The sequence below is a fragment of the Halictus rubicundus genome, chromosome 6, assembly GCF_050948215.1.
Source record: "Halictus rubicundus isolate RS-2024b chromosome 6, iyHalRubi1_principal, whole genome shotgun sequence".
In the NCBI taxonomy this organism is placed as follows: Eukaryota; Metazoa; Arthropoda; class Insecta; order Hymenoptera; family Halictidae; genus Halictus; species Halictus rubicundus.
In genome coordinates, this window is record NC_135154.1 from 17,091,203 (window position 1) to 17,221,918 (window position 130,716).

The 130,716-nt window shown below is 40.5% G+C and overlaps 5 protein-coding genes and 5 long non-coding RNA genes across 20 annotated transcripts; 7 read left to right on the forward strand and 3 right to left on the reverse strand.

Moving 5' to 3' along the window:
- Nucleotides 1-14,762: 14,762 nt before the first annotated feature.
- Nucleotides 14,763-64,999, forward strand: LOC143354749 (uncharacterized). 6 transcript variants are annotated; one of them, XM_076789031.1, is made up of 10 exons: nt 14,763-14,895; nt 21,359-21,452; nt 46,875-47,078; nt 49,271-49,609; nt 50,519-50,847; nt 53,053-58,600; nt 60,918-61,232; nt 61,817-61,956; nt 62,527-62,713; nt 63,892-64,999. In XM_076789031.1, exons 2-10 carry the CDS (start codon nt 21,411-21,413, stop codon nt 64,162-64,164), a joined length of 7,377 nt encoding a protein of 2,458 aa, XP_076645146.1. In that variant the 5' UTR covers nt 14,763-14,895; nt 21,359-21,410; the 3' UTR covers nt 64,165-64,999. The 6 variants fall into 6 exon arrangements, 5 of the variants coding, with proteins under 5 accessions (XP_076645146.1, XP_076645147.1, XP_076645148.1 ...); XM_076789032.1 differs by having other exon boundaries at nt 14,797-14,899; XM_076789029.1 differs by lacking the exons at nt 14,763-14,895; nt 21,359-21,452 and adding an exon at nt 36,736-37,464.
- LOC143354772 (uncharacterized) lies at nt 45,699-46,156 on the forward strand. Its single transcript, XR_013082376.1, has 2 exons — nt 45,699-45,869; nt 46,056-46,156. It is a non-coding gene; the product is annotated as an uncharacterized LOC143354772 (long non-coding RNA).
- A 1,142-nt stretch (nt 65,000-66,141) lies between the features above and the next one.
- Nucleotides 66,142-70,973, forward strand: Alg12 (Alg12 alpha-1,6-mannosyltransferase). Its single transcript, XM_076789021.1, has 8 exons — nt 66,142-66,397; nt 66,837-66,969; nt 67,153-67,326; nt 67,405-67,558; nt 67,926-68,070; nt 68,206-68,432; nt 68,517-68,765; nt 68,851-70,973. Exons 1-8 carry the CDS (start codon nt 66,272-66,274, stop codon nt 70,562-70,564), a joined length of 2,922 nt encoding a protein of 973 aa, XP_076645136.1. The 5' UTR covers nt 66,142-66,271; the 3' UTR covers nt 70,565-70,973.
- A 1,793-nt stretch (nt 70,974-72,766) lies between these two features.
- On the forward strand, nt 72,767-80,312 carry Ada2b (Transcriptional adapter 2B). 5 transcript variants are annotated; one of them, XM_076789022.1, is made up of 10 exons: nt 72,767-73,061; nt 73,153-73,250; nt 73,570-73,629; nt 73,711-73,852; nt 73,936-74,153; nt 74,820-75,049; nt 75,128-75,359; nt 75,854-75,903; nt 76,022-76,385; nt 76,767-80,312. In XM_076789022.1, exons 1-10 carry the CDS (start codon nt 72,767-72,769, stop codon nt 76,869-76,871), a joined length of 1,794 nt encoding a protein of 597 aa, XP_076645137.1. In that variant the 3' UTR covers nt 76,872-80,312. The 5 variants fall into 5 exon arrangements, with proteins under 5 accessions (XP_076645137.1, XP_076645138.1, XP_076645139.1 ...); XM_076789023.1 differs by having other exon boundaries at nt 75,137-75,359; XM_076789024.1 differs by lacking the exon at nt 76,767-80,312 and having other exon boundaries at nt 75,814-75,903; nt 76,022-76,300.
- Nucleotides 76,988-82,008, reverse strand: LOC143354747 (uncharacterized). Its single transcript, XR_013082369.1, has 2 exons — nt 81,085-82,008; nt 76,988-80,977 (listed from the first exon to the last, which is right to left on the reverse strand). It is a non-coding gene; the product is annotated as an uncharacterized LOC143354747 (long non-coding RNA).
- A 3,351-nt stretch (nt 82,009-85,359) lies between these two features.
- On the forward strand, nt 85,360-95,568 carry LOC143354871 (uncharacterized). The gene is made up of 13 exons (XM_076789247.1): nt 85,360-85,506; nt 85,984-86,184; nt 87,254-87,444; nt 87,562-87,572; nt 87,790-87,891; nt 88,031-88,038; nt 88,317-88,370; nt 91,686-91,814; nt 91,891-92,143; nt 92,320-92,538; nt 92,669-92,678; nt 93,222-93,534; nt 95,256-95,568. Exons 2-13 carry the CDS (start codon nt 85,986-85,988, stop codon nt 95,450-95,452), a joined length of 1,686 nt encoding a protein of 561 aa, XP_076645362.1. The 5' UTR covers nt 85,360-85,506; nt 85,984-85,985; the 3' UTR covers nt 95,453-95,568.
- Nucleotides 87,579-91,684, forward strand: LOC143354773 (protein sneaky). The gene is made up of 6 exons (XM_076789076.1): nt 87,579-88,756; nt 89,000-89,215; nt 89,563-89,864; nt 89,969-90,156; nt 90,429-90,955; nt 91,028-91,684. The coding sequence occupies exons 1-6, from the start codon at nt 88,475-88,477 to the stop codon at nt 91,673-91,675; spliced, it is 2,163 nt and encodes a 720-aa protein (XP_076645191.1). The 5' UTR covers nt 87,579-88,474; the 3' UTR covers nt 91,676-91,684.
- A 20,391-nt stretch (nt 95,569-115,959) lies between the features above and the next one.
- LOC143354945 (uncharacterized) lies at nt 115,960-117,548 on the reverse strand. 2 transcript variants are annotated; one of them, XR_013082426.1, is made up of 3 exons: nt 116,777-117,548; nt 116,583-116,705; nt 115,960-116,496 (listed from the first exon to the last, which is right to left on the reverse strand). It is a non-coding gene; the product is annotated as an uncharacterized LOC143354945 (long non-coding RNA). The 2 variants fall into 2 exon arrangements; XR_013082425.1 differs by having other exon boundaries at nt 116,583-117,548.
- Nucleotides 117,549-121,882: 4,334 nt separating this feature from the next.
- Nucleotides 121,883-122,910, reverse strand: LOC143354946 (uncharacterized). The gene is made up of 2 exons (XR_013082427.1): nt 122,412-122,910; nt 121,883-122,336 (listed from the first exon to the last, which is right to left on the reverse strand). It is a non-coding gene; the product is annotated as an uncharacterized LOC143354946 (long non-coding RNA).
- A 1,429-nt stretch (nt 122,911-124,339) lies between these two features.
- Nucleotides 124,340-125,044, forward strand: LOC143354792 (uncharacterized). Its single transcript, XR_013082386.1, has 2 exons — nt 124,340-124,398; nt 124,608-125,044. It is a non-coding gene; the product is annotated as an uncharacterized LOC143354792 (long non-coding RNA).
- The last annotated feature ends 5,672 nt before the right edge of the window (nt 125,045-130,716 follow it).

The window sequence follows — 130,716 nt, forward strand, 5'->3', positions numbered from 1 at the left end:
TTGTTCGTGTCTGCTATTGTTATTCACGACGAAGATCGATGGCACGGCACGCGCGTTTCGTAATCGTGCCGGGTTGATCCGTTTTCTTCTTGAATCATGGAAGTTCATGAATTCTGAACATTGTTCGAGTATACTTCGCCGGAGCACGGGATATATATTACAAACACGCTTAATTATTACGACGATGCGCCGTCAAATATATCACTATTCCTGAATATTCCTCGATTTATTGCGACCGTCGAAGTCCATCAACAATTTTCAATAAACGTTCGACATTATATAGAAAACTGTGCACCAAGTTACTCCGAAGCAAGACTAAACAGAAAAATCATACTTTTAATCAAAAACACTCTCTGATAGTAATCTGCGTATTTTATGCATTTTTGGCAAAAGTGAGTGGGTGTAATTTAAAACTGTAGAAACGAAAATACTGTTACGTTATTTTCTACGTATTAAAAATATTTCAAAAGAAAACGCTATTTCACACATTTTTATTCTGCACAAAAATCTAGACTACAAATTCTATATGATATTAGCATCTATAATAAAAATAGGTACGTATTTAAGCACATCACTGTATTAGTTTCAGCCTAATAAAATAATTGTAAGGGGAAAGAAATTTTTATTTTGTGCCTTGCAGTCGGTGCAAACATTTTGCAGAGAGATCCGCAACGACTGAATCACTGCACTTTTCTGTGAATCGAAGCACGGAGAAACACGCCGAAATGTATCGAATCTCTCGAACAAATAAGATTTCGCGAAAATACACTTCCCGTCGAAACTTGATATTTCCACAGCGCGCCATTAAAAGGGATTTAAAAACCCTCAGAAGCTTCGATGTTATTTTTTGCGGATGCTCGTCAATTCCTCCGCACCGTTCCGCAACAGACGGGGAAAAAGCTCGGAGCGTTACAAAACGTTCGCACGTAATAAGCATAGGTACGTTGTTGCCGCGGGTGGGCGAATTTGTTTCTTTGTCCGATCGTTTGCAAAGTTACAGAGAATTTGCACAGTGGAGCCTCTGTTGTGCGAACACGCGTTATCAATTCGCAATGATTCCACACGAAATTGTACTATCTTGATTTATGGCATTCACAGATTTGGAAATGCCGTGTTTATGCGAGGCACAAAATGTATCAAATGTGTCAGTATCAAAGAAAAGTGGGAAACGGTTATATTGCTGCGGATTTTATTCATTCGTGACAAAAATAAATAAAATAAAATACGGAAAGCATTGGAGGAACTTAACACTAGGTTTACGGAGCATTAAAAGTGAGTATTTTACATTACTTTATAAAAATAAGAAGAATGTGTCTATCCAAGTTTTCAGCCATTTTTTAAATAATATATACCTAAGGAAATAAGTTTGTTGAGTAATTCCACGTAGATGGATCTTCACAATCTCAATAATCGTAAATTAATAATATTAGAATCCGTCATTTTGACGGGTCCCGTAAACTTAGCGTTAAGAACACTGTTATGTTAAACTGAATAATTACTAAGAGAAGAAATCAATTTCTATGTCACTCCTGTTCCTTGAAATTGCAGTTTAGAGTTGCTCTAATGAATATTATACATTAGCCACGATTTAATATTCACCAAAAGAACGGTGGAAAGTTATTCGGGCACCTAATATAAAAACGTGTGCTCGGAATCGATTAAATATCGTGGATTCGAGAATGGCTCGAGAGTCTCCGCGGAATGGCTCGAAGGAATCGGAAAAAATCGATACAGTCGCCAATCGTAATTCCCTCGTTGACAAATGATTTCTCGGGCGCACGGAACCTAACTCCCTAACACCGGCGAAATCTAGAGACGATAAGCATCTCGGAAAAGAAGTAAAGGGACGGTAAAGTCTGGCCCGAAACGTCGCCGGATAATTAGAAAGTTTATCTGAGGAGAAATCCCGTCTGGTAATCTTATTCGCATTAATTATTTTCCCTTCGCGACTGACTGAGATCTGATTAAGACGCCCGCGGGCTCTGCCACTTCCCCGAATTCGTTTTATTTTTCTTTTTTCTTTTTCGACGGGGGAAAAATGCCTACAGAAGGGAAAAGGAAACTCGGCGAGGAAAAGGGAACCTTGCAAAGGGACGGCCATAGGGGTGGATAAAAACCGGAAGCGGTACACAAAGGTGGCAAAACGAAGTACGCGATAAAAACGGTCAGAGAAGGAAATTTTTGCGGGAGAAAAGGGAGCCGGTGAAATTATCCGTGATAATGGCAGGCGAGAACAAGATATTAAAGAACGCGGGCTAAACCAAGAAAGCCGGGAGAGGATTCTTTAAATTTTCTTCTCGTGTGTTGCGTTACGTTGAGCAGCATTTTTTCCTTTTTTTTTTCTCGAGTCTCTTTAACTGTGGACTTTTTGTTCGACGGCGACTTTGAACTGGTCTCTTTGCGGCTGTCTGAAGGGTTGATTAAGTGGAAAGTAGAACTCCGTTCGCTTCACTTAACGGTTTAGGGATGTTCCAGACTTTTTCTTAATTCATTAGTGTGGCAGGACAACGGGCAATCTGCTCTGTTGACATAGAAGAGTTTCAATCATTGTTCCACATGTTGGATTTGTTGAACGAATAGAGAGAGTTTGTCGAGGAGAATCGATCGAAAATTAACGATCAATATTTGTCGCGTAGTATTTCGTGTTTGTGTTTGTAAACAATTGTTTGTTACAGAGTACGGTTACATTGGCCAGTATGTTATTTATGTTAGTAGACAACATCGGTAATTCAACAATTCTTTAGCCAATGTTGCTTTACACCTTAAATCACCACATTTTGTTGTATTGGTAAGTACCATGAGTCACAGTTTGAAGAAATACTTCGCATTTCCAGTATGAGAAACATTCGAGGTCTGATAAAATGGTGGCGAAATAATATTCAGACAATTTCATCAAACAGAACATAATTTCGCTTGCCCGTTCATGCACGTACATACAAAATACGTCGCGTAGAATTATAACACAATTCTCAGTAAAAAGTGTAAATTGCAAGTCTGAAAGAACAAATTATTCTCGAAGCCGTTTAACCGCGTTACTTGAAGAATGCTTGCAATATTACAGAAAATATGAACGTTTCTGCGAATAATAGTGAGCCGGATAGGTCCGGAAAGATTACCAATAACCGGGAACTCTAAGTTGTTAGAGGGATGAATTCGAGCAATTTGGGGAAATAGCGTGACGAGGGAAGGAAATTGATAAAAGCAACCAGAGTAACAATGAGAAAAGGATTTGAGGGAGGGTACGAACGGCGGCAAGAGGAGGCAGGAAGGGGGAGGGGGGAAGAGGAGGTGGAGAGGATGAGGAGGAGAGGGAGGGGGTGGAAACTTGTTCGCAACTTTTCACTTTCAGTTCTCAGCCCCGCCGACAGGAACTGGCGTCGTTTCGTTTATTAATCGCCCCGATTCTACAACAGCCGATCGTAAAACTTGCAGTTACGCAATTTGTCACGGGACCGGGGGTTCTATTAAAATTGACGAAGCTTGGAAGGGGCTCACTTTTCAATTAAATCGTGAGAATTTTGCCAGGAAGTTCGGGAACAAGAGCGAAGAGTGTAATACCGGCGACGATTATTCGAAACAATGCCGACTGTGTCTCGTCGCGTGGAACGATGAAAATGTTCACGTGGAAATTAAATAGTGCAGGCGAAATTAATATCGAGTCCTGATGAACTGAATCCAGTGACTTTTATTTGTATTCCGACAATCTTTCTATGGTAGCAACTTTTTCAAACGTGGACCAAATTAGTTGCATTTCTTCGACGAGTCGGAAGCCGTTCTTCGGAATTTTAGAAATCGATTGAACGAAGCTTGTGTAAAGTAGTAATACTTTGAAGAGTAATTGATTCTGTATGTACAATTTTGTTTTGTGTTCGTCGAGAGCGGCGATGTAGGTTAATCTTTTTTCTATGACCGACTATTGAATGATTCATCATTTTTCATTTAAAAAATGTCTGTGTAGATGCTCTTCATACGACATAAATTGTTCCATTTCCTTCGACCCGTTCTTCGAATCGGCCTTGGACCGTTAGCAGAACTTGGAGACACGTCTATCAGAAGGAATGATCGATGGTCCTTCGAACGCGATTCCTTGGAATGTCTTCCATGGTACAATATCTTATAATCAATCAGAATTATCCGTGCATTTTTCTGACACGTTGAAGTGCGTTCTACCGCAGATTTTGTCCGGTGCATGTAAACGATTCTGCTTGAACATCTCCCTCCATGAGAAACGTATTTCCTTGTTATCAATAAAAGTCGTCTGCCTATACGGTAGCCAAAAAATGAAAAAATGAAAGAAAATTACTCGATGCCACCTGTACTTAATTGTTACTTTATTGAAGCTACTCACGAACGAAATAAAATTGGCTCTCGACTTTCCCTAAATTACCGATGAAAATATGAATCTGCTTAAACCAACATTTCCACATAAAATGTGAAATATTAAAAATAAAAAATGAATGGTAAAGAAAGTATGAATTAAAAAGATGTACGAAGGTTAAACTTCGCCTTGGCAACCCAGAAATTGTTAATTTTTAACTAATTTGTAACTTGTCGAGAAAATGCCAAAGTTTTAAGGCGAGGAATTCACTGGTTCAAAAGTCATGTGTGTTTAAAGTTGAGAAGCTGTCATCGAGAACAGAAATAGGAGAACTTAAGCAATATTTTGTAACAATTGTTTTTTCTAGAAAGATTAGTTTACTGATCGATACGACCAACGAATAAAGTACAAGAAGAAGCATTTCCATAAAGGATCGCCTGCGGTGAATAAACAAGATGCGCGTTCGAAACCGAACTTCGTCCTAAAAATGCGTTATTAACGTTTGCAGCGCGTGAAAAATGAGGAAGGCCATAAAGGAAGGGTAGCATTGGATAATTTCTTAATGTCACTCGACGTCTCGAGCTGCCACGATGGCCCACAAACCGTAAATGCAGGATCGTAAAAAACATGGCCATCGATAAACGTGTTCCCTTTAGCCCCGGACGAAGAAGCTTTCAAAAAAAGGAAAAAAGGGGGGGAATGGGAACGATACGAGTGGGGGAAGGACGGATAAATTAAAAAGCTTCGCGTGTCCCGTTTTGTATTCAGTAGGCCATGAGATCCCCGGAGACCCGGCGCGGCGGAGAGGAAATTGCGGGAATTTTCGTCGGAACGATGCAAAAGCTGCGAGTGTGTGTCCTTGGTCGCAAATCCACGGCTGCGTATCCGGAGCTAAGGACCTTGAAACGCGAAACGACCGCATTCCGACTACCGTACATAGTGATGGAATTCAAGCCTGCTCGAGGGATCTTGAACTGGCTCGCCAAACTAGAAAACTTTCGGGCAATATTGCTCGGAATGGCTGTGCTGCGGTCGGACACCGATTTCCGGCCTTGTGTGCCATAAACAAGCTTTCAATAACAATTCAAGATCCCCTACGGTAGAATGCAGTCATACGAAATTATTAAATTCACGTTGCAACTCGCTATTATTATGGATAGATATGGAACCAAGAAATGGGACCTAAATGCACGTTTATCTCTTATTCTCAGAATTGGGCTTAACTTCACCTTGGCAACCCAGAAATTTTTTACTTTTTACTCTATAATCCTAAACATCTTGACGAGAAAATGCCAACATTTTAAACCGAACATTTTTGGAAATGTTTCGTACTAGTGTAAAATTATGTTCATGCAGCATTTTCACACAGAAATGTCTAGATAAAGTCTTGTGTATGTTACAATCTATTACAAATTCATACTACTTTATTTAAGTAGTAGTAATTTAATGATATTATTATTTTTGTTGCTATTCTTAGTGTTTCATTCGTTAAATAAAATAATGGTACGACCTACTTCAGCTCAAAAGGGTTGAAATGCAATTAGAAAACTTTGTTGCAGTTCTGTTATTTTTTAGAACACACTCCTCACTGTAGATGCTTCGTAAAAACATACACATTTAATGAAAGAGAAAATGCACAAAAATAAGGAAAATTTAAATTAAGATACTTGCAGTATGCCATGCAGCATACTAAATAAATTTTAACTTCAACTACCACAAGTTAATAATAGAAACAACACGGACCAGAAAATTGGTAAATGAGTAGAACATAAGTTGTATAAATTATATCTCTTAATATGCTACATTGAAATTAGTGAGCATCGCTAATCTGAGTGCATTATAATTGTTTGTAAAAGTTCTGGTTAGTTGACCGACGATTTTGTAACAGAGCGTTGAAGATAATAAACGATGGTCGAATAAAATAAGAAAATTAGCAGTTTTTCCCACATAAATTTCGCTGCGTTCGTATCAACTGCAACGTTGATCGCTGCGGACGAGAGTTTGATTTATAGACGTTAATGTATGCAAGAAGCGTCAAGTTCGTAAACCGTTTATGCACGTTCGCGAGATTAAATATTTCAGATAGTATTTTCAAATGATTTTCCAATACTGCTCACAGATTTCTCTGGAAGAAAAAGTGCGGCTGATAAGAAAAATGCGAGTGCTACGGAATTTTTACGCGATAAGGAGTAAGGGTAAACGTGTAGGCCGACAGAAGTAGAACAAGGCCGAGCAGCACGAGGCATCGTCACTTGCCGCCATCTGAGGACTGAAAGAAGAACTATAAAGGCCGCTTATGAGATCACGGAGCGCTTCTTCTGTACTATCGACTTGGCGAACAAACAAAAATTATTCGCAAGAATATTTCGTTAATTTTTATCTTCACGAAAATGTGAAATAGAGAACTAAATATGTGATAGTGCACAATTGTTAAAGATAAATGTTGACACTTACATATTATACGTGTTGTACCCTGAATCATTCAAAAAATGGAGATTTTACATTTTGCCCCTTATCTGAAACATAAGTAAAATTACGGATTTAATGCTAGCATAAATAAATCTGTATAAAAACAGTTGTACTCTTTTTCATTCTTTCACAAGCTTGCCACTTGCAACGTCTTCAATTATCAAGTGTTTCTTCCCAATCTTCGAAATGACCCAAATAATTAATTTTTTATTGTAATATGCTCAAAGAAATTAATCTATTGAACAATTCTTCACAAGTACGTCCTTGCACTCTTAATAATTGTAAACTTAAAAATTTCGAGTCCGTCATTTCGACGGGTATCGTAAATCTAGTGTTAAAACACGATTCAGCAAGAAGTCTACCAGCAGTGACAAACTCTTTGAACTCGCTATGAAACCGCTATCATCCCTCCATAGTGATCTAGTCGGTGGCAACGCGAGCCGCATATTTCAAAAAATGTGATCGCGAGATATCGAACCGTGTCGCGGCAGGTTCTCCGGCATCGCTCGGTGATATCGGGTAACATTTTCGTAAGTTCGGAAAAAATTTCGGAACAATGTATCCGGGGCTATTCACGGAAGATCAGAGATGGCCCAGTTTCCACGATTTCGATCGTCGGCACTCGGTAAAGCTGATTCGAGGCAGCACACGCTCTGCTATCCACAAAGGCTCGGTTCGGCGTCGCTGCGCTCTGCTCCGCTCCGCTCTGCTCGGCTCGGCTCTGCTCTGCTCGGCGCGCGTCTTCGTGCCTCGACTTCGTTTTCGGTCCCGGGGATCGAATAACGCGCGACGTGACTCCGAAGATTGCATTTTCGCGAGATGAAAACTGCAGAAATAGGGATAAGCGGGCGTCATTCGTGCGAATAAACCGTCGGGGCGTGCGTGAATTCAAATAAACCTCGCCCGGGAAGCGATATGACGTGCTCGAATGGGATCCCCGATGATATTACCCTCACCCGTAGTTTTCCTCGCGGTGCCACGGGAACGATTGAAAATAAAGTCGGACCCGTTTCGCCGGCGACAGAAACGTTCGCGCGATTGGTGCTTGAACCCTAGCCTCCGCGATTGTAATATAAGACAGGTTCGAAATAAGGACACGCACCGCGCTCAGACGCCGCGGAAATATCAATGAGAATCGGGGAACGATACGTGGATGGTCGAGGCCACGGAGATTATTTATTTATGGCTGCGCTGGATTTAGTTTGTTCACCCACTGGCTGCCTATCGATACTCCCCTTACAATCGAATCCGAGGGCTTCGGATTCAGGGGTGACGCCACTGCAGAGCACGAAAATCTAATTTTGAGAATTTTTTAAGGGAATGTAATGAAAGAACTTGAAGTGTGGAAACCAGTCTTTTTATAATCTCTTCTTTTTCTAATAATTTTGTTATTCTTCTTTGTTATTAATCTTTTTCTAATAATTTTATAATAATTTTGTTATTCCCATTCCGCTAATTATTTATCTAGAACCGAAAACCAAAAATTTTTTCAATTTACTACATTCCAAAAGCCGGAGAAGTATCTACGGATTTATTTACGTTGATGACTTTTATTGTTGTAAACAATTTTTCACCTACTTTTTCCCCAGAAAATTTAACGTTTTTTCGAAATGTGTACCATTTTTGCTGAAACGGTATATTGAAACCGTTCGTACTTCTCTAGGAATGTAGATTTCAAAAATTTTTCGTTTTCTGCCGTAAGTAAAAAATTGCGTGAGTTATCGTGATTTTATAACAAAATTTTCGTCCACTCTTGAAGTCTGTATAATAAAGGCTTGTAAATATATTTTTCAGTAGTTAAATTCTTTCAATCTGTCCACTGCTATAAATTTCACTTACTCGTTTCTGTCGTAAATGCATAAGATCTGCAGTCTAATGAGGTATGATGTACGATGTATGACACGATACACTTCAAAACCAATGCGCCGTAAATATTGTATCTCGCTACGCAGACTGATTCTTTAACGGTCAGTTTGTCGGTAATTAGTGAGGTCCGGCAAACAAGCCTGAAAATGGCGGCAAGAGCGTCCAATTAGCCAGCGTGTTTGCATAAAATTTCGAGTACGAGACGTGACATCGTCGACATACATAAACGCAGCCGTGCGAGAATGAAATAAAATCGAACTTTTTATCGGCTTGCTGTCGAGGCTATAGTCACAGGGAATCGTTTCAGAATATAATGAGCTGAAAAACACCGCGGGGCTTTCGAATAAAATCGAATCTGCGCAGAGCCGATTACATAAAACGATAACAATTATGTAAGACGCAGAATCGAGTCGTTAGTCATGTTTCCTGCCACCCACGAATTCGACAAATTAGAATTTTATGAGGAGCAGGCTGGATGACAGAAAATCGAGAATAAGGAGGAGGAGTCATTTGCTATTACCAGTCTGTTGGTAATTTTCAAGGTCCGTAGTATAATCTCGAAAACACGTCCGGATAACAGAATCGTCTCGATCGTGTGCTGTACCATTGCCAATAAATACTGCACTATTATTAATATTTTTACAGTAGTACTACAAGTGACGCGTGCTAATTAAATAACAACTTAATAAAACCACTAAAGAGAGAAAGAAATTCCTATCTGCCTCCCACGGTTTCTCGATACACTATGGAAATTGTCACCGTCGTTGACAACAAATTGATTAACCCTTTGCACTCGGCGCTATTTTCATTCTAAAACTAAATTCTTCTTTCGTCTTAGAATATTTTCATTTTATTCATACGAAACTGATCCGATTTTCACGTATAATATGTAAATCTTTAGTAATCTGTTAAATACAAATTTTGTAATGTGGCAAATACATTGTAATATTTTTTGTCATTTCTTTGAAATAACGCCACAACAATTTCTAGTTGGTGCTTCAGTGTCACCACTCGAGTGCAAAGGGTTAAGACTTCAAAAATTCGCACACGCGCCACGAGTGCGTAAAAATTGTCTGCAGGAAAACACTTTTATCTCCAGGAAAAAAAGTCCTGGAATTCCGTACGACCTAGGACCTCTTGCCGCACCCGAGACAATTTTCAATTAAACAAGACGTCCGCCGAACATCTCAGACGTCGCGCGGCAACAGACATCGTCTGAAGGAAGCTTCCTCTTCTTTGATCAAACTTCACCTTTCTCTCGGGCGAACGAAAGAACAGTTCGACTGAAACCAAACTGTCTACTGTCGGATATAGTGTTTCGAGCGGAGGAACATCCCGTGGCGGAGAAGAAAAGGCTTTAAGCTCGGGCTGCGGAGGGTCGTTAATTAAAGGGGATCGAATTAACGCTGCCGCGGTAAGAGCTTACGCTGCTGGAAGCCTCTACTTAGGCGAATCGAGATTCTACTCTCGCCGCGGCGCGTTGCGACGGTTACTTCGACGTGTGCGCGCATTCGCGGTGAAATAATGCGCGACATTAATCAGTCGAATCGTCTTCCCGACGACAGTCCCGAGCACAGCGTTCAAACTCGCGCAGAGAGACAATGTGGCGTTCGCTGAATTCTTAGGATCATTTGCCGGCCTCAAAGCGCGAAGCCACAGTGGAGGTGTAAGAATAGACCTAACACCTTATGGGTTTTCGCCGCGGACGACTGGTTTGCCGACCCGCGGACAATATACTGCGAAACTTATGGAAAACTACTAACTTCCACCGACTGCTAGATCCGGCCCGAAGAATTGCGATCGAGATCCGTATTTGTACTTTATTTTTATCCAAATATACTGTATCTTTATTTTTATGTGAAATAAAGATTGTTCGCGTCAATTTCAAGGTACTGGCACCGAATCGATTTGTTCCTTCAATAATTTTAATAAGACACCCACAAATTCCTTTTACTTGCCATAAATGCAGGAAATCCGCAGTCTATTAATGAAGTACCGACAGGTAAAGCGTTAATTTGCTGAGTAACATCGTCGATTGATATCGTTACTTAGGAGTTTATTGTAACATTGCGGGCGTCCCATTAACACTAGAACTACCGAACCAGTCGAAATGGTGGATGATTTCTTCTTTCACGATTACTGAAACTATGAAAACGTTTTCGCGAGAAATTTTTTAATATATCTCTTCTTTGGAGTACGTGCTACCATAAAAATCGTATGAAACCTGAGCAAATTCAATCTTGCTGTTCTTAGATTAGTAATTTCGGTTTTCACTAATATGTAGATGGCTTTATGTTTTGTTTGATCGACTTCTGTTAACGTTGCATTTGTTTTCTTTCTGACATGTCATAACTGCATCTTTTAGGTTACTTTTGAAGCAAATTACACGTAATTTTGATTCAAATTGTTAGTTCTGTGTCAATTTGAACATGGAGTGCAAAAACGAATATTATAGGCACATATTGCTTTTTTATTTCCGTAGAGGTAAAAAAGCTGCCGAGGCTCACAAAGATGTATGTGAAGTTTATGGTGTGGATTGCTTAACAGAACGCACGTGCCAGAATTGGTTTAAAAAATTCCGTTCTAGAAATTTCTCACTTGAAGACGACCAACGTTCTGGTCGACCATCTGAAGTTGATGATGACCAAATGAAAGCCATTATTGAATCGGATCGTCATATAACTGTCCGAGAGATTGCAGACAGGTTAAATGTCTCGCATACGACTATAGAATATCGTTTAAAAAGTCTCGGAATCGTTGAGAAGCTCTATATTTCGGTTCCACACGAATTGAAAGAAATTCACTTAACGCAACGCATCAACATATGCGATATGCATCTCAAACGAAACGAAATCGACCCTTTTCTGAAGCGAATCATCACTGGTGATGAGAAATGGGTTGTTTGCAATAACACAACTCGAAAACGATCATGGTCGAAGCGTGATGAATCAGCCCAAACCACGCCGAAAGCTGAATTGCACCAAAAGAAGATCATGTTGTCAGTTTGGTGGGATTACAAAGGTATTGTGTATTTTGAGCTTCTCCCAAGGAACCGAACCATTAATTCAGACGTTTATTGTCGACAACTAACAAAACTGGACATAGCAATCAAAGAAAAACGGCCAGAATTGGCAAATCGCAAAGGAATCGTGTTCCACCGTGATAACGCTAGGCCACACACATCTTTGGTAACACGTGAAAAGTTATTGGAGCTTGGTTGGGAAGTGATGTCGCATCCACCATACAGCCCTGACATTGCACCATCGGATTATCATTTATTCCAAAGTTTACAAAACTCTTTGAATGGTAAAACTTTCACTAATGATGATGGTCTGAAATCGCACTTGGATCAGTTTTTCACCGAAAAGGATCAGAAGTTTTATGAGCGCGGAATTATGAAGCTACCAGAAAGATGGCAAAAGATCATAGAACAAGATGGAAAATATTTTATTGATTAAAGTTCAATGCTTTGATAAAAAAATTGGATTTTATTTCACCTAAAAATACCGAAATTACTTTCTTGCCAACCTAATATTATAAAGGGATAAGTCTAGTGTTAATAGCGAATGTTCACGATGGCGCGTGACGGTTTACAGTGCCGATCGCAGGAACCAATTACGATTTCGTTCGGTAGGCTTCGGAGTCATCGCGATAGCCATAGGCGCGACGAGTTTCAGTCGAGCGTAATTTTAATTAGCGGGGCGGTAAGATGCTCTCGAGGTATAGTGCTCGGGAGGAGTCTGTAACACGAGGCAGCCTATGAATCAGGAAACCGGAGGTTTCTGCCCAGGACGTGCTCAAGATTATCTTCCCCTCTCCTTTCGGTAAAATAAGCCACTTTCCTCGCGCCTGTCCACCCACGCCGTTGAATGGATTACGGTTACTTTAATCCGCCAAAGGTATCTGTTACTGTCGTGTAATAATTTCATAACGCTTCACGGGACGCTGCTGGGAAATTTCCAGCTGTACGGAAATATTCCCCCGGCGGAATAACGGTGAAAATTTCGGCTCCGCGCCGTCAATTGATGCGACACCGTTTGTTACCGTCGACTTCGCAAAATTCTCAGATACAGGATCTTTAAGGAAATACACGGAACTTCGCAAATTTTGTTCGTCGTTCGTCAAAGTTGTTGGACGCGACGAAACGTGGCGGTGTGTGTAGTTAATCTCGTGTGTGCGCACATGACAGTGTTGAGTGCACGTTAGCGATTTATTAATTAAGCATTCAAACCTATGTATCTTCATATGGTCAAGCAACGTGTTCAACAGATATATTTTTGTGTTCAACCAGAGAGTTTACTGTTTATGTCACAGGATTTTGTAATATTCAGAAATTGAATTTAAGATTTCAATTTCTTTGAATATGAAAGAAGTTCGTTTTACAAGAACGAGGCTTTCATGATAGTTATGGCGAAACTGTCCGCACGAGAGAAGAACTGACAGTGCGCGTATAATTAACAACTAAAAGCACACAGTGTCTGCGGCATTGACTCTCAGACATTGCGGAGGTGGGTGTTTGTATAGCGAATCAGTATTGGAAACTGCTCGATGACTCGCCGCGCTTAATCACCCGATGAATACGGGTTAAAATTGAATATTAAAACGGAGAATTATCGCAGCCATTGTTTATCGCACGCCTTCTTTTCCTCGAATCACTTCCTACCAATTATTATCGTGACGACGAAAAATTAATAGCAGTGCACTTATATATTTTTCTTATTCTCTATTTCGGTGTCTGTTCTGTTTCATTTGTCTACTTCTTGAAAATAATATTAAAAAATAATGTGTTTTTATCCATTGCGGAAATGTGCTGCTTAATAAATGTTTGCGCAGCTGTTTCTTTCGTTTGGACACATTTAAAGACCTGTCAGAAGATGATAGGTCAGTTCGAGCAGTCGTTTAATCATTCCTCGTCCAAGGCGGAATTCAGGGAAAAAATAAAACGATACACAAGCGCAACCACTTATAAATTGGAAGAAGACAGCTTGTATATGAGCTCATTACACCAGCGATCCTTCGCAGCTTCGCAATCGATCATTTCGACGAGCAACCTGTCCGTCTGTTCCACCTGAGTTCGTAGACGAAGCCTTGTAGGGATGGAAGTGTGACTTATGGCGTAAATCCTTGTGCAGCCTAAAGCCGCAATCGGGACTCCGCCATCTAACATCCTCTGATAACTATGGATACTTCATCGAAGTAACTGCAATTAATTCGCTATCACTACGCCACAATTGAAACGATTAAAACAACTTATAACCACTTACGAACTCTCCACGCGAACTCTGTGGCTTCTATGTACAATACTAATCTATACAACTTGGAATAGAAGTAGTATCGTGCACGTTTGTACACTAATTGATTGCTCAAAATATTCGTTCTTTTCAAATTATGCAAAATATTAGAAAATACATTTTCCTATGGTAGATTTAAACTTCTCAATACGTTTGATTTTCCACAGTCATAATTTTCCAAACAAAAAATCGGAAAAAATTGTCACACTATCCACTTTGAGAGCTTGACGATGCCACATTTTCTCAAATTTTTACCCACGAATTTAGTGCGTAATTTAGCTTTTCCAGGTAACTACCCTCGAAGTAGAGGGCTGAAACTTGAACCAAGAATCCTCTTCTTGTTGAGTTAATGAATGGGCTTCGATGCAATTCGGTTTAGGGGTAGTTTTTGCCCCGTGGCTTTTCGCGTTTCACTGTCGACCTATTTTGACTGCTGACAGACAGCCGTAGCTGTCGATCCTTGCCTGGCGACCCACTGCAAATTGTTGGGTTCGAGCCTGTGTCCACAACCAAAAAATCAGAAAAAATTCTCATACTGCCTACTTGAGGAGCTCTATAACGCCACACTTTTTCCAAATTTTTTTCCGAAGTGGGTGGTTGGATCATGGCAGTAGAATTTTCTTTTGCGTGAGTTAACGAATGTTCTTCGACGCAATTCGGTTTAGGGGTAGTTTTTGCCCCGGGGCGTTTCACGTTTCATTGTCGATCTGTTTTGACCGTTGATAGACAGCCTTAGCAGTGCTGTCGATCCTTGTCTGGCGAGGCACGGCAAATTGGTGGGAGTAGGACGAAGAGAGGGAGCCGTAGGGTTAAGCAGAGTGGGATTTCGCGCGATTGAGGAGAGAGGGATGGTGGAACTGTCAGTGCTACATCGGTTCTCTTCACGTAAGGACGAGCCACGAGGGATCAGCTGCGTATCACTTATCGTCGGGGACACCTTTTCTGACCGAGGTGAGCGAGCACCGTTCAAGCCTTATCAAACGATTAATAGTCCGCTGCCCGGTTCCGAACGATAACCCTTCGACGTGGCAACGTGTGCTGTCCGCTCGTCAACAGATCGTCTGTTTACCGTGTTGACAGCTTGACAGGAAACCCAGACGATTTTCTCGTTAAAACATACTTTGATAACGCGGAAACCTGAGAAAATCTCGCGGTAAAATGCACGTCGATATTCGAATCTCGCGCGCTCGTTCGCTGCGCGTCTTTAACAGAATAGAGAATTTGTTCCAGCAATTCTCAGTGGAGAATTAATTCTAGTCATTTTTCATTCAGAATTATTTGTAGTCATTTTTAACAGGGAATTATTTTCAGTAATTTTTAACAGAGAATTATTTTTAACAATTTTTAACAGAGAATTATTTTTAGTAATTTTTAACAGAGAATTATTTTCAGTAATTTTTAACAGAGAATTATTCTCAATAATTTTTAACAGAGAATTATTTTTAGTAATTTCCAATGGAGAATTACTTTATTCATTCACAACGGAGAATCAGTTTTAGTAATTTTCGAAGACAATTCATTTGTAATCGTTGTAAATAAAGAATGATCTCTAACCGTTTTCAGTGGAGAGTTACTTCAATGAATTTTCAATGGTGAATTATTTTTGGTAATTTTCAATTGAGAATTATCTGTAGTCGGTTTCAATGGAGTACTACCTGAATTAATTTTCAATGACAATTTTTGGTAATTTTCAATAGAGTATTATCTTTAGTCAGTTTCAATGGAGTACTACCTGACACTAATTTTCAATGAGGATTTCTGATAATTTTCGATGGTGGATCATCCCTAGTCTTTTTCGACGAAGAATCACTTTTGTTAATTTCACTTTAGTTTTTAATTTGTTTTATCATTCATTTTCGAGACTAAGATCGAATGGTGAATTGTTTTGTATACTTATTGTACTTGGATAGTATGAATTAATTTTTAATGAAACGTCCACAGACGTGGGCCTCGCAATTTAAAAAGAAACTAGTACACCCATGCTTTCGAATCCTGTGATAAATTTCCACAAACTGTACTTGCTTTGGTGAAAATGGATCACGCCGAATAAAAAATTCCCGAAGTTCTACCGAATGCGAGAATTCGAACTATTTAGTAAAATTCTTGGCGCAAAACTTTGTAAAGAATGCTTCGAGGTGGAGATTGAACTTGAGGCGTGTTTCGTTAATCAAGGGAGAATTGTCTGCATCCTTCGACGAGATAAAAATAGACTACAGCTTCAATATGTTTAATCAGAACGAAATTGTATTTCGTAATCATAGGATATTAATAATTTTACAAAAATGGTAGAGGGCGAACGGGTGAAACTCGTCTCTATTTTTCAATAATTTGAGTATAATGTTCTTTCGCAAAAATGTTACCAAGAGAATTTTACTCTTGAAGTGCCGAGTCTGCCAAAGCACAGGTTCAATTTGGTATTGTAAAAGTGTAACCAGCAAAACAGATTGGCAAAATCGACATTTGTCGCGGATTGGTGTCGCGGGCGCAAAGTTTCATTATAATAAGGGGATTAACACCTCCTCGATTCCTGTTGCCAGAGTCAAATGAATTCAACTTGCAGCGCGAGGCGCAAATCGCATCGAATTCTACGGTCGAGTTGGTCCGATCCTCTCGAACGCACATCGTAAATGCGATCGCGCAGATATGCGCCCACGAGGACGTACTCGAGTGCATCGTTTGCACGCGTATGCCTCTTGAGAATACCTGTAAACACGCGATATATCATATCATGGACGTCCGCGAGTTCGATTAATTACCGAAGTCGATAGCCTGGACATCGACCTATGCCAAAATCCTCTACCAATCATCTCGAAATCCGACGAACACCTACGATCCTGTTCCAAGTAAAAAAGAAAATTATCTTCTGTAAATAATTAAATATCTCCCTGTAATTTATCAAAGCATTTGTATTGCAATTTTTATCAGCGTCACGTTACGCGAGTTAGTCTGAAAATGGCTCCGTCGCAAAACACGTTCGATTTCCAACATCCTATAATCATGTGTCCCCGGTACAATGAACTTCGCAACCTGCATTCCACGACCATTCATTCAGTGCAATGCACTTACCTTCTCGCTTGCGATTAGTCGATGGAAAATCTGAGAAGTGTGATCGATAACGCGGATGTGTATGAACAATATTTTTAATTACAAATAGACCTGTACACTGATCGAAACTAACAGCATTTTTGCTTTAGTTTTTCAATCAGAAATCTTCCTGTTCGAGGCAGAAATTTTTCTTTCAATTCATTGTTTGCAAAATGATCTATGAAATTAGAAATTGGGGAAGTCTAATTGTATATTGACACAGAATTAATTTGTACACCTCTAATTTGACAGAGGATTTTTGTGCAAAATTGTTGGGATTTCTTTTCTGTATATCTTTTAAAAAATAAAACAGCAGTATTTAAAAATTCTTAGTGTTCAGTGTTCTATTCATTTGATCAATTCATTTTCGTCACAAATGCGTAAGACCCGCAGGCTAGTAATAAATGTTTGGGCAACGAAGACGGTCGATTGTCAAGCTGGAAAGACAGACAAATGGGTGGAGGGGGAGGGGGGACACAGCATAAAACTGCTCGTTCGAAACGAGACGCGGGAACCGGGACTACGGTTCGCGAATTCTTCACAATGAGAAACGCGAAGGACCGAGGAGAATCGCGTCTGCCACATGTCTGGCTTATGCGAGCCGAGATGAAAGATAGGCCAGCCTGGCTCCCGAATGACCGGCCGATCTCGAGATGCAGCTACCTAATTGCACCGTTACGCGAATAAGAACGGGCCGTTAAATCATTGGACCAGTGGCTGCTGAACGTGGCAATCTGAGGGGAATTTTTTCCGCTTGACGATTCTGCAAAAACGCGACCACACGAGTAATAACTGTCCACCGGACTTTTCGAGCGATTAAGGTTATCCAATTTTTATGTGTGTCATGGCATTTTGCTGGAAAGTCTGAATATATTTTTTCGAATATTTTGCAAGTGAATTTTGCCGCGTTAAATTACACTTGCGGACTGTGTATCCCGTTTATGGAGGTGCGTGTTTATTTTTGACGTGTTCGCGGTTGGTTATGGGGCTTAATGGAATTAAGTCGGAGTAATTAGAGAAGATTAGAACCTGAAGGGACTGACGTATTAATCGACAATGAGAAAATTGGATTAACTTTGGGCAGCGCGTCGGCGGTGTCGTTTTCTGCTCGTTTTGGGCAAACACACGTGGGCACCACATGCGAACGCGTGGTTAATTGCACACGTGATGCACAAGCGTTTACGTTGTTTACATGTGCATGCTTTCGGTAGTCGGCGCTCGAATCTGCATGCAATTCGTAGACGTTCGACGCTCGGACTATCTGTTAGCTGGTGCTTGGAAATTTGAGCAGAGTTTAGCAAAATATTCCGTAGCTGCTATTCGATCCGTAATTAAGCTTGAAAATCGCAAATGGTGAAAATATTTATTCGATAGAGAGCAGAAATAAATTTTGAATAGACTTAGAATTTCTATTGAAATGTTCGTCGAGAGACGATAGTTGTTTTGTGAATGAATTAACATTCTGAGCACACCTGAGAATGGTGCTCGTCGTACAGGCGCCGAATTCCATCGGAAATGACCGCGTATTCCACGTTTAATTATAGAGACGAAGCCGTGTACCTGAGGTGGCCAAACTCATGGGAGTAGCGTATGGTAATCCTAGAGAAGTTTTAGTAAAACTATAAATAATCTCGGCAACAAAAAGACACGAACACTGTCGAATACCTGGGTCAGCAGACGGTCTCGTTTAGTCGGCTAAATATCTTCGTGCTTAATTGTCTACCGCGTTCAACATCCATTAAAACTTTATACGTTACCTTCGACCAAAATTATCCTAAATCAATAATTCCCGTCACAATGTTACCAAACTCTACCATTTTTGTCTCACTAATTCCCGGGCAATTAACAATAAACAGTACCCTTAAATTAGAGCAGAAATTAGAGCAGATGAATGGGAGCACGATTTCAAAGATTTAAATAAACCCGAATTAATTCACGAGCTCCGGCACAATCGTTAAAGTTTCTTGCCCAGAGTATAATAGTTACAATCGATGTTTCCTTTATTTTGTGCTCAGACATTCAGTTTTCATGCTGAACAAGTAGCTCTATTATCACCGTAATTAACTCGAAGAGCTCTAATTTCACCTTCGGCGACAATTTCCGAGAGCCGATCGAGGAATATTGAACACCGTCGGCAAAGAAGTCGTGTCGCTCGGTTCTTAACCATAAACGACTGCCAGGATTACGTCATGGAACGTGACTCACGGATAGCTGATGGCCTAAAAACTCTATTGCGACGGCTAACGACGCCGAGTTAATAATTTCCTGCAAGGAGCATCGCCAAGGACGATTGCGGCGACCATCCGAATTTATATGACATTATTTCTCGATCAAAGACGCATCAATCAAGACCGCACCGTCTAATCTGCATCGGTGATTCCGTGTCGGATTAATCATGATCCGATAACCGATACTTCATGTTTACACGCCGAGATCTATTTTCGTATAAATTGAGTAAGACGTTTACAAGATTGATTATGGAACGACAGAAATTCTGTAAAAAAAACCTATTGTATTCTCTTTAGCTGAAAACTATTCTTCAGAAAAAAAATATATAATTTAAAGATTTATTATGGAACGACAGATCTTCTGAAAAAAAACCTATTGTATTCTCTTTAGCTGAAAACTATTCTTCAGAAAAAAAATATATAATTTAAAGATTTATTATGGAACGACAGATCTTCTGTAAAAAAATAACCTATTGTATTCTCTTTAGCTGAAAACTATTCTTCAGAAAAAAATATATAATTTAAAGATTTATTATGGAACGACAGATCTTCTATATAAAAAAACCTATTGTATTCTCTTTAGCTGAAAACTATTCTTCAGAAAAAAAATATATAATTTAAAGATTTATTATGGAACGACAGATCTTCTGTAAAAAAAAAACCTATTGTATTCTCTTTAGCTGAAAACTATTCTTCAGAAAAAAAATATATAATTTAAAGATTTATTATGGAACGACAGATCTTCTATAAAAAAAACCTATTGTATTCTCTTTAGCTGAAAACTATTCTTCAGAAAAAAAATATATAATTTAAAGATTTATTATGGAACGACAGATCTTCTGTAAAAAAAACCTATTGTATTCTCTTTAGCTGAAAACTATTCTTCAGAAAAAAAATATATAATTTAAAAACAATATTTTTAGAATACTATTTTTATTCAAAACAGTGGTTCCTGTCCGAAATATTGTTGCGCCTTTTGTGCCGTCGTCACTGTCCAACGAAATGTCGAATGGACATCGTAAAAGAAGTGGTTCGAGTAGGCGATTCTCCGATTGTGTTTGGCGACATAGTACAGTTCCGGCGCGTCTAGCAGCTGCCAAATATTATAATTGACGGATGCAGCGGCCGTAGAAAGGATAGCGCGTGGGCGGAAGGATCGCAGGAATCGAACCGTTGTTTCTCATTCGATCGTTTATTCCGGATAAAGATCGAATGTTTTCAATGGTGGGTGGATAGAAGTCGCGTGGGCGCGTTCAACTTTGACGCAATTACGTTTCCCTGTGACGATCGTTCTCCTATTCTTTTATTCGTTCGGGCATCTGGCCCAAAAGATGGACGCTTAAGAACTGCGAACATACCGAAACTTTTATTACTTCAGCTTCGTAAAATCGGAAAATTGATCCGAGTATGCGGGACGTTCGAAAACAGGATCCAGACGTTCGAAGATTCAAGTTGAATTCGTTTTAAAAAATTCCAGTCTGTACTGTTTATTCTGGTAGATCTTTGTGCAAAATAAAAATTGTCGAACTATAAGAGACGGAAGTTAAGTGAAAGTGTGTGTCCTCGGGTAATAATTTTGATATTGAATTTAGCGTTGATTCAATTCTACTTTCGGAAAGGACATATCACGAGTGTGTCGTACTGCAAAATTAAGAATTGAGAAAAGCAAAAAATATGCGGGGCCTGGTCAAGATTAAATTCCATATTTTACACTCTCTTAAAGTCCTTTACGGGGGCCATGAATGCATAAAAATTGGCATTCCGGATACGAGAAGGAGGCGGATAAAACGGCGAATATTCTTCTAAAATATTTTCACGAAGAGGATCGTCGAAACGTTCGCGCGTTTAGGTGCAGAGTGTTCTGCATCCGGATTTGCGTGCGCCGGGGACGCACCAGACTGTATCCAAAGTAATAACGCTCAGCTACCGGTACTTTGGCGAACATGTCGGGAATTCTGTTTAAAATAAGTCACCGGTCTCTGGTAAGACTGCATCGGAACAAGAACACGCGAAAACTGAAACGTGAACGTTAAAAAATTGTAAAAAAATCCTCCAGAGAAATTGTGCATTTTTAACGGGTCCTGTCCACGAATTTGTTTCAGAAATACGGCGCATCGCCCGTCGAGTGGTCGCAGAACGATCGTTCAATCAATTATGGCAGCACCACAGGCCTCCTCTCGTCTCGAGTTGTTGCAGGTATGTCTCCCGATGCAAAAATGATTTACTTTTCGGTTTCTATCTTTCGAGTGAAGCGAGATTTTTGCGAGATTCTTTAAGATAGGGGTGTGCGAAAGAAAAAGGGGGAAAGTCTCGGAAAATCTGGTGAACGGAGTTTCGATTACCTAACCGCGTTTACGGTCGCGAGAGTCCTCGCCACAGTCCCGTAATCTTGAAATGCCCGAGCTGGTTAAGGCTCGGTTGTATCGCGTTCTTCTTTGGCCCACGTATCTCTGCGGGCACGCCGACTGGTCGCATATATGGCATCTTGTTCTTGGCTCGTGTACACGTAGCTAACGACCCACGTACAGATGTACCCGAAATCGACGAGCACGGCCCATATGTTCTGCGAGTGGGCATGCTTGTCTTCGACCTCTCGCACAGGTGATCTGTCAGACGGTGCACGCGGTTTAGGAGACCCCCGAACTTGACGTGACGCTCGATAATCGCCTAACTGCGCCATTGTTTCGGCAATGTTTCGAAGACAACGTCTCGACTGCGCTCCAGAACACAGCCAAGTCGATATCGTATTGTTCACTGTCTTCGGAACATTTTTGTCAATTTATTGTGTCCTCGGAATGCAAGCTTAAGTGCCAGAAATCAATCCCAGAGATTCTCACAAAATCAGTGTAATCTAATTAACCGTTTGCACTCGAAGCTATTTTTACTCGAAAACGAAACATTTCTTCCGACCTAGAATATTTCCCTTCTATATATATATTTTTTTATGTTATACATACGAAAATGGTGCAATTCACTAAAGTGTTTAGTAATTTATTAAATAAAAATAAATGTAATAATGTAAGAAATATATTGAATAATGATACAGCAATTTTTAGGGGCGCCATTCGAGTGCTAAGGGTTAATGAAACCGAAACTAGAAATTTAAAATGTATTATAGGGGATGCTGTCTTAACCCTTCTGAATTCTAAAGATCCTAATAAAATTCGGTTTATCTGGATGTGTCACAATAAAAATGAATTTCTGAACCTAGTCAAAAATCATTCATATGTGACTGACGTGGCAGTGAACGTGTTAAAATCTTTTCTTCGCTTGATAAGAACTGAATTTTGCATTATTCATGTGTAGTTTTAGTTTTGACTTTACTGCCTCTAATCCTCGATTTATTTACCTGATAGTAACTTTTCAATCATTTTTGTATCTATAAATTTAACTTGGAATATTTTTTACGTGCTTTAATGTTTTGTTTATAGATTGTCCTGCTCTTTAAAGCTGGTTTAAATTTTAATACAGTCGTGAAGAATTCAAGATTTCTGTGAAGTAAGCGTTTCGAGTGCGAATAATTTGTGGTTTAATTGAAGAATGAATTGAGGACAATTAATGAATTGAGCATAAATCGAACTATGATTTTTCGAAAAAATTGTTTCATTCGCGAGTACTTTGTCGCCTAAAGGACGGATCTTTCTGTACGATTTCGTTTAAAAACATGAATGTTTAACTCCCCGGTGAATGTTTGAGTAAACATCCATCAAAATTGTAGCGAAAATTCAGCACTGTGAACTGTCACTCGAAAAAAAAAAAACTGTCGTCGACGTGTTCCCTATATCGAAGTGAAATTTTTTATACCGAAATCTCGTTAAAAATTCTCTCTCTGTTTAAACTTTACATGGTACCGGATCCGTCGCGCCGTTCGCTTTTATGCGATTCGAAAATCGTGAAAAATTTATAAAAACGTAAACACAGCGGAATACGGCGGGTATATCTGAATGAAAAGTATACTATTCAGGTCGCTTTTTCAAACCATTCGCCAGATTTCAGTGGCGAGCTCGCAATTTAAAAACTCTCTCGACATGCTCGTGATATGTTCGAAAGCATATTCCGGCAATGAAAGATTATTTTTGGGCTACTGTATTAATTTTTGAAATCACTCGACAGCGGGAACTTCGCGTTTCGTGTCGCACGGGGTATTTAAAAATAATCCTTCGTTTAAAATCATTACAGATTTAATATCATTACAGAGATACAGCAGATATCTGAAAATAATTTTACAATTCTGCAGTATGAACAATTACTACTGGAAAAATATTCGAAACAGGTCACGGCAACAATTTACAAATCCTTTTTTTATATACAAATCTCCAAAGTTTCAATTGTAGTATTTTCATTCGGTTTAAAAACTATTTCACAAATTTTACCAAATCCTACTATTGTGTTGCATAGCTCGTGGAGTTTCAATTGTGTCGTATTTTTATTCGCACTGAAAATTTGTAAATCTCATCAAATCCTACCATTGTTTTGCCAGTGTTCAATCGTGTAGCATTTCTCTCAAAAATGTTATAAATTCGATTAAATTTCGAAAGAACAATTTACTGCATTGTCGCGACGCGCCTGCAGACCGGAAGTTCGGATTCGAATGACGAGAATAGCATAAGATCTCGGAGCTGAAGGGCGGGCCCTTGGTTCGCGGGAAGAATGGAGCCGGACATTGCGGTACAGCCGAGAAAAGAATACGAAAAGGGATCGGGAGAGCACGGTGGACGCTTGGCTTGTCAACCGCGACCGGTTGGTAAGCCCCGGTAACTATAATAATGTGACGTCACTTCCTCCGTCTTCGGGGCGTCATTCGTTGGACGGTCCCCTGCACCTTCTTCTGCACCGCAGATAGTCATCATCGCTTTGTTCTGAACCCTTTCGGTCGTCGCTCGAAAGGAAACGCGCGGTTAAGTCACAAGCATAAGTAGCAACGCACGGAACGGAAGTATCAGGTCACTAAGCAACGACACGTCTCTATCTAATTTGCTAATTAATCATGTCGAGCTGCTTTGAACGACTTGCTCGCCTAATAGACTTTCAATTGCCGACGTTTACTCGAGGATCTCTTTATAAACATTTTCATAAAAATTCTTCGAGTCAACTGTGAGAAGCTGAAGAAGAATTTTGACTAATGACGATGATCTCAAAGAAAATCAATCGAGTATGTATGTTTTGTTACTCTCAAAATAAAATTCCGTTCGTTTGTCCAGTATTAGGAGTCACTTAAATTTCAATTAACACTCAACGATATTTTAAACATTTTCTGAGAAGAGATAAAATTTGAAATATGTACGTACGTCGATTGCATGTAACATTCTTCGAGTTATCGATACAAGCAGGGCTGCACGGATTCATAGAAGTGTTATTGAATGACTTTCGTGGGTGTGTAACGAGGAAAGGATTTTCTCCGTTCCTTCGATACATAAATAACGAGCAAAACGTCTGCGTATCGAGAACAGGCCGGCGTGGGTCGTTCCTTACCGTTTTTCAGCTACCCACGTTGGCCTAAATTTCATGACGCATTCCTCGTATCCTTTGATCCTTGTCTACAACCTTCGGTCAGATTTTCCGACTCGAAATCAGCCGTATTATTGGCTACAGTCGTCGATAAAAATATAGAGATCGCATCTGGAATGGACATTCGTTCTGACGTCACACAATTAGCCAATATTAAAGATTAACGAGTCGAGGATATTCTTAACCTGGCTTCCGTTCGATGCCTCGACCATCCAGCAGCATTAAAAATTTCATAGAATCAAACCTATTAATTTCGAGCATTTTAAATTCTGGCACACTCGAAAGTATGTCGACGCAGACAATTTTGACCCTCATCTCTGATGAGAGTTTCTCTTCGAGATTGATACTGTTATTCCGGGTTTTGTTTGCCGAGTATCTTTTTCCCGCGGATGCTTTAATTTTCAACGGTTAAACGAACCTCATCGGTTCCGTCCTTCGGCACTCGGTTCCATTAAGAATCGCGTCCTCCTGTCGCAACGAGGTGCCATTTCTCAATCGTGTGCGATTTCTCCCTTCAAAAACTCGATTAATCTTGATTACTTCTCGATCGTGTATAACCGGGGAAGAAGCGACGTCGTTTGTTCGACAGTTTGATAACTGAGTGTGTTGTGCGTGGATAACATTTCCGTTCACCATGCAAGGAAATTCTTCGTTAAACGTTGGCAAAAATTGTGATGGCGGCTTCAACGGGCCCTGTTTTCGAGGTCTGTTGAGTCCAAAAATTTCAGCCAAGGACCTATGTAAATTCTTCCGAATTGTTCTCACGGGAGAGAGAATGCTCGATCCTCCGGGTGAATCGTTAAAGCGTGCAGAGAGATCGGCGCGGAAAGCTAATTTTCGAAGCGGACAGGCGCGATGGATCGTTGTCGCGGTTTCCATTCGATGTCACGGTCCCCATCGCGTGTCCCTCCTCCCCATAAAAAGAGGATCGCATTTTGCGTACGGACAGGCCCCGGGATCGGCCGTCGCCGGCCAAGAATCCGCTCGATAACGAGACCACGTCGTAATTACATTGCTTAACCGGGCAAGTATCCCGCGAAATTACAATTACAAATCGGAGCACCAGCCTCCGGCGTACGTGTGGCGTCTCATCAATTATTTATACGGGATCACCGTTACCGTAGGACCTCCTTGCTCCAAACCCACATTTCAGATTTATCCGCGTTTCACCCGAGGATGAAACATATTTTGCGCCTCGACGCTACTTCCCCCCTCCCCCTCTCCAACAACTGTGTCTGTGAAATATAAGCAAGAAACTGTGGGATCAGGTGAATCATCGACGGTGGGATGGATCCGGAGAACGTCTTCGAATTAGGCGTGACGCGTACGATTGACTATTGACGGCGAGAAACGTGTTCCACTGACATCTGAACTAGATCGACGCCATTAGTGGTCCGTATATGGGTCACTGCGACTCTAAATGAACGGTTAATAAGTCACGAATAATTGGGGACTGTGCGTGTAGCTAATCCGGCCGCCATTTTGAAGTCGGCAGCGCGACATTGAAGTGTCCTTGAAAGAGCATTGGTCGTTTTTTATATTTTTCTGTGGAAATTTGTCTTGCCGTCTGAATGTATATTTTTTAATAGGAAACTGTTTGTTTTTATTATTGTTTATAGGTTTATGGAATTTCATAGAACACGATGAAACACAACTTAGTTTCAGACCTTACAAAATTCGTTTACATGGCAAATGCATTCGCATTCACAGTGCAGTCGTCACACCGGTCATTGTTTTCTGTATTCAAAGTTTGGACAGTGAACAAGTTCACGCTTTAAGAAAATGATAGCCAGTAATTACGTCTTCGTTACTGATAGGTGGTGCTAAATCTTCGTTGAAGATTCTATCATGGTTTCGGTGAGCAGGATTGTATGTAAATATTTTGTTCTTTCGTTCACCTGTTGAAACCCGGAGAGTGTACAGGTACCGCGATTTTACAATTCAAATTGATTCTACGGAGTGTAAAGGATGTATACACGATGTTTCTGTAAACACCGTTCATAATTCTTCAGCATTTTATTAGTACTCGCTCACTCTGATGTGACTGACGATCTCCACCTGTTTCCACTTCAATTTTACACTTGATGCTGCTTGCGAGATTGACTCCAACTTCTACTTTACATTCGAGAATCAAACATCACGAAATACTGTACATCAAAAAATACAAAAATACTTGACGGCTCTCGAATTAAAAATTTTTTCTGAAATAACAGAGGACTTAATGTGTGTTGCACTATTTATCCTCTTAAAACAACGTGAGATCTGAAATATTTCGTTCTGTTTTATTCTCGTGCAACAACATGAGATCTGATATATTTCGTACTGTTTTATTTTGTTATAATAACATGACAGCTGATATCATTATTTACTGTTTTATTTTGTTATAATAACATGACAGCTGATATCGTTATTTACCGTTCTCTTCTTCTAAAATAACATAAGATCTGATATATTAATTTTTCTAAAATAACGTGAGACCTCTCCGATATATTTTTCACTTTTTTATTTTTCTACAAAGCAACATCAGATCAGATATATTTTGTGCTGACAAAAATTTTTTATTTTTCTCCGAAACAGTGCGAGATTTGATGTATTTGTGCTTCCTTTAGCATGAAAATTAATAGTAATTTTTGCGGGCACTTTCTAATTACGGAAATTAGGTATCCATCGCGTCAGGCAAACCATATTGCAAGAAACGCAGAATTGTGCAACGCTTCGCACCGACTGGTTGATAGCCGTTCGATGGAAATTAATCTGTCAACGCACTGCACGCGTTGCAGGTACCAACGCGAGCAGACTGCAGTCGGTTTTTCTTTTTGTTGTTTCACACCTTCCAGTATGGCAAGGTCAGGCGTGGGCATCGAGAAGTAAGCGTGCCGTGGTTATGGTCAAGCAATTTTGCGCGTTAACGTCGCCGTTCCACGCGAGAATGGGATTCTGACTTCCTAGAAACGAAACACCTGCTTCAGATCGTGACAGAAGCGAAAAACCAGGCACTTTGTAATGAACCACGTAACTGGCCTTTCAATCCCATCTGTGGGAAAGTACAATCACTTAATACGATTCAAGTGCACCTACCACTTCATCTCCCGAATGCTCTTCAAACTATTCCTGGAGAACGGTGCGATAAAACTACTTAAAATTGACACAAAGTTCAATTGAATTGATATTCAGCTTGGTGTACCTCTTGACAATCGTTGAAAGTGTTTAGACTGGAAATATCTCGTGAAATAAAAATTGAAAATTTGAAATATGAGCTTCGAAGTAGCTGTTCAACCTTGTGATATTTTTGAAGGTTTAACCCTTTGCACTCTCGGCGCTATTTTCCATCTAAAACTAAATTTTCCTTCCGTCTTAGAATATTCTCATTTTATTCGTACGAAACTGATCCGATTTCCACATATAGTATTTAAATGTTTAGTAATTTATTAAATACAAATTTTGGATTGTAACAAATATTTTAAATATTTTTTGCAATTTCTTTGAAATAATGCCAGAACAGTTTCTAGTGGCGCTTCGGAGTCACCACTCGAGTGCAAAGGGTTAATGTAATGAGTAGACTGCGGATCTTTATGCAAAATAAAATTTTTATACGTTAATTGTAATCTATAGGAGGTAAGAAAAAATTTATTTTGCTGATTCATAATTTTCATACGTTAAAAATGGTACATCGACATTGTTAAACTCTTTTAATCTTTTTCTTTTTTTGAATTACGCTTATTCATTTTTGTCATAGATGCATAAAATCCGCAGTCTAGTAATGAGTAAAGAGAAATAATTCTATCACCCATATGTGCCGGACACGGTAGTCAATAACACAATTAGGGATTATTTATTGATTGACAATATCAAAAAGTCGTAAAAAGCAGCTTTTAGTATGTTCTCTGCGATTCCGGCAATTTTCTCAAGATTTCTTTTTCGCGTCATATAGTAAGCTAATTATTGAATATTAAGAATATAGCAAACTAATCGTACCAATTAGCAGCCTGCAACACAAAAATGAAAGAAATCACCCATTATACCAGACTAAACGATCTTAAAAACCACCTAAATGAAATTTTTAGGAAACAGGTATTTGACAAAATTAAAAGGAATTATATACAAAAATATCATAATGAAGGAGCGGATTTTGAGTGGCACAAATTTCCAAGTCCAGTAGATCGTCAAATTCAAACTTCAATTTCTAGAATCAGATTTGGGCACTCAGAAATAACCCATTCATTTTTGTTAAATAAGAAAGAAAATACGATCTGCGATATATGTAAAGTACCAATTAACATAAACCACCTAATAATAGACTGCAAAAAATATGAGAATGAAAGGAAAAATGCTAAGTTGCCTAGATCCTTACCCATTCTGTTAAGTTCTAAGGAGTATATCGCCGGTCTTGCCAAGTATATCAAGGATACAGATATGTATAATATATTGTAAGAAAATGTACCGTGTTGCTAATGACCTTTGATGTTGAAGCAACATTAAACAATTAAATTATATATATATACAGGGTGGCCCACATAACTCTGAACAGCTCAATATCTCGAAAACTATGCCATCGATTTTAAAGTTCTTAGTCTTAAATTGCACAACACCCTGCAGCCACTCACAAAATCTTACGCGGTGATCGTAATCTGCTATCGAAAGCTCTTGTGATAAAACCATGTGATATGGATGATACTTTTGCCGTTTCAAAATTCGTTGAATTGATGAACGACTAATATGTGATGTTTGTGCAAGTGTACGTTGACTAATATGAGGATTTAATGTAATTGCAGCAAGAATACCGGCACTATTACTTTCATTAGTGACAGCTTTACTAAGCCGCTTTTCTAAATTATGAAATGTTTCTAAATTATGAAGCGCGTATAATTCCATAACGCTATTTCCGAGCGCTTCAAGTACCTACAACTCGAAACTTCAAACTGTTATATCTCATCATGGAAGTATCTGACAAAAAAATGTTTCAGACAAAATTGACTTGTTTTTTTTTCGGTAGAATCTAAATATGTAACATTTTATAGGGGGTTCCATTTAAAATTACAAAGGTACCTCCCCTCCCCCGTTAAAGGGGAAGGGAGGCCACTTCACGTTTATGTAGTCAGAAAGGCCCTTCAGTTCCATGCAATTTAAGGCTAAGAACTTTAAAATCGATGGCATAGTTTTCGAGATATTGAGCTGTTCAGAGTTATGTGGGCCACCCTGTATATATATATATTAAAAAAGTTATCGTCTTTTTAACAGTGTCCGAATAGACTAGTATTGCCTGTAATTGGACTAATATTGACTCGCAGCAGTTTCGCGGTGAGCAGCTCGTGTAACAATATGATAAACATCGATGCTCCGGCACTGTCGCAACAAGACCATAATTTCAACGGGTTTATAAGGCTCGGTAGCCGGTTCGACGTGTTTACAAAGCGAATCGGCGGCAGTCGTCCAGGTTCGGAGAACATAGAATCCAGGTGTCGCAACGTGGTCAGAGACGTGGAGTTGCACAATGCGTCACCGTAAATAAGGGGATCGATGATCGTGTCCCTAACGGAGGTGTTCTGGTACGGTTTCAGCTCGGCGTTCACCATCGCATCGTCCGCGAGCGAGTAAATGGCGCGTGTAGTGATGCAAAGTAATTTCGCCGACTATGCTTATCGCGCACGCGAGCAAAGTAGTTCGCGCTTAGAAAGTTTCACGACTCTTCATTGAAACCGAAACCCGGCGCGGCGCGCGAGGCGCGACCTCTATATATGCATCGACAGCGGGTTCGTGAACTTTAATACGTCATCGAGCAAATGGAACACGAGACTGATATTTCCATTCACGGCTCTGCTGCTTCGCTGCCCGGCGCTCTCCAAATTATCCTTTGTTTCCTTGGAAATATTCAGGTGCTTACCGCGAGACACCTGTTTCGATTCCGTTTCCATCCCGCGAAACGCTTTTGTCGAGGTATTCTCATGCGCGCGAATTTTTTAGCGAAATTCTTTGCTTTGCCCTTTTGTCACGTTCTGGGGACAAAAATTCGGAGAAGCATCGTTTCTGTCTTTGACTGATTCATTCCGGTACACTGATTCTAATTGTTCTGTGCTCGAAGGCTGTTGAACACTTCACTAGTTGAAGTCTAGTAATATTCAGACACTTCATGACTGACTTCCATTAAATTGTTTTAATGTTTCATAAAGATGCTGAACTGCGTTCGATAAAACATTTTAACGATGGTAGCAGACGTGTTAAACAACAGTGTTTGTACGATTTCCTGACCTATTAAAATTATAACCCCCAGTTGGTATGGTTGGGTCTTTGTTACAGTTTAGAGTCCAATTTTTGTGATTTCTAATTAGAAAATTTGCTGTACCGTTTTAGCATAAAATATAGTTTTGTGTGTCTTATTCAACGTACACTGCAAATTATAAGCTCGGTTGGATAAAGAATTTCCCGATTAAAAAATACTTCTCTCGGTGGAATAGAACTTGGAATAATTGCTGTTTTATATAATTAATATCTGCTTTCGTGGTCACAGTGGGTGCAGAACAGAATTTCCGTGAAACGAGTTCGGTCACGGCGAACCGTTCCTCGGAATCAGCGTGCTCGTAACTTGATTACGACAGAGTAATTAAACAATGTCGCAAAAGGACCCCGGGGTCCGTAGAGACCACGCGATTTTTAACGTGACGTTCGAATGGATTTCGGTTGTAACAATTTCCACGGTTACTCGGGCCCCGCTTTCGGCTTTCGGTTGCGGTCGAGGGCTTTCCCCGCGCGCGCGCGTGAAATCAGAATGTTCTTCGAGAGATTGAAGTCCCTGATCAAGGCGCCCGCTCTTCTTCCTGGAAACGGTGTTAGTTCCGGACTATTTATCCGTAGACAGTCGGCCGCGAAACTAAACGCCCCGGCTTATGTACTAATGCGCTGTGTTCATCAAGAGAAAACGTCCCAATCTCAAAATTCCCCGGAAGCAATTTAATTAATGGAATCTAAACTACACATTTAAAATATATCCTGGTGCTTCAACCCTTTTGCATACTAAATATCTTAAGAATTTAATAGAAACGAATTTCTGAACTTGGCCAAATTTAATGTCACCTGTGACGTCGTCTGTGCTCGACATGGCAATTAACATGGAACCAAGAAAAGCTCCTCAACCTTATTTATACAACACTGTACAGGGTGTACAAAAATTATATGTCACGACCACCAAAGCGTGATTCTACACCTCTGGATCGGTGTAAATCTGTTTAAAAAATGCACCGCAAAATTCACCTTGACCCTGGAAATAAAGGTCAAAGTGTCGAAAAATTTTCTTTTATTGCATCGTACAGTACTCATCACTCAAATTTCTCGACACTTTGACTTTAATTTTCGAGGTCAAGGTGCATTTTTTTCACAGATCTCCACCGATCCGGAGGTGTAGAATCACGCTATGGTGGTCGTGACATATAATTTTTATACACCCTGTACATTTTCAAACGAATATAAATTTTGATGCAGACAATGAAACCCGAGAAATTCCTCAGCGTTATTAAATATTTTTTGTCAATATTTTGAGATATTTTTCTCTGCCAGGTTCGAGAAAACCAAAACTACAATGGAGATGCGCCGGTGCTGTTTCTGTGTGAGCATTTTCCTGGCTATGTATAACGTAGCAGCACACAGTTGCATTATGGGAACAGTTTAATGAACTTTTATCGAGGTTCATGCGGAGCTCGGTTTCTGTGTCGTGCGTGCAGCGCTCGCGATCATGAATCGCGGTACACGCGTCGCAACGTTAACGGAACATTAATTAATCTCGATTCGGAATCACTCGATCGATTTGAGGAAGAGCTGGTTGGAAATTTATTGCCCGGCGAAAGCCAATTCGGCGAAGTCGGGAGAGAATTTAACACAGTTTCGCGCGTCGGTTGGATTTCGGTTTCGCGAAAACGTTAATTAATATATAACACAAGTTGTGCCGAATAATCGAGTGATTTGGCTCGCTCGATTCTAATACGCCAACTTGGATTTACTAATTGCTGGAAACGTTTCGACACGACGTTCACGCGCGTGCTTAAACAAAGTGTCGAGTGTTTATTTCATTTCTGAAGATGCAAACATATTGTATGTGCGATAAAAATAGTGTCGAGATCGCGAGTACGTTCCAAAAATAATTTTTAACCAAGAAACATCGACTTTGGGCTCTTGAATATTTAAACCAGATTTTGTGGTTTTCAACTTCTTTTAATTCAGCCTCTCGGTATCTGTTAGATGGTTTGAATCCAGTAAGAACATTCTCCTTTAAATTGCACAAGAATTCTTCGTATCATGACGGTCAAAGAAAATATTAGCTTGGAAATTAAACGCTTACATTTATAGTTCTACTTCATACATTTCAAAAGTGCTGACTTTTTCACAGAGAGCTCCAAACGTGGCGAGAAAGAAGGAAAAATTTTAAAACGTCATTCTACCGCGTGTTCCACCAAAAAACAGACTTTTCAATTGTTTTCTCTGTGATCGTACGAGAAATATCTCTCGTGTAATTTACGTAAACAATTTCAAGGAATAAAAATCCAAGAGACCATTTCTTATGCATGTCAATTTATCATGATCACGGTCATCAAATCTAGGAAATTAAACAGTCATGTTCAGTATCGAATTAGTTCACGAAGAAATATAATTTGCGACAGATTATTTGAAAGATTCGAGTATTCTGATAATTTAAAGAAATCGCGTTGCGTTTTCCTTTCAAAAACAAGAAGCACGGTGAATGAGATGGAAGGAGCTGGTTTATGGATGAGCATTTAGGCGGATTTTAGATGAGACATAAGAGGAGGCGACCGTTTTCGGGTTTCATGGTCCGTATCATGTTCCATTCGGCATCGGGGGAGTAGTTTTTTACTCTGTACTGCAATTCGCGGGATGAGCAGGAAATTCGAGGGATTCGTCCCTGGCACGTAGAAATTCCAACTTTGTTAGTCGAGTGCAGAGTTCAAGGTTCCTCGAGAGCATCGTCGGTCGTGCGAGATGATTGGTTTTCGGTCTGTCGACCATCGTAACGACTCCGCGATGCCTTGCATCCTCGCTAGGGGTACCACGTGTGCACACACGTCCACGCGCACGCGAGCGCGCGCGTTTCTGTATTTTCGCGGACAGGAACAATAGGAACACAACACCAGTTGCCAATATCAAAGTTATTTTCTGAATCGCTCGGTCAACAAGTTGAATAACCGATGCGGGAACCGGCGAATACATTTCAATAAATTTCTACGCGCGATATACATAATAACGCCGCTTCCGATTCGTCTGTACGAATTTCTGCACGCTAAAAATAAGTTCGTAGAATAAACAGAGAATTATGCGATATTTTTTATGTCCCATTTTCTTACAATACTCAAATGAGTTGAGTGTACCGTTGGGTGATTTTAACAGCATTTCCCGAAAACCCTTTGAATATCCGATTTAATAAGACCCTCGGTATCCGTGAAGTGTGAAACGCCGTCGCGAGGGGAATTTTTTCCGCGAGCGTCGTTTCACGGTTGCAATTAATGTAGTTTAAATTAAATTCGCGGTATTCCAACAAAGCGCGGGAACTATGCGGACGTTTTATGTAAATCCTATCCCGGGAACCTTGAACTTTGAATTTCAATGCAGCGCGAAGGGAAATTCTAAATAATCCGGCTTGCATCAACGAGACACGCGAGTTGTGCCTCGAAATTTCTCGTGCATTCGGCCAGATGTTTTTCGACGAAATGTGCATCAACTTTCAGCAATTTAAAGAATTACGTGGGTGCGCGTTGCGCTAGTTCCGAGTAGTGAATGAAAAGTACGGCAGTAATAAAAGTCGCGATGTTTGAAGCTCTTGCAACGAGCGCGTTAAATTAATCTCGCGTGTCTGAACGAAGTTGTTAACTGAATGAACTTTTTTATTGCTGCAAATGGTGAAATGCCTAATTATAATACCGTGCAATTGTGACTGAAGATTGTGGAAATAGATTTTCCAATTAAATTGTGACTGAATATTGCAAACTTTTTCGTGTACGAACATTATTCTTGCAATATTCGGTCTGCTTAAAAATGCATTCGCGGTGCATATAATTGCGTTTAAGAAGGAATTCCAGGGAAGCTACGCTTGAGGACTTACGCTCCGAGCATTGCCAAATAATATAGTTCAAGTCTTAAAATAAATTTGCCAGAGAAGCATTTAAGTTATAATGACCGGAGCCGTCCCTATTGATAAATTCCACGCAGCTTTGGGACAATCTATTGTATAAAACTACTACATTAATTTTCCATGTCACATTTTTAATAATTTCAACCTAGGTAAGTAATATTCCTACTGCACGCATAATTTATGGTATTTTAATATTTGAGAGAAGAACAAAATTTCAATTTCTACAGGTAAACGGGTTTATTGAAATATTTTAATTTCGTCACAAGCAGAGTAATTATTTTATTGTGCAATTCTCCGATAATGACTGTAGTTCCCTGAATTCCAATATATTTCCGACGGGTCACGTTTTCATAGATGTTTCCGTCATTTCCGGAGAGCCTTGACACACTGGCCTTGAACTCCAGTGTCCCTCCAACTCATTGGAACTCATTTATTTGATTAAAACATTTCCCGGAGCGATGGACAGTGAATACTAATCAATTACTGCACTCTGCTGAATTTATATTTGTATATCGGAGCGCGTCGAATGATAAATATTTTCTGAAGCGAGCGATTCAATCAAAATGTTAATGGAAAACATAAAAAGCCACGGTCGTGACTGAAATAACAAAAAGGTAAAAATACAACTTCACATTTGAGGCAAATATACAGTAAGGAGCAAAACTGATCACACGCTATTTGAAACAGCATAACGTTTTTCAAATTAGTCCAAATAACTTTAGTGTTTTTGAGAAGTTAGAAGGATTAGTTTATTAGACGAGGTGTAAAAAAATTTGAGTTGGTCGGAATCGCAAAAGAAATAGTAAAAGTTGGTTTTTTCAGCTTTTTTATCGGAGCCTGTATCGAAAATTTAAAAAATGTGTTCTATTGACTCGAATAAATTATATTCATGCTGAAAATTTCATGGATATTGATTAAAAGTGGGAAAATTGCCATTCTTCACGATTTTCGAAAAATCGCACTTTTAATCGTTTATAACTCGTAAAGTTACCAAGTAACCAATATCGGTGAAATTTTCACCGTGGATATAATTTATTCGAGTCAATAGAACACATTTTTAAAATTTTCAATTTATGCTGTTTCAAGTAGTGTGTAATCAGTTTTGCTGCTTACTGTAGCAATTTCCATTTTCATTGGAAGCTCATTACTTTCTTTGAGAAGATAATGTCGCATAGATTTTACGAGTACCATTTTCGCGAGGGATCACAAGTTGCATCTGCAACGAAGTCTAACCCACGAATGCGTTGCACAGCGTTCTAGTCTCAATAGTCACGACTTGCAGTAACCACGACTATCAACGATGTAAGGGTAGGAAAGTCGCGCATGCGCGTCGATAGGACATAAGCAAACCGGGGTCGGTAACAACGCAGTTATGATGGTAACCCTCGCACTGCCGTTGTTCTATCTTTCTTGAGTGAGTTTGTCATTCTCCCTTGATCCCTCGCTGTCGAAGAATTCTCGCTCGGGGATTACAATAAATTCTACACAACAGCCGCAATTCTTCTTTCACACTAATCTCTCTCATATTTTACACATTTGCTCTATGTCTACGTCAGTCGCGATTTCCAGTCGTGAATCGTTCCTCGCATCGGCTTCAGAATTGCGAAATCTTATCTGAATAATCTACCATTAACAAATGTCGTTCCTAATGTTTCTGTTTTAAATTACACTTCACTAGTCCAATTGTTTGAGCATTACCAATCTGAATGTTTCTATTGAATCTTTTTTGAAAAGTATATTCTCTTTAGTTGGACGCTTGAAGCAACTAAAAATGGATTAGTTTAAAATTTCTCTTGTGAAATCACTATTGGACAATAATAGTAGTATACCTAACAAATTGAAAGTTGAAATATAAAAGAAAATGTTCTCTATCAATTTAGAATTGCATTTCCATTAACGTTCACACATAGGTGCGTATAATTACCATTCTTAATAACGATTTAATATAAAAAAATGTACTAACAATTTTCGAGGGTGAAGCACTAATGACGGTCGACTCGGAAATTTACCAACCCCGCGATTTCAGCGGGGAAACATTCGCAGGAACTTGACATTCGCGGAGATCATGTTCAAGGGCTGAAGGTAACGTTTCGTATTGCGTTTCGCGATTGCAGCGATATATTCATCAGCTGGCGAATGTAAACGTGCAATTCGAGAAGTGTTGATCCAGAGAGCGCGCGGGCGCGCGGCCGTGCGCGTGTAAAGTGTAACCGTGTATTATTATTACGCCGGTGAACAATGGACTGTGATATGAAAGGATAGTGTGTCCTGAATCTTTTATTTTGTCGCCGAAGAATAGAGCCCGAGAGCGAGACATGGGGAAGATAAGGTACTGCCCTCTTCTTGCGGCGAAGAAAGGGACGGACATTATGAGAAGGCACGACTCGTATTATTTATCGGCGCAATAGTGCGGCAGATTTAAGGATGAAACGCAAAGAACGGAAAAAGGCCGGCAAAAATGCGGCGCGCATTCAGACGAAAGAATTGAAGGCCCGGGGAGTTCATATGGACATGCAGACGTCTTGGGCGGCTCAAGAATTGACGGCCAAGTACTCTAACCTAGACGACATGGTACCTTTTCTGAAATTATTTTTTTCCAAATTTATTGCACATTCATTTTACCATATGTCCACGACGCAGTACAGTTTAGGAAATGTTAGTACTAGACAGCGGATTTTTATGCAAAATAAAAGTTTCTTGCATCGATTGTAAGGAACATATGCTAAACGACGATGCATTTCTATTTTTTTGATAATTTTCATAAGTCGAGAATAATGCAACAAATGATTAAAATCAACAGGCATATAAACTAAAAAGTAAAATCTTTGCCAACTTCATCTCGGTCAACTTTGACAGAAATTGTGGGGGGTTTAAAGTATTCTAGAACTGTTATTTGTACAGTAACATTTACGGTTACGTTGAAATCGTATCTGCTGATTCAACTCGGAAGACCGGCTCCAATATTTAACAACATCGATCGATCGCCGGTAACTTTGAAAGACCTGTAATCAAATACACATCGCATGTCATCAACGACGTTCGACGTTAACAAGTTTAATGCTTTGACCTTCTAATGTCAAAAGTACATACATTGGGCAAGACATTGTCTGTTTACACGTGTCCGTTCTCACATTACAATTGTTTGTTGAACCGAAAATAAAAATCCAACGTTGACTCTTGCTCACCTTCAACGCATCTCCGTAAACATCGCAAATTTTCTTTGTTGTCACCGTTGCATTAAATCCCGCATGAAAATGAATATACTTTTTAGAATATTTCGAACACAGGCTGCTTCGCCGAAAACTGTAAAAGAATGCGTGTTTCCTCTTCATCGATCGGTACAGAACCGAAGGCAAAACAAATTCTTTGCAAATAATTGATTACTTATGGGTACCTCTAAGCATACAGTATAATACACTAAAATCTGTAGGTACTAGAAGCTGACAAAATTGACATGGCAGTCAACCTCTGTTAATGTGATCCATTATTTCACTATGTAAGCCTGAAAGATTCACTTGAATGCTAACACGAGTCCCAAGGAAATGTCTCCATTTGTAACGAAGAAAATTCTGCTAACGAAAGAGATCCAGTCTAGCGATGAAGGGTTAAAAGAGATGGACTCGGGACAGTTGATCCCCAAAATTCTCCGGGTTTCTATCGGGATCGGTAAAACAGTGTCGACGCGAGTTTGAGGTTCGTCGAAACGGGCATTAAAATTCCGTGCACGCGCAGGACTCTCTCTGTTTGATGTGGGAAGAGCGATACCAGCTGATCGTTCGTGGCTCGCACTTGATCCGGGGATAGAAGACGCCACAGCATTGCGGTACTGACACACATGACCATCTACAGAGGAAGTCGCATTCTCCCGTGTTCCTTTTGCTCTCCAGTATGCCGTTCGAGTGTCGTTCACGTGTCACTCGGACGGCTCTCGTCGCTGTAAACCTCTCCTTTTCCGTTCCACGATACTCGCGACACCGCTCCGGTGTCTGGCGGTTTTCGAAACAACAGGCCAGGATTCTGGTCTCGCCTTTTTTTCCAACGCCAACAGGCCGGATCATTCGTATTCCCCCGATGTCCTTCATTTAACGCCGGTGTTGCCGAAACGAGCTGTCGACCTAAAGGGTCGCAATTTTTCTTTATCTTTTACCTTCGCTGTGGCTGTTTCTGCGAACGTGTAAACGATCGTTCTGTCTGTCGCCAGATCAAATCGCACGTCTCGTTCAAAGTGAATGACAAGAGCTGTCAAATGCAACGCAACTAGTTTGCGCAAACATTAAGCTGGGGCTATTGACGTGTACGCACAATTTTATATCAATGCTGAGATAAATACTGTAACTTCTTAACTGATTAATATTTCTAATTCCCGAAGCATCGATTGTAACATACCCGAAGAGAGATTCGACGTGTACGCACAATTTTATATCAATGCTGAGATAAATACTGTAACTTCTTAACTGATTAATATTTCTAATTCCCGAAGCATCGATTGTAACATACCCGAAGAGAGATTCGACGTGTACGCACAATTTTATATCAATGCCGAGATAAATACTGTAACTTTTTAACTAATTAATATTTCTAATTCCCGAAGCATCGATTGTAACATACCCGAAGAGAGATTCGACGTGTACGCACAATTTTATATCAATGCCGAGATAAATACTGTAACTTCTTAACTAATTAATATTTCTAATTCCCGAAGCATCGATTGTAACATACCCGAAGAGAGATTCGACGTGTACGCACAGTTTTATATTAATGCCGAGATAAATACTGTAACTTCTTAACTGATTAATATTTCTAATTCCCGAAGCATCGATTGTAACATACCCGAAGAGAGATTCGACGTGTACGCACAATTTTATATTAATGCCGAGATAAATACTGTAACTTCTTAACTGATTAATATTTCTAATTCCCGAAGCATCGATTGTAACATACCCGAAGAGAGATTCGACGTGTACGCACAATTTTATATTAATGCCGAGATAAATACTGTAACTTCTTAACTGATTAATATTTCTAATTCCCGAAGCATCGATTGTAACATACCCGAAGAGAGATTCGACGTGTACGCACAATTTTATATCAATGCCGAGATAAATACTGTAACTTCTTAACTAATTAATATTTCTAATTCCCGAAGCATCGATTGTAACATACCCGAAGAGAGATTCGACGTGTACGCACAATTTTATATTAATGCCGAGATAAATACTGTAACTTCTTAACTGATTAATATTTCTAATTCCCGAAGCATCGATTGTAACATACCCGAAGAGAGATTCGACGTGTACGCACAATTTTATATTAATGCCGAGATAAATACTGTAACTTCTTAACTGATTAATATTTCTAATTCCCGAAGCATCGATTGTAACATACCCGAAGAGAGATTCGACGTGTACGCACAGTTTTATATTAATGATGAGATAAATACTATAACTTTTTAACTAATTAATATTTCTAATTCATCGATTGTAACATACCCGAAGAGAAATTGAAACATTCCCAATATTTTGTCCATTTATTTTAAGACAAGTGTGTCACACTCGTATATGCATCATCATTCGTCTCCACGACGAAGACGACAGCCTCTAGATCAACACCTGCTTCTCTTAACAATTTTCTTAACAGTTCTCATCCATTACGATGTGTCACAAGTGAAATTGAACCATTTGTAACGTTTTATCCGCTGATTTTAAGACAGGAGCGTGTAAAACGCACGATACGCATCATCTGGTGCAAATGCGTCAAGAAAATGACACTATTCGTCGCCACGACGAACTATGGCAGCTTCTAAACGAGCATCAGCTCGTCCCAACACTGTCCTCGGTTCATCGGCACTGTTTTCTCGATTTTCATCGAATATTATTCCCGATAAGAGTCGAACTGGAAAGCGTCGTGCGGTTTCTTGCGCAACATTCGGCGTTGACCTCCTTTCCTTCGCAGCTTCTTATTTCTTTAACGTATCAATTTTTTCCTCCCTTCTCCTCCTCGTCCACCGACTTTCTTCATCTTCCTCTCTCTCTCTCTCTCTCTCTCTCTCTCTCTCTCTCTCTCTCTATCTCTATCTCTCTATCTCTCTCCTTCTTCGTGGTAACCCAGGGTCTTATTTAAGAGCAAGTTGAACGTACTCGTCTTACGCGTCGAGTCTCAGTCACACCCACGCACAAGCCTTTCCACCGACCCGCTATTTTCGGGCATAAAAATTTCCTGACATCTGTTTTCGTTCCCCCAGCTTTGCTACGCCTTTGTTTTACCGCGATTATATCGTCCTGCATCCGTAACCTTGGCGAACGGGCCTAAACGTGGCGCTTCGAAAGAACAGAATTGCAGCGCCTTTTGTAGACTGTGCGGTTAAAAATGGAGAAAACGGCGTCTATTAATCTTAATTAACGGAGTATATTAATCTGGTCTTGGATTTAGATTTCAACACAATTTTATTTTGCTGTGTATCGTAACCTTCGTGAACATGGTGTATGGTATGGGGCTCCAGAGAACAAAATTCCAGCGCGTTTTATCGCAGCGTTGCACCGCAATCAAGAATAGATAAAAAGGCGCGGAATGAATGATTTGGATTAGGTCTGAGTTCTGATTTCAACGCAATCGTATTGTGCTGCGTCGTGTCCCTGGCGAAATTGTTTATGGTGATCGAAAGAAGAGAATTGCCGCGTTGCACCGCAATCACGAAATAGATAAAAAGGCGCAAAGTGAATTATTTGATGCTGAGATTTGAGCTCGCAACGATCGACCACGGTGTTGTTGTTCAATCCTGGACTCTCTGTCTCGAAGTAACTTTTCTAGAAAAACGTGTTTGTCGAACTTTAGTGGTTCTAGAGCTTATTGCTATCAACAGGCTGGAACAACCTTTCGGAAACTTTTTTCGTGCGATGAAAGTTTCTGGTAAAAAAGTTGCTAGACCACGGGATATTCACTAAGTCAATGTTTAACGTGAATATTTTGATGTAATGCACTTGAACAGGTAAAATTCAAGAGTTAATTTATTTGTGGTGGGGGCTCATTATTGAAGATTTTCTGACACACTTTGTTCAGTCATGATTCTTGAACGACTCTTTCTGCAGTTTGCTCGGTTACTGCTTGACCTTGGCATATTTTACGGCTTGCATGGTCTTGGTAGAGCACGTGGTAAAGATTGTTTAATAACTGATGAGAGACATAGCAAATCGAAGGGAAAGTCAACACGAACGAGACTTGTGTCTATTTCAAAATCGTGTTTACTTCTTGAGTAACAAAAACCTTTCCTGAGCGTAATTATTTGCAGTTGAATTATTTGATTGTTTTGATATTGTTTGATTGTATGTTAAGTATGAAATTTAATCTATCGAATCTATTCTAATATCTAACAATCTGTAACAGACTCGTAATCCAGCAAATAGTTTGTAACGTACTATGTGTTAATCTTTTTGTCGGGGAGGAAATCAATGAAAATTATTAGTTGCAGGATAGGTGAATTGTTCCACTGTAGTTTTCTACGTGCATAGTTTATTCGGCCAGGTTGCAGGCCAAGAATAATTCGAACTTCTTTCCATGAACTCGCTGGGAAGAGGTTCGCGTGTTTCTAATTTCGATCGATTGTTAACGTTACGTAGGCAGACGGCCAACGATTTGTAAACGGTTCACAAATTACGGAACGCGAAACAGATATCGCGATCTAACGGAGTCACGGAATCGCTGGCCACGTCACGCGTTTAACACAAACCTTTAAAGTCCTCTAGATTTGACATAAACCTTTCGAAAAGCCTTTGACGCGCACGAGTACCACGAATATGCAAGGCTGAAAATAACTCATTCACCCCTCCGTTTATTTTCTTTCTCCGTTTCCAATTTTTTGAAGCACCAGTGAATTTTTTGAAATTATTCCAACCCTTCACTTTGATTCTCCTTGCTTGTAACTGGCCAATAAAAAATATTCACCCGAGCATGAAGCCAATAAAAGCCACTGCCAACGTCGATGTCCGCTGTACCCGCGCTCTGATTGGTCCGTGTTTTTCATTAGTAACTCCCTAACAAAGTCGCGGAGAAGATTTTCGCCAAGGAAAAAGTTACTTTGAATGGAGCCTAGGAATCTCCCTTTTCAAGGAAGTACACTTTCGGGACACCCTGTACAGTGTTTACTCTATATACATATATGTCATATATCGGCCAGGAGATACTATTCTTAGATCCACGCCGAACGTAGAAAAGGACAATAACGAAAACAGGAAATAATGAAAAATATGGAAGTTTTGTTATGGGGCAGTGGGGATAGGTCTGGGACTTTTATCGGTTAGGCATTTGGGACATATATAGAGTGACCACTGTATAACTCAACCGAACAGGGCCTCATCTACTAAACGTTTACAGCTGAATCTACTAAAGTTTGCAACTGAAATACAATTCCCCGCCGGTTCTAGCGTTAATTGGTTAATAAATTAAACCGAGACGATTCGCAGCAGTCTGGAGCATGAGCTCCGTCGCGAAAGAATTCGCCTCTCGCGGAACACTCGCACGATTGTTCTATCCCTCGAGATTATAACAAACCCGTGCCCGATCAATCAGCGGAATGCGGGACAATCGAAGCGGATAACGCGCGGATAATTGTGACGGTGAAAATGTTTTACGACCCCGTTACAACCTCGAACGCTAACGCGTCCAATCAACGTCTCGTTATCATTACGAATTACGCACCCACGACTGGTCTTGTCTCGAACCCGTACGCACACAGGACACGTGTACAAAGCAAAGCGACCGGCGGTACGTGCTCATTAGGAATAAATCAATTAGCAAGCTGCCTGATTGCCGATTCACCGATTCGACCGGTACCCAATTAGCAGTTTCCTCTTGATTATCGAACAATGCCTGATCTTTCGGCGAAGACGGCTGCTTTTCTAGTACGATCACCTTCGGTCCTGAGCATGATCTCGTTTACTATGATCCGCGTACCCCGTCGCGTATCGTCCGCACTTTTCCTTTCCGAACCGAGTCGAACACGGTCAGGGAAAATTTCAAATGAATTTAACAATTCCGGGACGACGTCTGTGCGCTATACTGATTCTAACAATGCGCCGTGTCCAACAACATCCAACATATCCTACTCGAATGTCCTAAATTCTCTTCTCAACGATCCAGATTTTCCATCGAAAATGACCTAATGACAAATTTAAACGAGAACAATATTGGAAACGTCCTTTCGTTTTTTAAATCGATCGATATATATAAAATGTTATAAATTTGTTTTTTGCTGTAACCCACCACAACGTAAATATTAACTGTAACCTTCTCTTTTATATTCAATTGTAATCGATGTGGTTGCTAATGACCTAAATAAACGATATATATATATATATATATATATATATATAATTGTAAGAAAATTCCATTTCTACAGTAATGCAATTGACAAAACATGTAGTTCGTTGAGAGAATTATGTCGATTAACATGTACCCCCGTGTATTTAAACGCACACGGATTAGAACACAGACACACGGTATTTTCTCGATACATGTCGCAAACACCTACCTGATTAAAGTCGCAGAACTATCCCCACTACCACGGGATATACACCGTGAGGGGCCTCGAAGCTCGAGGAGTGTAAACATAATACGGGTCGGGTACGGCCTTCAGCTTGGATCAAAGAATAGTATCTCCTGGACGATATATGTCGCTGACAAGACCTGTGTGTATGACATGTATCGAGAAAACACTGTATTAATTACACGTGCGCACGTGAAATGGACATCATGAACTCTTTGGGGCACCTTTTTCATGTATTTTACGGCACGGTGGGACATTTCTAGTCCCACCTCGAAATCTTGCAATAGCCGCATGTGCATAGGTTTGTATTTCGTCTTATTTACGTAAAGCAGTTGGTAATGTCTTCGAGCAATGTTACAAATGTATTCACTCGCGTTGGCAACATTCAACACGCCATTACCGGTTGGCCAATTGTTACAAGCGGAAGGTTTATTGCACTAACATTTTTAATATACCAATTTTGTTTCATTCAAAAAATTTTTTATCTGAAATCCTGTGTCGCAAAGAGTACAAACAGCACAAACTGATGAAATTACGGCGAGTCGCGCACGCATTATGGATATTAAGTGCGCATCGATCGCAGTGTTTTGTAAACAGCTCTCGATAGAGCACGAGGGATCGATAACAAGGTTCGCGGGACTGGAACAAGGGGAATTTCGATGTTTCGACACTCGGTAGCAGAAAGAGCTCGGCTGAAGCATCGCGCGTAATCGCATCGGCGCGGCGTGTCAAATTAAGGGATAGGAGAACGATCCACTTTAGCCGGTGCGGGGGAAGGTGGTAACGAGTTTACTAACCCCTTCGCATCTAGGTTAAAAGGAATCGATGAGATTGCACAGCGGCCGACGCGCTCGCCTAGGGCCGCATATGTATCGGTTGCAGTGCCGGGGGTGCAGGCTATAGTGCGCCTCGGGGTTGCAGGCTATAGTTCGGATCAGCCGCGGTTAACCAGGAGTCGCAGGCCGGCCGGCGTTAACTCTGGTTGTGAATCACGACTTCGTTTAATTATTTCGACGAGCAGCCGCCCAGCCGATCGATCCGATCGTGTACGAAGGCTCTGTGCAATTAGTTGATCCGCGGTCGTCGATAATCAACCGTTCTTCGGCTTTCCGGTTTGTTCTTCCGAACGGGTTAGGCGTTAATCGGGCACGGTTTCCGAAAAAGAAAGAGGAATCGGTATATCCACAAGAGATCGCGATAATTGTCTCCGTTCATTGTATCCTGTTGATCGTCTTCGAATTTTTCAGTGCGTCCAGTTCAGACGACCGGTTTCAAACTTCTTAATTATTCTATGAATCGTTGCACCTCGCGAGTGACTCCTAAAACGCAACGTGTACCGCGCGATTCTCTATGAGTGTTCACTTAACGAATACGTTGATCGAGCAGATAATGAAGAAATATCGGTGGTCGATTATCAACCGCGTTCTTCGACTTCCCGGTTTGTTCTTCTCTCTTTGCGAACGTTAATCGAGTAGTCGCTCGGAATTTTCGGGGAAAAAGAGGACAGGTATCGAGGAGAGTCACGATAATTGGCTCAGTGTGCAGAGGGCTTAATTGCGTCGGCCAGAGTTCGACGAGAGACGAGCGAGACACATTGTTGCAACTTCGAAGCGATTGTCCTTAGAGTTTCCCGAGGGTGCTCCAGCCAAGGGACACTCTTTTGCAAGAATCGAGACTGTACTTGGTGGAAAATCAATGGTGGTTCGTTGAACAGTCGAGGGGATACACGCGAAGAGGTTCACCCCTGTTGTGAAAACAGGGAACTTTGGGAACGGCGAAGAGATTTAAGGAATTTGACGTTTGATCAGAGGTGGAGGGGAAAGAGATAGACAGAAGATACTTGTAAGAAGCGAGAAATGGGAGCAGAGTTTTGTAGGAAGTGTCTGTAGAAGTTTGTTCCCGGTTACACGAAAAAATATGCTTCGAGAGATTAGTCGATACAAAAACCCTTTTTAAGTGCTTTGTAAACTAGGTTCTCCGAGCCTCGAGAAAAAAGTAGATAATCTCGAGATTAATTGGAGTTGAGAAAGTTGCGATAAAAATATTTTCAAGTTAGAAAGAACGGTGTGTTAAGAGAAATTATCAGGCTTAAAAATGTAGGTACAATGTTAAAGTTACGCAGCAGACTCGTAGGAAGACACAGTGCACTTGTAACTCGATCAATCGCGCAATTAAAGAATTCTGAAGAACTGATTCCATCGAAGGTAGAATGGCTTCGTTTCAATTATGATTCTTCACACTTCGAATCGTTGAGTACCCTCCGCTTAGTGATTCCCCGAGGCCATAAACTTAACGATTAGCTAAAAGTGACTGCTCGGAGAGAGACAGAGTGCATTCAAACCTAAGCTTAGTCAACGATCAGACAACTCCGGAGGGATCCTCTCCAGGGGAGGTCACCGTCCTAAGTATGATAAAATCTAAGGGGAATCTACGGCTGTCGCAGGCCCGGTTCCAGCAGAAGCAGCTCCAGGAGAAGGAGCAGAAGTTGTTGCAGCTTTACGACCAGCAACAGCAACGGGCTTATCAAGTGGTGCAACGTGGCAGCGCCGGCTCGAACGGCTCGAGTTATGGCTCCTCCGTCAGCCAGCACACCGTCACAAAGACCTCGAGCAACAGCCACACAACCTCGACCTCGCAAGGTGGAAAGGTGAGTGGTTTCTTCGCGTGTAAACGCGTCTCGACTCGGCTCGGCTCGACTCGATTCGACTCGGCTCGACTCGAGGGCACAGCGTTGTCGTAATGCGGTTTCACGGCACGCTTTCTTGAATGGTGTAATGGGCGGCGTTTCGATGTTGGGAATCACGGCAGATTGCATTCGCACTCCTCGTTCCTCTTGCTTGCGCGAGCACGCCACCGAGCGCACGATGCTTGCTCGCTCGGTCGCTCGCTTGTTCGTTCGTTCGTTCGTTGTGCTTGCCTGCTGCTCTCCACGCGAATGCGTTCCGCTTCGTTCATCAGCGTACTGACCACTTTATGGTAATTGAATACGTTTAGATCCCGCGGGAGCATCGAGAGGTTTCCCCCGAATTACAAGGGAAACGCTTCGAACATCTTTTATGGCGCGAATTTCGGACGACGACAGCGATTCAGTCGCGACAATTCCTTGTTTCCGACCGTGGAGTCTACGAGTGCATCTAGTTTAATTGTCAACTGAGTTTTGAGACCGTGCGAATCGTTGACTTTCAACTCTTCACGCTCGGAGACTCCGATAATGCATAAAATTGATAATCCGACCTTCCGTGATGAATAGACTGGGGATTTTTGTGTGAAATAAAAAATTGTCTGAATGAACCAGTTAAGCGTGGAATTTAATTTGAAAAATCCCTCACGGCGCGGAATTAAGATCAAGCTATGGCGGATATACACGTCGAACGCAGGCCAAACGCGGCCATTATAAAAGCCAAAGCCCTTGTAAAGCTAAATGAGAAAGAATTGCATTTTTATTCTATAAGGAATTAACAATTCGTTAACGTTAACCGCACAGCGATAGAATATTGAATGACGTGTATACACGTCAAACACGCTTAACTGGTTAATCGCACAGGTGCTACAGGTGAGCGTTAATTTATTTTCTGAATAATTTGAATGGTATGGAAATACTAGGATAGCATTTTTAATCGGTAGTATTTGATCTACACGTTTCTATCGTAAATGCATGTCATCCGCAAGTCTAGTCATCAATTTTGAATGATTTCCTCGGAGGCAGCGCGAGGTACGACGCGTCGCACAGTGGTCTGAGAACGCGATTTTACTGGCGAAAAATCAATTTTCGAATTTCAAGATTTTGAAAAACTGTTTTGCTATACAGTAAGAAAACACTTCAAACCTTAAAAATCCAAAATATTATTCATTTCAGATAATTGTGGAGTCGAGGGTAACGTTTTGAATACAAAATTCTGAAATTCAAAGTGAAACTAATTATTCTAAGAATTCATTATACAACATGATATAATAGGTTTGAATGAATACTTTCAGTATTTAATGAGTTTCTAAGCATTATTTAATCCATGTGCAAATGTTGCAATATTAGTAACAATTTAAACTTTGAGAAGGGTTTAAAAAAAAGTATTAAGAGTTATAAGCATTAGACTTGTTTTATACGAAAGTTTAAACAATTGCGAAGAAGAGCATATAAATTTTAGCTGCCTCCTCCTGCCACCTTGTACGATAATTAAGAAATAGAAGCCCGCGGTATTTTGATGTTTGGCTATTATCGGGTCACGAAAACCACTTGGCGCTTCAATGGTGGCTCGCACTCAGATGTTTTAACAGAGCAACCTGTTTGTTACCATAGTAATTGCATAATTCTTTTCGATCGCGTTAGTCTTCAACCGAATATTCGAGTCGAACTATCGATACAGAAGGATTTTACTGAGTTTTATGTGCTTAAAGCAATAGTTATATAAGTATAGTAACACATATTTATGCATATATATACATATATATGTAAAGTAAATAGCATATTTATTTATGATTACATAATTATAATTATAAAATAAATCGTATAATTATATTATACACATATTAGTTATATTAGTTAAACTGAATAACTAAAATATATTGAAAAAAATGTTAAAAAATGTCGATATCTGTGTCTCTTTAATTTTGACCGCAAAAAGCGAATTTCCAGACTATATGTGCGCAGTATTGAATCCGCCATTTTGGCGGATTCGTTATCAGTGACCTCAAAAACACGTGATTACCATCTTTTAGAAAGTTCCAATGACATTTTGATTTTTGTCCAGTAAAATCGCGTTCTCAGACCACTGTGCGTCGTCTGTGAGGGGTCGAAGGGTTCAGGAGCTAATGAACAAAGGAAAAATGAATGATAACGCTTAGGTGAGGCAGATGTTCGACGAGAGACGGCAGACAACGGTGAAAGGGATCGACAGGAGCTACCCCCTGGAACCGCTGGAGAACAAGCCGCGGAAGCAGGCGAACGGAAACGTTCAGAAGAACGGAAATTCGTCGGTGAACCGGCACTCGGTCACTGTGAAACGAGTGGCCCGGGCAGACGTGAACAGCAACCTAAACGCCGGCAAACCGATCGTCTCTTACCACGAGGAAATCACTCGGGAATCGTACGGCACGCCGTCCAGTCGCCGGCACCCAGACGATGACGAATTCGGGAACGAGAATCACGTCTCGCAGTATGCAAATGGAAATCATCGGGACGAGGTAATTAATTAACGGCTTGCGATCTCCCCTCGAGATAACGGGGAACGCGAGCGAGCGAGCGAGCGAGGCGCGCCCGCAAGATCTCGAACTTCTTAATTGGGGTGGCTCGAGTAACAGCATCGTTACCAGCGAGATTTGTTTCTGGTTAAGAAATCAACTGCCGCGTGTAAATCTAAGCCGATGCTGCGCGCTCGATTCGCCCCGGTTATGTTCGCGTGGCTCCTTTTAACATCGACCCCCGAGCGGTAATTATTTCGATTTAATATCAACTCGAAGTTTATCCGTTCGAGTTCGCGTTCCTTACGGCGGTATCGCTGAGAAATTTAATTTTCAAAAATAATCGTGGACGATGGATGGGATTTTTGTTGAATTTTAATTTTTGTGTAATTGAAACGAGTTGCGACGAACGTAATACTTATCGTCCCGGGAAAACTCGTCGAAATGACGGGTTCCCAGTGTTTTCGATTTACGGTTATTGAGATTGTAACGATGCATCCGTCAGGAATTATTCAACAGATTTGTTTCTTTGGGTGTACACTATTTTCATGAAATAATTATTTTTGTGAAATAGTTACTTTTAAAGAATTAACCCTTAGCACTCGAATGGCGACTGTAAAAATGGCGCCACTAAAAATTGCTGTACCATTATTCAAAATATTTTTTACATTATTTAATTTCTTTCGATTCAATAAATTACTAAACATTTCAGTATTGTACGAGTAAATTGCACCATTTTCGTATGTATATGGCATGGAAAAATATATGTAGAAGAGAAATATTCTAGATCGGAGCAAATGTTACGTTTTGGACTTAAAATGGCTTCGAGTGCAAACGGTTAACACCTTGAAGAAGAAGAAGAAGTACAGTGTAACCTCGCGTGTATATTCCTCTTTAATCTCGCTCGAGCAGATACAAATCGAAGAGGTGCTGGACGAGGACACAATCGAGAGGAACCGCATGATGGCGAAGCTCCATTTGATGGAGTACGACGAGACGCTGAAGCACCGCATTAAAAACGACCTCGAAAGCGAGGAATTCCCGGAGGATTTTATGGCGGATGTTCCTGACAAGCTTCCGAAACAAATTCTCTCCAAGAAGCTATCACAGGCGGAGGCGAGATTGGAGCGTTTCAGGAACGCTAATGCGAAGCGTATTAGCAACGCCACGAAAAACACGAGTTCGTCACAGGTACCGAAGAAACGGGCCGAGCCCGGTTTGCCTGGAAAAGCTTCTTCCAGGTATGTGGCATTCGAATGAAATTCAAAATCAATTCAAGGTGTCCTAAAAATTCCCTTCCTTAAAAGGGGTGATCCCCAAGGTCATTTGAAGTAACTTTTTCCTTTGCGAAAATGTTCTCCGCGGTTTCATTAAGGATTTATTAACGAAGAGTGCGGACCAATCAGCGCGCCCGTACAACTGCTCCCGCTGAGCGCGGCGTTGGCATTGGCCGAATCGGGATCCGTCCGCCATAGCTGCGCCCTGATTGGTCCGTGTTTTTCGTTAATATCTCCTTAATAAAGCCGCGGAGAACATTTTCGCAAAGGGACACCCTATGGATAAAATTTTAGAAAACATTTTTGGGACACCCTGTACAACAGACTTTTATTTTTTTTTAACGAGAGTGTCTGAGAGTTGAAATGACGAAAGTCAATCTCCGTTTTTCGATACAGAAAAAACAAATTTTGATTCGACAGTGGCGATTACATCTTAGATCGATAATTTAATCTGGTTACCAATTAAACCTCTTCTCACAGTCGGTTGAATTTTACACGTTTCTGAATCTACCTCTGACACCATTTTCAAACTTCATACATTATTTACACTGCTAAGCAACTTGACCGCTATCCAACACGATTATGTAGATAGCTCGATTCTCCAGCTTTCTCGACTTTCTTCATTCTCATTTTCAGAGATTCGATTAATTAGCCTGTCTGATCTGCTCGAGATAATTCGTACAAATTATCTGACAGAAGTAGAAATACATTGGCACGCGCGTGCAAAATGTCAGGCTGAGTAATGAGTGCATTCAACTGCATTCACAATTTCGAGGACGAAAAATCACAATAATAATTCGTTTGTAATGTGGTTTAAAACACTAACCTGTGTGCCGATCATAATATGTTCATCGAAAAATCAAACTGAATAATTTTTAGGGAAAACACATTTTAAGACTGCAAATTTTGCAAGTGTGCAAGAAAAGAAGAAAAAACATTAATTTCCAAAAAATCCGTAATACAGTAAAAATACGATCGTTAGCGAAGTTCGTTAACTTCTTTGTACGTTTCTGTTAATTCTTTGCAAATATTTATCCAGACTTGTTATACACATCAATGCGACCAATTATATTTTATTCATAATGTTATATTTTAAACAAATTTTTAAATGTAGCAGCATCTAAAACAGAAATTGGGTAAAATTTTAATTCGAAGTTTGACGAGGATTTGTGTCATTTCTTCCGATTGTGTCGCTTGTTCCGCACGCAATGTCGAAGAGCGTTGACACTGATGAACGCGGAAAAAAAATGTAGAGAACATTAGAGAAAGCGCCTAAGTTCGACAAAGCTCGTTACTCAGCCCGACACGAGCCCGGGACGCGTTTTAAAAGCGCAAGCAGGTTATCTGTCCCGATTATTGCATCGAGCCTTGGCGAACGCAAATTCTCTGGCCGCTAATTGGCAATCAGTGCTAACAATCCGTCGCTGCTTTCACCCCCCAGCCCCTCGATTAATTCCTCGTCGCATAATTGCAATCGCTGACTAGACCCGGACTCGTTTAAACCCACGCAACCGTAGATCGCCTAACAATACACACGCTCCCTGGGACCGATCTCTGCCTTCGAGAAAGCAAACTAAACGACGCGTTTCCGGGCAAGGTTAGCGGCGCACCGTTTCCGGTTTCGGAAACGAGGATGAAGATGCCCACTCTAATACCCGCCCTAATCGCTATCGGAGGAAGGATAATCGGCCGAAGGACATTAAACACTCCATCAACGTTAACAACTGCTCTCTTGGTCAAACCGTCAGCCTCATCGATTTGCGGCCTATCGGATGTATTAATCATTAATCGTCATTAGCTGCGGCAGTAAACACCAAATTATTTATCCGAGTCCGGTGACAAGTGGCTTTTTCTCTCTTCGCTACCTTTTTACATAATCGTTTAACCAATAAAAAAAAAAACAAAAAAAAAACATGAGTCAACTAAACAAACGAAGACCGAGGAGCAACAATGGCTTTGTACCGCTGCAACAATCGAATCGTTTCTCCGCTGAAATTCACTTCTATGTCTGCGCGCGTGCTCTAATTACACTACCAAGACAGAATTAACACCGAGTAATGGACTAGAGATGTAGCGAAGAAACGTAAGAATTAATCCAGTCGGAGCTTTGAGCTGGTTATGTGTTTATGGTTGTTCTGAATTTTGAGTATCTTGGTTGTGATTCCGTAGCAAAGGCAACGCTAGAAACGCTTCCGAACGGCTCGAGGAGATGCTGTCGTCTTCGGATTCGGAGAGAACCGCGAAACGGAGGGATTATTATGAAGAGTCCGAGAGATCAGGGACACACCGGATTGATTCGAGAGGGCAGTTCGCAAGACTGTCGTCCGATTCTTCTAGAAACGGCAGATTCAGGAGGAGGACACCTACGTTCTTTTGTGAGGAGCCTGAAGAGTCAGCAACAACTTGTGCAATTGATTCGAAGACAAGAGTAGCCGCGAAACCTGCTAGAAGATTGTCACCTGACTTTTCGAGCGACAGATCCCGAAGCGGAAGCCCTCGATTCTTTTGCAAGGAGTCTGAAAAATCAGCAAAATACGCAATCGATCCAAATACCACTCGAAGATCGTCTGATCTTTCGAGTGACAGATCTCGAAGTGGAAGCCCTCGATTCTTTCGCAAAGAATCGGAAAAGTCAGCAACGACTTATGCAATTGACTCGAAGGCCATGGCAAGGTCGTCGCCTGATTTTTCAAAAGACGTGAGATCTCGAAGTGGGAGTCCCAAATTCTTTTGCAAGGAGTCTGAGGAATCAGCTACCACTTATGCAATTGATCCGAGACCAGGACTGGGTTCAAAGACCGCTGCAAGGTCATCACCTGATTATTTAAAAGACAGGAGATCTGGAAGTGGGAGTCCTAGATTCTTTGGCAAGGAATCAGAAAAGTCAGCAACGACTTATGCAATTGACTCGAAGGCCATGGCAAGGTCGTCGCCCGATTTTTCAAAAGACGTGAGATCTCGAAGTGGGAGTCCCAAATTCTTTTGCAAGGAGTCTGAGGAATCAGCTACCACTTATGCAATTGATTCGAGACCAGGACTGGGTTCAAAGACCACTGCAAGGTCATCGCCTGATTATTTAAAAGACAGGAGATCTAGAAGTGGGAGTCCTAGATTCTTTGGCAAAGAATCGGAAAAGTCAGCAACGACTTATGCAATTGACTCGAAGGCCATGGCAAGGTCGTCGCCTGATTCTTCAAAAGACGTGAGATCTCGAAGTGGGAGTCCCAAATTCTTTTGCAAGGAGTCTGAGAAATCAGCTACTACTTATGCAATTGATCCGAGACCAGGACTAGGTTCAAAGACCGCTGCAAGGTCATCGCCTGATTATTTAAAAGACAGGAGATCTAGAAGTGGGAGTCCTAGATTCTTTGGCAAAGAATCAGAAAAGTCAGCAACGACTTATGCAATTGACTCGAAGGCCACGGCAAGGTCGTCGCCTGATTCTTCAAAAGACGTGAGATCTCGAAGTGGGAGTCCCAAATTCTTTTGCAAGGAGTCTGAGAAATCAGCTACTACTTATGCAATTGATCCGAGACCAGGACTAGGTTCAAAGACCGCTGCAAGGTCATCGCCTGATTATTTAAAAGACAGGAGATCTAGAAGTGGGAGTCCTAGATTCTTTGGCAAAGAATCAGAAAAGTCAGCAACGACTTATGCAATTGACTCGAAGGCCACGGCAAGGTCGTCGCCTGATTCTTCAAAAGACGTGAGATCTCGAAGTGGGAGTCCTAAATTCTTTTGCAAGGAGTCTGAGAAATCAGCTACTACTTATGCAATTGATCCGAGACCAGGACTGGTTTCAAAGACCGCTGCAAGGTCATCGCCTGATTATTTAAAAGACAGGAGGTCTAGGAGTGGGAGTCCTAAATTCTTGGGCAAGGAATCAGAAAAATTAGCTACCACTTACGCAATAGATGCAAAGACAGGACTGGGTTCCAAAACAAGGAGATTGTCACCTGATTTTTCGATTGATAGATCCCAAAGCGGAAGGCCTCGATTCTTTTGCAAGGAGTCTGAGAAATCGGCGACCACTTATGCGATTGATCCGAAAGCAGGGCTAGGTTTGAAAGCTAGTGGGAGATCGACGCCTGATTTTTCGAAAGACGGAAGGTCCCAAAGTGGAAGTCCTAAATTCTTCTGTAAAGAATCAGATGAATCAGCAACGACCTATGCGATTGATTCAAAGAGCAAGAAGAAATTGGCTTCGGATCTTTCGAAGAACCGTTTCATAGTCAAAATCGAACCTGACAGCGAGTTTATAAACAAAAACTCTCGCGAATCACCTGTGACCACAGACGACACTGTGGATAAATATATTAAAGATCACAATCTTGATAGAGTTAGAACTCCTTCTCCAACGGGAAGTCTAAAAAATTACACGAGTAGTGTGAAAATCGATTCGAAGTCAACTCGAACTGGATCGACCAATGTTTTCGAGAGATTAACGAGAGATCGAGGTTCGAGTCCACAATTTCTACATCAGGGATCTAGAAAATCGCCGATCTCGGTCACGAGTACTAAACGCCGCGATTTCATATCAAAATCGCCAGACAAGATCCACAACGTTCCAAGAGATCATGCCAAAATGTCCCCTGGAAAACACGATGTCTCGCGTCCTCGGGCGGCTTCGAAATCTCCGGATTTCGCAAAAACTTTGAGAAAATCGAACGCGAGCCCTCAATACTTTTCCGACCGATCCGCCACGATCATGTTCGTGACACCGGAAACGATAACCAAAACAAAAACCGGTTACTCGAAGCCAGCGACGAAAGCGCGAAGTCCCACTCTCTCGATCAGCAAAGTCGATGTCGCAAACGGAATGATCGGCTCGAGGAGAAGAAAATCTGTGGAGAACATTGACGAAAGTTCGAAGCAGAGAATCCGAAGCTCGGTATCGCGATACTTCGAGCAATGCGGGAAAGCTGCGAGAAGCGAGGAGGCCAGAGCAAGAGACAGCGTCGAAAAATCTCGGGCTGCTGGAAATGCTGATGCGTGCCGCGTTTCATCTCCGGTGTCCTTGAAACGCGTGGAGCCAGTCAGTCCAATGCATAAAAGTCCGCAGCTTTATCGCGAAGCGCCTGGGAAGTTTATTGCAACGAGCGTGGATCGAAGCAGAAGCGGAACTCCGGAATTCTTTTGCTATGAAACGGATAAGATGGCGACGACCGTGAGCTTGAAGCCGAGACCTGGCACCAGTCCTGAACCTGTTCGATCTGAGAGCTCTGACGTATCCACAACAATTAAGAATGTGGATGATAGCAGCAGGAGCAGCAGTCCTTCAGGGACACAGTACATGACGGATAAGGACAAGAGGATTTTGGGGATCTTTCCGTCTAGGCGAGAGCAACCTAAGTGCCTCGGACATGCTAAGAGTCCTCTGTCGACGAACAAATTTGCTCTGCCCAAAGGTAAACCGTCCAAAAATTCGGATGTCTTCAACGTTAATAAAGATAGAAAACCAGTTGGTAGAAGAAGTACTCCATCGGGAAGTCCAGAATTCTTTTGTTACGAAACAGACAAGATGGCTACAACCGCGAGCCTAAAGCCAAGACCCTCTAAAGACTCAAGAGACTATTCTAGAAGTCCTGAGCCTTCACGGTCTGAAAGCAGATCATCAAAAAGTCCAGAAATCTCAATTAAAAATATTGATACTAGCAGGAGCAGCAGTCCCGTGTTATCGCAATATTTGACAGACAGTGATAGAGCAACTCCAGGACTTTTTTCTTCAAAAAACGACAGACCTGGGTCCTCGAAGGACCTTCCACGCAAGCATTCCAAAAGTCCATCCACGAGCACCTACTCCAAAGGTAAAACGCCCAAAAACTCCCACGTGTTCGATTTGCCCAAAGATACTAAGTCAAACTCTAGAAGCCATAGTCCGCGCAAAGGTTCGCTTAGTCCAGACTTCTTTTGCTACGAGACAGAAAAATCGGCCAGCTTGCGCGCCAGCTCGAAATCCTCGAGAAGCTCCGGCCACGCAGACACGCTCTCGAAAATCAGGTCGTCTAAGAGCCCCGAGCAGTCGCCTAAGGATCCGAAAGGACGCGGAGGATCGGGCAATGTTCTGCGATCGACTAGATTGATTCGCGATATCATGAAGCGCCAAGGAAATCGAGAGAATGCTTGCGCTCCGTGGAGGGACTCCGGCGTATCTGACAGAAAAGAGAGAGCGTCAAGTGTCGGCGACGTTGGATCGAAACAGCGATCGAAGACAGGGTCGAGTAGAAGCATCGTCGACAGGCCAACGACGCCGACAACGTCTTCGAGGCGCAAGCTTCCCGACGAGTCGAGTCCGAAAAGTGTGACCTCTGCAGAAACGATCTCCGAAATCCAAGAGACCACCATGACCGATCAGTACGCGAAGCAAGATCGATTCCAGTTTCGTGGCACTTACTCGAAATCATCGAGAACGTGTTCCAGCTCCGGAAGATCGGACACGTTCACGAGCTCCCTGACTAAGCAGGTCAGGAATAGAAGACCTCCACTCGATTCGGCCATTTTCTCCTCGTCTAAAAGGGATCGGAGTTCGGTGGAATCGAGAAGGGAGACGGATGCTTGCTCGGAGAAGGCGACGAGGTCCTGCAACAGCAACGAGTCGGTCTTTCGCGACAAGAAACGAAGAACCATGGAGGATCCAGCCGGACTGGCGAGTCTTAGCGAAAGTTTGCCATCCGAGGTGCAAACAGCGAGTCTGTCGAGGCAGCCGCCAACTTTGGGATCCATAGAGCTGGTCCGTAAGGTCATGGAGAGCGGGACAAGAGCTGCCGGTAAGACTTTGGAAACACGGGAGGCTGACGAACAAGAAGGGACACAAAGACGGCCAAGTAGTTCCGTGTCGGGAGCGGCCGCGGTGTACGACGGGAGATCATCGAGCACGAATTATGAGAGGACGGACTCGGTCGAGTCGGCGCTCAGACGGTTCGACTCTATTGACACGGAGGCTGGCGTCGAATTGCAGGAATCGGTAACAGAGAAGAGACAAACGCCGGAAGAGTCGAGGGCCGAAGGATCCGCGAACGATTCCAGTACTATCTCCCTCAAGGCCCTCGACCAGGATGCTAATTCCTCAGGGGCCGAAAGAGAACAGTCGGCAACGCGTTCGAAGAGAACGAGCGGGAAAGCCTCGAGGAAGGAAGAGGAAAGACGGCGGAAGAAAATTCCTAAAATCACAAGCCCGTCGGAAATGACTGGGAGAGTTCGATCGCTAACTTGTAGACGTAGACTCTTCCAGGATGATGACGTAGAGGCCAGAAGCTTGAGAAAAATCGGATCCAGAAGCGAGACGAGCGGGCCAGTGAGAAGCGTCACGAAAAAGGCGAGCAGGCCATCAACAGGTGCGTCGGACTCGGATCTTTCTCTCTCGGTGAAACAGCTGAGATCGATCGAGGACATTCGCAAATCCTTCGGGGACGTAAGTTCTGATCGGGAAGCGGCGAGGGCGAAAGCAGCGATCGCGGGTAGCGCTTCGAGAGATCGATCGGGGAGACCGCGTGTGTCCGGTAGCGTTGCATGCGATAGAATCGGAAAAGAGTCGTTGGCGAAGCGATCGGAGAATGTTGGCGCTTCGCGAGATTCGGAACGATTTGTTAAGTCCGCGACCCGTTTCTCCAGGGTGCAGAAAAGCCCGAGTCTAGATTCGACGAAGGTCGTCGAGACGAACAGCAGAACCAGAAGGAGCGTCCTCTCGCCGTCGAAGAGCCCGGACATGGTGACGAGGGTAAGCAAAGTTTTGTTAACTTTTGTTGAAACACAAAGTTTTGTTAAGTTTTGTCTCGAGTCTTTCATTGCGGAAAGGATCTGATAGCATTGCGATAGCTCCTCGTTGTCTATGAGGTTGGAATCGTCGCGATATTGTTAGGCGAAGTTGAAACTATCATCACGGTAAGCTGTGAAAGTCAAATCACCGTCACATTAGTCTTAGAATCTTGAACTGCCGTTATATTGGTCTGTGAGACTCGAGGCACAAGCATTACTGGTTCATGAAATTCAAACTGGCATTCTATTAGTCTGTGAAGTTTAAAGAGGTACAATTTTGGACCGTGAAGTTCAAAGTACCGCTACATTTGTCTACGAAGTTCAAGAAGTCTTTATACCCCCGTGATGTTCAAATTACCACTATACTGATCGATGAAGTTCAATTTACCGTTGTATTAATTTAGGAGGTTTAAACTAGCATCGTATCAGTCTATAATGTTTAAGCAATCCCTTTGTTGCACCTTCAGGTTCAAATTATCATTATATTAATCTATGAAGTGCAAATTGCCACCATAGTGGCCTGTGAAGTGCAAATTCTCGCCATATTGTTCCGTGAAGTGCAAATTGTTTCCATATTGATCTATGAAGTTTAAACTGCTAACGTATTGATCCATAAAGTTTAACTTGCTATCATATTAATTCGTGAGATTTAGACGGCTATTATATTGATCTGTGAGACTCAAACTGCCGCCATATTGGTCCCCGACGTTCGAATTGCCACCATATTGATCTGTGAAGTGCGAATCCCCATTATATTCATCTATAAACTTTAAATTGCTGCCTCATTGATCTGTAAAGTTCTAGCTGCCGTCATACTAATCCACAGAATTTATACTTTTATCTTATTAATCTGTGAGGTTCAAACTGCCGCCATATTGGTCCCAAAACATCAAATCCTCACCATATTGGTCTCAAAAGTGAAAATTGCCACCACATTGATCTATGAAGCGCAAATTGCCACCACATTGATCTATGAAGCGCAAATTGCCACCATATTAATCTGGGAGGCTCAAACTGCCGCCATATTGGTCCCAAAACATCAAATCCCCACCATATTGGTCTCAAAAGTGAAAATTGCCACCATATTGATCTATGAAGCGCAAATTGCCACCATATTAATCTGGGAGGTTCAAACTGCCGCCATATTGGTCCCAAAACTTCAAATCCCCACCATATTGGTCTCAAAAGTGAAAATTGCCGCCATATTGGTCCCAAAACATCAAATCCTCACCATATTGGTCTCAAAAGTGAAAATTGCCACCACATTGATCTATGAAGCGCAAATTGCCACCATATTAATCTGGGAGGTTCAAACTGCCGCCATATTGGTCCCAAAACTTCAAATCCCCACCATATTGTTCTCAAAAGTGAAAATTGCCACCATATTGATCTATGAAGCGCAAATTGCCACCATATTAATCTGGGAGGTTCAAACTGCCGCCATATTGGTCCCAAAACTTCAAATCCCCACCATATTGGTCTCAAAAGTGAAAATTGCCGCCATATTGGTCCCAAAACATCAAATCCCCACCATATTGGTCTCAAAAGTGAAAATTGCCGCCATATTGGTCCCAAAACATCAAATCCCCACCATATTGGTCTCAAAAGTGAAAATTGCCGCCATATTGGTCCCAAAACATCAAATCCTCACCATATTGGTCTCAAAAGTGAAAATTGCCACCGCATTGATCTATGAAGCGCAAATTGCCACCATATTAATCTGGGAGGTTCAAACAGCCGCCATATTGGTCCCGAAAGTCCAACGCGCGCAAATTCAACCGCGCCGCGTCGCTGACTGTAACGACTAAAAGAATTAAAATAAACTTTTGTTGGAACAGCCGCTGCAATTAAATATCGCCGGACGTTGCAAAAGCTTTGATAAATAAGCATGACAGCGCGGGACAGCGCGGTCCCATTGCGTTGGCAATTTTCGATGTAAACCGATGGAAGCGCAATCGCGTCGGCTCGCACTTTTCGACCGGGTTTTTGCAACGAACAGCGGCACTCGAACGATTAATTAAGAGACCGGTCCAATTTGCGAATTGGAAATTTCGCCGAGTATTTGTCGAGCTTGTAATTTCGCGAACTCTTTAAACTTCGACAAAATAACTTGAACGAAAAAAACAAAATTGGAAAAACGATTTCGGGAAAATATGCATCATTCAAGTTTCTGAAAAGTGTTCGCGCCGTTTCGCTTCGGTAAAATGTACGGTGCGTTTGTTGACATTTTGCGATAACAATTGTTCGACCGCTCTGAAAGAAGTGTCGTTTCGTTGCAGCGTCCTTCCACGGAATTGAAAGCTTCGGACACTAGATCGACCAAACGGACAACGCCTACCAAAGATGCGGAGCCAATTGGAAGCAGGAAGACAACGACGACTACGACGACCACGAGGAAATCGACGGACGCCGTCGACGGTGCCACTGTTCTCGAGAATGGTCTGCATTTACAAGACCAAACTGTCGAAACGAAATACGATAACGAGCCGCAGACACCGAAGAAAACTTTTGTTATCGATTACGAGGAGCAACCGCCGAAGGAAAACAATGGGCCACTTCCTAGGAAGCCGCTGCTTAAAAAACCGTCCATTGAAGTGAGTAACCATTAATCTCCGTAGATAAATTATTACACGAATGAATCCGGAATCGATTAAACATTTCATTTTCGCAGGTCACCTCACGTTTCCAATTTTAATCGCAATGAGATCAATTTGTAATTCTATCGTGTCGAACAAATTTTGCAATTAATCTCAGACCAACAGAATAAGATTACAACACATTATTCCATAGATCGAACACCGCTCGAGCGGGCATTTTACATCGACTTGAAGTTAACATGCGAGAAGTAAGGAGAAAACCGAAAAACTCGAATCGACGGGTATTTTCGAAATAAAATGTCGTCTGTCTTCGCGAATTGATTCACCGTGATATTCCAAGTGTAACTGCACATGGATTATCCTTTTTTCACTACATAAACGATCGAGCTTCCTCCGCGCAAAAATTCCGAGTACATATATCGCTGTTCAATTGAAAAGGTATCGTGCTCCGTCCGCTTGGTGTTTCGAATTCTGGTGTTACATGTCAAGTTCCTAGCTCCAGTTGCGCCGATGTCGTTAAGCGTTAATCGGACCGAGTTTCAAAATTAATCACAATTAATCTTGATCAATATTTTGTTCAGAAACAGACACCCTCCACCCCTATGCAGGCCAGCACTTCCAATCCCAAGTCTAAAATGACTTTGAGGGCGAAGACGACCAATCTCTCCTCATCTTCGTCCAGGTCATCGGCTTCCGCCAAAACTGGATCAAATTGTACCCCGTAAGAATCTGGAGTCACTGATTTACAAAACAATTCTGTAGTTATAATCACAATTGCGCTTTTAAAGCCATGAGCATCAAGAAATTATCACTAGATCATTTGAAATTAAAGAAATCCGCTCTTTCGTCCGAGAAAATTACTTCCCTTGCAAATTTTCCTCTTTGCTGCTTGCAATCGATTTGCAACTAAACACGCACGACATCAAAAAGTCAATATCTATATTGTAATTTATAACAATTGCTAAAATAATAGCTTGAATTCAGTGTCTTTAAATTGAATTGAATCATTTAGATCCGAATTTTGTAGCTTCGAGTATCCAACAATGGAAAAGAAAATATTTTGTAATTAAAGAAATCTTACGTGTTGTTGCAAGAAAATTATTTTTTTCATCATTTTCCACTAGTCGTCGAATTTCAACTGAAAGTGTAGTCACTTCAGTGTGTTAACATTTACAGCACGGTTCATAACAGTCGCAAAAATACGTAAACTCACTCAGCTTCATTAAATTGACTTAAACTAACTAGGTATCAGTTCTCGGCAAGCCATAATCTGAAATGAACATTCTCACAGTGACCTCCTGGTTCCCTGTAAAATATGCGGCCGTTCTTTCGCCCAAGATCGCGTGACTCTCCACGAACAAATCTGCGCAAAAACGGGTCAAAAGAGGAGAAAGCTATTCGATTCGGTAATGTCCCGAGTAAAAGGTACCGAGCTAGAGAAATTTGTGAAAAAAGGATGCGCCAAAAAGCAACCCGAGGTCAGTATCCCTTATTCAATCATCGTTCGCACTCTTCGTCGGCTCTATCACCTGCTTCAGTCTTCAAATTCACCCATCAAACAATCTAAAATAAAAGAGAGAAAAAAAAACAACAACGATTCAACCACTATGCGCTGATTTCCCTGCTTCGCGTTATGGTCACGGACGATCTGCTTATCACATTTTTCAGCCTCGCATCAAGATTTTCTGCATCGAAAGAAACGCACCGTCGGACTTTTCTCAAATCTAGCTAGTTCGCGCACCTGCCTCAATTATGGGATATTTCCCGATGCTGCCAATTGCACTGTCCAACATGAGCTGGCATGAGCTTCTAAGAAATTTAATTTTGAAGTAAAAGACAAAGATCTTTAACTTCGTGAATTTTTTCAGCCTCAAACATAAGAGCTGCATGGATGACTTTTGCGTAGGGCTGTTCTACGGACTCTCCCAAATGTGATGGTATATTTTTTTATAAACATTATGAACATTCGAACGTTTTTGAACAATGTTTGAAGAGAGCCAGATATCTCTAAGAGGTCTATAACTTCTTGTCTTGTAACTTCTTAACCCTTAAGTGCATAGGTAAACTAAATATTAGGAACACGAATGCATAAATGGGGTCCATTAAGGACCCCACTTACCTAATTCCTTGCTAATTTTGATTACAGTAACAATTTATTTCTGTAAACTTTCTGTAAAACTGTAAAATTCCTATAAACTAAAAATGGCGCGGCTAAAAATGTTAACACAAAATCCAACGCTGGGGTCCTTTGCGGACCCCACTCATGCATTTAAGGGTTAAGGACGAAAGTGTGCCCTATGACTCGGTGTCAGATTTGACCTCTAATAGTCAGAATAAAATTGAAAAATGTCTTATTCAAACATATGTAAATGTTCGTAATGTTATAAAAATTAAAATACACGTGTTTTGGAGAAGTCTGAAGTCTCGTTGCATGTAAGAATCATTCGTGTAGCTTTTGCAGTTGGAGCAGGAAAAATTCTCGAACGTGAAAATGTGGCTTCTCCTTGAAAACTGGGAATTCTTGTAGCACGCGTTAAAAATCTGGTGGCGAATGAATTGTGAAAAGTGAAAGATCCGTTGGACAGTGTTGTTCTCCCGTAGGAGAGCACGACGGGTAACCCGAGGGACGAGGCGATTGTCTTTTCGACTGTTTCAGAAACCTCCGGAGCCAAAGTCGAACTGGCGGCGCAAACACGAGGACTTCATTAACGCGATACGCTCGGCGAAACAGGTGCAGGCGCACCTGGCCGCAGGGGGCAAGCTGAGCGACCTGCCGCCGCCGCCTCCGAGCGACACCAGCGATTACGTTCAGTGTCCTCATTGCGGAAGAAAATTCAACAAATCGGCCGCCGAGCGTCACATTCCCAAATGCGAGCACATGCTGCACAACAAACCGGTACACTCCCGTGCACCGAAACCGAGACGCTAATTACCGCTAGCGGACCACCGTACTTTTCTATGTTCATCGATCGCGAACAGAACAGGAATCGATTTCCTAAAACACTAATGAAATGTATAAATAAAGACGACATTAACTTCGACACCTAACGATGATTACTACACTGTGGAGCTTTGTCCACTTCCGGTGCATTGAAATGCAAGCAAACGTGTGTATCAACTAAGATTAATTACATTTTTATTTTTTTTTTTTTTTTTCTTAACTACAAGAGATCTGCTACTCGAGAGAAGAAATTTTTTCGTTACCTCAATTTTTATACAATAACATATGTGAATGGGAATTTATCCAGCGATTATTTCGTTTTCCAAGGTAATCTTCATTTTTTAGTAGCGTATACATTTTTTTGTAATATAATCCTCGAGAAAAATCTCAACCCTCTTTAAATTCCTTAATATTCTAAATCAGCTTTTTTCTCTCTTATATTAATCTAATGTGTTAAAAAATAATTATAGGCGAAAGAGCTGTGCTTGTTAATAAACGCATGGACAAAGTGTTGGGCTCTAGAAATGATTAATGAATTAATTGTTACGAGATTTTTTATCCAGTGTTGTGCCTCTTCTGTTCGCGATCGACGCTGTTTTTATACAAAAGTAATTTGCCAGTTGCGAACCATCTTATACAATTTTATACGCGATTTTCTATACCGAAACTTCACGAACACCCCCATTGAACGTAGAGAAGATGTGTGTGAAACAAATTGTAAAAGTGTCACTTGAGTTGTAATTGCAGTTTAAACAGAAATGCATATTTCCCAGTTTAAACAGAACTTTGTCTGCGGATTGTACATATGTACCGTAAAAAAATTTAATAAATTGATACGACGCTTTTTGAGAACGATATTTCGGTGAGAGGGAATATTATGATTTCTCTTTCGAATGTTATCAATTATTATATGGACGAAATGAAATGTTGAATTTTTCCGAATTCAATCGATTAAAGGAAATTTGGTTTTTCATACGCATTGATATAATATCCAATGTTTATAAATTGAGCAGCAATAAACGAATCAAAAGAGTATGTGAACCTCGAAATTTTTGTGATATTTTGTAACGATCTACAGGAGACAGTTCAGATCGCTTACTTTGTATACGTATTTATATCTTTTTATACTGTAGCCTTAGAGAAATATTACACAAGGATTAACTTTGCAGTCATTCATCCTGAAAAACACACATTGCCTTCACATTTTGTCGCATTCGATTAGGACGAAATTAGGATCGAAGGACCAACGTTGAAACATGGTGCTTGATCAAAACCACGAGAGTATTGTGATTTATTTTGTAAGTTTTCGTCAAAGTAGTCTGTCACGCGAGAACAAACGTACATTTTCATAGCGCTTAGTATCCTTAACGAGCGAAAGTGTGGTAACGTTATTGTTATGATAAAATATTGGGAGCTAATAAACTAACTTTTTATTTAAAAATCTGCCTCACCACGTGTACGCTAACAATGAATTTCTGAACGCCATTAACACAAAATCCTCTACCATCGTTAATAAATTAAACTAGAGGCAAAAATATTGTAGAATTCCCAGGTTTCAGAATTAAATTTCTTAAATCAATTTTTATGAGGTCGTTTAATATAAAACGTAACATTTCCGTAATTTTTCTAGATCAGCTTGTTCTCTCAGATGTAATTTATTGTTAACAAGTTGTGTTTCTGTGGATTGTTTAAAAATTCGTACAATTATTCATCAATTAACCATTATTGTCTTTTTTGTTAAAAAAAAAACAATGGCAATTTGATAAAGGATTGAATAAATTTTCAGGTAGTACGTGGAAACATACAACTTTCTAATTCTTAAACGGAAATAATAAATAGGAACAATATTGCGGCGTCTAATGAATTGATTAATATAGTAATAAAAAATTGCAGCGTGATAAATTGATAGTGCTAGGGACTTTTTAGCTAGACAATTATTGGCATGACTGATTTGATCTCGGTCCAACACAGCAGACGACGTGGTATTCCCGGTGTAAGGAGTATTTAAAAAGTCGTCTCTGTTCGTCAGCTTGTTATCATTAAACGATGAAATAGTACAATGATTGCGAGCCAGATCTATGTATAGAAGGAAAACATGGATCATTTAATAATATTGGTTTCCATGATACATTTACTCTACTGTCCATTCACAAAAGTGGAGGAAAGTTTCAATCTGCAGGCTATGCACGACATCTTATACCATGGTTTTAACCTGACCGAGGTAATTATTATAGCATTTCTCGGCGAACTGCCGCGAAAACTCGAGATTTCATGAATTGAACTAACATAGATAGACAACGAGAACATATATAACATCTTTGACAAGTAGCTGACACACAATCGAACAGATATTACGCAAAAACTGAAATATTATATTTAGAAACAGACGCATGTATTTATAAACTCACGATCAGCTGATACAGTCTCGGTTCGCTTAATTATTTATTTAACACATTAATCCCGATTTTCGACGCAACCTTTGGAACGGAATCCTTGCACAGCATGCACTGAGAGATTTTTTAGAATTTTTTTTGTATAATTTATTTGACGCAGTAGTAGAACTAAACATGTCCAGTTATCGGCTTGCAATATTTGTGTATCCGTAAAAAGTATTACGGTTTTATATTAATCGTATGCTACATGTTCTTATTCTGTGATAGTATGATCACCACGAATTTCCTGGAGTTGTGCCACGATCGTTCTTAGGACCAATTATAATATCAGGCTTGGCAACGCCGCTAATAGCAACCATTAATTATTTGCAACTTAATAAATTCTTTGCTCAATATGTTGGTAAGTTGACTACCGAATGAATTGCACTTATATTACTCCCTCGGTCCCATATTATGGTACATATATTTTGGAATACTTTTTATTTCTGCTTGATCTGTTATTAATATGAATGAACCTGTGCAACAAAGTTTCTTGACTAGCAAATGGAGATAAGGAATTAATTTTTGTATTGTTATTTTCCAGTCAGAGCTATATTGGGTTTGTTGGTGATAAGTATGTTGAAGCTGTACAGAAATGCTTTGCAAAGTATCTTTGGTTTGCAGTTTACAAAATGGTTTGTTGCGATCACTGTGACGCAGTATCACTTTATGTATTATCTGAGCCGTCCCTTGCCAAATATTTTGGCAATGCCGCTAGGTAATTTATACATCTTATTTGATTTGAAGACTCTACACTTAAGAAACTAGTGGAATGTGCATTGTTAATTCATTTTAGTACTACTGGCTTTATATGGGTGGTTAAAACAAAGTCACATCATATTTATTTGGTCGTCTGCAGCAGCAATAATAATATTCAGAGCAGAACTAGCTATGCTACTGGGGTTATTCCTTTTATACGATATAGCCAACAAGAAACTGACCCTACCAAGGTATTTACACATTATATTGCGGACCATTGATTCCTAGTATGGCTGTAACATTGCGAACAGAAGTGATTAGAATCATCAAGGGACATTCTGCAAAACTGCACTGATTTGTAAGCTTCGTTTGCTTATAAAACTTATTAACACAAATGAAACCCTTCTCTCTCTTTCTCTTGAAAATAAATATATTGTATATATAACCAGATCTAATGTAAATCCCTCATTTAATACATTGCAATAAGTTTTGAGTTCACTGCTCGAACTAGAAAGGGAAAGTAATCAAGAATTAACTTTACTACGGGAAATGTTTCATCCATTAAAATTCGTTTGTCTTCCATGGAAATAATCGTTTCATAAAAGTAATAATTTTTAGACTACTTAAAATTGCGGTTCCAGCTGGTATATTTTTTCTAACACTAACGGTTACAATAGATTCCATATTTTGGAGATATATTTTATGGCCTGAGGGACAAGTCTTTTACTTCAATACTATCCTCAATAAGAGCAGTGATTGGGGTGTATCCTTTTTTAAAATATAATTAATTTGTTTTTCTGATGGTGTTCTTTTTAAGTGTACAATGCACACAGCACACAAGGGGTAAAAATCATGTGTACGATGAATCGAAAATATTGTTTCTGAACACAACCAACAGACATCACCATTTTTATGGTATTTTTATTCAGCACTCCCAAGAGGGCTGGCATTTTCATATTTTCTAATACCTCTGGGTATGCTTTGGGATGCTCGAGTTCGAACATTAACTGTTCCTGGTATTGTATTTGTTCTTCTATTCTCATTTCTACCACACAAAGAACTGAGGTTTATCATATATGTATTTCCACTGCTGAATGTTAGTGCAGCTGCCGTTTGCCACAGAATGTAAGTATTTTATTTGTTAATTCAGTTCTTTAAGTTCCTCTGAATTCCTTGTCTTGTTAAACTTGTAATTCTTTTCACAAATAGATGGGAAAACAGAACCAAAAGTCCATGGAATGGGTTCATGGCACTGGTCATTTCAGGCCACCTAGTTTTAAACGCTTTATTCTCCATATTTCTTCTATGCGTCGCTGGCTCTAACTATCCTGGTGGTTTAGCTATTGCTAAATTGCACAGGCTTGAAAAAGACTCCGTCGATCCAGTGCACGTGCACATCGACGTTCTTACTGCTCAGACAGGAGTTTCAAGATTTACGCAAAGAAATAATTCGTGGATGTAAGTTACGTACTTTATTTTATTATATTTTTCTATGAATTTTTCTAGTTGTAAGTGAACTAGTGTAAAATGATCTATCTTTCAGTTACTCGAAACAAGAGAATTTGACCATTGATAATCCCGAAATACTGCAATTTACACACCTTTTAATGGAAGCGAAGAGTAAATACTCTCCAAACATAAAGCCCTATCTTAAAACTCATGATATTCTGGATTCCGTAGAGGGTTTCTCTCATGTATCACTTAACTACAACATGCTACCACCCATAAAGATTAAAACCAGGCCTATTATATTTATTATGAAAAGAAAAGCCAATATAAAATATGATCCAAAGAAAGCGAAAGCGTATGTTCATGTGAAGCGGTTAGTCGAGAGTGATACAGAAGCACGTCCACAAATTGTGGATGTAATAAATAAGACTGCAAAGAACATGGAACCAATATTAGGCGAGATAATGGAATCTCTAGAGGAATTTGAGAAACCTTTAAATACTAGCAGTGAAATTGAGTTAGAAACAAAATCGCAGGAAATTAAAACTGCAGTAGATACAACTCAAGATAATTCTGATGAACATACTGAACCATTGAATGTGCCACAGAATGCTGTAAACTTATCCGAAGACAATTTAATATCTTCTGAAGCCCCGGTTCAAAAAGAAAAAGTACCGAACGTATCAAAAATAGAAAGAAGTCTTAGTATTGAAAATAACACTAGTGTACAAGATGCTATTATAAATGTTTCCACAACTGATGAGAAACGTTTAAATGCCAAGAATGAAGAAATTGAAAAAGAAGTAGTCACAGAGAAACCTAAGATTCAGCAAGAGGGTAGTACGTTAAAGGAAACTGTTAGAAAATTAATTCAGGAAAAAATGGAGGCAGTTAAGCTCAAAAAAGAGGTAGAGGAACAGAGGAGGCCGCCAGAAGTTGCAGAAAAAATTTCTGTAAAAAAAGTAGAGCCAGGAAAAATAGAGTCGCAACAGAAATTGAAAGTTACAGCGAAACAAGAATCAAAAGGAATGCCTACAACCATGCAAGAGAATAGTAAGAAGCATCGGGTAGTTAACGTTAAGGAAAGCATTAGGAATATAATAAATCAATTTAGGGAATTTGAAAAAGACTTTGGACACGAAGATTTGGATGACATGAAGGAAGAAACAGTGCTTTCTAAGCAATCTAAAGAGTCAAACACAAATCTATCCCAAGAATCTGTAAATGTTTTAGATAAGTCAAAAGAGGAAGATATTAAAACCATTAAAGATGCCAAAGAAAGTTTGAGGGACATAATAAATCAGTTCAAACAGATTAAGAGTGAATTCATTTCTGAGGAAGACAACGAGCTCGAAGAAATTGAAGCAACTTTCATGGACAGATCGATTTCCGAAACGTTGATGAAATTTAGTGAATCTTTAAAAAATTTAATACATCGAAGAAAACAACAGAAACAATTTGTTACCGGAAATATTAAGAAAGATGTGGCGATATCGCCGCGTCCGCCGAAAGTACCAGAAAAAGACGCTCAAGCGTTAACAGAATCTACAAAGAGTTTGAAAATTCAAAATGTTGAGAAATTAGAGACTGTCGATCAAAATGCTGATACAAAAGACAACTTAAGTACAGACACAAGTAAACCACTTCAAGAGAAATCTTTTACTATGTATACGAATGATAAAAACGTCCCTTTAAATGCTCAAATATTTGTTGATAACGTGTCGAATAATATAGGAAAGAACTATGCTTCCAAAGAAGAGGATGACGAGATGAAGCAAAAGAATATTGAAAATAACACGAATAATTAAATGTCAAAACTAAATGACTGTTTTTATGCTTTTTGATGGGGCAATTGTGTAGTTATAGCGACATGTAAATACGTTATTCTGTGATAACGAAACTATTCTATTTCGTAACTGATGCTCCTGCATTACCAACGCGGAAAAAACAAGATTACTCTCCTTGTTTTACTTACTTGAAATACCAATGAATGTTAAAACAAAATAGAAAAGCATTTGTCTAACGTATAGTACTGAAAAAGTGCCAGAAAGGACTCTATATTTATGCTGTTATGTAATATTAATTTGTAAACGACTATTTCACATATTCTAAAATGACCTTAATTGTTTTTTATATATTTAAATGTTGATATATTTAACTATATATTGTTTGATATAAAAGTAATGTTTATCAATGCATGTTTTAAAAGAAAAAATATCTATGCAACTTTAATATTTCCCCTGGACTGCTAAAAAATTTATTAAAATACTTAGTGATAGTTTTATCGTTTCCTATTTAATACTTTTGCATTTAAACTTTGCTTTTCCTGGTTTTCATATTTGCTTCCATACTTTATCGTTTGTCTTTGTAACGGAATCTCCTATATTGCTCGAGATAATTCCATCATTTCTACTTTCATTAAAAAAAAAAAAATATGCTTCATCACAAAGAGGAAGTGCATTAAATTCCATATTGGTATTTGCAGAACATTCAAGTGCCTTGAAATTTCTTCCAATGTTCTATGTACATACATATTATAAAACATATTCAAAGAATATATACGTGTAACATACTGTGTAATAATATTTTGCGATAAGATGTTTAAATATTAAAACCTGCATAGTGAATCTTATATTATTGCTAAAGCAGTAGATAATGAATTGTGCCAAATTTCAATTGGGAATTTTATTAAAATCTGTACAGTTTCCTGTAGTTCAAACTCTTTCTAGTTGTGATGTATCTTCTGTTGTAACACAAAATTGTCACATGTTGCTTTTTTCTAATTTTAGAATTAATTGCAATGTTTTGACTGTACCAAATACTGCTCCCGCTAATGTTGTCCAATATAAAACTTTGTCACGAAAACCACATTTTAAAAATACAGGGAGTCCATCTTCACACTGTTTACACAAATAAAAATTAATTAATTACAAGCTACATGACAATACTCGTTCAGTTGAATTCAATTATAGATCAGAGCCTTGTATACCCGAAACTTTGCTTGCTTCAACTTTATCTTTTCAAATGCTTTCTGCGATATGAAATTCGGACATCCTGTGTAAAATGTTTGTCGTAATAAAACAGTGTTCTGATAAAAGTGCCTCGATTGGTAAACCTATTAATTTTTTAAAAATATGTCATATATCTACAAGTATATTTAAGTACTAATTAAAACAATAAACATCCGCAAACGATATACGGACATATTTCCGACGAAAAACTAACTAACGTTTCTACATTTATACTTTACCAGGCATTATTTTTCACAGGTAACATCACAAACAGATACTTACAACCAACATGTTGCAATCGTGGTGTAATCTCGCCAAAAGTCTTCAATTTTCTCACAAATTAACAAATTAACAAATTTTAAATGGAGAAAATGAGCACTACGTTAACACAACTTCTTATTTGAATTGGCGCACTTCTGACATGCGTGTAACTGGTATATGTACCAGTTATTTATCGTTGTGATGTTGGCGATCCTGACACACAAAAAGCGCATGCGCAAGGTAATACACCAGAGAGGAAACTCATGTTGGAATCATTGATGTTGACGTCCCCAAATTCAGTGACCTTGATAGCCAACATACATACAACGTTGCCGCTTTCTTAAATTGATATTTCCATCCTTTTCTCTGTGCCATTAAATAAAGAAAGACAGAAAGAATGCATCTGAAAAATTTGCAACATTGGAAAACACGGCAATATTTGAAATTTCAAATAGCGACAAACAATTTTAACGAATATGCATAATTTCATGAATTGAATATTGTAAAGCTATTCTTCACTTTGATTGGTTGTTAGGCATACATAATTTTGCAAGCAGTCGAAATGACAAGGTCAATGAATCAGATTACAAGTAGGCAAGTTGATAACAGAGATCTCTGTTGATAACACCCCCACCGATATTTTTCAGTCACTATGACTTTTCTAGCGACTGTACGTTCATAGTTGTCCGAGAACGTTCACTTCTGCGCGCATGTGCACGGAAATTGGGATCACGAAAAATGCCGGAGTTTCGCATCTGTAAGAATGCATCGTGCGCATGCGCACTCGTTCCTCGACGCAACAGTCGTAAACAACATTTTTTCCAATTAGATTGCTCGCGAGTTTACACTTGCTTAGTAAATAGAGCGTCCTGGCAGACGCACCGCAATTTTTCCGCGTTTTCATATGACTTCGCGGAAAAATGGAGTCGATTTCGCACGCACGGTGTACGTGATACGCAGACTTATGGGTTTCTGGCATGCGGTGACGTCATCCGGATCATTCTGGAAGAACCCTGCAGGACAATAATGGCGGGTATGTATTTACGTCGATAAAGAGACTATAGATCTCGGCCGCGGCCTATATTCGTCAGACTAGTAATACAACGGCTGCCATTCCCTTTCAGATTTGTATGCAAAATACAACTGCACCTATTGTCAAGAGGACATCACGGGTCTGCGGGTTCGATGTGTAGAATGCCCAGATTTCGACCTCTGCTTGCAGGTGAGTCGAGTGAACGCCTGTTTCTCGGTCACGTGTTCGCGCGATCACCCCCCACCCTTCGTCCCTCGAACCTCTTCTTCCATTTTCCTCGTGTCTTCGTCTGTCCTACCGGTTTTGTTGGATTTTGCGTATTGAGATTCCTTTTTTGTTCCCCACTCTTGCGCTCTTTTCGTCTTTTTATTCGGAAGTTAGTCCGCAATTATGTGTTGTACCGTATTCGCAAAAGATGAATGAAACTGAGGTCGATCGGAGAGCACGTGCGCTCGAGCGTGCTCGATTGTATCGACACGGGACAAATAATGTTTTTAAACATTGACAGTGTTTTTCCGCCGGAGCTGAGATTGGTCCTCACAAAAATGATCATTCTTACCAATTTATGGTGAGTGCAAACACGGAACAGCATTACAAGTTTTATATTTTTTTCAATGTCAAGGTGTATGATCAGGATGATTGTTCACAGGACTCTGGTACCATTAGTATATTCAATGGTAGGGGGAACTGGACTGCTAGGGAACAACTTAGACTCCTGGATGCCATTGAACAATTCGGTTTCGGTAACTGGGAGGACATCAGCAAACACATTGAAACACGTACACCAGAAGGTACAGTGTTCGCCTGGTAATTTATGAAACAGAGAATAATTTTTGTTTGAATATAATGCACAATATTTACTTTTCTTTTGCAGAAGCAAAAGAAGAATATATTGCTAGGTACCTGGATGGTAACATCGGCAAACACACATGGCCACCAACAGAAAGCTACAAACCAAATCTCACGGATCAGACTAAGTCAGATCATGGACCTCTGTCGCCTGATCTCACATCTCGGTTACCACCGTTGGACATTACACCAGAGGAAGCTGCACAATTGGGTTACATGCCACAGAGGGACGATTTTGAAAGAGTTAGTTGACAAAGAATCCATACTAAACATTGTACTGTCCCTGCCTCACAAGAAGTCCCTCTAGACGGCACAGAGGCAAGAGGGGTCCTCGTTACCATCCCAATGGTTAGGCCTTGACTTTAGCCAATAATTCGGTTAGAACCAAAAATTTGTATGGAATGACCGAAACAGAAGGCTTACAGCCGCATTTCTGCCAGGGTACTTTTGTGAGGCATGCAGAGTACATAGTGTCTCGGCTGAATATCTGTTTTATTTATTGTTCCGTGAGAAAATTTCTCAATATATAGTCATTAGAGATCCTTACTTTACGTGTAATGAACGAATCCGGATCTTAATTAGTGTAATATTAAATACATGAATTACCCGTGTAATTTCACGAATATTCGTGTATTATAATATGCGGTGATGTAACGTTGAACAGTTGAGTATGAATTTATTGCTGTCTCGCTTTTGACACCAACAGTCAAAACGAGTCGAACGTGCCGAAAGGATTCGTGTACAAAAATACACAGAGAATAGAATGCGTAATTACGCGTGTCCCTTCAGTACACGTCCAAAATCGTAGAGTAATGTGTAATAGTTACACTATCTCGTGAAAAATGTTATTTCGCTGAGACACCCTATATTATCATAATTGTAGGCGCACTATAGTCTCAAATTTTTCAGGATTACAATCACGAAGCAGAGTCTCTTGTTTCTTCGTTATTCTTGAATCCAGCTGAAGATGACGACTTGGACATAGCTCTGAAGCTAGCACAAGTCGACATGTACACTAACAATTTAAGAGAAAGAGCAAGACGAAAAAGAGTTGTTCGCGATTATCAGCTCGTCTCGGCTTTCTTCGCTTCGTCTAGGAAAGATAAGACGCTGAAGAAGAAGCAGTCTAAGGAAGAAAAGTACGGCATAGTCTCTACATTGAAAATGGCCAGCAGCAATCTTCGTATCATTCTATTCTGATCTTGCTACATTTACAGAGAATTCAGAGACAGAATGCGAGCGTTCGCTCAGTTCTACACGGCGCAGGAATACGAGCAATTTTTGACCAATCTCGAGAGAGAAAGAGAGCTGCGTTTGCGTCTTTCAGAGTTGTATCGTTATCGCGAGAGCGGGATCACGAGGCACGAAGAATGTGCTCATTTCGAGCAGATGATGGCGCAAACTCAGGGTCAAAACGATGCTGCGGATCACTGGAACGAAAAAAAATCTGTAAGTATTCATTTCCTCTTGTCCACTAACATTTGTTACATCGTGACAGCAGTTGGAATTATTTTCGAAAGGTATACCTTGTTTCTCATGGCACTCTGTACCGGGTCTATCTGCTCGAATAAAAATCAAAAATCATTACATGCGCAGTCGTAAAAGCTAGTGGAGCTCCCGAAACTTGCAACATTTTTAATACATTCTAAATGTTGTGTTTTAATAGTAGAGCAGCTGATAAATTTGTTGTTGAGTCTTCAGGTGCGAGTAATCGTTTTATTTTAGTTAATATTGACGGTATTAAGTATCAAATGTAACAAGCGTGGAATAACTTGATAGAAGAAATGTTAGAAAAAATGAAGGAAGATCCTCGAGTGCAAAAGACAGAGCTTTAATTACACTTTACGCGCTAGCTTTTGCTTCCCTTTGAACTAATTCCATTGTTTGTGGTGCGTGTTGCCAGGCATTTGTGAACAGATTGTATCAGTTTGCATTTCACTTAGGGCAGCAGTGGGCCGTCCACACCAATACACCGCCACATCTCAAAAAAAAGGTACAAAGGCATTCTGAATCTATGTTTCCGTACAATCCCGAGATGTCTGTAGTGAAACGAAACAACCGCCTGGCTGGTGGCTCGTAAAAGTGTTATGTTCTCTGTTCTGTTTTTCCAGAGAAGAAGAAAAAAGTTACTCTTCCATCGACCGAAAGTACATTGCAAAAGACTTACCCAGCAGCAGCTCCTCGCTCAGTCAAACCAATCTCAATCGGACGACGACTCCAGCCAATCAGTGGGCGGAGCCGGATAACTATCTGAATTCTTCCAGCCAGCATTCTACCAGCTCCAGTTCTGCTACAGAGAAAACCTACACCGCGACAACTTCCGGAAAATCGTGTTCAGCAATAGGTGATTTAGAAGAGCGAGATATTGAAATGGAAGCTGCCGCGCATTTGTTAACGAAACAAGAAAAATCTTTGTGTCTACAACTTGATCTGAAGCCAACGCAGTATTTAACGCAAAAAACGTTGTTGTTGCAAGTAAGTTACATTGTTTCGTTGTGTACAGGATGATTTAAAAGCATCGGCTACACGGGAACTAAGCCTTACAGCATGTCAAGGTATTATCAGTATTCAACTATTAGGTCGAGTCATAAAGAATTTCAATTTCATTATATGGTTTTTAGCTAATTAGATATTTGCCATTTGTCAGGTAGTCTGCGAAATTATGTATTATTCGATTCGTTGGCTGAAAAAGAAGTTTGACCTTTGAATTTCAAGGTCGAGATTATTTTTTATGGCTATTTCGTTTCGAGATTATAGAGCGTAGAATTTGTTTCGATTGTACAGTTGGTTTTAAATCACCCTGTATTTTTATAATATATCGTAGGTCACCTTTATGTGGTATCTATATGATTGCAGGAGTATCTAAATGGTAATAGGAGATCTGGCGTTGTTCCTCAATCGGAACCAGAGAGTAAGATTTTACATTATCTGGTTGCGAATGGCTGGATTGCGGCCAATTAACCATATGTAAAAAAGATTAATGACCATTTCAAGTCTAAGTCACCCTCTATTTTCCGAACTAAGTCCTAGGTATAATTGAAATTCGAGTCTGATTTAATTATCGTATATAGGGCAGATAGAGAAAGAAAGTGTATATACATATACATACGTATAATTTAATGTATAAAACCGATTGGTTCTTTACTTATATAATTTTTCAATGGTCTTGTATGGACGAAATTCGAACGATCGGATAAATTGTTACAGCTAAACGATGTTTTTGAACAACCATCGGACCTTTCTCGTTTTAATCGTATTCGTTATTTCAGTACTTGAAATAACGAAATACCACGAAGATTGTAAAATTATAGTCCACTCGGGACGTAACAATTTGTCCAACTACATTCTTTCATCACTTTTGAACAGAAATTAAGATATCGAATATTCATCGCGAAACGATTTCGGGAACATGCGCGCGTTTCATTGGAACGTGCGACGTTGTCGTTAGGTTTCGTTCGATCTTTTAGCCGGAAACTAGACTTGATTTAACACTGTATAAGAAAATCTCTTACACTGCCTTTATAGAGCCATTGAACGTATTGCTCAATTAATTCTTCCACTGTAACGTTTTCTTGTACAGGCTACTAGCTGCACATACTTCTTTGTATCTGTTTTCATTGTGATTTGTTACCATACTTGACAATAAGGAAGTGCAGAATGGTCACTTCAGTCGACGCTTAACCCTTTGATTAGGGCACTTGAATTCTGACTCGCAAATTTCGATAATTCTTTTCTAAAATCAGCGGAACCTAATAATTACCAATTTACATCAGAAGGTGAAGAGTCACACGAAGTCTTTGAAGAGCTGGGTCAAGATGTACCCGAACGACGCCGAGGGGGTTAAATCATCGCTTATCTTTAACGTGGTGTTCAGAGATTCAAACCAAGATATTATTTCAAGATAGATAGATGTTCAAGCGGAGTTTCGATAAACAAACAAACTTCCGATTCGTTAGAAATGGGTATAGAATTTTGAAGATTGGCCTAACTGGTATTAACGAACGAAACGATAACGAAAATCCTCGAATCTAATCCACTCCCGATTATTAATTCAACGATCAAAGCATTTTGCTGTGTCAAGTATCTTTAAACAATATATGGTGTTCCTTATTGATAAGGAATGGTACAAAGAACAGGTCGCGGGGACACTTGTTATCACCATGATATATAAATATATATATATAAATTATATATAATATTAGGTAATTTATTTGTTGCCTGTGTAATATTTGTACATACAAAAAAAAAAGAAAACGGAATGAAGAAAACTAGTACCTTCCTAGTGATACTACTTCTAAAGCACAAATTATGGTGGTAATGTAAAAAAAAAAGAACAGTGTTGAAAACGAGAAGCATGTAGTGTGATATACTGGTGGTGTTCTGAGTCAAACGGATAACTGCGGAAAAAGACATGCGAATTTATGACACAGATCATTGTTTTAACGAAGCAATTATTTGTCCGTCGTTTACGATGCGTTAGCGATTACCACAGCTTCTAACCGAAGAAAAACGAGGAGAAAACAAAACGAAAGAAATGTAGGATTTATTATAAATTGTAGGGTTAAAAATGATCAGTATTCGCTGAAGTGTTCGTCACTTTTACTTTTCGCGATCTGCCTCTTACAAAAGATTCGCACACTCACACACACACAAACACGCGTCGGCACCCGTCGAACATTCCAGATTCGAACACACTCATATGTAATTACATTCGCATGCCTATCATCGAATACTCTCGAATCGCACGCACAAGTTCATACAACATACGATTTCTATCGAATTCACACGTTACCTCTCACGCTTTTCGCGATCGATCGGTATCACGGATGTTTCCGTGAAACAACAACAACAAACAAAAGATAATTGTGTCGTTTGCGAAAAGATTGTATTGTACGCTTCTACGACTTCTATTGTAAGAAAGCACTTTCAGCTTTGATTTCGTTTAAATTGGTCGCCGAGTTTGATCTATCCTCCATTTCTCTCGTACGCTTAACGAACTTAACCAAAATGGGAAAGAAAACCAAGGAAAAAGAAAAAGATCGACCGTTTGCTTTTAACGTAATCTCATATCTTTCTCTCTCAGAATTCTCTTTGCTCTTGCGAACGCTTCGAGCGACGAAACATCGTCGTTCAGCTTGCATCATCGTGTGGATGTAAAAAAAAAAACATGAAAACGATAAAAACAGTTATATCTATGTAAATATTTGAGGAAAAAAGAAAGAAGGCTACGGTTTCGTAGTTGTACAACCCTAATGTATAAAAAAAGAAAAGAAAAGAGTCAAAAATATCTTCCGTTGGAGAGAAAAAAATACTTATTCTAGCGTATTGCTTGAAGATACACCGTTGAGTGATGAGATATAGGGGAAATAGCTGCTCATATTTTTTACGGAGAGTAGAAGACTATCCCCTCTTATTCGGTGCAATGCTAGTTGCGTGCGAACAGCGAAAACGTTCGGGAACGAACAGTGAATGATATTTTGGTAGGCGCGCGTTAATACGCGGCTCTTCGTTAACATACAATTAATTTCATTGCGTTCCCGCTGCCTATAGCGGCCGGTGGTCGATCGATGCGAGTTTGGTTTTCGATCTCGCGAATTTCATTTTACACCCGGTTCGTCGCTTCACGATATTCGCTGTACTATTTCTAATGCACTTTTGTTGTCTGCGTATCGTGATAAAAATGCGAAAAGTTTTTAGCTCATTTTTTTTTTTTTCTTTTATTTTATCCCGGAGAAACTTGCACGGATCGACTCACCTGTGTTTCGACTGTAATATTTATACGGGATGGTCCACTAAGAATAGACTGTTTCATCGTACGCGTACAGGATGTCTTGGAATTTAGATTTGTGAAAGGTTAATGACTCTCGATAAAATCGATTTCAAAAAATTTGGAATATTTAATTGTATGCAAGAAACAAAATTTGAAATAAATTTTCAAGGTTGTTGGATTACAGGACACCCTGTATAGGACGATGTTATTCTGAACCGAGTGGCCGTCACGACCTTCTCGAATTATTTAAATAACTTATTGAGTTCAGGAGACAAGCCGATTCAAATTCGTAGCAAATTATAAATGAACAAACATTGCGTTTAACGTTTCATACATAGATCGTAGAAAATCATTCGCATTATAATTTTTTTGTTCTTTACGAAAGCGGCGAGTTTCAGTTGGCAAAGAAAGAGGAAAGAAAAACGCGTAGTCGTCGGAACTTGGTATACTTGGAAATTGGTTTAATGTTAATCCGAAGATAATCTATGTAACACGACGAATCGATTACTCCTCATTGTTCTTGGAATGATACAAAACTATTTCGATGACAAGAAAAGGCTTTCAACGTTATACACGATTTAAACAGTCGTTGATGTATAAAATAAACTGTACAATAGGTATTTTCCCTTAAAGACGAGTGTTCGTATTTATTTCGTTGTTCGTACCTTCAAGTTTCCAGAAATTCGTGGAAATGATCAAATGCGTCTGAATAACTCAAGACGAAGAGAATAGAGTCGGTGAAACACAATATGATTTACAAACGGAGACGGAAGTATTATGTTCTACTGACTTCGATACTTCCGTTGATCCAGAATACCCACGCAATAGTGATCTCCGATCCCTTAAAAAATCTCTAACTATAGCATTACTAGCTCTTATACAATATTTAATATTTCCTTGCTCGACATTTCTTTTCTTCATGCATAATTTCGCAAGCACATTACGTGTACAAGTATTTCACAAGTATTTGAATCGTATTTTAATCACATTCCAATTTGCGTAGATCACTTTATCAAACCCCGAAAGAGAAGTAACTATTAACTTCTGCGTTAACATTCTCCTTTTACTTATATGTTAAACATTCTTGGTTGCCATAAACGCAGGAAGAACCACAGTTCATTTGTTGCCGAGACGTAGGAAACGTCTCGCGGATTTTTCCGCGAGAAACAATTATTGTTCGCGGATACTTTCATTTCAGATATCATCCTTCCCTTCACCCAATTTCAAAATTACTTTTCCTGTCTAAATGTTCATGCCACCGTGAAATTAGTTCATTATTCCTTCTCGCAATTGCCCCCTAATCACCGGTCCCGGCGCGATCAATAATTAACGCAACGATTAATGTAATTAATGTAATAGAGTCTTTAACCGATTCCCCGCGTCGTAATTGCCAGCACCACATACCGTTTCCATTAAATCAATGTATGCGTATAAGCCATAAAAGCGAACTGTTCCGTCCAGCTTTTTCCCCCCGCGGGGCATTCTTTATCAATAAATTCATCGCGTCGTGTCTTCCCGTCAATTATTACTTGTTCCGATAAAATCTACTGTTTTGTTTCCCTCGGTCCCGAGCCTTGCCATAATCATCTGCGACGCATGGTCATCGGATCCTCTAATCTGCGAGGCGTAACCTCGACGCGTGTATCCCATTACGATTAAAACGTTACATTAAAAGGCTTTAACGTAACCGGCCTGTTCGCGTCGATAACACTAATTCTATTTGTCTTCGCGATTTTATCGAGAACTCTCGATCTGGGACGAAAACATGTAATTCTTCAGAAAAAAGATCTCATTGTTTCAGTAAATAAAAAGGTATTGTTAATTCTTTCTATCTGTAGGTTATTGTCATACGCTTATTGACAAAGCTTCGTCTGAAAATTTTTTTCATGGATTCTAAATGAAAACTTTAAGGAACAAGATAAAATGGCAATATCTGTTTGGAAGTGTTTTTTAAATCTATTCTATGCTATATTACAATATGTACGTCTGAAGCAGAGCATGACTTGATCGATATTCACGCGTCGTCGTGAGTCAGTACTGAGTCATTTATTATTGTATATTTTTTAGTGACAGACACGTAAAGCGTTTTACAATTCGCTATGACTATGTTTTTCTATGTTCAGCAATTTTCATGTGAATGTAAAACGTAATATATTCTCAATTAACGATCGGACAATCGGAATGGTATTTCTTGTTGTTTTCATTAGAAGTCAAGTTGAAATCGATGAACGTTAAAAATGAAAAAAATTGTAGCAAATTGCTAACATTGCGAACAAGTTAGTCTATAAGGTTGGAAGACTTTACAACACTAAATATAGTGTAGAAATATCAAATCACACGTGTTCAAAGAACGCACTAATTCTCGATAACAAATCGCACAGTTTAATTAAAAGGGTTTTAACATCTAGGATCGTTTATTAAATTTTTCAGAATGAATTTTGAACCGTAGTTTTATTCTTTATCTTGTCCATTGATCGTCCGATTGTGCGGTGATTCAGCGGCCATGTGCCTTTCGCAAATACAAATCTTCGCCACGTCTGTAATCAATTTTCAAGGCGCGACGCGTTGGCCTCGAAGGAATAATCAGAACAGTTTAGACGCAAAATTACCTGCGTATACGGCGTGCGCGATCGCGACAGTGCGGCATGATCGAGAGCAATGCGTCATGCGGCGGATCGACGGCGTTTCTTCGATCAGAGGCTCCTCATGACGTCTCCGAGATTTTTCCTTTATTGCAACTAAGACGCGGCGTCCTTCGTTGTGTATTCGAGAGTCTGCAACGTGTACTTTTCCCGTCGCCTTTTTCAATCTTCTTTCTAGAATCACAATTCTGTAAATACGCCACTTTGATTGCTACACACGCGCATTGAAATCTCCCGTCCCTGTCGCGGATAATTGTTTTGCTGGAATATCTTTGCGATTGACGAGAGGACCTCCGGTATCTTCTGCGGATCTTCGACTCCGGGAGATCTACGATTTTTTTGTTAACCCTTTGCACTCGGCGCTATTTTCAATCTAAAACTAAATTTTTCTTCCGTCTTACAATATTTTCATTTTATTCGTTCGAAACTGATCCGATTTCTACGTATAGTATTTGAATGTTTAGTAATCTATTGAATACAAATATTGCAATGTAACAAATATCTTGTAATATTTTTTGTAATTTCTTTGAAATAATGCCACAAGAATTTCTGGTGGTGCTTCGCAGTCACCACTCGAGTGCAAAGGGTTAATATCTATTTAATATTTTGCCGGCCGACAGGCAACTCAGATAACCAGGACTAAGTGCTGAGAATTTATTAATCAATTTTATCTTAGAGGAATCGAAATTATAATTGTAAAGCGATGAATCATTTAGAGCTAGTTTAGCATGTTCACCGCCGTGACTAAAAGAAGCAGTAACTTGTCCCTATGTGTTGTTCTTTACCATTTTTTTTTTCGCTTTTCAGGGGAAAAACACTGATTCTACTTTTTTTTTTATATATTTGCTACTGTAATGAATTTTAAAAATTCGATTAAAATGAAAACGTTTACCTTCCATATGTGTCAGGAATCAATGAAATATTTTTTAACGATACGTTCAATGAAAAACTTAATTTTTTAGTTTTAATCGGAATATTTTCATGGACTTTGCAACAGCATGCAATTATGTATTTCATACAAACGCGTGAATAGGAATAGCATCATTACAGATTTCCAAGTGTTGTTCCAGGTATCCTTATTTTATTGTTGACAACGTTCGCAATTATGTCTCCGCGAAGATGCAAATAATTGCACAAAAATTGCATTGAAAGGATAATTTTGATCGCAGTTTTTATGGTCTTGTTATTTTCTTACTGTCAAAGCGTTCATTTTCAATGGCATTTATTTCGTTCCATCGATTCATTCGAGACAAGAATTCGATGAACGATGATGATTGAAAAATGTGTAAATTATTTTTTTTTTGGAAGTGTAGACAGTTTGGTTATGTAAGGACGTGTAAGGTCCGCTAATTTCAAAACTTGAATAGCCCATTAATGTCAGGGATCAGTGCATTTTAATATCTCTTGAGACGACTGGAGTACGATATTGACATAAGTTATTCGATTCCTCCTCTGTCTTTGTGCTCCGAACAAGTTTTTGCGCGCATCGACGAAAATTTGCTTCTGCTAAACATGCTTATTCGTGCAATGTTGTCTTTTCTCTCAAAAAAGACTCGGCGACGTAACCGAATATGATATAACTTCTAAGAAGAGAAAGTGTAAGATAAACGCTAATTTTAACAAACTAATAAAGATATATATTTTAGTATATATTTTAATGCTAGTTAAATAGTATAAAATTATATTAATAGAATAATGAAAATTTTTAGATGCAACGCTAATAGGAAACAACTTCTCTTAAATTATGCTACTGAAGATTATCTTGTATTTACACGAATATGTAATGAAGTTGCACTGTTAGCTTAATCACATAGTTAGAAAAAGTCCCTTTACATGTGTAAATTAATGAAAATGAAACTTGTTGTGCAATAACGTTGATTTATGTTTATCCTAATAATAAGTACCATAAAAAAGAAGTATGAGTCACGAATGTTTACACTCGCCGCCTGCAGGAAGTTAACGAGCATGAAGAAAAGAAGAACTAAAAAACAGGAAAAAGAAGACTGTGAAGTCATAGGTTACAACTTTTGTCTTTAATCGCTCAGCTCTTGCATGAAAGTCTGCATGTAGCCAAGTCTGGACAGCCAATTTGTCATCAATAGTGGTGGCGTATGTAATAAATATGCATTATGAAATAACATCTGACTCAAGTTTCGGGGCAGATGTTAATCTTAATCAATGGGATACAGTAAAAGGATAGAACTTTCCATCGAAATTAGGCAATATAACCTGTTTCTGCTACACATCTCCCGACTCACACAAAGAAGATGGCAGATGGAACGAAAGGGGCAGCGGGAAATCAAAATCTTCCATCCAAGATGGAACATTTCCATATCCCCACTTAATATTAACAAAGAGTTCTTAATCTTTTAAGTAGATTAACAACAGCTTGAATTCGAGACGCCTCGGTGCTCTTCGTTTTATGAAACGACGAAGATTATTGGAAATCATGCTAGACAAAAAAAAAAGACTAAATTTCGAAATCGAAAGAAAATGCTATTGAACCTACATAAAACTGCAGACCTAAACAAAATAAATATTAAATAACGCAATAAAGACGTTGCTACCCCTCTTCATTTTATAAAACGGAAATGACGACTGTTAACCAAAATAAATATTATTGAATCTACATAGATGAAACTTCAGACGTGGACAAAATAAATATAAAATTTAAAAATCTGATGAATATGCTATCGCCAAGGAGAAGAGAGCCTTCATTTTGGAATGAAGTAATATTAAAGGAAGTATTATTAAATATATGCATGAAACTTTGGACCTAGACAAAATAAATATTAAATTTCGAAACCCGATGAACGTTTTGTCGCTGGTCAGAAAAGAAATTTCATTACGACATCAAAGCACGGTCACTGCCACTAATTCTTCATCAGAACAGATCCTCTCGAAACGATTCCGGAAGCCGACGCATAATGAGCTCGCATCGGCGGACAGGGATAAAAAATCTATTAAAATGCACGTCATAGCTAGATCACACAAACAGGAATATTTTCAAGAAGCTCGGGCAAAACAGAGATGAAGTAAGTATTCAGGTGGGGTACAGCTGTAAGAGTCCCACCTTTTCCCACCCGCGGACACCTTGGGCCTCACACCACTGATTGGACATATATAAGTGCCGCGGCCCAGGACAACTTTACAATTGCATCTGATCGCAGCTAATCACGTTCAGGTGAGTGAGTGTCGCCGTGTGATTTATTGGGTGTCGTTCATTTTCCCATCGGTGGAACAGTCACAGAAAAATCTTCTTCGACCTATGACCCACATATTTGAGACCGAAATTTGCTAGACGGATTTTAAGCGTTCGTTACAAAAATGAGTAGATCGAATACGAAACCGTGAAGACATTAGAAGAATTTCAGAATATTTTTCGACTTATTACGATTATTAAAAGGAAAAGTACATTTAATTTTTGTTTTCGATAATTGAGAAAATTGTGGGTCCTGCATGAAAATTCGCAGTCTATTACAGTCTGTTAGTACACCGTAATTAAACACTGTCCAGTTCTTCTTTCTTTGACTGAACTTTGTATTTATTCTAGAATTGATCGTTTGAAGGCCATCATACTTCACATGGAATGCACTTAGAAAGTTAATATTTCAGCAGGCGGTGAAACAAAAGTTTTAATTTCGCTTTTTTGTTGTTACAGCCATGAAATACGGATTACTCTGTTTGTTCGCCCTCGTGGCAATCGCCTACGTGTCCGCTCGCCCCGAAGAATCCACGTATACAAGCAAATTTGACAACGTCGATGTGGACCAAATTCTTCGCAGCGACCGTCTTCTGAAAAACTACTTCAAATGCTTGATGGACGAGGGAAGGTGCACTTCGGAGGGCAGTGAACTCAAACGTGAGTAAAACAATGTCGTTACTTTGAAAAATTGTAGAATCTACCTACCAAAATATTCCAATTTACTATGTACAAAAATCGTGTATTCTATCGTCAATTAAAAGTTCTTCAGATTCTAAGTGGAACTAGAAGATATGCGCGGCGCGTGCGCACTTGTCTGACCAAGCATTGAAATCGCCAGAGCAAAGCTTCGTTCGTACGCTGTCAGATAAAATTTTCTTAGACACATTTTTTAATTTTTATATTTATTGGTCGTTACATTAGTCTTCAATTTATTATTCGCACTGTGTCAATTGTTAAATTAACCCTTTGCACTCGAGTGGTGACTTTGAAGCACCACTAGAAATTGTTGCGGCATTATTTCAAAGAAATTACAAAAAATATTACAAAATATTTGTTACATTACAAAATTTGTATTTAATAGATCACTAAACATTTCAATATTATATGTAGAAATCGGATCGGTTTCGTATGAATAAAATGAAAATATTCTAAGACGGAAGAAAAATTTAGTTTCAGATTGAAAACAGCGCCGAGTGCAAAGGGTTAATTCAAGAAGCATTAGTAGATGCATTATTCTTGTTTCTTTTAAAATTCGAAAGAACGAAGAAGAAGCAATTCCTTCTGAAAAATCAGATTAGTTTGAATAATTATAAGACAATTTATACAATTGTATGCAGTTTTAACAAACTTTTCCATATATGTATATATTTATTGGTCCTTCTTTTTGAATCTTCTTGAATATTATCCCTCAATTTTTCATATAAAAATTTGGAATTCCTACCATTTCAATTAGATTCAAATTTTTTTACACAATTATTGTTTCTTCTTCTTGAATCTTCTTCAATTCTTTTTCTATATTTTTAAAAGTACAATTTACTAACATTTTCTTCTAACCAAGTAAAATTCTTTTTGTTCAGTCATTGTATCTTTACTTAGAAGTCCTGTCTGGCTGAGTCTTTTCTGATTTTTCTCTTACACTTTCACACCTAAAATCTACAAATTGCTATCACTTTCTCCGATAAAAATACAGGTCGTTTTGTTAAATAATTTAATTCTTGTTGTTTAGGAGTCCTGCCCGACGCCCTGGCCACCGAGTGCTCCAAGTGCACGGAGAAACAAAAGGAAGTGACAGAGAAGGTTGTGAAATTCCTGGTGGACAACAAGCCCGAGATGTGGAGCAAGCTGTCGAAAAAGTACGATCCCGATGGCAAGTACAAGACCAAGTACGAGAAGGAAGCGGAGAAGAAAGGCATCAAAGTTTGAAGATCATCGGAAACACGACGGAAGAACGCTTAGGGCAGTTCGATTCTCGGCCGGCGGCCTCGAAGGCAAACAATTTGTCGGAGAAAATTATCGCCTGTAATCAACACGTAGTTAACGTCAATGTCGGTTGACAATTAATGATCGGTCGTAACGCACACGCGCGCACGTCAGACAAACAGCAAAGTACTACGTTAGCAGAGGCGCTGTATAATAATGTCCTTCGGAGAATCAGCTCGACGTTCCGTGTCTATCAAATAAACTATAGCTAAATACATCGTCTACGTAATATTCCGCATTCGTACTTATATCCTTTTACTTTCGTTTTTACAATGCAAATAGACACGTGGCCTGGCACACGAATCAACGAAAATCGGGGCTGAGCGTGGTTTCGTATTCATTGGTCGTGTTTGAAGAGGTCACCGTGTCATTTTCGGTCGACGAGTGATGTAATACTTGAGAGGAAAGCGATCCACGTGTTAACACCTCGTGCTGATCACCGGTGACCCGTTCCACTAATTAAGCGAACAAATGTTGTTCTTCTAAAGCGATTTAGTGAACGCCCTGAAACAATATTTTCTAGCTTCTTCTGTAAACAGGAGACCATTGGGAGCGTTCAAGAATTTATATCTTCTTCGTGCAACAGAAAAAAGAAAAAGATATAGAAATAGAAAAATAACCATTTTTATTTAAACGTTTTTAAATCTGTGTGACCAACAAGATTTCAAGACATTGTTATTGTCATTTGTTAGACAGTTCATTGAAATAATTGCCATGTGTGTACGTCAAACACCATTGCAAAGAATATTACAACATTTTACGAAGTAATTATCACTGAACGTTCCCAATATTAATAAACATTGAATAAGTTGCTGATTATCGAGCTGTGACAGTCGATAACGCGAAAAAGATCGAAGGATCGAGTACGAACATCAGACATCTTTTTCTAACCACTAAACCGAACATAATAATTATACTCGTGACTCGGTAATTACGAGAGGATAAAAACGAACGTAGAGGTAACAAGATGGAGAATCAAACTAACCTTGGCCGTCGAGTGGAGCTATTTAAAAAGGCTTTCTTCAAATACTATTTGAGTCACTTTCCAACGTTGTTCCACCTTTGTTACGACCCCATTGGTACGCACAAGAAAACGCGTGCCTTTATAGGTTTCCTTCTTGGTTTCACTATGGCTGTTATCTTGTACAGATGCATTATTGTTGACCTACGTTTCGATAAGTATACCAGTTTCGTTCTGGCCGTTACGCTTGTCACGATGCTGTCCATCGGATGTGCTTCGTCTATTCAGGTACTTTTTGTTTGTTAAATAAGCAACTGCGAATCGTACAAATGAGCAATTTTCAATGATAATTTTTCACTGTAAATTTATGTATACACGTTCGCTTGTATTTGACAAACTTGCAAGTGCCACGAGCGCATAAAGATCCGCAGTTTAGTAGTACCACAAATTCGGGATTGTTCAGAAAAATGATTTTTCCAACGTTAAAATAGTTTAAACGGCAACTGCAGCTTGTTATTTTTAATACGACAGGTGAGATGCATTTGCGCGCTGACGGTACCTGCTTTTTTCGGTCGCTCGGGACGCAGTATGCTAAGAGCATTAATTTTTGGTTACATAATAGCTGGGCCACTTTTTAACATGATGTACAACGCGAAAGAAGTGGTGAGAACGTTCGCTTGTACTTCCCAGTTGACGTACAATCTCACGAAATCGAGATTCGACCTGATGTTCAAGCCATTTCAGCAGGTGATGTGTCCAATCAATCAACGAAGAAAAATTAATTTTACCGAGTTCCTTGCTTCTTTTTTCACCCCATTCGGAGTTTCATTTTTCGTCCGGATCTAGAATCGAATTTTTATTGCGATTAAAATCGTATTAAAGATTGGACGAGAACGAGAAAATTTACATTTTTCTTTTTCGGTTCCACGAACCGAGTTATTTCGACTTCGTGCAATTTTTTGTGGGTCGATAGCTAGCAATCGACGCGTTAAAGATCCCAGCAAGGATAGAAATGATTTTAATCCTATCAGCATCGTAATTCGTTGTGCAACAAAGAAACCGATTGGAATTGATTAAAATTCGCGTGTAATCAGGCTGTTCTCCAAATGAAATCCGACGGAGAGGAGATAAAGGATACTCTATCATCCGTGAGGGACCTAATGAGTCCCATCGTCGAGGAGATCGAAGGTGACGAGGAAATGCGGCGATTGAACGAGGAAAACGATTACCTGGATGAATTACAAGGCGATACGAAGAGGAGCAAGGAGATCGAAGAGAAACACGAGAAGAAGATCGAAGAAGCCGAATCGGCTGCCGACATGTACGAGGCGAAGTACAAGAAGAAGATAGAGGCTAGATGCGAGGAGCAGCTTAGCAGGGGTTCGGACAGATGTAGGTAAAAAGTTTGTACATTTATCACCCTTTAAAAAGTTACATACATGTATTCATCAATTTCTTATTGGATGTAAATCACCTTCTTAACTCTGTTTCCGATTCAAGGGAAATGTTCGGTGATGCTTACGACAAGTGTTACGACAAAGTGACTATGTTCGTCGCGTGGCTTCTTTGCTGGCCCATGAAGCTGACTTTCGTATGCAACCTGGTCCAGGCTTTGGGAGGTTCCAGCATTTGTGATCCCGAAGGCAAGGTTGACAGCGGCATTGGTGAAGGCTATTCCGCCTTAAAGAGTACGTATGAAAAGGTCAATTTCAATAAATAAATTTTAAGCAACCTCGAACTGGTCATCTTCAACCTTTCGTACGAAAAAGATTCTAATCTAGAAACCGAGAATTAGACCCAGAAGACTGTTTAAATGAGAAAAGTGAAATTGAGTGTATTCACTTATATCTGGATTTGTACCAAATTACGTTCCCCATAAAATTCCACAACATTTCTATTCACTTGTAATGACAACCATGTAAAAATCACTGTTTTAATTTTTCATAATGATCGTTCACAGGTGCGAGGAACGAGTTCGCCAGGAGCATAAAGGACGCCAAACTACAATACAAAGTAAAGAAACCTCAGGTGATCCTAGACCTCCAGGACTCCGTCTACACAGCCAAAACAGTTGTCCACCAATTCACAACGAGAGCCAAGCTCTTCGAATCTATAATGGTCATTATAAAAAGATGCTTGTCCTTTGTATTCCTGAAAATCATTTTCAACGCTCAAAGCTACCATGACAAATACTTGGACGACATCGAGCATGATAATGTCTACGTGACGCCATATTTTCGGAGGATCGACGCCAGGAGGAAAGCTCGAGGAAGTTTAACACTGTTGCCGCTGAAGAAGATCGAGAAGAAGAAGTTCATAGATCCTTATAACTGGAAGCCGAGCCCATCAGAGAAATTTAATCTGACTGGGCAGATAGTTAAATTGCTACTCGAAATAATTGCTGCTAGCATTTTCGTTATCTTGGACAGTTTGTTCTACGAGGTGCTGGACATGATTAGGCGACATGCTCGTATAGAGTACGCTCAGGTAAAATTTCAGCTTCTTTTCCAACCGAGTTCTCGGAAGAAAAATTCTAATGAAGCGCATTATTGTATTTAGGAAGGTCACCACGATTTGTCTTTGGAGATCAGAGGCACGGGAGTGATAGCAACGTTGATAAGAAGCGCGGTGCGCGGGTTCAACGTGAAGAAGCACATCAAAACCGTGACCACGAACAGCGCATGTCTGCCAAGACCGACGAAACTGGAGGGCTACATGCTCTTCAAGATCTACGGGACGTTCCTCGCAATTTTTCTGCTGATCATCAGCTCCGTTTACACGCAGAGGATGCGTCGAGGTATCTGCTCGTTCTTCTACCGGAAACGAGAAAAGAGGAGGACGCTGTATCTGTACAACGAGAGCCTGCGAAGGCGGATCGGTTTCGCGAGATTCATGAAGGCGAGGGTGAAGAGGCTGGTCAGGACTCGTCGTTTGGAGTACGAAGTCGATTTCTGGATGACCCTGAGACAGAGATGGCCGAGACAATTTGATTGGATGAGGATGTTTGCGTGTGCCAGGGAGAGGTGTTTAATTTGCGACGAGGTGGAGCCTAGAAAAGGACCGGAACATAGGAAATGCACTACACCTGGATGTCCGTTTGTCCATTGCGCTGAATGTTGGAGGGATGTCGGGAAAATTTGCTATGCTTGTGCCGAGTGGCCGGAAACTGACTCCAACGAGTACGATACACAGTATTTTGAGATTTAATGCTGGCCAGGAAAGGGTCCAGAATATTTAATGACGCATTTTGAAGGAGCACAATGTTTTGACGCGAGAGGATCAATTTTTATGTTTTTGTTGAAGCCGGAACTGAGGAGAGGAATTTTGTTGTTAGAAAAGAAAGAACGTATTCTGCTTTGTGGTGCACGTTGTTCAGACTGGATTCTTTGTACAATCCTAATTAATCTATAAGACTTTACAAGAACTTTATAAGACTTACAAGATGTTCTTCATTATGTGTAAGATATTGTTATGCAATCATGGTGTTTATAGCGAAGAATATATTTCTTTACAAAATGTACATGCTGGTGATCGAAGATTTGTATTTGAAGATATTCGAAGCAAATGTAAAAGGCTTTTAAGAATATGGTTTGACCGGTCGTGGAGGAAACTGGAGTCTAGGAAGGATTTTTCGGGAAAGAACGATATCATCGGAGACGGCGAGACCACCTCTACGTATAAATCTCACGTAGTAAAGTCGACAAGAAGTCTCAGATTTCACGAGGAAGGAACGAGAACTTAAAACGCGTACTTGCCACGTTGAATTTACGAAGCCCCGGACGCCTGAACGGAATACGAAATAACGCGGAGGAAGGATCATTTATAGCATTACAATGTCTTATCGATTCTAGGGATCCATGCGTCGCGTCGCGGCCGTGTAACGTCTTCGACGAAGATGGCACTTGGATCGAGAGGAAGCACTCGACAATTGGACTCACTCGTACACAAACAGGGCTCCGTTTATGTCATCAACCATTACCGGGTATAGTTGACAGTAACAAGCATCTTTCCAATTACCGGCCAATTTTGTTGCAAATTTTCCACCGACGATCTGGAACCGATACTCCTTCGTACGCGAGCACATTTTTGCAGAATTTCAAATCACTGTGATCTACATAAAAAATAAACGCCTTTTTTCTTCCAAAATATTTTAATAATAATTGCAGGATTAAACATTTTTTTTATAAAAAAATATTGAAGAAATCCAGAAGTAAATCATTTTATCGAATCGTTAAACTACTTGGAAAATTAACAAAGCAGTCTAAGATGTTTAGAATATTCTCTAAAGAAGATAACACACGTAAAAATGCTATTGTTCAATCATAGCAACCTTCATTAAAATAAATGGATATAAAAATGTACTTCTTCCAAATCCAAGATGGAAACATTTTTGAAATTCTAGTGTTATAGGAATGACAACATTAAAAACATTTTCGAAAATAAAGAATTGAAGAGACCAAGTAGGAAACCATTGGGAAATTAGACAATTAGCTGAAACAGATAACATGCATAAAAATGCCACTGCTCGATCGCAGCAATGAGTTGATGAAATAAATGAAATCCAAGATGAAATAATTTTTTGAATTACAGGATTAAATAATGTTTGTGCGAATGCACGTTGATGCGTCCCAGCCCAGTTCTGGGAACCCATAAAAGGAGTCATCCCGCCTAACGACGTCTTATCATACAAGAAAATGAGTCGCACTCAATTTTTCTACCAAATCATGCGCCAGCCACAATTTTCTGCGCATAGTATCAGCAATTTGCCGCGATCTCGTGCAACAAACGAGCCCTGCTCGGAGTATATAAAACGCGCACACTAACGAGTTTGATGATCAGTGAGAGAAGAAACCAGGTTCGAATCTCTCGAAGAAAAATGAAGAGCATCTTGACCGTTCTTATACTCGCGGTTTGTCTTCTGCTTTCCGAGGCTGAGGACAAGTACACTACGAAATACGACGATATCGACATCGATTCGGTGCTTAACAGTGAGAGACTCCTGAATGGATACGTGAACTGTCTGCTGGGCCGCGGTCCTTGCACTCCCGATGCATCTGAACTCAAAAGTGAGTCAAAGCGAAGTGTAAAGTACACTTTGAATATGTTTGTACATTTATTTCGTTACGTTTTATTTCCTTAGATTAACATCTATGCTAACTGTCTCTAAAGAAATGTACAAAATTTAGTTGAAAAAGAAGCAACCAGAATTTATTTTACTTTGCCAAGAGCTACATTGCACCGATGTTAAATCAACAACTTTATTCAAGATGATTGTGACCTTCAGTGCACTGTGACTTTTATGAGAAACTGAACGTTATTTTACTGTTCGTGCATTGGGCACAAATAAACCTTTTTTAACGAGGAATTTAATAAAGGTTTTTTTAGCCTTTTTCACGATTAAAATACTGTAACAAACGACAGACTAAAAATTCTTTTCTTTTCTGTCATATAGAAAACAAATAAAATATTTTTTAAAACAAAATACACAATCCGACAGTTACTTAATTTTTTCTGTAATTATGTAAAAATGGTCCATCAATAATGGAATTGTAGAGGACAAATCAAATTTTATTTAGGCGAGAAAAGAAATTAAAATTTCTTTTAGGTAGTGCCCATTTCAAAAAATTTTCTAAAATTACTTTGTATCTTTGTGTGATCTATGCAAGTGATATTTAACGTTAATGACAATATTGAAAGAATATGGTTCGATCGGTAGAAAGTTAGCTTCGATGTCAATTTATAAGACAAATAAAGCAGAACGCGGGACGTTGTGCAGCTTCATTTGCCGGTCCTCAGAAAATTCAAGCCCCTTGTTAATGGCCTAGTATAAAACGCGTATGTGTGCGGCCGCGCGCGAGTATTATGCACTTGTATGCAATAGTATGCATATCCCACAGCTGTTCTTACGCGGGACGCCGTCGTTTTACGGTCGACCGCAACTTTATGAGCGTCGTTACTATTCCCGGAGGACAAGGTCGCACATTAATTCAGTTACGCGTCCTCTGGCATCTGGAAAAAAATTGCTGCGTGATATAATTACCCGAGAGGAGAATGTCTTTCTTTAGTGCGTGATGCGCCCGAAGGATATTCGGTTCGGAAACGTAGTTATTGTGGCCATTACCTATACACTGTCTGCATTTCACTTTGACGATTGCGTGTCGGTACTTGTTACAAGTTATGGCAGCTTTTTAATCTAGCCTTTTTAGCCTTGCAACGATACTACAAAATACTAACTCAATTACCGATATTATATCCTTCAGAAGTATACTTTGGCTATAAACTGCGATTCATGGGGAAAATCGGTGCAGAGACTTCAATGCCTTTCTATTCTATCAATAATACTACAAATTACAATATTTATTCACAATTTTTAAATATACCTCTGACAGGTATATACAAGCTGGCTTTAAAAATTAATTAACGAGGAAATTTTTACCGTTGATACACGCAGTGCAAAATGCGATACTTAATTAAATGTAACGCTGACTTTGGAGATTTCAATGCATGGTGAAGATGCAATGTCACGCATGTGCACTCTCTGAATCGATTTTTGTATAAGATTATACGAATAATACTTCTACGTACACGTTGCAAATAATAAACTCTTTCAATTATTGTGTTCTTTTCTTTTTTGTTGACTTAATTTATTATCTCAAGTATTATTTTCTCCATCTTATACTTTGGTTCGTACAACTATCTTGGAATATTTTATTAAAAATTCTGCTTGACATATTTAGTTTTTAAGAAGTGTTTTGAATAATAGCTAATGTTCGAATGAAAATTGCAGAGAACTTGCCAGACGGTTTGGAGAACGACTGCTCAGCCTGCAGCGAGAAACAGAAGGAGGTTGCAGACAAGGTTTCGCATTATTTAATCGATCACAGAACCGAAGATTGGAGTCTTCTCGAAGCAAAGTATGATCCAACTGGAGCCTATAGACAACGTTATCTCGCGTCTCAAGCGAAAGAAAGAGCGATAGATTAATTCGCATTAAAAGTCCATTTTGATTTGTCTTAGAAGACGTTCAACGAGCATGCAATCGTCTAAATGAATATACGAAGAGTACTTCCTTATGAATAAAGTTCAATGAAGTAAAAATACTCCTTGCGCCAATTTATTCTGAACTGATTATGCACACTACGCACAGTGCATTTTCGATTCGCGTTGCACATTCTTCCTTACCGATAACGCTAATGCAGCTACCATTCGCTGTCAATAGATTACGCTTCGCAATAACAGTGTCAAATTGTTGCAGTATTTTCGACAAATTCTGTACAATTAACAAAAAATAATTAATCCCTCATACAAATAAAAAAAAATCGACCACAACATTCTATTTAAAAAGAGAAATGATACTTTTCATTATTGGATGCAAGCTAAATATATTCTTCTTTTAATTGTTCATAAATATCTTCTGTTTTGCATTCAAAGAAAATATATTTTCTGAATAATGATAGTTATTCGTATTAATACATAAATTATATAAGAATGCTGCTGAGGCTGTCAGAAGGACCGTGCGCGTCGGAAAGACTTGTCTGTTATTCGAAAACCAAAAAGAGCAAACGAGGATGCCCCGAAACTCGTACGAGAAAAAAAGTAATTTTCACGTCAGCGTTCCGAGAAAAGGACCATATATCAGCAAAGGAACTGAAATAAGACGATCAAGTTTCTCGCGAGAATATATTAACGAAGATTCGGGACAACACAATATTCTCGGTCAAAGAAGGTTTCAATATCCTCTCACGAGATGAAGGGGCGAAAGTCGGAAACTAAATAAAGGAAACGAGAAGAAGAACAAAGGCTTTTAATTACGGCCGACTAACAATTCCCTTTATTTATTCCCTTTATTATTGAACTGGACTCAATTGGCACATTGAACGCAGCTTTAATATTTTTACTGGCTCGACGACCCATTCGTAGGTTAAACAAAATACATTGAGAACAATGATCAATTAGGGAAAGAATAATCAAGCATTCTGTATTCGGTGATGCTCCAAATTGTGTGTCTAAGATGGAAATAGAGTAGGGAATCTTATTGAATTGCAGATTTACCTATTTACCTAAAAATGTTAAAAGATGAACAATTAGATTTTTTTCAGACTCCAACTTCGACGAATTAGTTCATTTTCTATTTGCATTATGTAGTCGACTAATAGATCTTCATGCAAACTTCTACTTCTGTAATTTATTTGAAAAAATTTAGGATACCAGAACAAATTTTTTGTCCAACTAGAAAATATTTTGTGGGCAAAATAACAATGCTGCTAATCTTAATTAATTGCATGCTTCCTTGTATTTAAAATTTTTGTACACATAAACGACGCATAAAGGTGCCTAATCGAGTCATCAATATGAAAATAGTAAACGAAAAAACGTACTCTTGGTCAACGATATCCAATGTGGCAGCCAATTTGTTTTCACGATCAGGCTACCGTTCCGGGAGCGGATAATCTATTAATGGTATTAATATGCAAAACTCCGCTAAGTTTGATCGGCGTTATCGGTTTTATGCTTTCAGTCCCATTTGACGATGATAAAACCGAGATATCCGGTAACTTCGGAATGTAAAACGTGGCCGAAAACGCTGTCGCCGAATCCGATAGCTGAAGGACAGACATCGTTACTCTATTAAAGTAGCCCCGACTGTCATTATCTCTTCTCGAAAGTCAATCTGACGCGGCATTATACGAAGTGGCCTGTGAGAAAGTGCACACGTGGCCCGGCTGAAGACAGGTAGTCCGTTTCGAATTTTTCCACACATAGATCCTCCCTGTCCGTGATTAATACGTAACATCCTACCGACGAGTACCAACACCTACACACGAAATCATCGTCTTATCTTAAAACCTATGAAAAATTCTTTTCTTCGTGGCTTCTGGCCTACGCGTTCCACGATAGATCTACGAGATAGAATTTTTATGATAATTTATGCCTCGCGTTCGAGCTTTCGTAATTAATTTACAGCTTCCGTACCAATTTATGCCTTCATTCGATCTTTCGAAATTTATATATGCAAGATTTGCGATTTTATTCGATTTTTCGTCATTTATATATGCAAGTTTTGCGATTTTATTCGATTTTTCGTCACTTTGTTTGCAGCTTTGGCACTAGTTTACGCCACCCTACGATTTTTCATACTTCGATCTCTTTTACAGCACCTTTCAGTTTCAGCAATTTTAACATGTTATGGGAATAATGAAATTTTATCGAATTTACGATTTTTCATAATTTTCTTTACAGCTGCATTAGGTTCAGCAGATTAACGACATTATGAAAAATAAAGAAATTTCGTTAGATTATAGATATACTTTTTGTTTTTAATATTTTAGTAGGTGGTTTGTGGATTTTATAGATTTATGAAATGGTTTGGATAGGACTGGCGAATTTTTTAACAGATAAAACCAGTTTCTCGGTGATTACAGTTTTTCTGAAATAAAAGAGCAAGTCTTAAAAATGTTAATTTAAGAGGATGCGCAGTCTATTTATTAGTTATAAGTATACAGAGACGAACCGCGCTCGAGAGTGCAACGAGGGGAGACCGGTATCGGTACTCTAATTCAATGAAACCGCTTGGTAACACGCGAACCCCATAAAGCGGCGCATGGCGTCACTTTATGAGGCTGACCGGCTCACACAGGATATTATCCGAGCTGAACACGATGGACAATATTCAACAATATTATGTATCAACAACTACCATCGGGTCTTCTATTTTCTCAGATCATTTGATGAAATTCAAGTGGAAGGGAATGTTTATATTTCACACCGAAACTGTAACTCTATGCTGGAGATATGCGAATAATTTTGCAATCGATATTCCAATGAAATATTCGTATGAACAGAATCATTCGATTAAACAGAGAGAATAACCTGTTAGGAATAATGAATAATGATTCTCCGACTAAAATATGAAAATAATTTATTCGAATAATTCTTTTCTCTATTCGAAACAATTCGAATAATACCGAAGCCAGCTATTAACTCTTTCCCTTAAAGTGTTGCCTGTTGTCCGGTTTGAAGCGGTGCGTATCGAGAGCCAATAATCAGGATTGCGGTTTCATTGAATTAACCATAATCAGCCGTGTATCGAACGGATGCGTACGCGATCGTCTCGGTTACCCGGTTGCGTACAACGCTCACGCTTATAAGTATTACGCAGGATTCGGGCTGGGTACACTCGTCCCCCGTAACGGGGAACACAGGCTATCGTGGTTATTAAGGAAACAGACGAAGGAACGAAACGAAGGAACAAGCGCGTTGGGTGGTCCCGCCCCGCTGTTTATGGGGCACTGCATCTGCTGGCCCCGTATAACCCTCCGCGCTCGACCTGTGTGGTCCCACCTTACGTCCGACTTTACATTCGATTCACTACTTGCTAATGGTAGTTGCATTAGCATTAGGTGGCCGACCGGCTGTCTCCCGCGGTATTATGCGCCGTTGCAGACTGCCTCCGCTGTTACGCGATTTTTCGACGATGTTCATCCGAACGGCACCGACGCGATTTTTCACCTCCATCGATCAGAAAAATCGCTGGAGACTGGCCAGAGATCGCTGGTCACGTTCACTGGGGGAAAACCATCACAGACTGCGGATCAAAATAAAAACTTTTTACCTGAATTGCAACGAACTGAAACGAAACAGACATTTATTTTCTTTTCTATTGTGTTTTGCAGATTGAAAATAATATAGTAGTATGTTTAAATTTTTCTAATATTTTTGCTACCGAAAATTTTTTACCTGAATTGCAACGAACTCAAACGAAACAGACATTTATTTTCTCTTCTATTATGTTTAACAGATTGAAGATAATATAGTAGTATGTTTAAATTTTTCTAATATTTCTGCTACAGAAAATTTTTTACCTGAATTGCAACGAACTGAAACGAAACAGACATTTATTTTCTTTTCTCTTGTGTTTAGCAGATTGAAAATAACATAGTAGTATGTTTACATTTTTCTAATATTTTTGCTACCGAAAATTTTTTACCTGAATTGCAACGAACTCAAACGAAACAGACATTTATTTTCTCTTCTATTATGTTTAACAGATTGAAAATAATATAGTAGTATGTTTACATTTTTATAATATTTCTGCTACAGAAAATTTTTTACCTGAATTGCAACGAACTGAAACGAGACATTTATTTTCTTTTCTATTATGCTTAACAGATTGAAAATAACATAGTAGTATGTTTACATTTTTCTGATATTTTTGCTACCGAAAATTTTTTACCTGCATTGCAACGAACTGAAACGAGACATTTATTTTCTTTTCTATTATGCTTAACAGATTGAAAATAACATAGTAGTATGTTTACATTTTTCTGATATTTCTGCTACCGAAAATTTTTTACCTGCATTGCAACGAACTGAAACGAGACATTTATTTTCTTTTCTATTATGCTTAACAGATTGAAAATAACATAGTAGTATGTTTAAATTTTTCTAATATTTTTGCAACCGAAAATTACACCTACCAATTTTTTTCACACATGCATAAAATCCACAGTCTAATCATCACTGCGGATCATCCTGTAAAATAAAAATTGTTTGCATCCGTCGATCAGAAAAATCGCTGGAGAGTGGACAGATATTTTACTACCCCGTGAAAGTAACCAAGAGTAATTTTCTCACTCGAAAAGTGCTATACACAAAGAAATTGTGACGGTCCATGAGCACGCCGCGCGATCAGCGTGTTTTTACGGGGAATTTAGAGGTACCTGGTGGCGTCGTGTTATTTGTGAATTTGAATAAGAATATACGTGAAAGAACACGATCCCTTATCGTGCAATCAGGGTCGAGCGACAAGGGTTGGAGAACGTTCGAGCGTGCGGTTTGCGGAATCAATTAGCACCCTCGAAGGGCTCTACGCGGAGGAATGTTGGTCGAAACACTTGCCGCTTCTCTGATCGTGGATCTCGGTAAAAACGAGAAGAAAGAGGACGCCGAACAAGAGCGGGGGTGGAGCGCGCGGCCCGTGTAAATAACGCGGCCATTTTTTCACGTGGCTGGGAAAAATCAATTAAGTAATTCATTGAGTGCAGATAAAAATTGTCCTTGAACCTTCTTTTTTAACAGGGAATTTAAAAGTTTTTTAAAAAACATCCTGCTCGAATCTAGAGGCCCCGACAGCCGTCCGGAGCTTATAGCGTTTTTAAAGAGGGTTTCATGGTCCATATTTTAACTGGACCGTATTAAAGAAATCCGCCATAATTCTCCCGAGTCCCCGCTGTTCACTGTTTTTAAATATCGCCTACTCGTTTCTGTCATAAACGCATAAAATTCGCGCTCTACTCATAAGAGGGGCGATCTAGAAGCGAGAAATAAAAGGTGCTCGCTCGCGGGTGAAGAAGGGGCAATAACATCCGACATTTTATTCATCCTCCCCTTTTGGGGACTGGTTCTCGTTCACCCTTTTACTTTCCGCCTTCTCCTCGTTTGCCAGCGACAGGGTCGTTGAAGCAAGGGAAAAGGATTCATGATAGGTCGTGGTAGCTCGACCGAGAGAAAGGGAGGAAAGAAAGCAAAAAGGATCAGAGGGCAGCCGAGTGAGAGTGGGCTAGCGAGCAAACGAGAGGGCCAAAGAGGCCGGGGGACAGGTGGGAGTAAGAGGGCCAGAGGGAAAGAGCAAGAGAGAGAGAGAGAGAGAGAGAGAGAGAGAGAGAGAGAGAGAGTGTGTAGAAAGAGGAGAGGCGAGGCAGAGGGAGGAGGAAAGAGAGGCGACACAACGCGTGTGGTCTACCCCGTGCTGGACGACGAGCAGGACGAGACCAGGACGACGACAGCATCTTATCCGAGACCTCCGGATCGATCGATCAATGGCGAGATCGATGCCTTCTCGGTCGAGACCAATCGAGTACGTGGCACGCTCGGGCGCACAAGTATTTTTCACCCTGCAGGCGGCGGCTACGGTGTCCGCGGACCACTCTGGCTCCTAACTCTTATCATAGGCTGCGAGGACAGTCTGATGCACTAAATTGTTCCACTCTTTGCGATCCGAGGCGCGGTGATTGCTCCAGGATCGCTGAAAGATCGACGAAGGAGATCGCTTTTCACTTACTTTCGAAAATATAATGTAAAACAAAACAACACAAAATAAGATCTCATAAAAACAATGCATACTTATCTAAATATACCTCGTAAAATTTATTGCTCCACCCAAATAATAATTCCGAAGTTCCCTGCGCGAATTATTGAATAAATCTCTTCGTCGAGTCCCATATTCGCCAAAAATCGTATAAAAGTCTACTATCAACCCCAGCATCGGACACGTCATATTAAATATAAATCAGGACTAATGAACAAAATGCCCGAGAAGCACAGCGATTAGTCTAATGGAGACCCTCGGAACGAAAAATTACACGTTCCGAAAACACTCAACAAGTTAATCCGAGGGAGTCCATCAATATATCCCGCGAGACTATCAAACGGATTCACAGTGCCTCGAGAAATTAGCCACCCCGTAATAATCGTAGCGTCCTCGCTTTAAACCTATCTAAGACGGTCCCCTCACGGTTGCCCTTAATATTCCCGTGAAACGCTAAGTCTGCCCTGGAACGGTTCACCTCGCCGGGCCAATAAAGCGAAAGGAATGGCTCGAAACACCGATCATTACCGTCTCGGTCCACGGTTAGTGCTCGCAACGCGGTAACGTTTCAAAGCATCCCGTGGCCGGGCCTCGGATTCCGCATACTATTTATTACAGCGTAACCATATCTTTCATTACCTTTACCTATAATAACACCCATTCATCCTGGAGCAGGGGTCCGGGAGAACGGAGAGAGAGAGAGAGAGAGAGAGAGAGAGGGAGGTCTTCTGCGGAACGGGTGGAAACACGAAGGTGAACTCTCCCTCGAATATGGCGCAGAGTACAGTCGCTAATATCTCGTAATCACAAATTTCGAATCCTTGAGGAAATTTAGTATCTCCCTATTATACGACTTCTCATTAAGCTATGTCCACACTGTTGCATTCTTTTTTACCGAATAAGGGAAAAATAAAAGGGCGCTTTATGCAAAATAACTGCAAGCGACAGGGGCCAAATACACACTTCATTCTTTCCTTAATAATTTGAAGAATTCTTCTTCCGTTTTAAACGGTGCCTACTCGTTTTTATGTAATAATAAAAAACGAAATTAAAACGGAGTTAACCCTTTGCATTCGAAGCTATTTTAACTCCAAAACGAGACATTTCGTCCGACCTAGAATAATTCCCTTCTATGTATACATTTTTTTTCATATTATACGTATGGAAATGGTGAAACTTACTCGTACAATACTGAAGTGTTTTTAATATAGTAACACTAGGTTTACGTAGCACTAAAAGTGAGTATTTTATATTACTTTGTAAAAATAAGAAGAATGCTTCTGTACCAGATTGTAGCCATTTTTATAAAAAATATATACCTAAAGGAATAAATGTGTTGAATAATTCCACGTAGACGGATCTTCACAATCGCAATGATCGTAAATTAAAAACATTAGAACCCGTCATTGTGACGGGTCCCGTAAACCTAGTGTTAAATACAAATAAATATAATAATGTGAAAAATATTTTAAATAATGATACAGCAATTTTTAGCGGCGCGGCGCCTTACAGTCGCCATTCGAGTGCAAAGGGTTAAGACAATCTTTTCCGCGTGAAGTTTTGCAAATTCCCTGTTGAGGTGAATTATGCTGATTCGTTGGGAAGTGTACGTTCGCTGGACAGGTATGTTTCGCGGATTACGAGGTGAATGTATAGTGTTCTGGAGCAAGGTTCTCGTCGGTCGTTCGGTCTAATGTAATAAGTTGAGCAAGTTTCCGGGGGCATAGAGAAATCAGAGCCGGCAGAAGGAGGACAGGAGACAACAGCTCCTGGACGGAGGACGAAGGAGGGCGAACACCAGCCACACCAAGGAGGATGGAGGATTCCCCTCGGCACAGAGAGGAGGCCACCCACGTCGAGGGCGCAAAGGCGATATTTAGCGGAAGGCAAATCTCTCTCGGACCACCCACGTCGGCTCCTCCATTCGTCGTCGCCGGGGCTACCTTATTTCAGGGTGCAACCCGAACGAACGAACGGGGAACGGTTGTTGTGTGGACCCCGGTGTGTTGTGCACGGTGCGTGAGGAGCCACCACGAACACGGTAGACAGAGCGGTCCAGGGACGACCGAGTCAATGTCAGCGCCCCGATTCTCCGCCGCTAATGGGACCGACCCGAGCGAATTCGTTTAATGATCGACCCGCTGACAAATTTACTATGAAATGGGCCTCGACCCTCGCGGACCACGAAGATGAATTGCGGGACACTGCGCCGGATGTGTCGATACTTTGCCATTCGCCGAGGATATGGCAGCCACTGCCACGGTGCGTGAGGACGGACTGCTAGCTATTAGTATTAGGTTGGCAAGAAAGTAATTTCGGTTATCACTAATAGATGGCTTTATGTTTTGTTTGATTGACTTCTGTTAACGTTGCGTTTGCTTCCCTTCTGACATTTCATAACTGCATCTTTTAGTTCACTTTTGAAGCAAATTACACGTAAGTTTGATTAGAATTGTTAGTTCTGTGCCAATTTGAACATGGAGTGCAAAAACGAACATTATAGGCACATATTGCATTTTTATTTCCGTAGAGGTAAAAAAGCTGCCGAGGCTCACAAAGATGTATGTGAAGTTTATGGTGTCGATTGCTTAACAGAACGCACGTGCCAGAATTGGTTTAAAAAATTCCGTTCTAGAAATTTCTCACTCGAAGACGACCAACGTTCTGGTCGACCATCTGAAGTTGATGATGACCAAATGAAAGCCATTATTGAATCGGATCGTCATATAACTGTCCGATAGATTGCAGACAGGTTAAATGTCTCGCATACGACTATAGAATATCGTTTAAAAAGTCTCGGAATCGTTGAGAAGCTCGATATTTCGGTTCCACGCGAATTGAAAGAAATTCACTTAACGCAACGCATCAACATATGCGATATGCATCTCAAACGAAACGAAATCGACCCTTTTCCGAAGCGAATCATCACTGGTGATGAGAAATGGGTTGTTTGCAATAACACAACTCGAAAACGATCATGGTCGAAGCGTGATGAATCAGCCCAAACCACGCCGAAAGCTGAATTGCACCAAAAGAAGATCATGTTGTCAGTTTGGTGGGATTACAAAGGTATTGTGTATTTTGAGCTTCTCCCAAGGAACCAAACCATTAATTCAGATGTTTATTGTCGACAACTAACAAAACTGGACATAGCAATCAAAGAAAAACGGCCAGAATTGGCAAATCGCAAAGGAATCGTGTTCCACCGTGATAACGCTAGGCCACACACATCTTTGGTAACACGTGAAAAGTTATTGGAGCTTGGTTGGGAAGTGATGTCACATCCACCATATAGCCCTGACATTGCACCACCAGATTATCATTTATTCCGAAGTTTACAAAACTCTTTGAATGGTAAAACTTTCACTAATGATGATGGTCTGAAATCGCACTTGGATCAGTTTTTCACCGAAAAGGATCAGAAGTTTTATGAACGCGGAATTATGAAGCTACCAGAAAGATGGCAAAAGATCATAGAACAAGATGGAAAATATTTCATTGATTAAAGTTCATTGCTTTCATAAAAAATTGGATTTTATTTCACCTAAAAATACCGAAATTACTTTCTTGCCAACCTAATAGATACTCTACAACAGGGTTACCCTATTTTTCTTGCTGAGCGATTTGACACATTTGTTTGCCGGAGATTCGAGGCTTTGTGAGCGGTGCTTTTTTCTTTGGATTTATTCTTGATACGTTTCTGAGCATTGCAGCTATTAGCTTCGTCACAGGTCGTAAGCCGCGTCGATACTAATGTCTGCCTTTTGCTGCATCGTTAGTATAGTGGAACTAGCTCGTGTTACGGTTCACTGCTTACCGATCGAAGAATCAGGCTTTTAATTGGTCAGATGAACTATTACAAAGGAACGTTTGTTTGCAGTGGTGCTGCCCAAATACTTACGTAAGTCCATTATCCAAACATTCTATTATTTAAAAACGTATTCCCATAGGAATTTTCGAACTTTTCAGGGGTCAAATTCAAGATTGAGAAACGCACTTTACGACAGGTTCGTTTTGATTTCGAAGAAAATTCTAGAAGAAAAGGGATTCTGGATTCTGTTTTGGATTTTTAATACTTGGCTCAGTATTAAAAATCGAATAGTGGGTAGAGAATGTAAACAAATTTCGCCAATCCGCGGTACAAGCGTTCGCATGGTTCGACCAATCAGGATCGAATTAAGTTAGCTTACCGTGACGGTAATCGCAACGAACAATATTAAGCTTTCACTTAGTTCATTACTGTTGTCCGCATACTCATTTATTAATTCGTAGTACGTGGAGTCTGTCCATCGAATTATTTAATTCTTAACGGCATCTTTCGTTAACGTCCAATTCTTCTTGATTATTTCTTAATCTACGTTCGCCGACCGTGAATCGGCACCGACCTGTTCTTTTTTAATACTTGTTTCCAGAATGGTTTTCGATTGACAATAAAATTGATGTTTCTGTATAACCTGAAGGGTTTTCATTTTCAATTTTACAATATATTTTTCACAATTTATATATTAACTCTTTGCAATCCGAAATTTTCTAAACACCTGTTCAATGTCGCCTCAGCCTCGACATAGGAGTGCAAAGTGTTAATCTATCCAAATCTAAATCTTATACATTAATTCATCGAATCACCAAAGTTAAATGAGGTTCAGAAGATTACCAAGTGGTTTAGAATTGTGATTTTAATGAGACGAGGATGAAACAGAAAATGTCGAACTAACAAGATTGAGAATTTATCAACAATATAACAGATCAAGCTCTCGGATGAATAAAAAATTTGTGATGCTGTTCACGATCATCTTTTAGAACCTTTTAATTGGGTCTACGTTATAGGACATTGTTGCCTCGGTAGTTTTGTGAAACCATATAAAGGTACACTTCTATGATTCGGGGTTTACGAGGAACCGTAAAATCGTAAGTATATAAATTGTTTAAGAGGCGAGCCGTTAAACCTGGCGGTTTCCAGTTATCACGGTATCCTCCAGATCTAAACGAAGGTGCCACCTGAATTTTCTCGAACCCACAATTTATTAAAAATATATAAAACACGCTGTGCCTTCCAAAGTCCAATATTTCAATTAGACGTTCAAATAAATTGCACAGGTAATAGTACAGTTAAATGCAATCTAAAGTAATTAAATGAAGAGGAAATAGACGAAGAAAATATTCTAGTGCTTGAAACAACAAACTGCTCAGAATTCTACTAGATCGATCGAGTACCGATTTCCTCAGCTCTGAACGTTCAGAGAGATTGTTGTGATTGTCAGGTTCGCAAAATGTGTAAGCAGTTCGACGATTCTTTTGGAAAAATGTAACTGTTTGATGCGCCGTTGGCAAACCTGTTGCGCCATAAACGCGAACAAAATGAAGTTATAAACGTTGCGGTACAGAGAATCGAAAGAGAGAAAGGGACGGATGGAAAGAGTTACAAAGAAGTTAGTTCTGCGACAGGAAGCTGGAAACAATTTCAACAGCAGTCATCAGCAATCTGTGCATTCGGAAAACGCCCAGAACACAGCCGCGGTCTAACGAGAACGCTTTCATAAAATTCCTTCGGGATTTTATGGCGGGGTTTATGGTCGATCCCTCGAGGCGATCCCGGAACGTCTACTCGCAACTCGAAAAAACACCGGAGAGCAACGAGAAATCTTGTATTCGCTCTCTGGCTTTGATCCTTTTCGAAGGGAGAACAGGATTGAAAGGAAGTCCGTGATTTACGACAATTTGTGAAAACCCTAGGTGCACCGGTTCTAGAAATACGATAAGTTAATTACCATATCGTGTGTTCTCCACGTAATTGAATAAAATTGTCCCGGAAAAACACTTAATAAAGTTTAATGAGTAGCCTCCGATCTACCGGGGACTGGCCACACGAACACGAAACAAAAGTGACGGCTATGAATCGCCCCATGCTATCAGACGTTTTTGCATATAAACGTCGATCTAAAATAATGATCGTTTAAAATATAGTCGACTCCACGATGGTAAATGATACTTTATACTTGCATGTTATAATCTTAATTTCTTTATACCGCAGCGATACATTCTGCAGTGTTCGCGTTCTGAATCTGTATTCGTCAGCATTGTGCTTTCAATGTACAGGGTGTATACAAATTATATGTTACGATTATCATAGCGTGATTCCACACCTCCGGATCGGTGGAGGCAAAATTCATTTTTACCTCGGAAATTCAGGTCAAAGTATCGAAAAATTTGAGTGATGAGTACTATACGATGCAATAAAAGAAAATTTTTCGACACTTTGACCTTGATTTCCAAGGTCAAGGTGAATTTTGCGGTGCATTTTTTAAACAGATTTCCACCGATCCAGAGGTCTAGAATCACGCTATGGTGGTCGTGACATATAATTTTTGTACACCCTGTATATTGCACCGATTTGTTTCCCGATATGTGTACCGGTGAATACAATTCTTTTTGATTGTAATAATATTAATATAGGCACAGCATTCCATGCGTAATTTTATATGTGCCATTTTCTTCTTACAATTTATTTTATTTATTTTATGATAATTAACGACTGTCAAGATTGAAATGATGAATCAAAATTGGGAGCTGTCTCACAGACAGTCCGAAGTGCCTACTTAACCTTCAATTGGCGAGGTGAAGTCTCTCAGACCCCATAAAGATTTTTAAACAAACGATAAGCTGTCTATTTATTCTAAGCAAAAATTTCAATCCTGTTACTTGACTCTTCGTGCTCATTGTACTATGTTGAAGGTCGTCTTAACAGTTAAGTCAGCTAGCTTATTCGTAAACTTTTCAATGACTGTGTTACGTCAAAGAGGATCTTAACGCTAGGTTTACGGAGCACTACAAAATTACTATTTTACATTACTTTATAAAAATAACATGTATGTATCTATCCAAATTTGTGGCCATTTTTTAAATAACATGTACCCAAAGAAATCTTTACAATCTGCATCTTTACAATCTCAATATTCGTAAATTAAAAATATTAGAATCCATCCGACAACGACAAAACTTTCTTGATTTTAATTATTTCTTTATGAATTCTTTGCTAACATATGTGTGCCATTTTTCTGATAAAGACGAGACCAAACATGACACAATTCGGAGCATATTTGCTTGTTCAATTGACAATTCAGTACAACCTCGATTATCCGAACCAATGATATCTGAATTCTTCTATCACCAACATTACCCGAATAAAACATTGCACAAGTCAGTAAAGATTTAATCTAGTACTGTAGCCAGATAACTATTCCATTATCGGAACACTCAAGTTCCACCGATTAGTTCGAATTGTATCGTGTCTGGTATCATTTTAATCAGAAAAATGTCGGGAACATGTTGGTAAGAGTTTCGTTAAAAAATAATCAAAAATCAAAAAATTGTATCGTTCGAAAGTCGTTTGTTCGACGATGCACTCAACATTTCGTTCACTAACCGTTTCTAGCGTGAAGATTTTCAGGATTTTGAGGAGATTTTCGGTGGTCTGTACATGGTGCGTATAAGTGACACGCGGGGACCAAAGTTGGAACATGTATCGAGGCATATACCGACATATATCCTGGTCACCTCTTTCGACGTAGCGAACAAAGAGTCTCGCGAGCGTATAATTGAAAAGTAAGAAATTCGATCGAGGCCGGCTTTCAGGTTTATTTTCCGGGGGACATCCGGTATCAGGAAGGGGAAGGGGAGAGTCCTCTTCTTGCGGAGGAAGTCGGCATCATCCTCACGGTCGGCCCGAGGGCAAGGCAGGAGAGGAGAGCTCTCTCTTCCTCGGGCCGAGCGGTCTTAATGCCGGCGAGGAACGTTACGCGGGTTTGCGTGCCGGCGAACGTGATTACGCTCGTCGGCCGGAATAACACGTTGCACTCGTCTTTGCTTACACGGCGAACATTGTGAGCGAGGTAAATTAATAATTGGAGCATTTAGTAGAAGACGGGACCCCGGCCGACTGTCGTGGCACGCCTCAAACCTCCCTGAAGCGTGTACCGGGCGACGTGCACGAATGTATACGCGACGTACATTTAAAATTATAATGCAGAAAGGGCGGTGGCAAGACGGAACGAAAACAAAACGAGCCGAAGAAAAGACCCTGCAATGAAAAAATCCCTCCCAAGAGAGAAAACAGGACGGAGAAGGGGCGAGCACAGATCAGAGGAGAACGAACGAGAAGAAACTGATACACGGCGGAATCGTTTACGGCGAATCTTGTTGCTTTCGGGTTTATAACATGTTGCAACGGGCGGGCCGGCCAGCTTCGGATCGGGCCCGTCTGTGATTGAAATTAATTCGTACTCTCGAGTGACAGACTTTTATCGACGATAATGGCATTGTAACGCAAACGGCCCGCGAGATACGAGCCCCGGTCACGAATGCCTGGTTCAGGGTTTTGTAACCCCGTGTTATGCGATTTTTTGGGCATCGACCACGTTGTTGCAACGATCGTGACCGTAAATACCCCGGCGCTCTTTGCGGTTACCTCGGCTTTTTCATTTTCTTTTTTTTTTCCGTCGCTGGACAAGGTTGCGTGAACGCGTCTCGGCGATGGACGGCCTAATTCGTGTTTGCTTCTGGTTAGGAAAAGTATAATTACAATGGTCTGTGAAAATGTGTTAATTTCTGTTGAGCTTAAAACACTGGATTAAATGTCCGGCATTTAATTGATTATTTCCCTGTATTTTCCGTTGTCCGAGCGAGTTACCATTGGAAAGAATTGCAAAGAATTTTATGAATTTAGATTTGTAATTTTGCAATTTAAGTTTGCAATTTTTCGTTTGATCGTTCTCGAAACACTTGGCAACGCCATTCCAAATACTTATTTAAGCTAGGACGATCAGGTGGGTTAAAATGGAGTCTACACAATTGTTTCGTTCCCAGTAGTGGAAATCAAAAATAACATTTTCATAGTTGTGAACAGTCTCGATTGTATCGAACAGAATAATTTCCACGGGCCATAACTCACCGCAAGGGTTAATTGTAACTGCGAAAGTTGGCGGATCAGCGAGCGTCCCTTGTCGCAGGAGATTTGCCTAATTCGATCGTTTCTACGCGCCGATTCGATATTCCGTGCAAGAGATAAGACAGATAAATAAAAAGGAGGGTACGGTCGGTTTCGACAGGTAGATCGGCTTATATAACGGACGAGATTGTTCGTATCTCGATTCGGGCCTTGTCCGTCGTGTTATCATGGTACCCGCGCGATAGCCGGACCACATTTTCTCGGACTTGCAAGCGTGTTTCGCAAAATTTCGCAAAAGGAACAAGGTCTGTTCCGTGTGTCCACGTGTTAAGTGTAGACCACCCGAGTCGATCGCCGCTCGGAAGTTGTTCCTTTCGATTGTTTGCACAGATTTGCAATTCGCGGACATGGGCACCGGCCGAGATTTGCTTAATTCGACTGTCTGCAAAACTTGCTTTCTTCGGTGGGCGTCGTCTTAACTCTTTCGGGGCACGGTGGGATTAAAAGTGTCCCACCTTTTGCGATGTATTTTACGTCATGCTGGGACATTTCTAGTCCCACCTCGAAATCTTGCAATAGCTGCATGCGCATAGGCTTGTATTTCGTCTCATTTACCTAAAGCAGTTGGTAATGTCTTCAAGCAATGTGACAAATGTATTCACTTGTGTATTAACTATTACTATTTTCTTATGTTTTTACATAACGTTGTACCTTTATTAATACAAATATACCAATTTTGTTTCATTTAAAACCCGATAAAATTCCTGTGCAACACGGGTCTATTTTTTACCCGAAATCCTGTGCCGCAAAAACGACGTTCTTAATATATTAGACTATCTTCTTTAATGTTCTACAATCTTAAATAATTGAGGAAATTTTTTCAAAACGTATACAATTCAATGTACAATTAGATCATAGTAAGTGGATCGTGGATCTTTGCATGAAGACGTCCGTATTGAAAAAGATTGACATTTTATTGTGAAGCGCCTTTAAAAAATTTAATGCAGATGCAATGAGTTTCCACACCTACCGAAAGGAACACTGTACAATGGCGTTAAATAACCAAAAAATGAGACCATGTCATAAAACACATTTTTCTCTCGGAGCAAAATATTAATCATTTTCTCCGCTTTCTCGCTAAAATTCGCGTTCCCGCTAATTTCACGGTTTGCGGGACGAAATGGTGTAACGAATAATTCTCGGGAAACGCGACAGAACGTTTGCGCGGGGTGGTTGATCGGTCGGATCAGATAAAATGTCAATTATATAATTTCTCCGCGCGCGTCCCACGGGCCGGCTCACAATTCATCGTTAGTACTGTATTTCTATCAGGCCGAACTGAACGACTTGAGCCGCGTACGTCGCCAACGTGTACACACGGTACACGTATAGGTGCGGATGCGTGTATGCGACGAGGTGTGCGTATAAATGCGTGTACGTCTTATCGAGGTATCTAATCCTCGTATACCTCGATTATGGACCACCCAGGCGGTACACCGCGGAAGTTGGCACGCACGATTTGTGCACGCACACGCTGGCAAGAGTCGCGGCTCGTATACTGGGTGTGCCTTCGCGATACTTCAACGTGTCCTGATTTTTGTTTTTCCGCGAAATTTATCGCGTACGAACCGTGGAAATGTTTTCGCTGAGATGCATTTATCTGTTGATTAATTTATGGTCGTGAGAAATGACCGAAGATAGAAGAAATTCATTCCTTGGGACGGAAATTGATTGTTGCAGTCTTCGGGAAAATTAACTTGACAATTATGTCACTGTGAAAAACACATCTGGTAGTCCTTCGTCCAAAATATAACTGTCAAAAAGAAATGAATATTTTTATTAGATATTTAGTATATAGTATACTATGTAGTTAGTATTTAAACAAATTTTTACACACAGAAACAGAGTATGAGGGTTATCAGAGTTCCCAAAGAAAATATTCATTAATAAATTCGTAAAAATTATAAATTCCATTCGGCAACAAACAGTAAAGTGTTTTCTCGATACATGTCAACAACACGGGTCTTCCCAGCGACATATATCGTGTAAGAGATACTATTATTCGATCCCTGCTGAACGAGGACTCTCGGTGTACCCCGCGGTACTGGGGATAGTTCTGCGACTTTTATCAGCCAGATATTTGCGACATATATCGAGAAAAGACTGTACGTCGAACTCTTATAAAGTACTCCGTGACGCACAGTTTTAATCATACTATCAGTTGATTTTTCATGTAGGATTCTATAAATACGTAGCTAAAGTTGTTAGGAGCGAATGAAATCAATCAGCAGGTACCTGGTAACGCAAAGTTGCCAGGTGAGAAAAGGAAATCGTGTTCCGAGAAGGAAATCAGACGTCAGAGGAGCGTGTAACTATCTTTCAAACACCCAGTAGACTCTACAAAACCCACAAGGCCGTGTCTCGCTCGCGCCGGTGCCGAACGAAAGAAAGTGTCGATGGTTGTAGCGAATAAGCGATAGCAGCGCAACGTTTATTAATGGCCGGCCGATAATTACACCGCGTGTAGTCAATCGATCGTCGCCGTTCCTCGCACCTCCTCATTTTTTCCAGGACCGTGGACACCTACCAAAACTATCGACGGGACAATCGTGTCAAATACCGGACGCCATCTATCCTGACGTTCGATAAACTAGCAAGAAAAGCCTCTCAGAGTCATTAGCAGATTGCGGATTTTTATGCAAAAATAAAAATGGTCTGCACCATTTCTTCCCGATTTCTTGCGAAACAGAAGCAGACAATTTTTATTTTGCATAAGGGTCCACAGTCTACTAATTAGAAGGCTCTCCTCGGAAGAGACGGTTTTCTGTTGAATGTCTTGTGTACTGGCTTTCGACGGGGTTGTAGCAGTTCTGTGAAGGTTGGTTCGTTGAAAACTATTAATAAGAACATCGATGAATTATTCTGAAGTTACCAAGAACAATTAAGACCATTTCAGGAAGGAAGAGATTCGCCGGTGACTTCAGTTTCTTGCAAAATAGAAACGGACAATTTTTATGCCGCATAAGTCTACTAATTATTAGGTTGGCAAGAAAGTAATTTCGGTATTTTTAGGTGAAATAAATTCCAATTTTTTTGTCAAAGCAATGAACTTTAATCAATGAAATATTTTCCATCTTGTTCTATGATCTTTTGCCATCTTTCTGGTAGCTTCATAATTTCGCGTTCATAAAACTTCTGATCCTTTTCGGTGAAAAACTGATCCAAGTGCGATTTCAGACCATCATCATTAGTGAAAGTTTTACCATTCAAAGGGTTTTGTAAACTTCGGAATGAATGATAATCTGATGGTGCAATGTCAGGGCTATATGGTGGATGTGACATCACTTCCCAACCAAGCTCCAATAACTTTTCACGTGTTACCAAAGATGCGTGTGGCCTAGCGTTATCACGGTGGAACACGATTCCTTTGCGATTTGCCAATTCTGGCCGTTTTTCTTTGATTGCTATGTCCAGTTTTGTTAGTTGTCGACAATAAACATCTGAATTAATGGTTTGGTTCCTTGGGAGAAGCTCAAAACACACAATACCTTTGTAATCCCACCAAACTGACAACATGATCTTCTTTTGGTGCAATTCAGCTTTCGGCGTGGTTTGGGCTGATTCATCACGCTTCGACCATGATCGTTTTCGAGTTGTGTTATTGCAAACAACCCATTTCTCATCACCAGTGATGATTCGCTTCAGAAAAGGGTCGATTTCGTTTCGTTTGAGATGCATATCGCATATGTTGATGCGTTGCGTTAAGTGAATTTCTTTCAATTCGCGTGGAACCGAAATATCGAGCTTCTTAACGATTCCGAGACTTTTTAAACGATATTCTATAGTCGTATGCGAGACATTTAACCTGTCTGCAATCTCTCGGACAGTCATATGACGATCCGATTCAATAATGGCTTTCATTTGGTCATCATCAACTTCAGATGGTCGACCAGAACGTTGGTCGTCTTCAAGTGAGAAATTTCTAGAACGGAATTTTTTAAACCAATTCTGGCACGTGCGTTCTGTTAAGCAATCCACACCATAAACTTCACATACATCTTTGTGAGCCTCGGCAGCTTTTTTACCTCTACGGAAATAAAAATGCAATATGTGCCTATAATGTTCGTTTTTGCACTCCATGTTCATATTGACACAGAACTAACAATTTTAATCAAAATTACGTGTAATTTGCTTCAAAAGTAACCTAAAAGATGCAGTTATGAAATGTCAGAAGGAAAACAAACGCAACGTTAACAGAAATCAACCAAACAAAACATAAAACCACCTATTAGTGAAATGACTTTCTTGCCAACCTAATAGAAGGTTCTCGCTACAAGGGGCGGTTCAAATTCGTTGAATGTCCTCTGTATTGGCTTTCGCCGGGGTTCTAGGAGTTCTATGACGGTTGATTCGTTGAAAAATAGTATCGGTCCGGTCGGTTTCGCATCGCGGATCAGTTGGCGAGCGTCGCAAGGGGTGAAAGGGGGGCAACGAAGTATCGGATCGAGGTAAAGTGCGAAGTAGAGACGGCCCCTTATAATAGCGCGGCTCGTTGGGTGGTCCAGCAAGACCACCGTGGGTGGCCACTCACTAACACCGCCTCGATATTAAGCACAGCCACGTGTAACGTATACGTATTGCCGGTGATACAGCCACACGGCTGGAGGAGGCGCGTTTAACCGCAATATATCATTTTACTTAGCACCGAAGCGGAGAACTTCCACCCGGTGGCCCACCGACCGGCCAGGAACGTAACAAGTATGTTCCTTGTCAACTTTACAACGACAACTTTGCGGTATTTATGCGCGGGAAATAAGTTGCTTTCTGTCCTTCAAGGGCCACCAATACGACCGACTCTCCTCGCCGAGGGTGAACCAAGAATTTCGTCCGCGGTCTTTTCTCTTTCTTTCTTTCTTTCTCTCTCTCCCCCTCTCTTTCCCGTCCTTTGGCGCTGTTGGCTCGTCGCTTCTTTTTTCCGGTTTTTGTTCCTCACCTGGATACACTCTTGATGACGATGTAAGCGTTTTTTAACGAGGCCGTAAAGAGTTGCACAGGGGGAATTTGAATGCGTGCAAAGGAACGGAGAAAATATCTGCCGGAAGAGAAAATACCAATGAAATTGGGTCGGGAGGATCGGTTTCGGTTCTCAATTCGGTTCACTGATAAGTCAATTAACCTGTTACGGTTGCGAGTAGATTCTGCGTTTTTACACCGAAATTTCTGTAGCAATTTTGATAATATCAGATCATAAATCCATTTAATTTATTCACTGTTTGAGAAATTTTGTCCACTCTGTTGTAAATTCATAGGCTCTATAGTCTTAAATAGTGGCTTTTAAACTGTGGATTATTAAATACTTGTTGGAACAGCGAAAATATTAAACTGGGAATATCTCTTAGTACAATTTCAATCACTTGTTACACTTGTATAGAAGATATAAAAAGTATTTTCCGTTTTATAATATTTTTAGAACAACATCACGAGTCTTCGAGAACAACACCACGAGAATCGTTATTGGCGAATAAACATTGGAAAGAAAGAGTGAAATTTCGCTCTGTACACAAACGACCCAAATTGCCCAAGGGGGGTCAACTTCGTGCAGTTCTTCAAGATCTGACCTCGAAGTTAGGATTCAGAGTGAAAATAGACCCATGTATCTTATACGAAGACATCCATATTAGGCTCAATGTGGTCCACGTTGCCCACAAATTCGTTCGCAACACTCACCATCCCCGACTTCGTGAAATTCTTCGAGATCTTACCTCGAAGCTAGGATTCAGACTAAAAACACGGCTGTCCAAGATTTCTCTGGCATGAAGACATCAGACCTAGGCACCGCATAGCTCAGTTTCCCCGAAATCAGTTCGCAACACTGACCCGGTCGTTCCATTCACTGTGAAATCGCGGGTGGCGACTATCTTCGGAGGGATGTTCGGGATCGAAGAAGACGCCGGCGCTGCTCATTGACTCCGGGTTCGTCCTGCGTGGGGAGCCGTGCTGCTGTCGACGGACAATGAGATGAAAAATAACGTGCCGGACCGGGTCTGGGTTAAAGGCGTTCGTTGGGTTGCTCGCGTACAAACCTGCTCTATCTCTGTTTCTTTCTGATTTTCGCCCGGGCAGCCCTCCCTCACCCCGGATTCCGCTAAGTCAATTCCACGTTAAGGATACGGCAGAGGCGTCAGTCGACCTGGGTGGTCCCCGTCCTACGCAAACAGAGCGTACAAGCGCATACACGCTGGTTGAACAGGTAGTGCGCGCACGAAAATTTACTGACTTTCTGGATTTCGAGGGTCGAGGAGAGAAGACTGGCTCTTCTCGCAGGAGGAGGGCCACGGGGACGATGCTGTCCCAGAGAACTGCCACACCATTTCCTCTCCCTCTTCATGGCTCTTTCGCTTTTTCTTCATTGTGTTTTTATGTCCTCGACGATGGCCACCCTGCGGACCGCAGAACGCGCTCTTCCGTGTCTCTGTCTCTCCCTCTGTCTCTCGTTCTCTGTGCGTCTCCCTTGGAAGAGAGTGACATCGCGAACGGAAAACGTTCTCCGCGGATGCGTGGAAACAATGTCCCTGCTTTCGCTCCGATAACTTCGGCTAAACTGGTCCCGGTTTTGCTCGGGCGCGCGCGATTGTGCGGCTTATTTTATGGGGGCAGTTCATAATGGACCGTGCACGTTTCGTATGCCGCTCTAAAGAACGCCCCGGCATCGGAAATTCGACGCGGCTGAATCTGCCAACGGGGCACTGTTGTTTTTATGGCGCCAGGATCGCCAATTTATGGACAGCCACAAGTCGAATCTCTATTCCCGCAAAAAGTTTATGAACAATGGCCCGGTACGGCCGCTTAGCCGGTAATTTATAAGCAGCGCCGCGGCACGTACGATTGTTTGCAATCAGCGGAAATGCGAATTCGCGAACAAATGCTGGTGCACTCGGTTATTCTTATTGTACACTGTTCTTCGATGTCGAGGCATATCTTTTATTGGCCTTTGCTTTCAGTTAAAATAGCAAGCAGTTGAGTTATTATTATAATAACAAAAACACGGGATTTTCGTGTATTCTATTATTTAAAATTGTTACACTTCGTTAGTTTCCTTCGTTTGCTTATCAAGAAAGAGTTAAGCAGGGTGACTATCCTGAAGTGTATAAAAATAAGTAATGTTTCCGAATTTTTTTAGAGGTAATTACTGAATGAAAAATTCTCATTTTTGTTAGGTTTGAACATGGAACTTCATGTGTCCATTTTTTAAAATCATTATGATACAAAATGACGTTCTGTTTTGAAACTTTCCTTCCTGGGAATCGATTGTTGCAAAGAATTGGGCCTCGTGAAATAAAAAATTGCAGTTGATTTACCAACAAGAATGTATTATATACAAAATGTTCAATCATTGCAGAAATGGCAGCAGTTTGAAGTAGGTTGACGTTTTTACAAAAAAAAAGATCAACGGTAAAAGATCGTGGCGACTGTAAGGCGCCACTAAAAATTGCTGTATCATTATTCAAAATATTTTTTACATTATTAAAGTGTATAACACGAAAAAATATATAGAAGGGTAATTTTCTAGGTTGGAAGAAATGTTTTGTTTCGGAGTTAAAATAGCGTCGAGTGCAAAGGGTTAAATAATTGAGACACTGTAAAAATCGTATGCTACATTCTATGATATTTCATGTAGAATGTATTCTCCAATTTGGAGCAAAATCTAAATATGCTTTGAACCGTAACAAGTCTAATAACGAGTCTCTGTGTATAGTGTTACAACAAGCCTAATACCAAGTCTCTCCATACACTGCTATAATGTCCCTAATCATCAAAATTTTTTTAAATCGCTCCGATTCTAAGAAAAATAACAAGAAAAAAGATTCGCCTATCTTCACCAGTCAGGATGCTCCATCCCCTCAAGTGTTAAAACGATAAAGATAGTATCCTGTGGATCACAATCATTTTTCTATATGTAACTTAGCAATCGCCGGTTGTTACAAAATACCATAATGTTATAAATTATAATAAGTACAGATCCCTCTTCGATCACGAGCAAATAAAATCAACGTAAGCCAAGCAACTGAAAACGATCTCTCCCGAGTGTAGCGTGTCTTTAGATCATGATCAAGTTTACATGGGTTCCTAATAATTACTGTCCGCTAGTCACGCAGATCTATTTGCATTCTATAATACCGAACTATAACGAGCAGTGCTGGCGCGCACGGTTTGCCGTTAAATCAAAGAAAAATAACGGCTACAAAAAGAAACGAAGAAAGTCTTTCTCGCGGGTATCGCGTCTCGGGACCACCATCGAGCTCACCCGCAACAGACACATGAACCCATAGATACGCGTGCTTCCCTTCCCCCCATGGACACCGATGCCGTGCAACACATAAAACCGGGTAATTCTAATTCAAACAAAGTTATCGTCCGGCAGATATATATATTTGATTCTTTCCTGATTTACATAGGGGCCGAGCTCGGTAGCGAGACAACCTCGTCGGGTCGAGTGGGACCCGGGCGGGCTCCCAGTTTGACAATAATTCTTCCCTGCGGAAATTAGAAACGCCGCTTAACGCCACAGAGTTTCCCTTTTTCCAAATACACTTTGGAAATGGACCGGAGAATGACGCCCCGCCGCGCGAAAAATCGGATGCCAAAGGCGAAACCCGACCTTTTTCAAAAAAAAAAAAAAAAAAGAAAGAAACTCTGAAACCATTCCGCACCGAAATCGCGTTTCAAGCTCTCGTTTGGCACGAGCGACCCGAGAGCTTTGAACCGTGTGCACACATGGTGTCGAATTCTCGTTGTTTTCGTTAAACCTGTTGCACTACACGCTTCCACGTTCGTTTTCGTCTCGAATTCTGTAGCCTGAACTCTGCTCGTCTCTGCACATTCGTTTTCGTCGCGACACATTCGCGGAAAACGAGTACCGTCGTGACTAATACAATTGAAAAGAGTTAAGCGATCAATTGTGTCTTTGGAGCTTCGGTCCCATTGTATAAATTATTTTGATTTCACAAAATTTTTGGGAGGGATGTGTCAGTCAATGTGTCAGCAGATTTTTGCAAAATTGCCAGATACGGAAACAACATAGTCTCCTTTTCGCATTAATCGATTGAAAACAATGCAACAATATTTCTAAATTCTTTCAGTGTTCTTACCGTTCTGCACTTGATCTACGCGTTTTACGCGCTTATGAAGAAATTTGCAGAGTGAAACATACAACAGTGATAGACAAATCTAAGAATTTTGTTTTGAATGCATTCAAATGATTGATTCACTGTTTGCTTCCCATAATCGGCGCAGAATACTTTTATTCTGCACAAAGATCTAGTAACGAGACTCCGAGAGAACCGAGAGATGAAGCGAATTAATTCGTCAAGGTACCAGACGTGGAAATATTCATTTTCACGAGGTGCCCGTCCCGTTTCATTTTTCAAATTTTACAGGCCGCCCGTAGAAAGAGCTCCGCCCACCGTGCGAAATAGCAAAGAAAAATGAATGCTGGAAGATCACAAGCGTATACATAGTGAAACGAAATAGCGTGAACCTCGGATTATCTGTTACACCCTCGTCAAGTTGTCCCGTGTAGCCTTCAAGATTCGACCTGATAAGAATTTTCATGCTACGATAAGTATCTCGTTAATAAAAGCTTTACACGTCCGAAAAGGCCAGTGAACTGTACCGGGGATCTTGGTGATGATTCGAGCTTCGTAATGGAGCCATTTCGGCGTGAAAATGGAAATTAAGGAACCGGGTAACGATCTTGAATGTAGCACTATTAAACAGCGAAGCATAAATATAATTCTTCGAAAATTTTATCTTTTTCCTGTAGGTACGAAAATGTGTAATTTATTGCTCTGCGAACGACTGTCAAATATTCTCTGTATATTCTGGTTAATTAATGGCTCTTTTTGAGGGTACTTAATTTTCTATAAAAAGCAATTCCAAAACTGAAAGATACCAATCCAGTCTTTTACGAACATAAGGATATGTTGAAAGAATTTAAAATAAATTCTACAACACAAATCCGGTATCCGAATGTCAATCTGCATGTAATCGAGATTTTATTTAATGCTGTATTTATCAGAAATCTAGTACTGGGCTTCTGAAGCATTGTATTGAATCAAAAGGAAGATAATTTTTTAAATGACAGCCTCGGAAGAAAATATTATAATAATCGGAGTTAACTTACTAAACCAACACTATTACTAGAACTATTACTAAAATAAATATTTTTTTACGGCTAGAATTACAAGAGCCGCCAAAATTGCAGGTTTAAAATTTTATAATTTATCAAGAATGTATTAAATGATTTAAATTAAATAGAGTGATGTAAAATAGTTGATTCTAGAGGTTCGTAGATCCAGTATAAAATGAAGTGCTCATTTTTGTGGGATGTTTGAGCGTCCAGTGATGAATGCGTTAATTAATTGACGGTAGTACGAGGGTAGTAAAAAAGACCAACGAGTCATCCACCGTGGATTTACGATCCCGATTGACAGTGACCACGAGGATGAGATCCGGTGGCCTTGGTCGGTTCGCACTCTGACCATATCGCTTTTCGTCATGTCCAGCGGAGTGTCTACGGGACCTCCAACGTCGTTGCAATTAGTAAGTCGGACATCCTTCTCCCTCGTTCTTCCTCTTCTATTCACCTTTACATTTTGCCTTTCCCTTGGGTGTTGCTCCACTTCTCTGTCTCTCGTCCCGTTCCTCTTCCTCTCCGTCTCTTTCCAGCCTGTCTGCATTCTTAATCCCACCAAATCGCTTTTAGTAGACAAATTTGTTCGTGCGTCTCAACGAGCCAACATTTTTGGACAACTGAGCGTCATTAGCTGTCACTTTAATGCTCTCTTTCTTATGTTTCGAACGAATGAATTTAAATATATTATTCTCAATATTTCAGCTTGTATTGAAACGCCTCCTCGAAATAATGGGGACGGTAATTAATAACCCATCACATTATACATGATATACTATGTAATTACTGAAATAAGTTTCGAAAAAAAAAAAGATGTTCCGCGAGAGTGGGAAGCCGCTCTGAGTTATTCTGATTCGTTTCTCGTATTTTTATTCCTTTTCTGATCGTAGAACACGCTTTCTCTTCTAACTTCCTCCATTTTTCTTGCCGTCAACACTTGGCCATTTCTCGTTCACCTTTTAGATCCTTTAATTTACTGCCTACGATCTCGGGGATACAAATGAACCCCTTCCCACGTGTTCATTAATAATTTTTACCTACCCAACAAATTCATTCTATGTACAAATGCAACTGTCGGAATAAAAGAGATGATACGATTGGAAAACTAATGCATACATAAATTCTGAAAATACTGTCGACAAAGATGTACTTCCCGAAAAACAAAAGAACCTCTTCTTGTTCACTATTTTACGCATGATGGTGTAAAAATTGAAGGAGCAATAGACATTCTATAAATACTTTCATAATTCCCGATGGATCCCGAGTACGCCGCCATGTTGGATCATTTCCGAGCGCACAGGTATCGCTAACAAACTTGTCACAATCGGAACAAGATGACCAAAGGGAATGGAAGCAGTGTCAGAATGGAAGGCGCAAAGAATCCGCCGAGTCAACGAAGATAATAAATTCCTCGGCCGGAATTCATAGTGGGTCGTTCGAAGACCGGAAGTCGATGTCTTTCCCGCGGCCTTTCGGCGCCGTGCTGGAAACAATGTGAAGGTATCGTAGATAATCCATCGGCGAAAGCACCAGTAGCCCCAGCCGTAGATGCAGATAGCCGTGGGTTACGATCTTCTTGTTCCTCTTCTATCTCCTCCCCTTCGTCTATCTCTTTTCTGCCCACTTGCCGTCGACGTGGGCATATCTGCGGGGAAGAATAACGATTCGCCTCGTTACAATGGTAAAGGACGATCCACTCTTCAGCACGATGTTCTCGTACCTACTGCGATCGCCGACATTAGTCATCTCTGGGCCGGGCTTAACGATCTTGTCCGACAATGTTGCGAGATGGAAAATTGAACGGCCGGAAACGGGGCTGAGGATAACGACAGTGCGCGGATTCGGGTTCATTCAGGACTGGTTCGCTCGTCCTTCCGGCAGATCAACCATTCTTACATTTCAGTTTTGATTCAGAATCTGATTCAAGAAAAATCACGGACCTCGTAGATCAGCAGGTGTAATTGATGTGTACGTAATGGCGTAATTGATTCGCTTTGCGTATTACAATTTACGTTTGCAAGGGAATATTAACAGTTATTGTCTATACATTAATCCTTCACTGACGAGACTGCGGATTTTGTCGAATTTAAGATTGAAGTTTGAGAATGTCAGTACACTATTTTCAGCTTACCAAAATGATTAAATAAACAGTGAAGCTTATGGCTCCTGTTTCTTGCAAATGACGCAGACAATTTTTATTTTACGTGAAGATCCGCAGTCTAATATTTGTTTAATCAACTGCTGTTTGTAATAACAGAGAAAGGATTCGTCCGTAAACAGCTCCAATACGGAAAGGTTGCATGGTCCCAGGTAAGCAAAGTGTTATCGCTAATTTGCACTGTCATTTGTTTAATCTCCCGCGACCGAAAGTGCCATAAAAGAATATTACCGTCCACCGAATCCAATTTAAATCGCTTTCGCTATCAGCAGGGAAAACAGTGGTCCGTTGCTATCGGCAGAGGAGTGAAAAAGAGAGCTTTTCGAGCGTAATTGCGTGCAATCGTCGGCAGTGACGTACCGCACGACTATGTCGTTTTACGAGCACGGTGAACAGAAGTCGTATAGCGTAGAAGATAACGCGCGGATAGCCGTGGGTACGATCTTAATAGAAGTTTCGCCATGATCCGCCCACCCGTCTAATAAATACATAGGCCATTAAACGGCAGTCACTCGCGGTATCTTCGGGTTTAATAGCGCTCGGCGTTGAATTCGTCCGGTTGTTGCGAGTACAGATAGCAACTGGTAGGCCGGTAATCGGTGATAGCCAGCTGCGGTATCGACGGGGGACCTTACTTTTCGATGGTATCTGCGAAATAGAAACAAACGAACGGACGCATGGACGGACGGACGTGTATGCCGCATTCCGTGTTTATTATTTTGCCGGTGGGTGGTCCGAAGAAGTCTAGAGCCGTCTTGGTGGCCGATAGCATCTCTCTTGCGTCTCTCATGTGCACGCACCGTTGAACGCACGGCCGACGCAGTGAACGAACGTGGCGCACCGAGTCGTCTTGCGTAAGGAAGTAGTCGACTTCTCTCCTCTCTTTCTCACTCCCTCTCACTCTCTCTCTCTCTCTCTCTCTCTCTCTCTTCCCCTTCGCCCATTCTCTCCATTCTCCCCTTCTCATCAGATCCTCGTTCCTTCACGGACCTTCGATTCTCTTCTCTCCTCCTTTGTCCACCACCCGGCTCGTTACCTCACCCATTTCTTCGCCAGAAACTATCCTCCACAGTTGCTTTTTCATTCGCTTTTTTTACTAGATACCATTTTCTCTCTCTCTCTCTCTCTCTCTCTCTGTCTCTTTCGTTTTTCTCTGACTTTCTTCACGTGGTAGTATGTGATGCTGATTTTTATATATTTTTTTAACTGACTTTATGTCCTCTCTCATCTATTTTTGTTATATTACATTCTTATTTGGCCTTTTGACTTTCTTCCTCGTTATCCATAGCCTCTATTTCTTTCGCTGTTTTATGTTTACCAGTTCCTTCGTCCTTTAGTATTCTTAGACGAATCAATCTAAAAGATACAATCCAATTAAAAAAAAATCAACTCAACAGAATCAATACAAAAGGATCAATTGAAGAGTTATCAATTAAAAAATTGAACAGTTTCAGTTCAATACTTACTGCCTCAATTTCTTGGTACCAAACCGCAGATCTCCAACACAAAATAAAAGTTATCTGCACGAATTACAGGAAACATTGGATAAGTAAGAACCGTGTTCCTTCTGTTACTAATTTTAATAAAACGCGGATGCTCCCGTAGATTTGTATCATAATAAAATCGCTAATAAAAACCAGCGTGTAATTACTTCGAATAGATTAAAAATCGTGTGAAATGTAAAGCTTTCGATTGCAATTTATCGAGGGAGCGCAGTCGGGCAAAGAATTAAAGATAAAATTTCGCCGGGAATTACAGCGAAACGAGTGGCCGGGAGCGGTTAATTAATTGCGAGCCGACTTCATTGAGGCTTGGGGGCCGCGGCCGCGATACGAGCGCAGTGCAGCGCAGCGCAGCGCGGCGCGGCGATGCCTGGGACGATGCAACCCGAGCTACAGAGGTGTATATTGTGGAAAATAGATCCACAGGGGACTCTCGCTCTGTCTCGTGGCGGGCAGCCGCTTGCTCTGTTTCAGCCTCGGCACTCACCACCGGCTATCTCGCTCTCGCACTCATTAAGCCGATGCAGCGTCGGCGAAGATCAAAGCCCGTCTTCTACGGAGGACCGCTTAATACTGGGTGGCGAGCTAAGAGTGTCGTAAAAATTATTAACGGTCCCTCCGCACGCTGTGCCTTATCGCCGGATCGGCAACTACAGTTGGGTGCATTCGTCGAACCTGCCACCACAATATTCAATGACATTTCCTTTCGGTCGTCTTGTTGTGACCATTTCCAGATCCGTTTTCACCATTTCCCGAAAAGGAGTCTCCTTCGTGTTACAGAAGAAACGTGTTCGGTAGCTAGCATGATAAAAATGGTAAAACGGAATGACCAACAAAAATTCTTGTCGGGACTCTTAAAGTTGCCAGACTTGTCTACAGACACTTAATATAACTTTTGTACTGTACACGCGATAATAATTTATATTTTGAATGGAGTTGATTGTAGCAATCATATACTATCCATTTTGATCACAGTGCCCTTTCTCTTTATTTTTGTAGTGCTACATTACCACTTTCATAAGCTGTTCTATTTGCTACCTTCAATCAAGCCGTTCATCTTGAAAAATTATTTGAAATTCCTTCATAAGTGTACCGATTCTATTTCTAAAATGTTTGGTAACTTCGTTAAAACGTTCAATGGAGTTGAGTTCAAGAGACTTCATCGATCAACATCAAGCAACCAAGGAAGCTGCAGTTGGGTACACAGATTGACGCATAATCAAAATGAAATGGAGAAAGGCAGCAAAAATGTCTCTTCATATAACGCAATAGAGTAATTCATCGTAATCCAATTGATTATTCTAAAGAACCTCTAAAAGTGTCTTACTGAAACTTACTTTCAAACATCCTTCATCGAACTCACGGTGCTCGACGGTCGACCGTTAGCTTCGCGAATAAAATGCAACTGACTGTCGGAGCCCGTGAAAATTCTGCGTACACATACTTGGTTATTTCGCAAGAGGCGGAACTGGCCACCCGTTTTATTTCCCTGGCGACGCCGCCGCTGCCTGCATGGCACTCGGACATTAAGTTACGCAAACAATGAATGTCGAGGCCCGTTTATGCGATCCCCGGGCCAGGAAGAGATATCAGTGGTCGCAATTTGCTGGGCGATTTCGAATTTTTATAGTCGCATAATTTTTTACAGTGTTCTCGAGGCTGAGGTACCGCTTCTTCTTCTTCCTCGCCTTCTACCGTTGCTATCTCAATCCGGTCGTGGTCAATGAGAGAGCCGGGGCCCCGGTGAATCGACGAGAGAGTAGAATAAAGACACGCGCCGGCGACGGAATCGAAAATTGTCTCGTATTCGGTTGGAACAGGGTGTCGGGGCTCGGTATCGCCATGGGTGGTCGCGTATTTACACATTACCTCTTTCGATCTGCCAGTTTGTCTCGCTCTCTCTTTCTTATTTAATTTTCTTCGCCGGTTCTCCCTTCTCTGTCTCTCCCTCTCTCTCTCTGTCAGCTCAACCGAAGCCCCTTTCTTTGTCTTTTGCCTTTCTTCTCTTCGCGGTCTCTCTCTCTCTCTCTCTCTTCGTCTTTCTTTTCACGCCGTTCCTCGCCGCACGTCATACACGTGAGCACGAATATCGAGTGCGTGTGAGAGGCTCGTACGTGTACGCACGCACACGCGTGCTCCTCGCCGCACGGAAGTGGTGTACGACGCCTAATGAAGTCGCATCGTTATGCAGATATTATGAAGACAGGTTAATAAGTTAATTGTCCGGTGTAACGCTCTTCCCCGTGGCTTAATGAACGTATTCAGAACGGTCGCGCCTTTCTCTTCGGCCGATCAGGTACCCTAAGCGGCTGCGACGTGGTGTCCTTTAACTCTGCCGGATCATGCGGTTAATTCGATCGCGGAGTGAAATGTGGGACTTAATTGCTTTGTACTCGTGGTCGGCGTCCTCTTACCCTGATATCCTAAACAATGAAGGGGTCCAAGAACTGCTTGCTCCAAACGATGTGGGACAGATGAACGTCTTCATTCTGGCTAGGCAGAATATATTTGGTAGCATCGTCTTTCCATTTCTGCAAAGTATTCAAGAGAGATAATTGCAGCTACTGTAAAATCCTAGACAATGAAGGTGTCCAATAACTACTTGCTCTGGATGATGTGGGACAGAAAAGACACGTCTTTAACCTGGCTAGACGTACATATTTGGTAGCAACGACTCTCCTACCATTTCTGGACAGTGTGAAAGACAATGCTTGCAGCTACTCTTTCCTTACATCCTCTTCGGATAAAAGTGGAGCAGACTTCTGTCAGGAAAAATTGCATCTACGGCTCCCGTCTCCAAGGTGTCCAATAAAGATCTCAGCTCAGAACGACAAGGATCGCAGCTCTGAATGCGACTGTCTGAATAAGAGGAAACGGCGAGTGGTTCTGCGCAGCCGCCAATCAAATGCTAACCGATCGCGGAGTAGACGCATATAATCAATTATGTAGATTCGCGCGAGCGTGTGTTGCGACGACGCTGGCGACCGACGCATCAAACTCTCGCATTTCCGGTCGCGATTATTATTGGAGAGGTAGCAATTTCGATCACGGTGGACTCGCGGGACTACCGTGTTTACGTTCGGTAGATCGGTGGAGCCGTCGTCTTCTGTTCGTTTCCATCCGCACGTCAGTCTTCACTTTTCGGGCCTTTTCTATTAGGTTGTTGCATGTGAAATGTCCGATTTTAGAATACGAACCTTCTAAAACATTTCGACCGAGAACTGCTATTATAGTCTACAGGTTTATCATAAAATCTTTGAGGTACCAAGGTAATCCTTAACCCTTTGCACTCGGCACTATTTTCAATGTAAAATTGAAATTTTCTTCCGTCTTACAATATTTTCAATTTATTCAAACGAAACTGATCCGATTTCTACATATAGTATTTACATGTTTAGTAATCTATTGAATACAAATTTTGTAATGTAACAAATATTTTGTAATATTTTTTGTTAATTTCTTTGAAATAATTAGGTTGTTGCATAGGAAATGTCCGATTTTAGAATACGAACCTTCTAAAACGTTTCGACCGAGAACTGCTATTATAGTCTACAGGTTTATCATAAAATCTTTGAGGTACCAAGGTAATCCTTAACCCTTTGCACTCGGCACTATTTTCAATGTAAAATTGAAATTTTCTTCCGTCTTACAATATTTTCAATTTATTCAAACGAAACTGATCCGATTTCTACATATAGTATTTACATGTTTAGTAATCTATTGAATACAAATTTTGTAATGTAACAAATATTTTGTAATATTTTTTGGTAATTTCTTCGAAACAATGCCACAACAATTTCTAGTGATGCTTCAGAGTCACCATTCGAGTGCTAAGGGTTAATATCCAATTTTAATTTAGTCTATTACACTACGTTGATCAATAAGTTCATTTAGAAAAAAAGTCGTGTTTGTTTTACAATCCTAATACCAGAACGACCACGGGGAGCGTATACAAAACTTCTGAAGACGGTCTGGAGTCAATGACGAGAGGAGAAAGAGAAAGACCGTCGTCGGCAGGACTCCGAGAGGAGAGGAACGGGAGAAAGAGAGAAAGAGATGATGCGGCGATCTGTAAACGCCGTTGTGTGCCTCGTGCGTGTCACGTAGCCCCGGAACGTGTGTGGGTAATGTTTTTGCTCGAGGGGAAATGGTACCGCGTGTGTGGTCTTGCCTCGTGCCCCCACTCTCCCCCCGCTGTGATGGCACACCGCCGTATCCTAGCAACGTAGAACGCCACGCCGGTTCGGCCAATCACGGCCGGGCCTCGTTCCGCTCGGCTCAACTCGGCTCGCGTCGGCACCGACGTCACCGGTACCCGCAGTGCCGTACCGTTGTGCCGCGAAACCGAGTGCCCCGCGTACGAAGAAATCGTGATCATTCTACGCGATTCTTTGCGCTTCGCAATAGCAGCATCCCGTAAACGTAAGAATAAACAATTCTTTTAGACGGCGAATACTGGTAAACATCGTAATAGTTAACTGACATTGGTACGTGTATGTTTGTTACCGCGGCATTCAGGGTATGTTAAACAACGTCCACACGTCATGTAGATTCTGATACATTGATCGTTTAATAATACATTATATTTTTCAAGACTCTACACTGTGGATGCTAAGAAGGCCGAAGATTTTATTACACTTCAGAAGTGAGAGGAACAAGGAAAAGAGAGGATCAACGAGGTTAGATTCTTAGAAGATAGAATTAGATAGTTGTAAAACGTATATACTAATGAATGTAACGTATCTTTTTCTGAAATAAGAAAAGCAAACGTTGTTACCGAAAACTTATACGTAAGTCCATTGTATATTGTCGCGGTGCGTTGTAACTTAACCCTCATGTCGGTAACTAACATTTTCTATAGTATTCAATGATATTGCACTTTATAGTTTCAACGCGTATGTAAATTCCCCTGTGATCATCAAAGAACATAAGGATGTACAACAACTTTGATACTTGTCAATGAAAATGTTAAATCGGTAGCGTGTACCCGAGTGCCCGGTTAGTGACGTAAAGGTTAAAGTACGGAATCAATTTGAATTTCTTTATAGAAAATCGAGGTTATAAATACCTGATACCGGTAGGGAACGTGCGAACAAATGTTTTATGTAGTCTGGATTAATTTTGTAGGGATTCTATGGGTGATCTGTTACCTTGCGACGATAAGGATACGTAAAATGGAGAAGCGGCGCAGGTTCTGGCGTGATCGGGATCGTTCGGGAAGGATCGGCGGGTTACGGCCCTGAATGTTTGTGCAGCTCGGATCTCGGCGAGCGGGGTCGTTGGAGGGGGGCCGTCAACTATGGCCGGCGCAGAAGGCAGGCCACGAAAGAAATGTGGCAGCGCATTTCGCTTAGTACGGACTTAGACTGCTCTAAGTGGCGGTCGTGCACGCCGGTGTCCGAGGACGAGGACGACGACGACGAGGACGACGAGGACGAGGAGGAGGACGTCGTTTCGAGAGGCGCGACAGAGAGGCTCGAATACGAGACGAACGAAGCTCTCCAGCTGCACTCACTGGACCGTGGAACACTCTCGTCCTCTAACGTCGCCTACGCCTTCTTGCGTAAACCGGATGCTCGTGACGGGCGCGCATATACGAATTCGGCGGTCGTGGTCAGGCTGTTCGGTGCGCGGTGTGAATATTCCGTATGGGAACCGAGAGCCGAGCCGAGTGACAACAACGTTCGTGACAGTGACACTGTAGTGTGCCCATCGAATTGATCCCGGACGTGTACCAGACGTCGGCGCCGACCGGATATACATTGCAGGCCTTATGACAGAGGAGGAGCACACGTGTTCGAAAGTGCGACCAGTTTCCCGCGAAAACAACGAACGATAGCCAGCCGACACCGTGGAGACCCGGTTGTCGCGTGATATTTCAAAACAAGCGAACTCGCGTGTGCGCCCTCGTGTTTGTCGGCGGTGTCCCGCGAGAGGGAGATACCGGAATAGAAAGAGAAAGGAGACGTGAAAGAGAGCGAGAGAGAGAGAGAGAGATAGAATGCGTTTATCGGAAGCTGAAAGAAGCAGGACAGAGAAGGAAGACTGAAGAAAAGAGACGAATGTGCGAGTAGCGAGCGGTGTCTGCTCTCCGCGTATTTACTGTTCCGTGGTGGGCACCGAGCTAACCTAAAAACCGATTACCCGGTGTCGTCTACTCTTGTTTTGTGTGTATACATCGTCGTAACACGGTGCCGCCGCGCATGCGCAGACCAAGCTGTGGCGTGCCTCGTGCGCGAATTTCGATTGCTGCCGTGAAGAGTTGCACCGATGACGACCGGCCGAGGGAAATCGCGCGGTAAACAGAGAGAGAAGACTGAACGTGTGCTGTGAGATGTGTTTAACAGGAAGTTCGTGCGAGCGTT

Excerpts from the sequence above, each read along its gene's own strand:
- Alg12 (XM_076789021.1), top strand. The coding sequence starts at position 66,272 with ATGGATCATTTAATAATATTGGTTTCCATGATACATTTACTCTACTGT. Across the intron at positions 67,327-67,404 it reads TATTTTGGCAATGCCGCTAG|TACTACTGGCTTTATATGGG; the intron begins GTAATTTATACA and ends AATTCATTTTAG. Across the intron at positions 68,433-68,516 it reads GCTGCCGTTTGCCACAGAAT|ATGGGAAAACAGAACCAAAA; the intron begins GTAAGTATTTTA and ends TTTCACAAATAG.
- LOC143354871 (XM_076789247.1), top strand. The coding sequence starts at position 85,986 with ATGAAATACGGATTACTCTGTTTGTTCGCCCTCGTGGCAATCGCCTAC. Across the intron at positions 86,185-87,253 it reads GGAGGGCAGTGAACTCAAAC|GAGTCCTGCCCGACGCCCTG; the intron begins GTGAGTAAAACA and ends CTTGTTGTTTAG. Across the intron at positions 93,535-95,255 it reads CGATGCATCTGAACTCAAAA|AGAACTTGCCAGACGGTTTG; the intron begins GTGAGTCAAAGC and ends TGAAAATTGCAG.
- Ada2b (XM_076789022.1), top strand. The coding sequence starts at position 72,767 with ATGCCGGAGTTTCGCATCTGTAAGAATGCATCGTGCGCATGCGCACTC. Across the intron at positions 74,154-74,819 it reads AGAGGGACGATTTTGAAAGA|GATTACAATCACGAAGCAGA; the intron begins GTTAGTTGACAA and ends CAAATTTTTCAG. Across the intron at positions 75,050-75,127 it reads AAGCAGTCTAAGGAAGAAAA|AGAATTCAGAGACAGAATGC; the intron begins GTACGGCATAGT and ends CTACATTTACAG.
- LOC143354749 (XM_076789029.1), top strand. The coding sequence starts at position 37,318 with ATGAAACGCAAAGAACGGAAAAAGGCCGGCAAAAATGCGGCGCGCATT. Across the intron at positions 37,465-46,874 it reads ACTCTAACCTAGACGACATG|GCCCGGTTCCAGCAGAAGCA; the intron begins GTACCTTTTCTG and ends CGGCTGTCGCAG. Across the intron at positions 62,714-63,891 it reads GCGCCAAAAAGCAACCCGAG|AAACCTCCGGAGCCAAAGTC; the intron begins GTCAGTATCCCT and ends CGACTGTTTCAG.
- LOC143354773 (XM_076789076.1), top strand. The coding sequence starts at position 88,475 with ATGGAGAATCAAACTAACCTTGGCCGTCGAGTGGAGCTATTTAAAAAG. Across the intron at positions 88,757-88,999 it reads GATGTGCTTCGTCTATTCAG|GTGAGATGCATTTGCGCGCT; the intron begins GTACTTTTTGTT and ends TTAATACGACAG. Across the intron at positions 90,157-90,428 it reads AGGCTATTCCGCCTTAAAGA|GTGCGAGGAACGAGTTCGCC; the intron begins GTACGTATGAAA and ends GATCGTTCACAG.